The following is a 144179-nucleotide window of genomic DNA, read 5'->3' as shown; positions in this document are numbered from 1 at the left end:
CACTTAGCATGTATTTGTTGGGCCCCATACACGACAGACTGATGTCAAAGACCCAGTGGAGAACTAGTGTCTCCTCATGTTGCCTGTGTCTCAGCTAACAGGCCAGCTGACTCCTACATTCTGTGCCTTGCATGTTACGTGCTGGGATTGATAACATTAACATGTGTTTGCTGACACCATATGTCAGATGTTACATTCTGATGTAAAGGGCAAAATCAATCAAGCACTTAATGGAATCATAAATGGCAAAGATCTTTAATAATTTACCTGACTTTTTAGTGAGCATCACAGCTGCGACAGTAATGATGATGATCAGCAGGACAAGTCCAACAGCTACAGATATCATTATTAGCTGGTTTTTCGTCAGACCGCCCAGATAAAGGCCTGCTTGTCTCTTTTGTCCTGAGTGCGAACCATGGATGTTAGACTGTGGCCCCGTCCTGGAGGAAGACAGCAAAACATTTAGATAGATAATTTAGTAGATAACACATTTATCTATGTACTGCAACATTATCAGGTGTGATTCGCCCAAGGACACAAATCACACCACAATTTAAAAACACAAATTAGTTTTTAGTGAGTCCCCTTACTATAGCAAGCTCAACTGTGTGTACAGTTTGAAAAATATGTAAAAATGTATTAATATGTCTGTCACTGACCTGTTTCGTTTTTCTTCTGTGCCTCTGCCATTCCTTTCTGCTCTCTCACTATCCTCTTTTCCATCCATCCTGTCCTGCCTGATCTTTCCACTGTCCTTATGACTCAAATATCTCTTTGTAAAGAGCTGCAGATCGGCACACAGCAACTGACAGACAGATAGGCAGGGGTCTGTCCTGCATGGCATTTATATGAGTCTTATCTAAAGAGCAGAGATCACAGCGATGAGATAAGGTGTACATTTTCTCTTCACTCTCCACTTGCTCTCAGCCCTGACAACTCAGGTAGCAGGACATAATGTGCCCTTTCACCTCAGTTAACAAAAACATGTTTTAAGTTTTTCAAATTTTAATTTGAACAAAATCAATCCTTATATAGGGCATTGACCGACCACCTTGAGATGCCTTCCAATTGTTCACAAGATCAATCTGAAGGTCATTAAAGAACAAAAAATATATGCTCTACAAAAATGTATGATTTTGTATGACTCACCTGAGATGAGCTCATACAATACAGAATTGTGAATAATACATTTTTGTGGGTCATATGTGTAGTAAAGACATCACAGGAAATGGTTGGAGTAGGGAAGTGAACATACAACAGAGGTCCCAGGCTTGGTATCAAATATGGGACATCGTCATCACTGTATTAACTGGATGTTTCGTAACAAGTGGGCCACCATCCCCCCAAAATGTACATTCAGAGTCAAACCTGCTGAAACTAGGTTGCAAGGTTGTCATGGAGAGTTGAGGATGAGTTCAGGAGTCTCACAGCCTGAGGAGTGAAGCTGCTGTGTAGTGTGGTACAGCAGGTATGGTCCTTTGAACATGCTGACATTCATGTCTGTTACTAAACCAAGTGTATGTACTTTTTATATAGCAGCCTTATGTCCACTAAATTTCCCTAAGGACAAATAATAAAACATTTTTAAAAAGTTACCATGAAATGTATTGTATACCATAAAATGAGTGTATAGTTTTCTGTCATGTAGCATATCACTTCCCTGTTATAAGAAAAGAAAACAGATTTCCTGCCAGTTGCCTTTTTTGTCTCAATGATTTTCATTAATATTACATATATACATATAAATCACTAAATATATATATATATATATATATATATATATATATATATATATATATATATATATATATATATATATATATATATATATAAAGATTCATCATAATCGGTTAAATGTAAACTTTAATCCTCTTTATTGAGAAGCCCACAGTTTTCACTTCTACTTGAATGTGTTCACTGGGTAGACCTGCCATATCCTTTATTGCGGCGACGTCGACGCACGGTCCAGTGGGTCTGCGTCTACGTTTGTACGTCTGGTGCAGACTACACCACTCTGTTAGGCAGAGGGGCGTGCCGCGTGGCTCTCCGCTGCTATGGCAACTGACATACAACAGTAAAATGTCTACCTGTGTGGCGAGAGAAGACAAGCAGAACAGACGTACTCTGGTGCTGAGGCCGTAAGTGAACCTGTCTGAAGTCATGTTGTCAATATTATAAGCAAACATTCTAACTGTTAAGCTATTTTGTAATTTTGTTGTATCCCAGCTCTTCTCGAACAATTAGTATTTCAGCATCAGGCATACATGGAGTCAACCAAAGCGCCGTCGGCTCCCCGAGCAGGAAACGTTTCAGTCTGGGCGGTGGCAGCAAAGTTCTGGAGAAGAGCATCGTTCACACTCCGAGACAAGCTGTTCGGGTAACTTACACCATCAGGCTACATGTAGCAGGAGGCTAACGTAGCATCCGTATTTCATTCAGTTGCATTTCCTTAGATAGAAAAAATGTTCACTTCATTCAATCTTTTGAGCCAGAGTGCCACTGCATCTTACTTACTAGCTCGCGCGACTTAATGTCACGCAAGTGCGACTTACTGTATCTCGCGCGATAGTAAGTGGCACTGGCGAGATACTAAGTCTCACGTGCCAGATATTAAGTTGCGCATGCGAGATAGTAAGTTGAACTCGCAAGATGAAAAAAAAAACGAAAAAAAGAAAATAAAAAAAAAACCCCAAAACATCCATGTTACCTGCAGGGCACAACAACAACAACGACGAAATATAACCAAGTGTACAAGCCAACAAGTAAAGGAAAGGTGATAACAATTATACCTATGATGATAGTGATGATGATAATAATAATAATAATAATAATAATAATAATAATAATAATAATAATAATAATAATAATAATAATAATAATCACACCTGGGCTCAGCTAGCTCTAGCATCCCATGTGAAAACCCTAAGATTCTGAAACTCAGTGTCATCAAGGAAATACCAAAGAAAACAGACAAACAAAAGGGAATCTGAAGATAGATAGATAGATAGATAGATAGATAGATAGATAGATAGATAGATAGATAGATAAATAGATAGAATATATATATATATATATATATATATATATATATATATATATATATATAGAGAGAGAGAGAGAGAGAGAGAGAGAGAGAGAGAGAGAGAGAGTCAACTTAGGTTTTACCTTAGCAAATTTCCATTGCCACCCTGGTAAAAAGTAAAGGAAAAAAAGCCCTAAAATGGTCAAAAGCACCACATTTTGAACACAATCAAGGTAAAATTCTGGTGCCAATTTCTGATCAGCTTTTACAGAGGAGCTATAGAAAGCATCCTGACATTACAAACTGACATGGTTCATCACGACCCAGGACGGAAAGGCTTTACATCGGGTGATTTAAACCACCAGAACATCACTGGTACCTGGTATCTACAGAGCATCAGTGACAGGAATGAAATGAGATCAGATATAGAAGAACCTGCTGCTGTACCACCAGACTACAGAGCAGCTTCAGTCCTCAGGCGGAGAAAATCCTGAACTCATCCTCAACAAAAAATAAGGATTTTATTTTGTGTAATGTGAGGACTATACAACTTACATTTTGTTGTAGTCATCTCCTGTATTTACACATTTTCCTGTGGACATCATAGTTACACACAATATTAGGCAATATAAATCTATAATATATTGCCACAGTTTATGGGTATGTTTACATTTCTGGAATAGAATAATAACAGTTTGACAATCACATGAGGCACAGCTTACATCAGTATCGTTTTACATTTAACAAAAGAAGGCCTGACTGTATCTCAGCAATGAATGATTTTAAATGAGACTTCTTTGACCTTATTGACTTTTTTCCAGCCTAAATTGTTCACACAACTCACTGTTTTAAAAGACTGCAGGTGAGACAGAGCATGGCCCATACAGTTGTTTTTACAACCACTTGGATAAAAGTACACTTTTCCAGTATGAGAGACAGATGCATCAAGAGAAGGAACATGACCAACAGAAGCTGACATACATTGTTCTCCTGTTTGCAGGTGTTTGATGAGGAGGACAATGACGTCACTCCTAAGCTGCTGTACCAAGCACATCCAGCAGCTGTGCAGGCAAAAGCCGGCAGGTTGTTTCTGGATGAAATCTCTGCTGCTGGTTCGGCATCAGACCAGACATCAGCCACTGGGAGCTTCACCATACCTTTCTCAAGGTACCAGGGCTCATTCTGTTACAGCTGATCTGAGATGATCTGAAATTTGATTCACAGCCATATGTCTCAGGATTTATAGGATTGCAGTGATATCCTACTTTCCTTACTGTATCTGTGTCATTAAAAATACATTTCAAGTTCATATCAAGTTTCATAACTGTCTGGACAGTTGCCTAAATTCTTAGAATCTCTCAGCACTAAATCATTTTCAGTTATTTCTGGACTAATACCTAGTCATGACAATGTCCTGAGTAACAATTGGCTCTTTGAAGGGCACAAACTTTGAGCTCTAAGATAACCTTCCAATAAAATGGTCGGATGGCCCAATAAAAAATGTCAAACGTACATATCCCAGGACACATGGAGCACATTACAAGGTTGAACTTTGATAGAGAGCTATAAACAGTTGATAAGAGAATGACAAATATCAGTAATAAATTATGTTTTATTACCTCAAGTTATGTATATTATCATGTCATTACCCCCACCAGGAAAATAAGTGTTCAAAACATACAAACAAACGGAATATGGTTTCTCTGGGGGACAGTGAGCATGACAAGCTTTTCTCTTTACTGATTATGAACTGTAAACTTTGCATTAAAAGCAGGTCTGCCTATCCTATCTTCACTTAACTCCTTTTCAAATGACTAAATTAAGGTAATTTCTATACTTGCCAGGTTTTCTGTGAGATTTCACAGCCAGCTGCTTTGAATTCCAGTATCATCAACCTGGATGTTGGAATCCAAAGCCAAATGTTTCCATACAATAGAAATATAATAGTTAGGTCAAGCCTTTGTTTATTGAGTCGATATTGAAAAAGGAATATTATTTTATAAATGATCTGTCTGTTTGAGAGAAATGTGTGGTACAGTCTATGACCATTTTACATATCACCAGCTCTGTGCAGCAATTCCACAAACCTGGAAAAATTAATTATCATGTGCAAAACAGGTGACATACTGTCCTTGTGTTAGGGATGACATATGGATAAGCAAGATAAAAACGAACAAGAACAACTATCAGTTTTAGCTGGAGACATTATTTTGATATCATAAAGTAGCACTATTCTGGATTGTAGTTCAAAAGTGGATCTGTTCAGTACGTGCAGTAAGTGTAAACGTAAGCCTAAGTGTATGAAAGTTTTTCACTGGATGTGAGTTCTGATCTAGTTAATGCCTTTAATACACTCAGTAATGCCACAGTAATGCTAGATCTACAACAATAAATGCTTTTTTTTGTTTTGATTTTTTTCCCCATGCTTTTTTATCTTTCCTAAAATGTTGTCTTGTGTTGTCTTCAGTTTCTGTAGATGTGCCTTGATGTACCCTGTGACCTCATGTAATAGTGATGATAATGAAAAAAGCTAAAATCAAATTCAAAAAATACAATAATTGTGTAATACCATGAAACTGAGATATTTCTGAGATGGTTATCATACCATTAAAATGTACTACTGTTGCAACCCTAGTAGTGTATCATATATCATATATATTAACATCATGTTTGAGAGCTTTTGTGTAGCCTATAAAGGGCAAGTGTTGCCACACATCTTCACCTTGTAAAAATGTATAATGTCATTGTTTTGCAGGTCAGTATTTGGAAGCAGCAGAATATCCAGCCAGTCTACCATTGAATCAGTAAATGAGGAGATTGAGGATACATTTTCCAGACGTGACATCAACTTCCCAGGTTCAATGCAATATTATTTTTTACATTATTATTGTATAATATATATCATTTTGTCTCACTCCATGTTAAATGTTGGTACATGACAGCAAGTTGACAGACAGTAACATCTACAGCATATTATTATGATTGAATGCCTCAGGTCTCAATAACAGACAGCTGTAACACATTGTATCTTTTGTGGTATTTGGTGACATTTTCACTTTTTGTTTTGTCCCCGGGCCAGATGTGCAGCAAAAGAGAGACACTGTAAAAGAACACATGACAGAAGACATGTTGAAAGAGCTTGTAGACGTCTACATCTCTGACACAGACAGCATTTCACTGCTAGACATACCCAGCACCCTTGTGTCAGTAGATGCTGATAATGCAGAAGCAGTCATGTGAGTAAATCGATAAACTTTGACTCGTAATACTCCAAGAATTTCCCTGGGAAAAACATACCACTTGTCATCATTTTGACCTGGGTGAAATTCAGCTTGTCTGTGGGAAAATGTATTTTCTTTTTTGTAATTAAAAAGCTACGGTTATCTTCACCTTGTTTTCACAGTGAGAGGAACAATCAGTATGCTGAGGTTTGCAGGAACAGAATGGGTAATGAAAAGTATGTGGATCGATCAATGCAGACAGTGAATGGAGCAGCTAAACATAAACAGGTCCAGAGCGACAACATGGCCATGGTGGACACAGGTTAATAACTTTTTCATAGCGCTTACAGTCTTAATGCTGCATCTATTGATTTTTCTTATGGCCACAGGGGGGCATGTTATAGCTAACAGGAGGCTAACACCAGCTGCAAGGTTATCAGCCATACGGAATCATGTTTCTGGACACGTGAAGTACAGTGTACTCTAATGTTACTGGTAATTCCAGTTTGGGTTTCACCAGTGTCTAAATTAGGTTTATCAGGGCCCTATTTCACAAAGCAGGCTCAGTGAAAATATTCTTTCATCATTGAACCGATTATTGTTTGTACCCAGAAACTCACAGTTAATTGCGTTTGTTTTTTGGTTCCATTTTCCACAGGCACGAATGTTACCACCTGGGACATGTATAACACTGAGCAGGATCAAACAGTGTGTAGCCCTCAGCTGGAGAGGGCTCACTGTCTAGAGGCTGTGGTGGACAGCAGCAGAGGTGCAGAGAGGAGCCTGTCAGTGGGCAGCACAGCCAGTACAGGTAACAATGAGGGACACTGGACAAGATGCTCTGCTTCAGTCTGGGTGTAATCCTCTTGTCAGAAGTTTGCCTGTAGTAGTTGATTCTAGATGTATAAATAAATAAATGTGACATCTCAGGGCTTGTGCAGATGCCCTTAGCTTAGGATAGCTTGCAATAACTTGCATGTGTGATTTTCTTTTATTACTTCTTCAGCCAGTACTGCTAGCTCACTGAGAGATGTGGAAGCGCTTGGGAACGCTGAGTCAGACCTGCAGCTGATTATTCTGTCAGAGAAGTTCCAACACTTGTCACTGGTAATGGAGAGGAGCATACTGGAAAACACCTTCCAGCCCAAGCTGGCAGCTTACAGACAGCTGCCAGTTCTAGCCGGTAAACTCAGCTCATTTCCACAGGGGCTGCATTTTTTTCTCTTCAGATTCATGGACACACTCACAATAATGCAGCTGAATCAAGATGCTTTCTGTGCTGATGTCATTTACACCTTCTAATTGGTACAATACACATACAGTGGTGCTTGAAAGTTTGTGAACCCTTTAGAATTTTCTATATGTCTGCATAGATATGACCTAAAACTTAAAACAAAGTCTTAAAAGTTATCTTGAAAGTAGATAAAGAGTGAGACATATGAGACAAACATATTATACTTGCCCATTTATGTATTGAGGAAAATGATAGATATTACATATCTGTGAGTGGTGAAAGTATGTGACCCTCTTTGATTGGCAGTTAATTTGAAGGTCGAAGTCAGGGGTTTTCAATCAAAATAGAACATTTTGGTTTAAATGAGAAGCGCTATGTTTGGAGAAAGGAAAACACTGCATTCCAGCACAAGAACCTTATCCTATCTGTGAAACATGGTGGTGCTAGTATCATGGTTTGGGCCTGTTTTGCTGCATCTGGGCCAGGGCAGCTTGCTATCATTGATGGAACAATAAATTCTGAATTATACCAGCAAATTCTAAAGGACAATATTAGGACATCTGTCCGTACACTGGCGCTCAAGTGAGTGTGGGTCAGCAGCAACACAATGACCCTAAGCAAACAAGTCGTTGTACCAAAGAATGGTTAAAGACGAATGAATTGGATGTTTTGGAAAGTCCTGAACTTAATCCAATCAAAATGTTGTGGAAGGACCTGAAATGAGCAGTTCATGTAGGGAAACCCACCCACATCCCAGAGTTGAGGCTTTTCTGTACAGAGGAATGGGCTAAAATTCCTCTAAGCCCATTTGCAGGACTAATCAACAGTAACCGGAAACATTTAGTTTCAGTTACTGCTGCATAAGAGGGGTCACATCAGATACTGAGAGCAAAGGTTCACATACTTTTTCCACTCCCAGATATGTGATATTGGGTCATTTTCCTTAAAGGGATATTGCGGTGTAAGTTTAATCCATGTTCTAACACACCTTAGTAGTGTGTTACTGCACAACAACAATACACTGCAGTAAATGGGTCCAAGTATAAATCGTCATCAAAAAGCCATAAATAATGCTCAGAACAGCACCAAACTTCAGCAACATTAGAAACAGGATCCCAGCACATATTTTGAGGCATCAAACATTTGATATCGTTGCCGGCTTTGTCGGAAAAGATAAACAAATCTCACCACCCGAGAAGCCTCCTTGTTGTGGGGAAGCCCTGCAAGTCGATGACCGAGTGCATTAGAGTCCCGCAGTAATGGTATTCACTGAGCTGCGGAACTCTACTGCACTCTGTAATCGACTCACAGGGCTTCCCTACAACGAGCCTGCAGCTGGAGCGGTGAGTTTTGTTTATCTTTTCCGACAAAGCCGGCAACTATCCGTTCTGAGGATGCTAAAACTACGTAAGCTAGTGGTCCGCAAACTTTATCTCTCGAGGGCAGGGTCGCACTCGGTGTCAAGGTGTGTTAGAACATGGATTAAATTTACACTGGAATATCCCTTTAATAGATAAATGACCAAGTGTAATCTTTTTTTCTCATTTTGTTGAATTGGCTTCTGTAGTATCTGTGTGTTTCTTGCACATCCTGGGTTCTAAGACAATAGTGAATAGGGGGAAGACAGGATGAGACGAGACCAGATGCTCCCCTTAGACAACTGTGGGAATGTGACAGTGTGAGGGTCCCCATGACCAGGAGCCCTGATCAGCCCTGAGGTGGGCATCAGAGATAAGCTACAGGAAGGAGCCCACACCAGAGGTTTAGAGATGACTCAAGATATACATTGTCATCTAAGTATAGAGAGACCATCCTGTTCACTTTAGCTGACATCAGCAAAGTTAAATAACACACACACACACACTCAAGTTATTTTATAGAGGATGTGAGGCAGACCCATCCTTCTCTCCTTTCCCATTCGATAGATGTACCTTGAATCCACCAAAGTGACCAATTGGGAGAAGTAGGCGGTTATGGAAAACAGACTTTAAAAAAGGCCCCCACACCAGAGAATGGGAGGTGGCATTTGGTAGAATGCCTAAGATCGAAGGCGTAGGAGTTCTGATAGGGCAGAGGGCAAAGCGTTTGGCATTACTTCGCCCTAGGAGAACACCAGATGTGCGGCCACACTCTGCTTGGACGCTAGGCTACCTGAAGTCTGTTTCAATAAAGACTGCTCTATCATTCCACCCAGCCTTGCCTCCGCAGAATTCTTTTATCAACATACTACATGCCGACACCTTTGAGGAAGACAGCCCAGAAACTACACTTCTCTTTATCTACTTTCAGTACTTACATGGAAATCTCATATTGTTTTAGGTCGTATTTATGCAGAAATGTAGAATATTCTAATGGGCTCACAAACTTTCATGCACCAACTGTAGGGTCAGATGAAGTTTTATTGGATACTAATGGACAGGGCTCGGTGATAAGGCCCTTAAAGAATATCTTCATGTATCAGTATCTATATATCTGGATTTTTTTTAATCCGCTCAAAAGTACTTCATTAATGCTACAACTTGGCAACAAAATAATGTATCACAATGTTTTGAGTCAAACTCCGCAATATCAATTTTGGTATTTTAACAAAATCTAAACACAGTAAAATGTTTCCATGTGCACGGAGGAGAATCTGTAGATTGGGTGGTCCAGGTGATTGAATTTAACATTCTAACTGATAGCAGAGGGGTTGCAGGTGGATGAAGTAATGCATCATTTATAAAATATTAATAACATAACCTGCAGTGATCCGCTAACAGCAGACAGTGCATCACCCCATTAAGGCACTATGCACATTTGTGCTGAGGCACAGCAGGTTAACTTTATTGATTGTTTAAATCTACTGCAGACAGGGCCAGTTAGGGTCTAATTTTGGTTTATGGTTTCCTCTACACATAGTTTGGAGTAAAGCAGCTGTCCACCTGATAAATCCTGAGCTCCATCAGAGATGTCTGAAAATATTCATTTCTGAAGCTAAAAGTTGAATTTTGTTTCCTCTGGAGCATTCCATCTGTCACGGTCACATAACTAGTTTATTATTTATTATTATAGAACAAGGTAGTACAGTACGTTGATAAACAGTTCTGTGCTAATATGAGAAATATAGATGACATTTATGTCTATACATGCATTTTAGCTGAGGGTCAGCAAGCCTACTGAACCAACACGAACTGTGCATATACCAGTAAGTACAGAAAATGAAATACAAAATGAAAACAAATAACACTGGCCATATCACCGTGTAACCTTATCCAAAATCTAAGCTAATCTAAAAAAACAAATGTAACTCTCTGACTGATGAAAGTGAGAATGAATCTAACAACTGTGCCAGACCTCGACAGTCCTGTGGAGCAGAGAGAGGCACATGCAGACAGCCCTTCTTCCCCAGCTGTGGAGTGTCTCATGGCTTTCAGCTGTGAACTCAGCAGAGGATGCAGCGTCAGCAGCATGGCCTGGAACAAGAAGAACCTGGTAACACAAACACACCTGCTGCTGTCTGACAACAAACAACCAGTAGTCCTGTGCATACCTGTCAATATCATTTTGTTTTCTGTGTCCATGGTGTTTTTTTCGTCACCTCTGTCTGTGTTGTAGGATGGCCATTTAACGGGCTACATTAATCATTAGCAATTTGAATACACATTTTTTGTCATGTCCACAGTGTGACAAGCTTTTGTTAGTCTGGATTATTCTTTAAAGGTTTTTTTTTTTTACCATAATTGGAGCCCCAGAGTTGCTTCTGATGCTGATTCAGAGGTTGTTGCTGTGAGCAATTAACATAATTTAACACTGATTAAAGAAATATGCTGACAGAAAGTCAGGTGAAGTTTGAACAGCGCCATAGCATTCTCCTAAACAACTAATATAGCTAGGGACTTGTTTTTAAATGGAAAAAACAAGTAAGAAAATATAAAATGGCTCCATACAGCTTGTCTGCTGTAGTCCAAGTCTCCTAAAGCCCAGAGATCACAAACTGATCTGAAAAGATGTTATTAAAGGATAGTTTGTGTTTTTTGAAGTGGGGTCATATAAAGTACATATCTATAGTCGATCTGTTCCCTACCGTAATCACCGATCAGCGCAACCTCAGTTTGGAGAAGTAGAGAGCTGCTCCAGCCCAGATGCTCAGCTTTGTACTGCAGTGACCGGGGTCCATGGAAAAAGCTAAATAAACCAACTAAAACAAAGCTCACCTTAAAATTCACACCGCTTTACAGCGACGTCAGACCTGCCTTTCTTTTGGCATTACATTTTTGTCAACCGTAGAACCTCCGTATCCCTACGCACTTGTGCTAATGCGTAGAGATACGGAGGTTTGATGGTGTGTTATGTTTAATTTTTATCGAAAGTAAACCTCTCGTCCAGCAACTGGGCCTCGTACTGTATTTCGCCGCTTGCAGATCTTGTTGCCCAGTTGCGCTAATGCGTATGGATACGGAGGTTCTATGGTTGAGAAAATGTAGTGCCAAAAGAAAGGGTGGTCTGACGGCGATGTAAAGCAGTGTGAATTTTCCCTATACAACGTACACTTGAACTGTTATAGATTTTTAAAGGGGAGCCTTGTTTTAGTTGGTTTATTTCGCTTTTTCTCTGGACCCCATTCACTGCAGTACAAAGCTGAGTGTCTGGGCTGGAGCAGCTCTCTGCTTCTCCAAACTGAGGCTGCGCTGATCGGTGATTACGGTGGGGAAGAGATCGACTATAGATATGTACTTTATATGACCCCACTTCAAAAAACACAAACTATCCCTTTAACACCCTTGATGTGCAGTCAAGCTTGTGCACTGACTTCAGAGTGGAGTACACGCTAACACTTTCGGCTTAGCAGCTCCAGTGAAAATAACATCTTTAAGACGGGGGTGATTATCATCTTCTCACACTCATTCAGAACTGAAAATATCTGCATGCTTGATACTGCTAGAAGTAGGTGAGAAAGACAAAAATATTTTAACTTGCATTCATTGAAATTGTCGGGCATGCAATTACAAATTCATCATCAGTAATACCAGCCAGCAAATTTACAGATGCTTTTATCATTTCTATCAATATCACTAAGTACTATACTTTCTCTGCTTTCCCTGACAGGACCTCCTGGCTGTGGGCTATGGTGAGTTTGACTCCAGTACCCAGAAACCAGGCCTGGTGTGCTGCTGGTCTCTCAAAAACGCCACGGTATGAGTATTGTTTAACCTTCATTTACCTTCTCAAACTTCCACACATCATTCTCTGTTGCTCAGTACCTCCTCAGCAGCCTGCGAGATGCTGTGTGAGGGTGTAGTTCATGTGGGAGTGCAGCTGTCCATTCCAGATGTTGTCATGTGTCCTCTCTGCAGTGGCCTGAGCGTGTCATCCACTGCGACAGTGCTGTCACTTGCCTGGATTTCTCATTCAACAGCCCTAGTCAGTTGGCTGTTGGGATGCGAGATGGCAGTATTGCCATCTACAATGTGCAGAGTCAAAGCGCCAAGTTATGCGTCATTAGCAGCAGGTGAAGGTTAGCTTTTCTTAATTCCCACACTAAACATGATTGCTGCTGAAGCTTATTTGTTTCTCTTTCTCTGTGCAGTGAATGTCCCAACAAGCACTTGGGTCCAGTTTGGCAGCTCAAGTGGATCAGGCAAGAGCTGAACTTCACAGGAGAGGAGAAAGTGGAGGCTCTCTTCTCTGTGGCAGCAGATGGCAGGATCAGCAAGTGGTTTGTCTGCAACAATGGCCTCGATTGCATAGGTACTGTTCTCATGGTATTACCATTGTCAATTCAGCCTGTTGAAAGAGAAGAAACTTTCTGACAGTTCACTGAGTAGGACTGTGAGGTCATAAGATATCAGATGCAAGACCTTTTAGTGTCAGGACCGGTGACCAGAACTCAGATGCAGACCAGAGCAAAAGTTTGAATTTAGGTGTATTTATTGAAAAAAGACACAAATAAATCATGGTTTAGTGGCTGGGTCCAGGCTCCAGGGCTCTATGTTTGTGGTGCTGGTAGGCAGAACTGGGTCCAGGCTCAGGACGGCTCCGGGCTCCGGGCTCCGGGCTCCGGGCTCCGGGCTCCAGGGCTCTAGGTTAGCGGTGCTCGCAGGCAGAACTGGGTCTAGGCTCAGGATGAGATGGTCTGAGGCAAGACAGGGAAAAAATTAATTAGCAATAGGTACATTTATATGAGTACTAGTTCAGGTTTGGCTGGCATATTTTCACACAAACTAATTCAATGATCCGTCAGGGTCTGGAAAGTTGGCCTGGGTTACAAGGGTGGGTTGACTGAGGATGATGAGCTACATGTGTGTAGGCCGGAGCTCCAGCAACCACGCCCACCAGTGGCTTACAGAGCAGGAGAAAAAGAGCACAACACAGAGGCGGAGGCCAAACCAAAACACACCAAGCCCACCAAAAGGGGGCAAAAGAAAGCAAAAACTACATTCACACACATACCATGAAGGAGAGCAGGATCACGACCTGTGGGTAGTGACATTTAGATTCTTGAACTGTAGAACATGGAAAATGTTTAAAGGACAGGGAAACAACAATATAATCATTTTTTGTGCACACATCTAATGTGCTACTTTGCAGCACTGATATTGTGGGCCAAATCTCTGACCTAATGTGTTTGTCAATGACGAAGATGAGCCAATGATGAGACAGCATTAAACCCAAGGTCCCTCCATTTTTAACCCTAACCCCTAACCATAACCCTAACCCTAGAAAATTGGCTTGGGGCTTATTAAACACTATTTCAACATCTGATATTGTTGATGACAAAAGACAAAACAGATGAAATAAAAAGAAAAATAAAGAACTCTCTTTATTTTCCTTGACAAAAACAGATGGAATATTGTAGACTGTTGACTCATTGCAGGAATTTTCTCCATGCTGCAAAGTAATATCAGGACTCCCAGTATTATTAGAATCAGAATCAGAAGTAGATTATTTTATTGGTCCCGCAAACAGGGAAATTTGTGCATCACAGCAACCAATAAATAGAATCATATATATATATACATAATATTGTTCCTGATGCTAAAAGACACATTTGTTAAGCTCAATTGATACTATCAGACCACTAGACATTTTCTGCAAAGCTAAACTAAACTAAAACCTGTTTCTCATCATATTAAATAAATCTTCTGTGAATTTGAGTTTAACTAAATGACAGAAAGTTAGTAGTAGTTAGTAGGGATGTCCCGATCCGATCACTTCATTGGAAATCGGGGTCGATCATGTGGTTTCAGACTCTATCGGCATTGGATGTTACTTCCCGGTTAGGGACTGGATATATATGTATGTTTATTCTCATTGTTTATTTACTAGATCTATTATATTTCAAAACAAATAGAAAAAAATAACAGCTTAATATTTACTACCATTATGTGGTGGTACAGAGTCAGACCATCCGATATCACTGCAGTGACACTATTGGATGAATTTTGAACGATCTGGCCCGATTTTGTTTTCTTATATACGTCCGAGCACAATTTTTGGCAGAACGCAGACACACGCATAACGTTACTCTGGCAAACCTGTGGATAAAATGTCTGTGGTGTTTAAATAACTTAAATTAGAAAGCAAAAGTAGTCCAACGGCGACATGTATGTAACATCTGCAATACAACTGTTTTTCCAGGGGGGGCTGCATTTAATATTTAATACATTTGATGCGGCAAATAAAAAACAAACACTAAAAGAATACAATGAGTTCACTCAAGCAACACAGGCAAAGACACCAAAGCAACAAAGACACACAGATACTTTCAAAAGGACAGAGAAATATCCTCGAGACAGCAACATGGCCACAAATATTATATATATCACTCTGGATAACCATAGACATAATATATGTAGACACCTCATAGACTGACGCTGCCTATTGGAACTGACGTATCAGCGCAGCTGCCATCTTGGATGGGTCCCAGTGCACCCCCTCCACATTTATTTCTACTGAGGAAGGTGTATCCCCAAGTACAATAATCATAACTCCCTGAATTTTTACCGGATTTTCACACGATTTGGTTTGTTACAAACGGCAGAGATTTATGGTACAGGATGCTGTCACACATTAAAAATACATGCTTTCATGCTAAAAGACTTGGTATTATGCTCTTTAACAAAGACATATGGTAGGCTTTGGCATATTGATAAATGTATAAATTAATTAATTTTATATTTTAATAAAGAAACAAGTTTGATTGTTCATTTGAATGTATTTCTCTCTCTCCTCACTCACACACACACGACCCTTCTGTAACACATATACATACAAGCCCCCATATATACTGTACTGTACTGTACTGTACTGGAAAAGTAAGCGTTATAATTCCAGGACATTCCAGCATCTTACACTACCCTGTTATGCTTGCAACTGGGGCTGGGGAGCTTAAACCCTTTACAAAGAACGTAAGGAATATGAAAAAAGCAGTGGATGATATGGAGGTACCAAGCGTGTGCTGCGTCTCACACACTTCAGCTGCTGTACACGAGGGTCTGCTGTCACAGTGCAGCATCACAGACTCGCCTGTTAACACAAGGAAGGTGGTAGGCCAATGTTGTAATAGCATATTCAGAATAAGAAAGAGCCATATTAAAGTATATAATTTGTTTCAACAAAATAAAAAAAAATGGGATATTCCTAGTAGTTGGTCATAGTTTTGCACCCTTCTAGTTAACTTAATAGATAAACAGGATGAGGCTGAATATATAAATGAATATGATTAATTAATTAATTAATGTTGGGTATAGCAATAAAGGCTTCTGCACACCTAGTCTGTTTTTAACCTGTCCAATAAAAAACATCACTTCTAGAAACCTTGCACACTAAGTCCGATGTGGTTATTATTCTGTTCATTGCAAAAAATTTCCGATATGTACAAAATGAAGTCAGCAAGCAGTGAATATGATCTCTCACTTCTTGAACAAATTAAAAGAAAACACTCAGTATGTTTACATGCAGGGCGGCTGTAGCTCAGCGGGTAGAGCAGGTTGACTAGTGATCGAAAGGTCGCTAGTTCAAATCCCGGCTCAGGGCAAGGCTGAGCTGCATGTCGAAGTGTCTTTGAGCAAGATACTGAACCCCACATTGCTCATCAGTGAGGGCCCTGCGATGAGCTGGCGACTTGTCCAGTGAGTACCCTGCCCTTGCCCTGAGACAAGGCTGGGATTGGCTCCAGCAGCAACACCCCGTGACCCCATGGAAAGGGATAAGCGGTTACGGATAATGACATGACACATGTTTACATGCACATCTTAGTTGGTATACATGCCAGTGAGAAAATCGAATTATTGGCCAAAGCATGTCATACCCCAGTTTGATAGGTGGCGCTGTACCAATTTCAACTAGTGGTAATAGAGCCACCTCCGGCTGACCTCTTTACGTCACCAGCTACAATAAACCCTGCCTTGGCATTCGACAAAGATGGCGTACGAAGAGCGAGGAGAAGCTACATCTTTGTACATTTCATATATGGTGTACATGATAATTACACAAACTAGATGCACAATTGCGCTCTTGCTTGCAGTGATTTTGGAGGAAAGACTTTGCTGCCGCCGCCCTTCTACTTCCGGCTCATGGCCCCGGAAAAAAAATCTCGAGCCTGCGCAGAACGCAAAATCTGAATCTGATCTGATGGAACGTATACATGCAGGAGTAATGCGACTATCAATTGAATAATTTAGGTGTTTTAGTCCGAATATGAGAAATCCGATCTGGTCCGATTTTAGTCAGACTAAGGTGTATACATGCATCTTAAAAAATCGTATCATTGTCGGACTAACTCAGTAATTTGGTTTTTGAGTGTCATGTAAACGCACTGACTGGGGTCACCTGATCCTGAAAACAAGACAAGAGCAAGGAGAGTTGACCTGCTGATGAAGGAGCTGCTGAACGTTCACTTCCAGGTGTGTTTCAGGATGTCATACATTATGATCTATACTGGACCACATATTAAAAAGAACTGTACCAATTTCCACAAACAAGTTGATCTTTAACAGCGACTGGCAGGCTGAGGTAGCGACAGATACACACTAACATCACATAATTTATCCAAATTGTGGATCTGCAGATATTCAGCCATATTCATATGACGATCATGGTCAATAGTTGTCCTGTGATAAGTCTGTTTTATCACAATCCACTGGCTCAGTATAGTCAAACTACTCTCAACAGCCTTTTGACAGATGTGAAAAATCACAGAGAGTCAAACCTGATCTAAAAAAATCAATGATAGATTTTGACAGATGACAGAATTTCGAATTATTTCGAGACCTGCAGCAAATTCAGATGAAAAAAACAGACATGGTGTGCAAATTTCTTCATACCAAAAAAGATAGCTAACAAAATATACACCACTTTATTGTTTGTGACAAATAAATCAAACCAGTATAGCATCTTTTCACTCTGCATCTCTTGCCACAGAACTGATGAAGCTCAAGAAGGTTCTTAATCAGAGGAAGAAGGCAGGAGAGCACAAGACCGACAGTGTTCTGTCAGCACTGACTCCTGGTCTGTGCTTTGACTTCCATCCGACGGTAAGATAAACTCAGTTAACTAGTTAACTAAATACAGTAAATAAGAACAGGTATGTGAACATATAGATGGATTAGTGCAGGACTGTTGCCGTGAAACAACAGTTAACAGCTGGCATTGACAGTTTGAGTAAAAGTGAATATTTTGAAGGTTTTAAGGACTACATAAATGACCATCATGCATCACACTTCTTCTCTTAAAGGATTCCAGGATCTACTTGGTGGGCACTTGGGAAGGTCTCATCCACAAGTGCTCATGTTCCAACAGTCAGCAGTTTCTGGAGACATACAGGAAACACTTTGTAAGTCCATCAGGATAAACGTCAACACCTCATTTTGATAAGATTGACCGTGACCTCAAAAGCTTCTCTTTGCTTTTATAAAGATTCTCAACATTCTGACCTTGGCTGGAATCTCACCAGTCATAGCTTTGCTTGCATGTCAAATCACAAAGTGATCTGTTGATAAAAACTGCAATTTGAATCTAACAGCTTAATGCTGTGTAGCAGTTTCACACGGATGCACATTTCCACATTTGATGGTGTTGGGACACAAAAAAACCCACAGTACTGGTGAAAAGGTGAACAATGAACTAAATGTGGAAGGAGTGACAATACCATTTTTTAAAAATTACCTCTCCTCTCCTCTCCTCGTTTCCGTTTCCAGTGAGCATGAGTAAGCATGAGTGGTTGGTGATGGTGGATGTGTGAGTGGCACGGAGCTTTGAATTGTTTTCTGTCCCTGTTTTGATACTTTTACTGACTAATCAATGGTTGTCTGGTGGTTTTTGGGAGGAATGGTGTCCGCTGAGATGCCACCTCCGTCTTTCCGGCAGGGAGTGAGGATGGTCCCGCCGGATAGCAGCGTCAGTGTGGAAGAGTTGTGTTGGCTGCTGGTGAGCAGGTGGGACATGACAAGCTCTGCTTTGCTTTGCAGATGAACAAAACAGTGGTTGTGTCCAATAAAGACCAGTCACTTGGGGCGCCGTTTTGCTCAGTTGGTAGAGCAGGTGTCCCATGTACAGAGGCTTTGTCCTCGCTGCAGCAGACCTGGGTTTGACTCCCGGCCTGGGTCCCTTTGCTGTGTGTCACTCCCCCTCTCTCTCACCCTGTTTCCTGTCCAACTCTTCAGCTTTCCTATCAATAAAGCCAAAAGGCCAAAAAAAAAAAGAAAAGACGAGCCACTTGTACATCAGCTGGTGCAGAATGGAGAGTTTGTCAGAGATATGTTTGTGCAGGTGTCCCCGCTGTCCGCTCCCTCATCTTGGATCACTGTATCCAGTGTCCCGCCGTTCATTCCAATCTCGGCCCAGCTGTACAGCCTAGCCATCGAACCTTTACTGTGCAGGCTGAGAGATCACCTCGGCGGCCTCTCACTGACTGGTAGCTTCGAAACTGAACATGGTTTTCTTACCTCTGTCTGCCTACGCAGATGTATATATTTGTCTCCAATCAGGGTGATGTACAGGGATTGAAGGACACTTTGTCCCTATATGAAAAGGCATCATCTGCACGGGTGAATTGGGCAAGAGGTGAAGCTTTGTGGGTTGGACACTGTAATCAACAGCAGGGTTCTCCCCAGAAATTTTTAGTATAATGATGCTGTTTTCAAATTTCACCGTCAGCAACACGCAGCGTTGGGGTGCCCCCCCCCTCCGGAGGAGGAAGCTTGAGTATGTTGACTGTTTTAAGTACCAATGGAGGCCATTTCCTGCAACTTCAGCCTTAAGTCTTCTCTAAATATACCACTTACAGAGACATCTCACATCTCATCACATGAAAACAGGAAATAAACACCCTTAATTTGAAAATGAGAGGCTCTGGGAGCTGAGCTAACTGTTGCTGACACTGGGCAAACCTCTGTAAAGTTGCGGCTGGACCCGAATGAATATCCACCGAATATATAACCTAAATCTAACTTCACTCCGGTTCGCTGTGTCCCTGTTGCAGCCTTTGAATAGGATGACGAGGATTTCAGTAACTCAACTTAAACAGTGACTTTACCAATACCCGACCCGTGCCTTGCATAACGGATTTGCATGAGTCACAAGAGCCTCATTTTCAGGTCGGACAAGCCGGATTGCGGGATTTATCAGGAAGAATCAAACCCCTGCTCATCCATGCAGGCAGGCCAGGGTTGCCAGATACTGCGACAAATATCCCCCACAATCTTACTTGTCTCCTCCACTGTAAAATCAGGAGATTAACGGAAGAAATTACTGAACGGGAGCATAGAGGGAGATAGGGTTAAAAATCGGGAGTCTCCCACGTGAATCAGGAGAGTTGGCAACTCTGGTATGGTGGCGCTGAGCTAGCAGTATAGCAGCACAGCGCTGTTATTCCACAGTCTGGGGTGAACCCTGAAAAGGTAATGCCAGGTCTACCTGGAGGACTCAAATTGAGGAAAGAGGGATTGAAGGTGTTGGGAATCTTTTTGGGCACAAAGGGATTCCAGAAAAAGAATTGGGAGGGAGTGAAGGAGAAAGTGTGTGCTCGGTTATCTAAATGGAAATGGTTGCTACTCCAGTTGTCACATAGGGGAAGAGTTCTGGTTGCTAATAAATTGGTTGCCCCAACCCTCTGGCACAAACTAATAGCACTGACACCACTGAGAGGCCTGATAGAGGACATTCAACGAGCCATCCTGGACTTTTTCTGGCCTGGAAAACACTAGATCCGGGCATCTGCCCTCTATCTGCCTGTGGCTGAAGGGGGACAGGGACTGATCAGCATCCAGTCTAAGATCGCCTCATTCAGACTCACAACAGCACAAAAAATTCTCAATGACTGTGTCCCAAGCTGGACGGCTGAACTACGACAAACACCTGTTCCTCCTACAACCCGAGAACGTGGACCTAAGTGGTCCACAGGCTTGGCAGATGTTTTGGATCAAGCGTAACACTGCAGATACTCTGGGGCTGTTGCTGTTTGAGGAACCTCTGTTCTTCAACAGCTTTATAGCACTCAAATTCTGCAGTCTGCCAGCCTGTGGGCCAATCTGAGGGGCGCTGGCTGCACCAAACTGGGTCATCTAATGAAGACATCTGTGGATAACCAGAGGAACAACAGCAACATCACCTCTATCAGGCTGATCAAGAAAGTGGTGGAGGAAGTCTGTGCTGACCTGCCTCAACATCTGAGAGAGACTGCTGAAGATCGCCCGCTGTGTGATCAGTGGAGTGAAGAACACGAGTACAGCTTCCCCTCTCTATTCATCTGCCCAGCTGTGGGAGAGTGGCAGGAGGGTGAAGGTCATTCGAAACTCCTCATCTGGACAAGTGTCAGGGTGTCGACAGAAAGCACTGTACCAAGTAAGCATCAAGACCCTAAATATGCAGTCTCTGGTAGGGATGGAGGGGTCGAGGTCGACTGAGTTTTTTGACCCAGACATTTCCCCGAAAGGCAGCTGGCGGTCCCTGTACAAGCTACCCATTGAAAAATGGACAGCGGACCTCCAGTGGAGGATTAAGTTTGCTGTTGTTTTCATCGTTGTCATCCTGAGTCAAGAGAATGAGTGATTTTGTTTGCTTCTTGAAGTGGCTCAATAAAGGGACTTTTAAAACCTCTCCTCTCCTCTCCTCTCCTCTCATTCTGTCTCTCTTTTCTTTTATTCGAGCAAGATGAAATCTCATTCTGTCACCACAATGTTGTTAGTTGCAGCAGGTCAGTGTTGAGTCATCAGAGACAACTACAGTAACTGTAACTGTGTCACCCCTCAGGGTCCTGTCAGTTGTGTCTCATGGTGTCCACTCAGTCCTGATATTTTCCTGAGCTGCTCCTCTGACTGGGCTATCCACCTGTGGAAGCGGGACCACCTCAGCCCCTTGTTAGGCTTCACCTCAACCCGAGGAGCTGCGTGCGACATCAAGTGGTCCCCAAAGTGGGCCACAGTGTTCGGAGCCATTAATGAGGAACAGCTGGAGATCTGGGACCTGAATTCCTGCATGTGAGTCAGACTGAGCGGAGGATCTGTGATTGTTCTCTGTCTCACCCTGTGTGTCTCTTTGATCGTGTGTGACTACCATATACACCTCTGCTTCAGTTTGGACCCAGTCATTGTGCACCCTGCTGCCCCCGGCGTAAAGATGAGGTCCCTGCTGTTTGCCACACAGACAGACTGTGTCCTGGTGGGAGGCAGCGATGGACAAGTGACTGTCTACCAGCTGAAGAACCTCAGTGTGGGAGAGGGCAGCCAGGTAACACAGAGGGACAGTTTTGAGACAGTTTATTGTAGGGACCTGTGGGGAAATTCATTCATAGATGAATAAATGCCGCGCATTAATAAAAACTACTTGAGAGATGCTGGACACCCATCTGTTATCAGTCGATCATGTTTACTTACAGCCCACATATAACAAAGAGCACAAAGGCATCACTCAGACCACTTGACAGTCTTAACAACATAGAAAAAAAAGAATTATGTTAGAAGTAAATTGCATTCATGGCTTTCAGTTTCACAGCTGCAGAGCATGTCGTTTACTGCATAGATTACACAGCTGGGTAGCTTTCTTATGTATTTTTGTTGGCTGACCCTGAAGTAGCATCTCCCTGGTTTTCTCTGAAATATTTGCATTTGATTATTGAATATCGCAAAAAGTTAAAAGTACAAACAAATGTCTGATTCTTTCAGATTCTGTTCATCCATACAGTCTCCACAAATGAACACCAATTTGTGATGTTAAGCTAAATGAAATGTGTCGCAGTAAGAAGCTAATGTTAGGCTACAAACAGATGACATCACAGTCACATGACTTAAACATCACCACCACTATGCGTTTTACTTCACAATTACTATCCAGGTTTTCTGTGAACTGTTGTAAAGTTGAGTAGTTAGAAGTAGAAAAGTTTGTAACTAAAGTGGGGCTGTAAAGATGGACTAGTGAGTAGATAAGTCTCCTTCTTCGCTGTGAAGACGTTTACTGTCCCCGACAACCTCTGAAGATTTTTTTCAGTCAGTAACACAGATCAGTTATGGTCAGTTCACATGATTAACTGCTCAAAGTGTCTCTCTTGATCTTTAATTTCAGGCGGGCATCCTGGAAGACATAATCTGCTCTACAGCTTCCAGATAGCTCTATTAAAACTCCCAGATATAGAGTACTGCCAAGCTGTTTGGACTTGGTGCCTGTACGAATGTTTCAGTACGAAGAATTAAGATGTACAGATGTAGAAGAAGCACTGGTCACCACCGAACACTGGGTTTTACTGCTGAGATGTCGGCCTGCTCATAGCAGCAGCTGAGTTTGAATAAATGTTTATTGTGTGTATGGAAATGATTGCTATTAAACAGGATGGACAAAAGGTTTTTCATTACTCTTTCTGTTATCATTTCACTTACAGTTACATGTGCTGAGGTGAAGACTCCAGCTATCTTTGGACAGTAGCCCTCTGCCTTCTACTGTTCTGTGTGTGTGTGTGTTTGTGTGCTTGTGTGCGCATGCACATGTGTGCGTGCCTTGCCCACAGCCCATTTGAAATGTTGTGTCTGCACAGGAAACAAAATCCTATAAATGTCCAAACTAAACCCTCCATAAATGTTTCATCATCAGATGAAGGGGATGTTTCAGCGTACAACACACACAATTTGTGTACATGAGCAGTAGGAGTCTCAATGTGTCCTTGTGTAAATGAACAATGATCACTTTCTAAAATGTGTTTGTTAGGTTTTTCTTCTCTGTGTCCAAAGGAAAATAAACATGGATTCATTTAATATTAATATCAATTAAGTAAAGCACTGACCTTATGAAGGCGATATAACAAACACACCAACTAACACATCCATCAGATGGGGAGCAACGTGACGAACAGCTGAAGTTCATTCAAAGACTAATTTGATCCACTGGTAAGAAATCCTGATCAATGCGTTCTACATTGAGAAGTGTCAGTTTCTGTCAGTGGCTGTAAAGGTTCAGAGATGATTACTGTGAAGGGAATCTGGGTGGAAAATGTCCTGCTCCCTTTTGGAGCTGGGATGAGTAGCTGGGGAAGATGTTCTGATTATGTTGCCTCTGTCTGCAGGGCATTATGGCCAATAGATGTAGTCTGTACTTGGACTCTCACAGACAGAACTGTGGATCAACCAACAGGACTCCGGATAACTTAAGTAAAGATAAATGAAGGATGAAGGTTTCTTGACTACACTCAATACACGATAGAATCCTTACATATAAATAATGCATGATTGAAAATGTCAAAATGTTCAATAAGCCCCACAGTAGATAATGTATCTGTGGTAATGTGTCATGTGCTTTGTAAGGCCAAATATAACTTCTGAATGTCTGTAAATACAGTTAACAATTAAGGTTTTCTTAAATAACAATGCCTAACAAACATGAGTTTTGTGTTACCAAACACAAAAGACTTCAGAACTGCTCTGACACGATGGTATTCACAGCTGTGATGCCTGCACCTCGTCTCCTTAATCCAGCTTCAAGTCATGGTTCAGTGTGAGACATCCAAGTCTCCTGAAGCTCCTGATGCAACGTTTGACCAGTTCTCAAGATTCACACACAATTATGACATTTTAGCTTGTTTTCATGTCCCCTGAACAACATCATTCAGCATTAGTTTCTTTGTATATGTTCAGTCACCCGGACAACATGGCAGATGGAGACAAAACTGTGTCTGCATGAAGGGTTTCAACCTTCAACTCACCTCCATCCTGCTTTTTATTTATTTATTTATTAATATGGAAGAGGAGGAGGAGAAACACCATCTGTAAGTCTGCCAGATGTATTCCTGGAGTTCCTCTGGGATGTGAAATGAAAACACATTCACTGATGGATAACCTCAATCATTCATGATCATCATTAACACGATTTTATTGGTCATTTTAAAAATAACAATCTCTGCAGCAACACTAAAGGCAGCTATTTTATCACATCTCAATGATATGTTTTCTTCCTTTGGAACCAACCAGTGATCAGACAACACATTCCCCAATCACCACACCTGCTCCAGGACCAGATGAAGGTCTTTCATAGTAGTAACAGTACACTTTTACAAGTAGATAATATTTGCATAGCAAGATGATGTTGCATCAAATACAAACATAAAACACATTTTCAGCTGTTTAGAGAAGTCAAACATGCTTTAAGAGCTTCACACTCAAACAGAAGAAACTTCCCCTCAAAAATCACTTTTTTTTTTCTTCCACTATTGTTGGCAACTAAAAGTAAATGAAATCTCCCAAATATTGTATTATTTTTTAAAACATATTTAATATGTTTTGACCTACTGTATATGTATACAAAGTGGTCATACTCAGTGCTCCATTCAGAGCTAACATTTACTATCAACTAAGATCTAAGAGGGTAACTTCACCAATTTTGTCTGTGACTACATTACCCACAGTGTAGCTGAGCCCCTGTTTGACATCACTGGAGAATATTTATCAGATAACATGCAGCTTCCCCCGGAGCCACAAAAGGTTTTATACTTCTTATTCCACATATGCAGTGACACCAGAAAACACACTTTACGTGTAACCCTGGTGCACTCTTCCCTTAAGGTTCTAGTATTAAAGTGCAGTTAAAGTTGAGAGTCATGTGACTCTGGACCAGTTCTCCACTGTCCTATACACCCTATGAACATGGTGTTACATTTATCATGGCTCCTTCTAACTTTGTTGAATTCAGTGTTTTGGTACTCATGCCACTGGGATGTACACAGTATGTGAAATTACATTCTTTTTCAAAAGATTTTGTGTGTTTATCTTCTAACATATGATGGCTCATATTCCACTGAAGACACTGAGATTAGGGGTTGATACCAATGTTGTGACCAGTGTTTCACTCTCTGAGTGTTTCTTCACTCTGAGTTGACTCTACATTAACAGTGCAGTTACTCTGTCACAGAAATTGTTACAGTATCATCAAGTTAAATGATAGATGTTTAAGGCCCAGACAACATGGTGGTCATCCAGTTTTCTTTACCATCATCAGTCGACTCGACTTGTGAGCAGAATTCACCCAAGCTGTGAAGTCAGTGAATGATGGCCGGCCTGGTGCTGAACAGGTTGAGGCTAAAGGGACTGAAGAGAGAGATATGCATACAGTTAATTTATTCATTGACAACCACTAAAAATGAAATGGTGAAAATTCCTGAGTATGTTTTCATGGAAAACGAAGTCAAGATTCTCTGACTCGAGGTTCTTAAACATGAACATTTCCTGAATTCTTTCCTCTGTGACAGTAAATTCAATATCTTTGGGTTATAGACAAAACAACACATGTGAGAACATCACTCGTGGCCTTGGACAAACATGAAAAACCCATGGACCAGTATCTGATCGATTAATCAGCAAAATATACCGCAAGGCCCAAAAAAAGTCACACGGTCTGATATTTTGTTGGACTGCCTTCAGCTACAGCTCACATTGGCTGTGGTGTCATTTTGATAAGCTTATGTAATGTCACAGCAGTTATTTCTGTCCAGAGTTAATTGTCATTCATTTTTTTTTGCTACTGTCTTGTATTGATGATGGAAGAGTCGGGCTGCTGTGTAAAATCCTCTTCAGCAGATCCCAAAGATTCTCACTGAGGTTCAGGTCTGGACTGTCTCATGCTCCCTGAACCACTTTTTCACAGTTTGAGCATGTCAGTTTCTGAGTAATGTTTAGTGCCCCCTACTGGCGTGTCAGAGTTATCACACCTTCAAGAGCTGAATTAAAAAAAAATACACAGGCAGGCTGTGCTCCACCAGAGTTGTTGTTGTTGTTGTAATATCCGTGGAGTAGATCCGTCAGTGAGTATGGTTGCTAATCAGGACGCTAGCTGTTAGCACAGGCTGATTGAATTCATTGTTGGGCCTCATTTGTGTTGTGTGTGTAAACCAGTGCATAGGTTGTTGCCATTTGTTGTGTTTGCACAGCTCTCACAGGCCGTTACCAGGACCAACCTGGTTATCATCACTGTGGCAACCGAGATCAACTGGGCCAACACACAGAGAGACAGATTTATCAATAAGTCAGTCTAATACACACACAAACGCAGTCAAATATGCACGTGTAAGCATGCACACATGACCACACATGTAAAAACACACACACACACACACACACACACATAGACAGCCATGCTTAAGCTTGCACTCACATGCACACAAACACACACAGTATATTTCCCAACATTTTCACTATATTTAACAATTATCTTTTCACTCATTCAAACCAGGAACTCCATTTAAATATTTAAATGTTTCTAATTATCGATATATTGAGATTTATTGAATTTCTCAGTCAGATTCAGAGTATTTGACTAATTCTCTCTCTAACATCTCTTCATACTCCATCAGCTGCTTTTCAACACAAATTTAAGCCAGCACTCCAGTTTGTCTCAAAACTTAAATTCTGTTTTTAATGCTTCATTCTCACCAAACTATTACAAAGCTTCATTCTCTTCAGACGAGACTTCAAATAAATTAAAGCAACCCGTTCAGTTTGGCCTTAGTTTTTCAACAAACGGACATTATTTCATAGTTTTTAGATATTGTGAACATTATTCAAAGTTTTCACAGCCAGTAATTCGCATTTGGCTTCAGCTGGAAAACAGGGTGCATCACAACCGCAAGTTCTTCAGAACGTGCCTTCTGTAGTTTTATTGATTGTTGCCAGTGAGGATCTCATCTATGAATACTCTAACGTACATGAACCAGTACAGTTTATATCCAACTCACCTCCATAGCTGTGTGGTGGAGGAGGAGGAGCTGCGCACCAGCTTCTTAGAAGAGGAGAAGGAGAGGGAGCCTTTAGGGGACTTAGGTGGTGGCAGGATGGAGCAGTGAGAGGCCTTCGACAGATTTAACCTGAGTAAGAGACACACAGGGATCAGCTCATTATAACATATTCCATATCTTACAAACCATCCAAATACACTGCAAAAAATCTGTCTGTCTGTGTGTCTGTCTGTCCTCAAATGCACTTTGACCCGTATACAGTATGTGCTAGCAGGATAACCATCGGATGTTTATGACATTAAACTTTGTTGATTAATCCAATTTACAGTTCCATTACAATTTACAGTTTTTTCCTGCAATAGCCTTTCACTGCATTCAAATGTAATATTACATTTTGTAGTAGTTTCAGTTGGTGTTAGAGTCCACCACCAAGTGCTTAGTGTATTGAAATTAATGTGCTTTACTCTTGCTGTGAGAACATGCAGTTAGAGGGCTAAACATGTCCTCATAGAACTGGAGTTACATTCAGTAACTACTGTTTCCTCACTAATGTCTTCAGCCTTCAGTGATACCAACATGTGGAGGGCTGACAAAGCTAAACAATTTCTCTGTTGCTATCTACAAGAACCAACACCAACACCTCCATCTGCTCCCGCCATCACAGGAAGCGTAGACCAAGTGGATCAATGTCTTTTGATGGAAACATCCCCACAACAACTGGAAACTCTGACACGTGTGCAGCAACCATTTTACTTCAGACTGCTTCCTCAACGAGGGCCAGCAACACAGACAGCAGGCTGCTCTTTAAACCTCAAGCTCCAGCATGAATCGTCAAAGAGTTCAAAATGAAAATCTGTACATTCTGTCATTGTTTTATGTAACTGTTTATTTTGTAAACCTGTTAAGCTTAGCACGTTCTGCTGCCAATGTGTCAGAAACACAAGCTGAGCTGGCTCTGCTGTCACTGTGACCATTATCACTCCTTCTGCTCTGTGATCCTCAGTATGTGTGTCTGCTGCTGCTGGATGTAAATTTTCTTAATAGAAAAGCCCCTCAGAGAAGGAATCACATCACATTTACTAATCAACCCATATTATCAGGCAGTCTATTCTCCCAAAACACTCACCGGCCTGGACCTTATTTCTATTCCTATGTGAAGCCAATAAACATGTTCATCTTTAAAATGTGTTTTCTGTCTTAAGATATGTTCCCTCTATTGCCAACAGAGTGATAAGAGAGAATCACGTTTGACTGGATTATCCCTATTGTTTTTGTCCTACTGTAATATAACACCATCACTGTGAGAAACTGAACAGAAGTACCCAGACATACAGATTATTGGTTATAACTCATTCGTTAAGTCTATCCAAACAAACAAGCTAAAACATGTTTCTTGTCTTTGAGCTAAACCAAGCTAACGCTGTAGACATAGAAGTGATATTGATCCTCATCAGTTCGTGTTATAACCACGTTGTACCTTGAGGAGGAGGAAGCTGATCGCGGTGGTCGTTTTCCCTTTAGTGCTCTCAGTTTGTCTCCCTGGGTCAGACTGTCCTCCGTGTAGTTACTCTACAAGTGTTGTTACACAGAGACAATTAACAGTAAAACACAATGAAAATAAAACATTGTTCTGATTGAACTTTAACAAAATGTGAAGTCATTTGTATGTGTAAGGTTATATATTTACTACTGCAATGATCATCGTAAAGGGCCATGCCATGTCCCACCCCTCACCTCATCTAGGCTGTATGATTTGTAAAGGGTGGTGTTAATTGAGAGGTCATCCATGCTAGAGAGAAGGCGGGACATGGTTGGCTGTCTCCCTCCCTCAGAGTCGGGGCTGTGAAGCTGCTGCTGTTGACTCTGCTGCTGAAGCTGCTGCCGCCGGCTCAGTCTCTGCTGAACCAGCTTCTGCTTGGAGCGGTGGACGTCACCCTGGACCCACAAACTGTGCTGTTTCCTACACAGGCACACATGCACACACACACACACACACACACACACACACACACACACACACACACACACCAGAAACAATACTGTGCATTCAGCCTGTCAAATTCTTGACAAAAATGAGACGCCACCATGACAAACACTCAAAGGATAACTTTGGTCGATTTCAACATGCAGCTTTATCGCTCAAGCTACCTTTGACTTGCAAGTACTGAAGACGCGAACACTTCTGGTGCAACCCTTACAAGGCTCCTTGAACGGAGAGTTAGCATTGACAGCTAACAGCATGGGGTCAGAATTTTACACTGTTTTAAACATCTTAACATGCTCCAAATCTCACCAGTTCTGCAGCATCAGCAGACACTATACAACACAGCGCTGTAGCATGTATGACTCAAAATGAGTAAAAAAGTGGTTAAAACAGTGTGTTTGTGCAAGCTCGTAGATACTGGTTTGCTTACATCCCTGTCCTCCGGTAGTCCAAACTAGTCGATCCGTCGAGCGTGTGCTTACTCCCTCACTAGCAGAGATGGAAACTTGAATTTTGCAGACAGAAACATATTCCAGCATTTTCGTTTTTTTTTTTTCTGTTCATAACGTACATGTCCATGTTACAGCCTGTCATGAGCCATGAGCCTTAGGATAGCCTGTTATGAGTCTATTTGCTTTGCTCTGTGAGCTAGCTTGTCTGCGCATGATTATAGCTCGTATGGCTTTGCTTCGACACTGACCCTTGAAAAAAGGATCAGTCCCACCCATACCGGACCCAGCAACTGCATCCAAGCCACAGGTAAGTGTCACCACGGTTTGATAGTATTTGCAGTTACCTATGAGTATGGTGAAGTCAGCTGGAAATTCAAACTGGTTCGATTAAACGACAGCATCTTGGTGAGCCATAGGGATACATCCACCGTAAAACATAAGCGCATGCTACTGCTAGCATAAGTGGCATCCTCTCCCTGAGAGGGGCGTGTAGCAGGCAAGGCAGGCCTTGACAGATGGAGCTCATTAGCATTTAAAGGTGCAGGCACAGAGACAGCCTACTCTCAGTAGAGCTCACTTGAGTGACTTTTAGACAGCTGAAATTTAGGACCTTGGATGGGTTTGGGGCAATGGATTTCAAATACAGTGTTGTTGGACCTCTGACAGCTGTGTGAAATTGATGAAAAGGGGTGTAATATGGGACCATTAAGGCTTAAAATGATGCATAATTGGGGGCGTGGCCTCTGTGAGTGACAGGTAGCAGCAAGCTGTCTGCTGGACTTCACTGGGCCCAAGATAGTTCCAGTCATCGATCTTCACCGCTCAGACGTGTTTGTGGTGTTTGTGCCTTTTGGAGGCTTTCAATGCAAATATATATATATATATATATATATATATATATATATATATATATATATATATATATATATATATATATATATATATACGGGCTCATCTGTCTTTCTGTGCTGTCATTGTACTAACAGACTGGATTTGAGGGACACGTGATGTGTTGGATTAATGAGCGACCCTGTTAGTGTTAAGCAGCAGACAGCTGTTGGAGCTGGACAGTTCTGGTGGAGACAGCCGTGGTCAGAGCCCGAGGTTCAGGAGGAAGAAACACCAGGAGTGGAGGAGAGCACAGGCTTTGCTATTTTAAGCTTTTGGGATTATAAAGTGGATTTATCTTCACTGGCTTACAAGCTGTCTGGAACAACGAGCTGGAATCCACTGTACACTGAGTCTGATGAGAATATCTTTTGTTGTGCAGGTAATTGACCCGATGACAGTGCTAGATGATTTTAAATCAGGACATGTTGATGATACATAATGAATGTGTTGAGAATGGTTGGCATGTTAGCATGCACATTATCAACATTGTTAAGTAGAAGGATCAGGCTGGTGTACTTCTGTATTTTTGGATTGTTAACCAACACTGTGAAAAGACTAAATCTGAGGATGTGTCAGTCGGACTCAAATCTAGACATTAATCTCTAACAGTAGATATATTTCATTTCAGTCATTTCATAAAAACAAGTGGTCACTGTAGGTTTTTGACAAACGTTAACTGAAACAGGAGAAAATGTTGCAATTGTTGGGGACTATTTTCAGGGGCGGATTAATCCACATTTGGTGCACTATAAGACAGTGTATGTGGGATCAGTGTGTGTGCTGACGGTGATGAAGGAACACATCCCTCACTGATTAATTTTAAATAGTTTTGATACAACAAGAGGAAGAACAACTATAACCCTAACCTTAAAATAAAAAACACAGCAGCCCTAATCTTTTAATATTAAGATAGAGTGAAGCTGACTAGGATATTGGCATTCGTTTTTGATTATTACTGTCACAGTGGTAATCCATCCAACAGCTGTCAGTGCATGCCACTCTGGACCAGAATGACTGAGGGCTCATATCTGACTCGTCCATAATCCTCTGAAATGATTATCAACATATCAATACAGGGGCACCAGCAGCTCCTGCTTAATTGTATGGAGTCACATGTGAGCCTGAAACTTACTCCTCTAAGAAGTTCTGCTGGGGACCGATGATGGATCCGGGCCGGCATATTCTGATCCAAGCAATGGCCTCAGCTGCAGTGAACCGAAAGTGCTTCATCAGGTAGCAGCCAATCAGAGTGCCAGTACGGCCGAGACCAGCTGTGGATGAAAGGTTTCGTAAGAGGAGGTTAAGAGTGAGGGGTTTTAGATGAGGGTCAGGTTTGACAGCTACACTCTCTCCTGTGTTAAAGTCAACCCACTCGCACCTTTACAGTGCACAGCCACCGCTCCTTCAGTACTTTCACACACATGCAGGAATCGCCTGCAGATGAGGTCAGAGGGCGTGGTTCCATCCAGGAAGAAGAGGTCATGGTGCTCAAATCCTGCATCCTCAAAACGCCTGCCTTCATACAACTTCCTGTTTAGACGGACCACGGCTTTGACGTTATTTTGGTGAAAGTAGACAAAGTATGCCTCTGGTGCATGAAGAGGATAACCTGTAAACACAACAATTATGATTTGTTAGACGTGAGCGAGAGCAGTTCTAGTGATAACATGGAACGCAGTCAGTAATAATTTCATGGGGGTAAAAATGTCAGTCTCTGATCACATGCTGATTTCAAAAGAATGAATATAATTAAGTATGCCTCAGATCCTGGGGACCTTACAGAGGCTGTGGACACTCCTGTGAGTCATGTGTAAGGCAGTGGTGTAGAGGAAAGTTCTGACATGGAATCTGACTCACCGTTTTCTATCTTACTGCGAGGGTGAGGGCTGCTGAAGGCCAGAATCTTCCCTGGAACGATCCAGTTCATATCACCGTTTTCCACTCGCTGAAAACAGAGAGATGAGAAGCAGCTGTAGAGTGTGACTGAGGCGTTCAACTCTGTGACACTCTCAACATCACAATATATCACAGTGACTCTATGCTGCGTTTAAGTGCAAAATATTAATACGAGCAGTTCTCTTAGCTATCAGTTCTATACGAGCACTGTTTAAAAAGTACCAACAGTGTGAAGTATTTCAAATCACCAGACATACAGTATAGTATTGCTCTCACAGATCAGTATAATGATGTAATAGTATTGTGTTTATAAGACAGTGTTTATGATGCTGGTGAACCTGCTAAACCTGGATGGTTGACTCCTGTCCTGTTGACAGTTGTTCAGTTTGCCTTCAATCGTGTTCTGGTATTTTTTTTTCACATTCAACATCACAAAACAGCAGAAAGCAGCAGTGAGGCAGTGACAGTGTTATGGTGCTAACAATTGTCTACTTCAGTCTCTCTTTTAAATTCAGCTGTGACGGGAAGGAGACAGATGAAAAACTACCCATGTGTGAAAGGTCAGAATAGGAGTACTTGTGACAACAGAGTCCTCTAAGTGAAATGTTGATGGTACATGTTCACTGTAGCGCCTTAAACAAACAAATGAGTCGCTGAGAGACTGAGGTTGGGCCTGATAGTCTGACGCGCCTCCTGAAAGAATTTGCTGCTATTCGAAAATAAGTTTTAACTTTTTGTTAACGAAAAACGATGATCAACTCATAATAAAGCTCAAAATCAAAGTAATCACAGTGATCAAAAGATAAATAGTAGTCAACAAAAAATATGGCGACCCAGCTCACCCTCTCTCTCTGACAATGAGAAATGCTATCCCCTACTCAATATGACCACATAATAAAATATCAGAACCAAAACAAACACCAAAAGATAACTTTATCCTTTCACCTTGTGGCACCCACCAATTCATTCATGGCTCCTACATTCACATTAAAGACCAAATCCAAATGTCAGTGAGTGTTCTTTGGTTTTTGACCTGTAGGAAAGAGGTTAAAATGACGCTGTTTGCTGCATGGTGGGAAAAGTCTTCTACATTTTTTCCTATATTTGGTAGAGCAACAGTCACACAGTCCTCTTTAGTTCTGTACTTTTACAGAATAACAAAACCAAACAGAATATGGGCTGTTTCTCATTTGAGAAGAATTGAATAAACTTACTGTATTTAAACAAAAGACGGGCGTTTTGAGGAAGCCTGAAGCCTTGTAGAAAAGGTCATTACGTACCAGTTCTCTGTGGATGGGCCGTCTGACTGACGACATTTCTCTCCGATTGATTTTCTATCAGCTACACTTAATGTTCCAAAGAAGTGATTTGATTGAATATTTGTAGATGTTGAAAGTAAAAGTTATAGTGGGGCTTCCTGGGAGCTACATTTCCTCCAGCAGCTGGAGCTGTCTGAGTGCTGAGAGGAAAGAAAAGAAATCTCCAAAGACTCTCAGTACAGAACTTCATATCTTGTTATCCATCCAAACATTGTCTGGGATACAGCTGTTAGTTTCCCACTCCCCTTTTGCTTTATATAGGTGGTCCGTGTGTGTGTGTGTGTGTGTATGCATGTGTGTGTGGGCTTGTGCGTGCATCCTCACCTCATAATGTTCATATTCCTCAACACTGAAGCTGTCAAAGTCAAAGAAACCATGCTGCAATGCCTGGAGGAGGAGACAGATAGAGACAGACAGAGACAGATCAACACAGAGAGAGACTGAGACAGAGATCATTTTTTGAATTTTAAATAGACTTTGATATGAAAAGCTGAAAACCATTACTGCAGTTGGTTGAAAAGTCTAGTCAGTCTAGAGCGCTGAATAAATAGATAATGTCTGGTTTCATCCCCTGTGCCAGGATCAAGGTGCAACAAAAACCTGTACATAGCTACAATTCTATGTATAACTCTCCACTGGGGGTCGCCTGTCCGTTTGTCACACTGGTGACACACTGGTATACATGACACAGCAGGGGAATACTCATATTCCTCATCGTCATGTCCATGACAGATCTGTCCGGTACACAGTGTGACTGGTTTTTGTGGATTGTTGAGTCCAGAAAGTTTTTAAACCTGTTGATGAGCACTTTTGTTTGTAGTTATTTCAAGTTTGTAGTCTGTGCATAACAATGCCACTGGTCTCCAGTTGCTGAGTAAAGCCAAATCTAAAAAGCGAAAGAACTTCACGCCAACAGGATGCCGGTGCATTCCTGTCTGAGAGCACCTCACACAGGTCGGCTCTCGAACACTTCCAGAAGTGCATATGAAAATTGTGGGCAGTCCATCCAGTCCAGGAGCTTTACCAGGAGCCATCTGACCCACTGCCCCACTGAGCTCCTCCAGGGAGATTTTAGCTTCCAGGACAGCAAAAAAACTGACTTTTTCTCCTAAAATTAATTTAATTTAATTAATATCTCTCTGTTTTTTGATAGTAATCACAATGTCATCTGCATATGCAGATAAATTGACAGCTGACTTTCAACCTGGAAAACAGACACCTGAGACCTGAGACCACTCTCCTGAGTTTGTGTAGCAGAGGTTCAATGGTGAGGGAATACAACATCCCAGAAATAGAGCATCCCTGTCGTACCCCCCTCTGGACAACAAAAGGTGCTGCCAAGCCACTATTAACTTGAGTATACTCGCAATATCACAATACAATAACTGGACCTAAGCACTGAAACCTGGTCTGACCCCGAAAGCTTTCAGCATCTGTCATAGATACTGTTGTTCAACCCAGCCAAATGCCTTTTCCTGCTCTGTGGAAATAAGACCAGCATCTACACCCAATGAGCCAGAGACTTCCAAAATATGTCTAATAGAAGTGATATTATCACTTATTAACCTGCCAGGCACAGTTGGTCTAGTCAACATGGATGACCTCACTCATCACCTCTCTGAGTCTGAAAGCCAGAGCTTTAGAGAGGATCCTATAGTCTCCACACAGCAGAGAGACCAGCCTCCAGTTCTTCAGATCCTGTAGATCTCCTTTCCTCAGCAACAAATGACTGCCATCCTACAGCTCAATGGAAGGCAACTGTCCTGGAACACCTCCAGCAAATCTCCACCAACCACTGACCAAATGATTTGTAAAACTCAGTGGGTAGTCCATCGATGCCAGTGCTTAACCACAAACTGTTACACTGTGTTAGTGTCAGCATCCACCCGAGTCCAGCATAAAAAGATTCTGCCAGCTCCATGTCTTCCACATACTCTTTGTCAGACTTTGTCTCTTTGTTCCTGTTATTGCAGATCTGTCTTCAGAGCATAGAGAGTGGACAGTGTTTCTCTGAGTGTTTCTTACACAACCAAAAGAAAAACTGTGAGCTAGAGCAGCTTTTTTAGATTTAAAGGTCCCATATTATACTCTTTTTCATCAAGTTCACACAGGTGTCAGAGGTCCAAAAATGTTGTATTCAATATGCGTGGTCCTGAATTTCAGTTGTCTAAAGGCAGGCACACACCAGCCCAACCGTTGGAAGTCTGAAGCATTTGGAGAGTTTTGGATGAGGTTGGGAACAAATATGTTTGGTGTGTTCAGCTGTGTTGGAAGCTTTTGGAGCCATTTGGACGTTGTCTGCTAAGACTCAGCATGCAGAGTCTGAGGAGGAGGGCCATCGGACGTCTGAGCCATTGGATTCTCTGATTGGCGGTGTGCTAGTGAATCAGCGCGATGTGTGGAAAGGTTGGAATACTGTGCGCGGATTGGTTTTCTACGCACTCAGTTCCAACACTCCCTGTTGTCATGCTTTGCAGTACTGGCATGAGACTAGTTGTTATGTCCGTTCAGGACGAATTAATTGTGTTTGTTTGGTAATGCTTCACTGCATGTTTAGTATGCAGCTGTTTTTATCTGAAATAGTTAAATTTCATTTTGATCGAAAGTAAAGGGAGTTGCGTGCATAAACCTCTCGTTGACAACTCACAACACAAGTGCCATCTTATTGAAGCGCAGAACGTACACGCTACTGTGGAGCTGGCAGCACATCGAAGCGGTGTGTTTCAGTGCAACTTTTCTGTCCAACGGGTCAGACAAGAGGCAACAGAGCGGTCGGAGAGTGGTCGGATAAGGGAGTTGGACCTCTGGGCGGTGTGTGGGGGCCTTAAAAGTCGCTCTACAGAGCTCTCCTGACAGAAGTCTGTTTCTGTGCCTGCACCTTTAAATGCTAATGAGTTCCATCTGTCAGTGCATACTTGGAAAGCCCTGCCTGCTATGTCACTCTCAGGGGGAGGATTCCCCATGCAGTAGCGTGCACTAATGTTTACGGTGGATGTATCGCTATGGCTCGCAGAGATTTTTTCATACAACCATACTAGTTTGACCCAGAATCGGACCCAGAAGGAGAGGCTCCTGAAGAAGTACAGACTCTGTGGCTGCAGCAGGACGTTTCAGAACGGTTAGTGTGTCTGAATAATGTTATTAATGTTATTCCTCATTCTGGGAGTTGGCAGGCTCAGAGAGGGCCAGCTTATATATGTAGAGACCAGAGAAAACGTAATATGGGACCTTTAACGGCTTCAGAATGCCCTTGATTTCTGGTAGAATCGACTAGACTATGTAGTTCTACTAGTCCTATCTCTAGGGCTTGAAGAGACCTGGTGAAGTGCTTTGTAGCATTTCGAATATACTGTTGACAGATCTGTTAAATTAGACTTTTTTACTGTTCAAAGCTCTGCACACATCCTTTAAAGGGATAGTTCATGTTTTTTGAAGTGGGGCCATATAAAGTACATATACTATCCTTTTTACTCACACATCTCAGTGAGCTGTCTGAGTCTGACAGATGAGGCAGGATGAGCCTCCAGGTGATTTCTTTCTAACACTTGTCAACAACATCACACAAAACATTTTAAAAAAACAATTGGTCTGTGCTCAAAACTGAACCGTAAACATTCACAGAAATAATTTTCACATGTTCGTATTGCACGTTGAACATTAACATACGACCACACATTATTTCTTCCACCTCAAAAGAAAAAGGAGTAAAGCTCTTTGAAAAAAGCACAGCCACCCCACCACATGATGTCCACAGCCCCTGATTCCAAAGGAAGAGCTGTCGGTCCAGCCCAGTGCCACTAGCCCTTCGCAAAACCACTCAAACTGGGCCTCCCCAGCAGACATCTGCATGATACAAGAGCCTTTGGACCATTGGAGCCTGAATGCTGCCACTCTGACGACCAAAACATACTTTACCTTATGTATCCCCTGTAAGCAGTCAAGGACAGTGAGGTTGAAGGAGCACTCTCCCACTGCTGCATCCCTGTGGGACATAAACACACACACACACACACACACACACACACACACACACACACACACACACACACACACACACACACACACACACACACACACACACACTAGAAGTAAGGGAAACATTTCCATATTCCATATTAATACAAATTACTAGAGGTCCCCAGGTGATACTGGTCCTTTGTGAATAACGTCTAGATTAATCAAACAGAACTATAGTTTACAATATCCACACCACAGAATTTGAAGCAGCATTTTGATCCTCACCTACAGGTTTCTTCTCCAGAGCTAAGAGAATCTTTTAGTTTGGTTCAGAACCCAACAAATGTCACATGACCAAAATTTTAATAGATTTTTAGAGAAAATGAAAATCATGATACAAACACTAATTGTGAATTATTTCACAAAATCCGTTTTAATTTGATTGATTTATCTTATCATGCAGCCAATCAAAAGCAAAGGTGCAATGAGAGCTGTATTTTACTTTGTGTTATTCTTAAGAGAGTATGTTGAAAATGACAACACATCTCAGAGTGTTACAGCTGCAGGACCAGGATACTTTGTTCCGACTCATATATATGCGTGTGTATATTTGAATGTGTCAGATGTTTACATGTTGAACTGTGGTGTACACAGAAGACAGATACCACCATCATATCATTTACATTAAAAGCTAGTGCCAGCTGTCAGTTAGCCTAGCTTTTCTTGGGGGATGTTGGGACACTCTTGGCAGGGACTTGATTTGAACCTTTAGAGTTTAGAGTGAGGAGATACAAGCTCTCTTGCTCGGATGTTATGGGTCTTAGCAGAGTCAGTGAAAATGTAGACACCTTGTTGGTGGATTTTTTTTTTTACATAAAGTCTGTCAGTAAAACAATGTGTGTGTGTGTGTGTGTGTGTGTGTGTGTGTGCATGTATGTGCGTGTGTGTGTGTGTGTGTGTGTGTGTGTGTGTGTGTGTGTGTGTGTGTGTGTGTGTGTGTGTGTGTGTGTGTGTGTGTGTGTGCTAAGGATCAATACCTAAAGGGCAGGTAGGCTGTGTTGTTTCCTGAGATCAGAGTCCTGTAGGCGTCCTCCGGGCTTCTCTTCAAATAGATTACCTGCAGGGATAGTGACAGTGAGACTGTGGTAATTATAATGTGGAGATGGATGAACAGACTGTTGAACAGGTGGATAAATAAAGAGATATTTACAGCGTAGGCACCGATGAGAACAGCATCATTGGCTCTCTTCTTTGGGTCGAAGCTGGTGTAATGGACCAGTTTCTTTCTGGAGAGGGTGAAGGACTGACACGACAAAAAAGTGCCACATTTCAGCATGAGTGATTGAAATATCAAATGTCCACACAATGCAGACTATGAGTTTACACCACAGGGCTTTATATCCAGCTAAGAAGGTGAGTAAACTGTGCACCACCTTGATGCTGTACATCAGGTGTGTAATGAGCGCTTCCCTGACTCTTACCTTAAGCTTCTTGTTGAGTTTGCAGCAGTATCTGTACAGCATGGCCAGGCTGAATGGCCCGAAGTCTGCATAGAAACTGCAACACACAGAGAAACAGAGGAATGTGTCATTTGTCAACCATCACTAAAACATTCTGTTCAGCTTCATACATGAAAAACCTGCTTAGTGCAGTACAAAGTACAGACCTCGTCCTAAATCTCCCTTATATGTTACTACAGGTGTACTGAGGGTGGGAGGACACTGGAGATCATTACAATGAGTGGTCAGGAGGGACTGGATAAATATTAAGAGATTACTGGGTTGCAAACACTTATGCCTTTGTGTCAGTGGATGCTGGTCATGCAGGTGGTCAGTGTAAAGCTTGAACCACACTGGAGCTATGTGATTTAGCCCTGTGTTATGAGAGTGTTGAACACTGCTGAAGTTCCTCTTCATTTCCCAAAATAAAGCCTTTTTTGTATTTTGATGACCTGCATAATAAAATCCATGTTTTGATCTCATCTCATCTGGATCACTGTAATTCAATATATTTCCATCTCTATGTCACTTGGAACTTTTTCATAATGCAGAGGCAAACAGTGGGGACATGTTCACACTCATCCTGTTGCAGAGACATTTCTAATTGTTCTTTAGATTGTTCTTCCTTTTTACTTCACGTGTTACTAAAATGTTGTCTGCTGCCAAGACTCTTCATCTTATACACTTGTGTATTTACAGAAAGATACAGATGTGTCTAATATAATGAAGAAAAAGAAGGTTGTCATTTCTACTGCATAATTATTACATGGATCAAATCTACACAGGACAAACAGTGGAAACTGGGACAAGGTTTTTTATGGGTCATGGTTCTTAAACCACAGGTTCTGTCTCGACAGACAGAATCATCAGCATGATAAGGCAGGACATACTGCGCAGAGCCACAGTGAACATGTGAACTGATTCTGTGAGTGTCACTGGCGGACTCTCCCCAACTCTGTACTATAGCTGCACTGAGTCATCTGATTTGAAAAATATAGTATCCCACCGTGCTAATGTCTCAGAGCTGCTGCTGTCCTGCAGGACCTATGTTTTGTTGGTATTAAATTTCAACAAGCAAAAGCCATCGTGTTTTTATTCCTTGTGTCCTTTCATGAATATTAGACAAATCCCAGCAGCCGCCAGCATTTCTTAACAATTTCCAGGAAATTACTCTAGGCCACCATTAATAAAACCAACAACTATTTTAATTAATTAGTGTTTGTAATTGTTTGGCCTGGCATTGGCATACAGGAGATATATAGAGCAGGCATATGTCCTTAAACTGAAACATTGACTTTGACTTGAGAGGAACTTTAAAGTGAATGACGTCTGCATGGTGACGTTTGCCCTAATCCAGCTCCATCTCTAGGGCACAGCTGCTGATCTCATCTTGACCTATATGTTACTGTGGAATGACAGCCACCGGCTGAACACTCATGGGAATGAATGGGCTTCACTTAAAGGCTGGATAGGTGACCAAATGTTTACTCTGACTTGAAATGAGGAGCACAGTGCTATACTTGTGCACTTGGTCCAATCAGCAGTGGTCCTATCAGAAGAAGCTGTCTTGTAGTGTCTCAGAGGACAAGCAGCAGTTTCTAAACCACTTCTCAGGAGGAAACAAGGAAAAACACTTGAGGTGGGCGAAGAAATACCAGAATTTCACAGTGGATGATGAAAAAAGTCTGTTTACTGATGAGTTTCACCTTAATGATCGTTCTCCTACATTCACATGTGTGACAGTGTCTGACTTTACTGACTAAAGTCCTTCAATGTTTTGATCTTTTTTATTGAATGCACTAAAACCTGGCATTAACCAGGTCAAGGACCTTGTGTTAGGGACAGTTGTACAGGTACAGTGAAGCCCTGCCTGCTGAGGAGCTTATGAGAGATGTGAATGTGATCCAGCAGCTATCCCTGAGGCTTACCTCTCATATGTGAACTCCTCGTCTGTGCTGAAGTAGTGTGTGCTGGCTGTATTCTTTGGTTTGACACGTAGAGAGGCAAAATACAGCCGGTCTGTGGTATACAGCAAACACACACACACACATGCACACACACGCGCACACACACACACACACACACACACACACACACACACACACACACACACACACACACACACACACACCCACAGAGAGAGAGAGAGAGAGAGAGAGAAAGAGAGAGAGAGATAACGTCATCATGGATCCCACTGTTTTTCCTGCTAAGTCCCACCCTTAATGGCCTCTGATTGGTTTATCCTGATATAGACTTGGACTACAGCAGACAAGCTGTATGGAGCCATTTTATATTTCTTTGGGTGTTTTCCCATTTTAAGACAAGTCCCCAGCTACTCCAGTTGTTTAGGAGTGTTATTATAATGTGTTAGAATTTGTTAGATGTTTTAAAAGCACACATTTTCTATAGTCTTCATATACAAAGCTATTTTATGGCTACCCAAACTCACTCCCAGCTTCTCTATCTCAGGATGTCAGTGATATTTGTGCATAAAATTATAAATTAATACTATGATTAATACTCATGATAACATATCCTCATCAGGTGTAACTTACCTTTAATGAATTCTGACGCACCAGACTGTTCATATTCCTCTGCCATTTGACTCACCAGCAGATGATTCCAGGAATAATCTCTGTTTAGAATATAATCAGCCCCCTGCTCTGGTCTGTGTAAACCTGTCTTCTGCCTGCTTTATCTGTTAAGAGTTCTGCATAAAATATCTTAAGAGCAGGTCCATAGTTCTTCTTCGAGGAGCCTGTCATCACTCAGAGATCAACCGTCCAACTTTAAACAGCCGCAGTAACTCCGTCAGACCAACTGTTGAGCTGTACCATGTCCGCTCACAGAGGTTATCCGCATTAAAATTAAGTCCATCTGTCCATCTCCTGTCCCTCACACCTCTCTGAGAGTTTGACAGAAATCATTCAGTCCCTGCATGTCTAAACGCTCCCAAAATATTCCAGCAAACAGTCTGAGAGCTGATGACACGCAGCAAGCCGTCCAGAGAACTCTAATCTCTGTTACTCTGCTCTGCACATGCTCTGTGAGTGGACGCACACACATGCATGCACATGCACATGTGCGCGCCCGCACACACACACACACACACACACACACACACACACACACACATACACACACACACTGGTAGACACGTTACTGAAGCCTTGTAGCGGCTGATTGATTTTAGTACATTTTAGTACTTATGGATAATTAGATCTCATAGTGACATTATTATATAAGATGGTAGTCACTGAATGAAACTCTCCTCCAATATTCTCTATTTTCTGGGTATTGACTTGAAGAACACATGTCCAATAATGTCACCTCAAACTGATTACCAAACACTTACATCACAGAATCTCTCGTTTCGCCTGAGGAATGTACTTTGCTCCTGTCACCCAAGGGTGTGAAGTCCTGGTGCCAAATGTCTGAGCTCCCTGATCACCCAGCTGAACTGAGAGATTCACATAGTCCAACTTAATCTGCACTTACATAACACAGTCGTACTGTTGTGTGAGATGTGATTATACAGGAGGTGTTTGTTTGGTTTTTAAGCAAAAGTCACTCATCTGAGAACCACTAACCCTTCTAGAGATGTGAATTGGTGGTGGTGGTGTTGGTGGTGATGTTGGGGGGGGGGTATAGTCACTCGGCACACACCATATATAATAAACACTTCTCTAATAGTATCTCTCGTATCTCTACTTTACTACTGAATTGAGCAGAATTTAATCTGAATAACATGGACCACACATAGACACGTCTTTCTCTTGCTGTATGCCAATTTAATGTCAACAAACTTCCCCCGCCCTACCCATAATACCTTTCCACATTCTTACAGGGTGTGTTACTCATGGACATGGCATCCCCCCTTTTCTTAGAATTAAACTCTTCTTATTTACAGAAAACAAAACTCAGGATTATAGTTCACATTCCAGGAATTCTTTTAACTTCATTCTGAGCAGCCAGAGTTGTAACAACTTTACCACACAGGAACATGTATCTTGCTTATCCAGAATAACTTCATCACTTAGTATTAGTCATAAATCATTACTTATTACACGGCTCTTCTCAATTCTGTAGAATGCTCCATTCACTTGAATGGGCCTTCCCGACGTCATTATTTTCGTATAACCGACCGCCGCTAAGCATATTTGACAGTTGTCAAGGAAAGTGGCCTTTTAACCTCTGATTCACGTATTTTGTAGCACTCCGCCCTCTAAAATCTTTGCTCCGCGAGTAGTCCAGCCACTTATCACCCCAGCGTATTCGGTCACTAAGCGACGTCAGCTGATCTGTAACCTACATCATATTGGAAAACATACTCGTAGGCCACTAGTATGGATGAGCTTCACATTAACTTTAATATTTCTGGAAAAAAAAAATCTTGGCATAAGGCCAAGTTGTCGTCACTGGTCAAGAAAAGACAAAGAGAGGAAAGCAGCGAAGAGGAAGAAGCGAAACGGCACAAAGTTTTGGATGACATTATTTTGAGATACTAATTATGACTCAGTATCTCAAAATGATGAGATAACATGTCATTATTATGAGATAGTATCTCATCATTATGAGATACTAATAATGACATACCATCCCATTGTTATGAGATAATATCTCATTATTATGAGATAATAAGTCATTATTATGAGATACTATCTCATTATTTTGAGATACTATCTTATTATTATGAGATATTAAGTCATTATTATGAGATACCTTCTCATTATTATGAGATACTAAGTCATTATTATGAGATAGCATCTCATTATTTTGAGATATTAAGTCATTATTATGAGATAGCATCTCATTATTTTGAGATATTAAGTCATTATTATGAGATAGTATCTCATTATTATGAGATACTAAGTCATTATTATGAGATAGCATCTCATTATTTTGAGATATTAAGTCATTATTATGAGATAGTATCTCATTATTATGAGATACTAAGTCATTATTATGAGATAAGTCATTATGATGAGATACTATCTCGTTATTATGAGCTACTAAGTCATTATTATGAGATATCTTCTCATTATTATGAGATACTATCTCAAAATAATGATACCTTCTCATTATTTTGAGATACTATCTCATTATTATGAGATGCTATCTCATTATTATGAGATAGTATCTCAAAATAATGAGATACCTTCTCATTCTTATGAGATACTAAGTCATTATTATGAGATACCTTCTCATTATTTTGAGATACTATCTCATTATTGTCAGATAATAAGTCATTATTTTGAGATACCATCTCATTATTATGAGATAGTAAGTCATTATTTTGAGATACTATCTTATTATTATGAGATACCAAGTCATTATCATGAGACAATAAGTCATTATTATGAGATGCTATCTCATTATTATGAGCTACTAAGTCATTATTATGAGATATCTTCTCATTATTATGAGATACTATCTCAAAATAATGATACCTTCTCATTATTTTGAGATACTATCTCATTATTATGAGATGCTATCTCATTATTTTGAGATAGTATCTCAAAATAATGAGATACCTTCTCATTATTATGACATACCTTCTCATTATTATGAGATATTAAGTCAATATTATGAGATACCTTATTATTATGAGATACTAAGTCATTATTATGAGATACGATCTCAAAATAATGAGATACCTTCTCATTATTATGACATACCTTCTCATAATTATGAGATATTAAGTCAATATTATGAGATACCTTATTATTATGAGATACTAAGTCATTATGAGATACCAAGTCATTGTCATGAGATACCTTCTCATTATTTTGAGATACCTTATTATCATGAGATACTAAGTCATTATGAGATACCAAGTCATTGTCATGAGATACCTTCTCATTATTTTGAGATACTATCTCATTATTATGAGATACTATCTCATTATTATGAGATCATCAGGTAGCGGTGTGGATCTCAGTGGTTCAGGGGGGTCAGGTCAAGCAACTATCTGGCATCCATGACAGGCTTTCCAATGTCTCTCGCTGCTCTATCCATGCCAGGCCACCACACTTCAGTCCTGAGATGTTGTTTTGTTCCCACTATACCCAAATATCCTTTATGAGCTAGTATAAGTGCTCATGTTTGCAAGGCCTAGGGCAGCACTATACATGTGCTTCTTAGAACACAGAACACAGAAGTTAAGTCTCTCTGGCATGTGGTTATCATCAATGGCAAATGCAAAGTCCTCACTTTCATGTTTATCAACATTTTTTATGTTTTGTTTCGGTTTCCCACCTTTGGTGCGACATACTTTTGCAAAGTGATCTTTTCCCTTTTCACTTGTGGCACATTTGTCCTCATGCAGGGCATTTTGGATCACGACCAGTGATCTGTAGCACTTTCCGTCATTGGTATTGTCCCTGTTTGGATTACTTTTTGTATTAACGTTTCCACGCTTTCCCATTTTTCCTTTCAGTGTAACTCAGTTAACAGTGTCTGTGGAGGGTTCAGTCGACGGGCATGACATGTCAGACGCCACAGTTGCCAGTTGTTCCTTATCCTCTCACAGCAGGCAGCTACTTCCAGTGTAGATGCTAGCGTCAATCCATGACTGGTGAAGCAGTGAAGATGAAAAATAAGCTGTGGCAGGCTCAAGGGGATTTCTCTTTCTTTTTCCATTTTTCTTTTCATGCACTGATTTGCTCAATTAAACAGCCAGTCAGAATGATTTCTCTCACCACAGTTCTCCACTTCACTGCTGACAGTAAGTCAGGTGACAGCAGCTTCCTCCGGAGCCATAAAATGCTTAATACTACTTTTTCCTGTAAACACACTTTAATGTGTTAACTTGGTGAAGTTACCCTTTAAGTGCAGCCTCAACTATTTGACTTGTTTAATAAGAACACAGCATTTGGACAAACAATAGTTCTTAAGTAATTATACATATATATAATCATGATCATGTTGTAGTAATCTTACTCTGTTTAACCTCTAACCAACTCTACCCCCCACACACAGATCGTTGTGCATGGGATGAAGTCCTATTCCTGGCTTCATCTGCTCCAGTGAGCCAATTAGACATCAGATTAACAGAAGCAGGGAGAGAGTGGGGTCATTGCTGAGGACACCTGCAGCCTGAACATGAACTGAAAATAGAGTACTTCATTCATCAACACTTTTCAATAGAGATGCACACTGTCTTATAGACAATGAAACAATATACTGAGAATGTAATAATGAATGTTACTCTGTCACCTGGCTGATTTTCACCATTGATAGCTTTTCAAATGCAAATGTGCAGTCTTACACTACTGATTTCTGTCCATACTGTCATTTTTAGAAGAAATGCTATGTTCAAATGAACATTAGTGCAGCTCATGTTTTGTTATTTTCTGATAGAATACTGCCCCCTTATGGTCATACACACAATAGCATGTTGTAATTGGTTGATGCTGTTTGCAAATGAGATCTGAAGTCCAGCCTTTTTCATTTCACCATTTGTACAAGCTTAATATTTGAAGGTTTAATAATGCTATGATAAATTCTCTCTAAAGCTCTCAAATTACACTCTGAAGTTGTTTTAGAGGGACATGAAATCTTATTTACGTTTACATTACCTTTAGGGCATTTAGCAGAGGCTTTTGTCCAAAGTGACTTACAATAAAAGCTGCAAACAGCGATGAACGTGCCCTCGCAGTCCATGTGCGTCGGGGCATGCTGCTGTCAGGACAGTGCAGGAAGGGCTTAAATGTCATTTCCTGTGTCCAAAATGTGGCGCTGTGACTATGACTGTATGGCCTATGTGTTCAGGGATGGACTGTTATCAAACATGTGAAGTTTGGTTCAGATAGGAATGAGGAAGTTGTTCCTTTATGATTTGGTGGCCTGCTCCTTATTAAATAATGTAGTCAGAAGAACTCTGCAATTTACAATACCTCCATGCATTGACATTGTATACATGTGTGATGAATTTGGTGTATATGGGAAATTGTATGTTGAAGTTATAAGGACTAGATGCTTTATGGCGTAGCATGAAAATGGACCATACCATGACACTCACCATGGTTGACATAGGCAAAAGCTATTGATAAGTTTTCACGTTGAAGGTCTGAGGATTCTGAGTGAATTGCAAGTCTGTGGTGTCGAATCTGTTGGAGGAGTTTGTTAAAGTACGAGGCATGGAAATGGGTGAAAATGGGTGTGAAATGGGAACTTTGAATCAAAATGGCCAACTTCCTGTTGGAGTGACAGTTTGGTACCCCAATGTGTTTTGTGCATCTTGTCATAATACATATGCATACAGAATATTATTCATGCATATGCATGTAGGAGGCTGGGCTTGGATTTTTAATATTCCAGGGGGCGCTATAGAGTCCCCTGGTAACGCCTTTCATCAGCTATACTCAGGAGGGCATTGGCAATAATTGTACCAAGTTTCTTTTTAATCCGACTTACAGTTGTGGAGATATAAAATACTTTAATCTAAAGAGTGACACCTTGTGGTGATCAGCCAAAAGTTTGCACAGAGCCTTAGGGGCTCATGGGGAAGTAGTAGCCTAAATTTCTTGTCAGTGGGACATACCAATGTGGAGATATGCAACACTTCCTGTTTGTAACAAAATCTGCAGGAAGTTGTTATTTAATAACTTGAGTATTGTTTGAAATATGAAAATTCTTTTAAGAACTTTTTGTCAGAAGGGTCCACAGATGCTGTATGCAAAGTTTCATGCAAATTGGTGGAAACGCCTGGGAGGAGTTTGAAAGAGTAGGTTTGCGACATTTCGCAAATTTGTGGGGACAGAAACGGAGGTGGAAATGGGCGTGGCCTATATCACAAGATTCAGCACAATTCATTGAATATATGGCAATAAGGTTGAATGTGCGATAAAGTATATGGGAGTTATAAAGCAAAATACACTTTCATTAATTATAGTGGCACCAAGTGGTGGAAATTCACAACTACAATAGATTATGAAATTTTTCACCAGGTGTGACCTATATTCCAAGTTTGGTGAGTTTCGGGGTATATTCAGACAGTGAAAAATGTGACCATTTGGGACAAAAAAGTCGTCACTACAAAAACAATAGGGACCTTGCAGGTTCCTGCTCGGGCCCTAATAAGTACATTTGTCTCAAGAGAGAAACCACGACGTATCACTGTCGATGGAGTAAAAGAAATATAGAAACAATTGTCAAGCCCTCATCTGAGGATCATAACTGCTATTTGTCAGGGATTCTTTAAGTGAATAAGTGCTATAATAGATGTACTAATGATATGAACACACAAGTGCATACATTTTTTGGGGTGGGTCAGGAGGGGGTCATGTTATGTGGGGTCAAGCCTGAACAAATGAGTCTTGAGTCTTTTGTGGAAGGTGGAGAGTGATTCCTCTGTCCTGACATTGGTCGGGAGATCGTTCCACCACTGAGGTGCCAAAGCAGAGAATAGTCGCGACTTCGCTGAGCGGGCTTTATTTGCTCTCAGGGATGGGGGTACCAGTTGGCCAGCTGATGTAGATGAGCGAAGTGCTCTTGCTGGGGCGTGAGGTCTGACCAGTGTTTGGAGGCAGATGGGTGCAGTTCCGTTGACAAAAGGCCAGCACCATCATCTTGAATCGAATGTAGGCCACAACAGGAAGTCAATGGAGGTCATGAAGGGGGAGGACACATGGGAGAATTTGGGAATATTGTAAACAAGTTGTGCTGCAGCATTCTGGATACGCTGCAATGGTTTAGTTGCAGAGGCTCGGAGTCCAGCCAAGAGGGAGTTGCAGTACTCCAGACGGAAATGACCAGCGCGTGGACCAGGAGTTGTGCCGCATCTTTTGTGAGGAAAGACTGGATCCTGCAGATGTTGTAGAGGGCAGATAAGCAGCGATGTTGGGGGCGAAGGACAGTCGATCATTGAGAATTACACCCAGGTTCCTTGCCACCAATGAAGGTCATACCGTGACATCCTCAACAGTGACTGACAAGTCCATGTGAGGGCAGTCTTTCCCTGGGATGAAGAGAAGTTCAGCTTTACTAAGGTTGATTCTGAGGTGATGTGCAGCTGTCCAAGCGGAGATGTCTGCCAAACATTCCTAGATGCGTGTTTCAACTTGGTTGTTGGAGGAGGATGGGGAAAAGATAGGAAAAGTTGGGTGTCTTCTGCATAGCAGCGATAAGAGAATCCATGTGATGTAATTGCAGAGCCTAGTGATCTAATGTATAGTGAACAACATCCTCTGTCCTTAGACCCTTTTAACAGGGCAAAAAAACCCGATAAACAATAATTAGTAGTAGACAGAGCGAGGCATCAAGATTTAGAAACGGTAGGTGGTCCCAGGGGCCCATGGTCCATCAGAGGGGAGCCTGAATGAAAGAGGGGAGGAGGAGAAAGAGGAGAAGGAGGGGGAGGAGGAGGTAGCTATAGAGAATGTAGAGAGTGACACAGCTTGCAGCTTATGGGAACAGACAATAAAAACAAAGGTTAGAGAAATTGATATTGATCAGAGTAAACAGATTGTTTCTCGTCAGCAGCACAGTGTAACATCTAGTTCTACAGGAACTCATTGAGACTGATACCTACCCACTGAAGAAGCTTACAACTGATAACAAGGGCTAATTAAAGGCTAAGTTGAAGAAGTGCATTTTGAGTTTAGATTTAAAGGCGTTAACAGCGCCAGGACTGACTAACATCCATTTCATCGTCTCATCATTACGTAAGGGGTAAGGGACCAGACACAAAGAAGCAATGAGCTAAGCTAGTTTGAGGAAGCTAATAGGGCAGCAACAGACTACCCAGTAAAAGAAGCTCAATTCAACAAATACATACAGGTTATAAAGTTTAGCGTTAGTTGGAACATAACATGTCCTACATAGAAAAGTCTTATTTTTATCAAAAATGAAGAAATTCATCATGATTGACATACTTACAAAGTTAAATCTAAAGGAATTGTATATACCTATGAGATTCTTAGAATACACTTTTTTATCTTTTTGCGGAAAATTTGTTTCAATGTATGGTCTTTCGTTAGAAGGTCCATGTTATTGCACTTGTCCTCAGCAAGAGGTCACATTATAGACCATCTCAGAAAACTTTAAAAAAGCTCTACAATTGTGGAAACATATATATCAAATAAAAAAGAAGGGGTATAAAAAAAAAACAATGCATGAAGTGAAAGTCAAACAATACTGTCCATATAAATAAGTCAAAGTTGTGTCCTCACTTTCTGTCAACTGTGTCAGATTTTTTCATAAGCCTCATTAAATCAGAAAATAGCATAGTCAGCTATATCGCTGATGACCCCTTTTCATGTCCCTGTCTGTGTCTGCAACACTACACTCATGCTTTGGTACGTTTTACATTTTTGGGTATTTTAGACAGTGTCAATATTCCTATGGTCACAGCTGGACCATGTCAATACCATCTTTCTGTTAAGATACTTTTTATTAAACCATAGTGGATTGAATTTAAGCATTTTAGTGAGGTTATTGGGGCAGCTAGCAACTGAGGAAAAACTAGCTAGCTGCAGTGTACAGTACATGTTTTAGCGAGAAAATACATGCCCTTACATCAACTCCATCAGACGTCAACTCCGTCAGACGTCAACTCCATCAGGTTCTATGTCTGATGGCATTGACTCTCAGGAGTGCATGCACAGCTGACTTGGGCGAAACTGTCTGCTAACACTCAGTTTTAACAGTTTCACACCAATTTACCCAAAAAGTATCTAGACAAGATTAAATATTACAGCTAACCTTACTCACAGAATGCCTAACGCTAGATCTACAATTCCCTCTTACTCACCAGCAGTAATTGCACAGCTTCTTTTTCCTTGACAAAATGTATCTAGAGAAAAATATTATGATAAAACTGCATTTCTGACAAAAAATGAGAAATGACTATTGTTATAGTTCACGATTGTTATAGTTTTTTTTAATCTAAAACTTTATGTTGTGTTTTGTTGTGTTGTTACTGTCTTATACTGCAGTCATTGCCTATTTGGCTTATTGTTTCAACTCCCCTAATCAACTACCCTATCCTGAAGTTAATTTCATCAAGCACTGGCAATGCAACACAGAAAAAACATCTCAACTGACCTGCTGGTTTTTCTTAATGCTTATTAATTAATCAGACCTGGCAGACCTTCTTTTCTTCTTCTTGGTCTACATCTGACAAACTGTTACACACCTGGGATTTGTATTTAACAACTGTGGGGGATGCCAAATCACATAAAAAAATAAATAAAAACCTTTGTCAGTGAATGAGTTGCTGGCTCCCAGCCCTGCCTGATCCATGGAGTAATTTGTTGAATGTAAAATCAGTGATATATTTGTTTAAAGTGACATGTTTAATGTAGTGAGGAAGAGCAGGGAGGATGAAGGCAGAGGTGGAAGAGGAGTAGAGAGAAGAAAAGATTGGAGATTTAGAAGGAGAGATAGCTGCATGTGGTCAAATCACTGCTCCAGCCTCCGTCTGATGAGTGGTGATGTAACACGTCACAGAGTGATGGTACACTCAAGTGTCTTGGAACTCTCCAATCTGCTCCTCTCCTGCCGTGCTGCCAGAACACAACTTGTTATTGATTCATTTAGGAAGCATGATGTGAAACACGTTTCAGCTCCAGCTGTGAGTGAACACCTTCCGCCTGCTCCTGTCTGATGGACCCAAAGGAAGCACATCATGTTTAAATGATGGGTTCATAAACCCTTCATTTAAAACTTGATGTTCTTCAGTCACAGAAACTATTCCATCATTTCAGTGCTGGACTTGGTCCCAGACCTGCAGCAGTGCACTCATCTCCTGAAGTATCATGGCACTCAAAGGCTGTCTTCACCCCTGGAGGTCAGAATAGAGCGCTTCCCAAAGCAATTACAGCTGAACTGTCTTCCTACAGGAAATCAGTTGTATTCACAAGATGTGGCAAAGCTCCTACAGGAGTGGAGGGACAGAACAAGAAGGGTGAAAAAAGTGACAGTCAATCAAATGAGAGTGAAGAGAGTGAAACAACAGAAATGTTAACATCCGACAGGACTTTGGTGGAATTTAGTAGTGTGTTACCATTAATTTAAAGAAGCACTGTTTGGATGTGAGTTTTAGTGCTAAACATTCAAAAAATAAACATTATCAACAGACTGTGAATGTTGTGTAAGATGTTATGTGATACACTACCAGTCAAAAGTTTGGACACACCTTCTCATTTAATGTTTTTTCTTTATTTTCAAGACTGTTTACATTGTAGATTCTCACTGAAGGCATCAAAACTATGAATGAACACATATGGAGTTATAGAGTAAACAAAAAAAGTGTGACATAACTCTAAATATGTTTAATATTTTAGATTCCTCAAAGTAGCCACCCTTTGCTTTGTTGACAGCGCTGCAAACCCTTGGCCTTCTCTCAATGAGCTTCATGATGTAGTCACCTGAAATGGTTTTCAATTCACAGGTGTGTCTTGTCAGAGTTTGTTTGTGGAATTTTTGCCTTCTTAGTGGCGTTGGGAACATCAGTTGTGTTTTGCTAGAATTTAGAGTAAAAGTTGTTAGCTCTTGTCTGTAGACTACTTTTAACTCATATATATTGTGAGGGTTTGTTTTACATGTCATATAACTACAGATAAAGGGCAAAATTTGTTACATTTTCTGTTCCATATTTGTTTTCGAGTTTTGTCTGCTTCCTATCACGTATGATATTTGCATAACATAATCCAGATTGCATGTGTGTATGTCTTCCAACATTTCAGTGCACCGATAATGTTCATGCCAGTAACACTTATTTACTGCAGTTTCTGTCTCTGTGAGTTTCACACACATTCTCTATGAATTCAGTTATATTTGATTTAGATATGACCGATGAAACATTCAAGTATTTTTTAAAATGAATTCATATTTACGATTCATGCTGGTATGCTTAAAGTCAATGTCGTTCTGATGGTATAACGTTTTTTCTAATTAAGACATCCATTTTGGTGATTTATTACATAATGCACCAAATTATTACATTTTCTTGATAAAAAAAAAGTGCAACACCTGCATTTTGTAATTACAGATGCAATATGTAAGAGCTTATTACAAAATGCGGCAACATTTATTACATGTTGTGTTCAAGAATTTTATTACAAAATGTGACAGATTATTACAAAATGCAGCGTTATTACATAATGAATTGAAAATGTATTACATTATTATATAATGGGGCGTTATTACATAATGTGGTGTTAAACTCCCTCTATGTGTCACTAATATTACCAGAGCCCGTCTATTTGCATACTGTTTAGTACCATTGCAGCGTTTATAGTAGTTAGTTATTCTGATTATACGGAGGTTCTTTGAAAACAAAAAGTCGCAGCCAGAGCAAGAAGACGTGGAGAGTGAGACATCATCTCCCCCAAACCCTGAGGAGGAGCAGGGATAGCTTACTTGCACAGATTCAGCAGTCATGCGGTGAATTTAACCTCTATATGGTCACCTTGACACTGGGTAGGCGCGCATGTGTTAATTATTCTAATTCTAATTTGTAATTTTGCCCTCTGTGGTAAATCAATTGGAATTGTGGTCATGGGTGTAGTCTGGGTGTGTGGTCTCGGACTCTAGGGTTAAATGACCCTACAAAGCTTAATGTCGGCCGACATTGTCAGATGGACAATGAAGCGAAGGAATTATAATAGGGAATGTTCTGCCTGCTCTAATAGCCTATACACACAGCACAGGCCTTATTACAGGCTATAATATCTTTAACATAAACATTACTCAGTAGGCCTATAGTGTGGGAAATTTAGCCTTATTTGTAATTAAAATGTGATGATGAGGACCCCAGAAATTGTCCTCCCTTTCCTTCTCCAACTACATTGAAATTGCATCTTTAACAGCCCAATTTTCAAACTTTCCTGGGGGAGAAATCCCTGGACCCCCGTTAAAAAAGACTCTACATGCGGGCAGTGATTCCAGTAACGCGTTGCTCTAATCTGACCACTTTTTTCAGAAACGAGTAATCTAACATGTTAATATTTCCAAACCAGTAATCAGATTAAAGTTACTTATTCATGTCACTGCGCGTTACTATTATTTTTCTTATTTTCCTTAGTCAATATTTTTGCTTTCTTTTTGCGTCTCGGGGAGTGATGTCACCTGTGCAACAAGTCATGTAGTTCAGCAGCAGGACAACTCACGTGTAACACCACGCAGCTACACAGACACAAACAACAATGGAGGGAGGAGAGAGATGTGCGTTTTCTAGCTGTAAATACACTCAGTATTTTGAGTTGCGTCTGCTAAAGATGAGAATATTAAGGTTTAAAATCAGTAATCGCATTGCTTTTTCAAGGTAACTGAGGCTAAAGTTTGGGATGTTTGCAGTCCTAGCGAAGCCCCTGGGTTGTCGAGAGAAAAACTTTGGAGACGGGAGGCTCTGAGCTGCTTGGTGCAGGAGAGGTTGTTTTCACACTCACTCTGCTGTCCACATGTCTTCATTATCACATCAGTCAACCACAGGTGACCCCCCTCCTATGATCCAAGCTCTCTGTCCAGACAAACTCTAGGGCCTATTAGTGTTGGCTAACTGAGCTATGAACTAGTTAGCTAACAGTAGCTCACTACAGCTGAATATCACTATCAAAGAGCAGCAATAGTCAGTTACTCTAGTGACGTGTTTTTGGAGCTAAAGTCGAATTCTGGCCATATTTTACAAATGACCCCTTTAAGTGCGCTAAAGTGTCCAGTGCACCATTGTTCTGTGTCGTGTAGTTCATGAAATGGTTGCCTCTCCAAGCACATCACTGCTGTGCTCCTCAGACAAGCTGCTGAATATTGAGAAAACATTATTCAGCACAGTGACACAGGAGCGACTGGTAGCTGCACAGGAGGCCTATCCCGGTCTCAAGGGCGGGGGGGGCATCTGTCTGCATGGTGACGTCACCCCGCCCAAGCCTCTTGAAGCCTGCTCCTGTGCTTAATCCAGCACCCGCCCGCCCGTCCGCACTGTCCGGGAGGATGAATTCAAACACTTTGATTTCCTTTGAATCCCTTTGAATATTTTTTCACTATCCAGGGAGAGGGAAGAGGACACCGAGAAGAGACTGCGCCGCAACGAAGAGCCTCTTTTCTCTTTTCCAGCAGAACTGTCTTTTTGTCCTGCGTGAAAGGATGAGGGGAGGAGAGGAGGAGAGGAGGACAGAGGATGTGGAGGCTCCGGCATGGACCCTGGAGGAGATAATGCGACAGGGAGACCAGCAGCTCCGTGTTTCACCGCAGATACGGACGCTCTTCATGTTTAGCCGATTGATTCCTGTCGTGTGAGCGTGTGTCGTGGATCTCTGTGCGTCGAACAGAGTGATGCAAGCTGCAGCAAATGTCTGATTCCGGCTGAAATGTTGTGCACATATATATGTTGCAGCTTCTCTGTCTTGGAGCGCACAGTGTGTGTTAGTGGTGATGTGCTGAGGCTGCTGCATGGCCCGGCCTACAGGCTGTAATCATGACGGGAGCAGTGCATCTTATATAACATTCCTAAAGGGACATTGTGCGTGTGTCAGTATTGAGTATTGAGTATTTGGTGTGTATGAATGCAGCAGGGCCAGTATGTAGCTCAGTGTGTACAGGAGGCTCTGTGCTGCTGCATGATCTGTGTTTTATGGTCTCATATATGGAGTCCTATCAACATATCTGTGTCGTCGTTCACAGCTGATCACACCGTTAATAGCCTTCTTAAATGAGGAAACTGACTCTGTCACCATCTGGCAAAGTGTTTTTTTTCTCACTGCCATGAAGTGACAGAGACATTCCGGTTTCCATGTGTTTACATTGTGACAGACTCCATCAGATGTGGCCTGAGCCTCCTTTACAGGAAGTCCATGCAGTCTGGGCTCTGCTCTGTAATGGCTGCCTGCTTGATGTGTCCTTGACATGTCATACAAAAGAGAGATGGAGTGTGATCCGTGTGTGTGTGATTTAGATTTAGACTTTTGAATCTCTCTGAGGGCAGGCTGTAGTAAACAGGTGATGCCGATGTGAATTTTAGAGTGAGAGGAGGATGATCTGCAGGTTTCCCTTGGTGTGACCTTTAAATACTGTCATTGTGAGTGTTTCTGTAAAGAAGTCAGAATTGTGTGTGTTGTTCATTACTGTCAGTCTTGTTCACAGATGGATCGGAGGAAGCTGTGACAGCACTACACACACACTGCTGCTGCACGCTCCAAACACTCAAATGGACAGGTGATGCTGGATGGGGTTTATCAGCTGACAGTGAGTTATTCAGCGTATACAGGAGTACCAAAGATACACTGCCTGTTTAACCTCAAGGTGACCATCTCTGCCTCTGCCTGTCTCTGTCGTCCTCTGTCTCTGGACTTCCTCCCTCAGTGTTCACAGTGGACCTTGATTTAAAATCAGTCAATTAAGGCACGCGGTGAATGCCAAGAGAGGAGCCTTGCTGCTCCAGGATGGCTTGACTTTGGCAGTGAATGTATCTACCATGGCTGTGAATAGTACTGTATATTATATGTATATGTACTGTTGTGTTCAGGAGCCCAAGAGGAACAGAGGCACATCCACTCAGGCACAAGAAGCGTAGATCATGCTCATATATTTACAATGAGCTCTGCATGAACAAATGCACAAAGGTAGATGTATTGAAATTATTAAAAGTAGCTACACGTTTGTACATTCTATACAACTTCAAGTGGATCAAAATTATTGATAGAATTAAAGGATCAGTTCACATTAACCTCGGTCATCCTTTCCTCCCTCCTGATGATATACAGTCAGATGAAGTGTCATAGACTGCAGAACATGTGTTGAACAACAAAAACAGAGATGATGTCATGCATGATGACATGATGATGATGATGTCTCCATGCAGCTCGTCTGCTGTGATCACAGTCTGATCTGAGAGAGCTTTTGTTGTGAAGGTCCAGAAATGTTTTGTAGACTATGATACCTCACCTGACTTTCACCAGCATGGAGGGAGGAGAGGATGACTGGAATTTAATATTTGTGTGAACTGATCCTTTAATGTTGAACTATAGTTGATGGAGCTGCTCAGTTTACTACTGGCTAGTTTGATATAAAATAATGCATCATATTTGAAATACTGATCTCGTATTTTGTAAGTAAAACCTCGACCTTTAAGTAACCAGTTACTTAAACTATTGAGTAACTGTACTAGAGTACAATATTTGTCTTTGAGTAGTGGAGAAGCATAAAATGGAAATAGTGAGAAGTCAGACCCCTCAAGACATCTCTCATCAATGAATAGCTGCCATGCTGGAGTTTGGATGGACTGTCAGCACCAACCACCACAGAGAGCCAATCGAAGCCCTTCATACTGAACTGTTTATTGTGATGAAATAATGTCAGATGTAACAGTGATTGTAAGTAAAAGGATCATTAAAAATAATGCTGGGAACTGGAGGAGGAGGACAGTACATCGTGACATTGTGAACAGACCAAGGCCTGTTTGGTCAGAAACATGAGAGGTGTTTTTAGAAGAAGGGAATGTATGAGATTTATCAAAAAGAAGTTAGAGAAGAAGAGAAGCTAATGTTGGTTCTGTTCTGGAGCTGTGGTCTGCACAACTCAGAAAAGAGTTACAACAACCCCCTGATGACTGGAGACAGGTCAGCAACATCTCCTGTCCATCAGGACGTCTGTCAGTGTTTCAATAATTGTTGTTTTATGCTGATGACATTAATTCAGCCATGGACCAATCAGTAGAAACACCTGTCAACGCAGCCTCCTTACTGATCAGATGGCTGAATCTGAAACACCTTCAAGAAAAACTGGAAATGAAAAGCTGCATAAAGGGAAAATCCCCCCCCCCCCCCCCCCATTTTGCTGGAGTGGATGCTGTTAAATGATTTTAGTCACTGTTTATTGTACATAAATGTGTCTATACTTTTGATGAATAAAGTGAATCCAGTTCTTGTGATTCACCAATGTGGCTGTTTTTTCATGACTACATTTAGAGAATTAACATCACAGATCAAAAACTCAAAAAGGAAGGTCTGCCAGATCCAGAACATAGGCTCAAAACACTAGATAAGGTCAGACTCTAAACTGACAGCTGAATGTTAGGATGAAGAACAACATCAACCAGAATGACCAAATGGATAAAGATACCAAAAGCATGATCATTTACTTATTTTCCGCTACATTCAGTGACAGTACACAGTTTCCTTTAGAAACTTACAAAGATTATGCTGCTAACTTTATCCCCACCAGATCGCAAGTCATGAACAAAGGAGAGAAAACGATTTTGATCACTCTTGGATCAGAAGATGGATCACAGGGAGAAAAAAGTGCACATTTTTATATGATAAATAGCTTCTTTTCATTTTCCTTTCATTAAACCAGCTGGCTACATTACCCGCAATGCAACTTTTTACACATAGGCAGCAGAACCTTTCCGGCTTTGATAGGCCGACATAGCTGCTATGTGAAAAGGGTCGGCTGTCACTTGGACTGTTGCTGTGGTATGAGGGCAGCGTGTGGACTGATCAGGATCATGTGACCTCCACTTTGGTTGTTTTGATGAGAGAGACTGATGTCTGTCAGCTCACTGAGAAGTGATCGGCTCTGTCACATGCAGCACAGATTCTACTGCAGCAGCTTCCCAACATGGCAGCAGTCTGAGAGTAATGACTGTGTAGATTCAAACTACAGACATGGACGTGTTACGTGTAAACAACCTTATTACAGAAGGCGAGCCAGCCTAATCTGAGCCAGGCTGCCTGTTAATCCTTAGTAATGACTGCTCCATATTCAGTCTGCTGGATGTTCCCAGAGGCAGTAAATCATGTCAGTCTCACTGGCTCAAATTCTGTTACAGAATCCAGTTTAGTGTGTGTGCAGATACGCACGCACACACACACACACACACACACACACACACACACACACACACACACACACACACACACACACATTATGTAACATGACATTGTTTCTCTGTATTGATCCAGTTACATGCTCACATGTATTTGAAGTTGCATATCTGTCGTATTAATCCTTCAGCATCAGGCAGAAAACATTCTGAATTACATACTATATAAAAGACTGCTGAGGCAACAGCACTACAGGATATTTTTAAAGTGTGAAATGTGATTGCAGTTACCTCCCCATAGTGGGAAACTGATAAAAGCAACAGAAAGTCTACAGTCAGTTTCAGTACAGACACATCAATACAACACATGTAGTAGCTCACATGTAGTGATAGTGATAATCAATAATCATTAAACATATTCAACAAGGGGGCAGCTGTAGCTCAGCAGGTATAGCAGTTCGGCTAGTGATCAGAAGGTCAGTGGTTCAAATCCCAGTGGGCTGGGCTGAGCTGAGCTGAGCTGCATGTTGAAATGTCCTTGAGCAAGATACTGAACCCCATATTGCTCCTGATGTGTAGTTGGCACCTTGCATGGCGGCCTCTGCCATCAGTCAGGGCCCTGGGATGAGCTGGCAACTGGTCCAGGTAGTACCCTGCCCTGGCCCAGAGACAGCTGGGATTGGCTCCAGCAAAAAAACAAACAAACCTGTGACCCATAAAAGGGATAAAGCTTTGCTGATACAATACAGACTATCAGTTGCTGTTATATGCAAATTGCATTACATTGTGCAAATGAGCTTGAGCAATCAGTCAAAAAGGTGTTTTTGTTGCCAGGTAACAGCAGTGGTCGTCCGGCACGCAGCACGGCCCTGCAGGTAGCAGACTCTGCAGAGGAGCAACACAAGAGAGCTGCAGAGCTGCAACACGCTCCCCTTCACCGACAGCTTAATGCTAACTTTACACTCAACACTGTTACACCTGCTCTGATGGAATCGAATACTACTTTAGTACATTTATTTGATAAAGCAACTAGTAACTTTCAAATACATGATGTGTTTACTTTGTAGGTCAATAACGAAGACTATACAGACTAATGAATGAATAATAATCAAGTCATAAAAACAAACTATTCATGGTGGAGTGTTGAGGATGAGCTACTCTGTAGTGTGGTGGTACAGCAGCAGTTACTTCTGTATCTGTTGTCAGGTGGCAGCAGGGTGAACAGACTGTGGCCGGGTAGGGGCTGGCTCTTACTATCCTCTCTAGCAGAGTCAAAGTCACACTTGTTTTAATGTATTAATTTTATTAGCAATAAGATCCCAAATAAACACTGATCCTGTTGGAGTTGCCATCTTTAGGGCAGGAACACCGAGTTAACTAAGCATAGTTAATTTCATGGAGGAATAATCACACATGCTCATCATCAGAGTGGCCGAAACAGAGAGCCTGCTTTATTCTGCTCATGCGCACTTGTACATCGCTCACAGATCGTCAAATTTAAGAGCACACCTTAACAACATCTTGTCTATATCTTACCAGATCCAATAATCTGAAAAATGCTGATCTCTCAACTCAATTTGAAAACATCACCGTGAAAATAATAGAAATGGTTCTTGAAGAGTCATTCAGCTGGTCCACAGGTTTCTACCAGTCAGATACTATGGTGCAAAAGGAGTGGTTTTAGGCTTCAGTCTTGATACTGAACTTTATGCACAAGTATTGAGGGAATGACTGTGATGCATTATGTATAGTATGGGGAAACATACAGTGTCTGTAGGTACTTGTTAGTTGGCCTGTAGGTGGCACAACAAGCTCATGATGTGACTAACCGGACAGGTATGATTAAAGGATTGGATCAATACAGTTTGACTGTGGACTGTGTCACAAGACGAGTGGTATCTTCTCTTCAAAAGTCTGCATGGTATTATTGTGAATATGTTCAAACAATGACATTTGTTGTCTTAATTCTATTGGTTTATTTGTATTTCAAAATTCTGGAAAGGACAAAGATGAAGAATTATATTAAAACATCTTCAGAGAAAAAAATCAGTGATTTTTCAATTCCAAATATGTATGAATATTTGGCATATAAATAAGTGTTTTTTAAAACGTGCATAGATGCAGAGAATTGTCATCTGGACATGTTGTTCAAATAATCTGGACACACTGTCCATCTTGAAATGTGATTTGTGTTTTGAAGCATGGGGCTACAGTATTAAATTGACAAACCTTAACTATATCATGATTACATATTTCAGCATAGTGAGTACAGAGCTGTAGCACTACTATACTAGTTGTACTTATACTGCTAATACTGTTACTGGCACATCTTTACGGTTACCTCAAATACTGTTGCCACCTACACCTGCATTTAGACTGCAGAGGCCGAGAATCGAATCCTCGATCTTCCAATGGCTGGACTACAATAGATGTTGTTGATTTGAACTCTTATTCATTATTACATTACAACTATTACACTATTACACACTATTGCTGAAGATGTGAGGAAATACAACAGCAAAGATTTCCTGACAGTCGACAAAAAGAATCTGAGACAAGGCAGCATTACCAAAACGCGACCTGCTGGGATGCAGTGTGTTATTTGGACACTAGAGGGCATGGTTAATCTGATTTACAACAACCACACAAAGATAATTCTGAATATGGAACTAATATTTCATGATTTCACCTCAACGGTCAAAACAATCTTCTGTGCATCACGTACAGCGTCACTATCCAGAAAGTGACTAAAATCTTCACCCCTGAAAGAGTTTAAGTGTTTTGTGAACAAGCTGAGGGAAAGTTTTCACAAAAATTGATCATATGTGCTTTTAATAGACTTGATCAATCTATGGAAGCGAATCTGTTCCATAATTCAAATTAAAAATGGATTAACAGAAATGCTTTTTCATTTTCAGAATATGGCTGCATTTTTTGACTCATAAATAAAATGAGTAATAAATCATCCAAATTGCATTTTCATTGTCTTCTTCAAGACTGCACATTTTGTAACTTAATTAAAATGATAAAGAAAATTGCATTTGAGATTTAATGATAATGCAATTTGGATGATTTATTACCTATTTTATTTGTGAATCACATAATGCAGTGATGAGCTTAAAATGAAAAAGCATATCTGCTATTGTATTTTAATTTGAATTATGGAACAGATTCGCTTCCATAGATTGATATGTGGCCAGATGACAAACCAACCCTCACTTGAATCAAGGTGCTTTAACAAAAGGAAGGTCCTCCCTCAGAGACAGAGGCCTTCATGTGATGAGGCTGTACACAGCATCAAATGTACAATGTCCACCTGCATGACGTTACAACCTGTCATGACAGAAAACAAATGACATGAGACTCACTTGGTCTTGGATGTTAACTTGACTTGAACCACTTGTCTGTGTTCAGTGGATGTTGACAGGTTAGTGTTTGTCTGGCGGTAAGTCTGGCGGTCAATATTTCACAAGTTTGAGGGTGAGAATTTCTTTTTTTTCCAGTTGAGAAGAAGTTAATAGATGCTTTTTTACAACGTTTTTCTTTTCTTTTTTTTCTTTGAACATTTATTTTACTTAACACCAATAATTACAATACAGATTATACAGCATGGTTCAGCATGGTTTTTCATAAACATTGTGTATACATTTATTTTCATAGAAATGTCCTTTATTTTCTTTTAGGTTATATTTCTATAATTCCCAAAGTGACTAAACTGCAGCTTGGTCTGTACCATCCTGATCCATGTTTCCATGTGTAGCTATGTTTGGATGAGTCAGGCGCACACACACACACACACACACACACACACACACACACACACACACACACACACACACACACACACACACACACGCACAAACAGAATATGTGATGGAAAGTTTCCACCTGAATTTCCCCTTTGCTGAAAAAGACGAACTGTATCTACGTCATGCTCTGTCAAAGGTGGCTGGCGACGTCACGTGTGTGGCATTCATGTGTCACTGGGATATATGGTAAACACAAGCTTCGTTTCGTTCACAACATCAGAGTCGAGAGGAAACCGGGACGAAAGGATGTATTCTTATTATTTTTATTGCTGTACAATTCAAATGCACATTCTCTTAAACTGAATTGTAATTAAAGACATGGAGGACAGAAATGGTGGTGGACAGCAGGGATCGTGGATACACTCTCTGAACGAGCACGGCAACTGTGACTGTAACAAGACTTAGAGTGCCAGTGTTCACCGAGCTGAGCAGAGGACTGGTCCCCCCTCTGAGCGACAGGCTGCCCATCGTCACGCCATTAAGTTGGCATCGAGCAGTGAGCCGCCCTGGACGGATGACGTTTCCTGAACATTGCCACACCTTGTACCACCCACCAACAACATGTACGCTGAATTGGCTTGTCTTGGTATTTCAGAGTGCTCCTGAAAGCAGCAGGAGGCAAGAGGTGGAGAGAGATAGCCGCTGAACAACAGGGAGTGAGAAGGAGGGGGGGCATAGCAGGACTCAGCTAGCGCCAGCACCGTCAGCCTGTTTACCACCAAACTAACCGCTGTTTTTCGACGTTGGCGCTGCAGCTAAAAGCAAGTTTAATCATTCCTTTCCTTTAGCTGAAATATGACCTCATCAGCATTTCGTCGAGTGTGTCTTAAACGACAGAAATGCGTGCCGGTAGCTAGCTAGGTTTACGAGAAGACAAAAAGGGCATCTCTGTGTCTTTGACGGAGCAGCCCGATCCTAATCTTCGGATGAGAGTTTCAGTGTGACCGTTTGTGAAGCAGCACGGTAAAAGAAACCTGCGGCTCGACCGCGCAGCCGCTCCGAGCTTCAGTGACACCGGAGGACGGGGAAACACCCAAGTGTCAAGATGAAATTCACAGAGCATCTCTCCGCTCACATCACCCCTGAGTGGAGAAAACAGTACATCCAGTATGAGGTGAGTTAGCTTCATGGTAAACCTGCACTCAGCTAATCAGCAGCTAGCCGACTGGCTAACTGGGCTGCCACTGTCAGAATGGCTAGGTGTCTCTCCAGTGGAATACGTGTTCACAAACATTTCGTCAGAGATGGCTTCCTTGTCTCTCTCTCTCTCTTTGTCAATCGTTATTGAACTAGAAGAGGGCTACTGCTTCAGGTTTAACGCCCTTAAACAAGGCTACAGCAGCTCACAACCCTGACGCTAGCTATCATTCTGAAGCTAGGTGCGTTGAGTGGCTGTGCAGGTCCCCACCTCGGTCACATCAGGCTGTGGTGGAGGTGCTGTGTGCCCGGCCCGTACAGCCCTGTGGCTCTGTGTCCATGTCGGTGTCTATGTCTGTCCTCCGAGCCGCTCTGAATGTGTTCAGGAGACAAAAGGCTTTCGGCTGAGTCATCATTTATTGAGGCAGTTAACCCCACTGTCTGTCCCAGATGCTGAGCCAGCTCAGTCAGCAGTCATGCTGGTTGTGTGGACGGGGTCACTGAGGTGCTGATAGCTCAATCTGCAACCTTTGAACCATTAATGCTATTAAGACATGCACTACATTTATTTTCTTGCTGTTGTAAACAAGTTATTGCAAAGTTAAAGAAAGCCTTTGTATTTTTGCCATTGTATCTGACATCAGCCCTATAAAGGCTTTCTGTGATAGTACAATGTATGATGTATACAGGAGGAACATGGTGCTCATCCTGAGAGAATGGCACTTTTGACATAAGTCCTATTAAAACAGTGACTGGTTTACAATTGCCATTCACAGCTGTAACACAGCCTGTCTGTGTTGTGGATGCATTTCATTACCATTTATCGATTTGTTATCAATATTTAATCAGGTCAGCAGTGATTGGGGTAGTGTAAAAGGTACACCCTGTCACAGTCAACTAATGCTGTTGAGTAACTTGGATGACAGCAGTACCAGTTCTGCAGGACAGGTGTTTTTTGTACATCACGATGGATGGATGAAGTTGAGCCAAGGATTGGTGCGTGATAGCATTTAATCTAAAATCAACATTTGGAAGTTCAAGGACCTTTGAAGGATTTAGTGGCATCAGCCGTCGGGTTTCAAATTGCAATCAACTAAACACCCCTCGTCACACCTTCCCCTACAGTTTCTGATAAAAACTTTTTTAAACAAATGTGAAGGGCCTCTTTAGAGGCAGTGCTCGATTTGTCCATTCTGGGCTGCTGTACAAACATGACGGTGCAACATAACAGATTCCATGCAAAAGGATCTGCACCCTCTGTAGATATAAAAGGCGTATTCTAAGATAATGAAAACACAAGGATTCTTAGTTTCATGTGATTATAATATATGAACATCATATCATATATATCAACGTAGAACCGGATCCAAACTGAACCATGAAGTCAATGCACTGCTTTGGATTATGAGGCATGTATCGCCATCGTGATATGAATTTTTTTATGTAACCCAAGTTACTTTTGCTTAGAGATCATTTCTCTATCCGATATTTGGGCATTTATATATCGGCTTTGTATCTGCATCGATAAATACTGATGATCTGCTCCCACAAATGGACTTCTTTGTCTCTGTTATGTTTCTGGCCTAAACACACGTAAAAATTACATGCTTTTGTCACATCTGGGGAACAATACATTTATTTGGACACAGTCTCACTTTCAATGTGTGTATATCAACCTCTAATGTTACAAAATCAGAAAGCAATGCCTGTCCCCTTGCTCCTCACCATGGAGCTTAACAGTTTTCTTTTCACTGATAATGTGCACATGTCCTGTAGTGTGCAGAACTTATAGTGGCATAAGCAAGCCTGTGTATAAAGTGTAAAGATATAGTAATTATTGATAGTAGTTTGAATTCAAGTGTCAAGAGTTTGAGTATAAGAAATACTAAAGAATGACATTTAGTGGCTTTGTAGAGGAAGATTGACAGGACTATGCAGCTTTGTGTTTTTGTGCTTCATCTATGACTAATAGAATGGAAAATGCATAACACTATGTCATACTATATATAAGCATAGTGTAATTTGCTGTTCATATGTATGTGTATAAATATGCTCTAAAGTTGCATTAAGAGGTGTCATATACGGCATGGTTTGTGGGCTGTGAGGTTGGTTGTGGCAGGAATGCAGCTATCATATTTCTTCTCCCAGGGCTTCTCCTTCTCTGTACCTGCGAACAGCAGTATCTGCATTGTTTGGTGACAGCAGGTGCAGTATCTTGTAAGTCACTGCCTGTGCTCTGCATAATAACAAAGCTACAGCTCAGTGTGACTGCAGCACATCCTGTCAGTCAGTGCCACTGGGTTCCCCAACATACCAACACCACCTATAATAATAATAATAATAATAATAATAACAACAACAACAACAACAACAACAACAACAACAACAACAATAATAACAATAATAATAATGATGATAATAATAATGATAACAATAATATTATTATTAATAATAATAATAATAATAATAATAATAACAATAATAATAATAATAATAATGATAATAATGATAACTTCTGGTAATCGCAGAAAGAAGGTATGTACGCTAGATAAAATGACTTGGAATTAGCAACTGATATATACTGTACTGTCTATATATAATTAGACAATCCATCCCTACATTTGTCTGATTTCTGTCTATAGAAGCAAAGCTAAGTTTTCTGGCTTAAAGTCAGAAGTGATCAGTCATCTCCCCTGCTCTCCTGACACTTTGTTTTAGTTCTCTGTTCCCTATGCAGCACAGGCACTTTTTAGGTTTGAGCCAAAGGTCTTTTCTTGCAGTTAGAAGTGCAGAGTGTTGAGCAGCTTCAGCACTGTTCGATCAGCCTACCACCTCTTTAGAATTCACTGCAGCTCAGCTCCTGTCATCCAAGCAACCAAATCAGCTTCAGTAATTGCCAAACCAAATGAGCTTCTGAGATATTCTCCTCACAAGTTTGTGTCTATTGAAATGACCGTGGTCCTTTTTAGAATAACATGCGGAGTAGTTTGAATGAATGAAGCACTGAAGAAAATGCAACAACAAAGTTGATTGTCATGTTAAATTGAAATGCTTTCAGAAACAGATTCCACTTTGTACAGTGAGCTGTTTTTAAACTACAGCAAAGGTGGCACAAATACATTTGAATTTGAGTTGTAAGTAGGTCCTCAACAAATATTCTCCTTAAATGTCTTAATGCAGAATCTCATGTTTTGCTATGGACAAAACCGAACCAATTTAACAGTCAGTAGCTGTATTGGATGACCAAAACAAAACACAGATTGCGGCTCCTAAAGAGACGTGACAGTTCACATCATGATGATGACGGCTGTGTGTTTTCAAGGTGTTTCCCCGGTGTCCTCCTGTTAATCTCATCTATATCTATAATCATATGGATGCTATTATAATGTGTTGTGATTGAGCTCCTGACCCACCAAACATCCTGGAAAGTGACAAAGTTAGGTTTTTCTAAATTATATAATCACATAATCACCATGAGTAAACTGGATGCTGTCTGGCTCTGTCACTTGTGGGGAGGGAGGCTGTTAGCGGGGGGAAAGTTCATTGAAGCCTCGGCCGGGAGGGCTGAACATCATTGTTTTTTTTCAACACATACTTGGTGAGTTAAAGTTTTTTGCCGGTGACAGACGCTGTTTTTCGGGCAGAATTGTGACAAAGAGGTGGTAGAACAGACGGGAGGACAGACACTTCTCCATATATAACTGCAGTATTGTTTTCCTCATAAGTTGCCAAAGATGGTTACAGTTACTACTAGGGATGTATATTGTTAGGATTTTATTGATACAATACCGATACGCCTTATCGGTACCGATACTTATTGATACTCTTGTCGATACTACAACATGTAATTTTGTGTTAAAAAATAAATAAATAAAGACTTAAAGATGTTAAAAGATTCAACCTTCTTTTTATTACCACAAGGTAATAATAAAGCTTCAACAGAACAGACGCTATGCAATTACAAATATTCCGGAACAGACAACCATTACTTCTGTAACTGGCAGATGCCAGAGCACGACGCAGCAATTCAGCTGAATCTAGCACCGAGCAGGCAGGAAGTCAAGCACCGAAATAACAACATAACATCTGGTTACTTTTCAAATTAAAACACTCCTTGTTGACACCAGCACACAAATCTAAAGTCTGCTAAGTCTTCGGTCGGGAACACTTCCTGTTGTTGTTTTAATAACACAGACCTATAACTGCGGTCGTGAGTGACTCCTCGGCCTCACGATGCCAGCTGTCTACCGTACTGTGCCATGGCTGACTCAAAATGCAACCGGTGATGGTTACTGGACAGCGGAGCAAAACCGTAATGGAGCCGTAACGCAGCGGACAGGATCCAGTGGAAATTCGGGGTAAGCAACATCACCAAACGCTTGGATCGAAAAACGTAAAAAGAAAAAAAAAGTACAGATAATTGTACTGTTTGTCCTGAATCTTAACAGTACCCGGGTACCGACCTAATTAGGAGCCAGTACCAAAAAGTACCGGTCCTCAGTATACATCCCTAGTTACTACATTACTGTTGTTGTCTTGTAATGTGGTTTTGTGGGACATTTCTCTGTATTTAGTTGAGTGAGGGACCCGTGTAGTTAACTGACCGTCCGATCGACATGCTCTCAATACGAAAAGCCGGCTTATCCGTTCACAGTGGTTTGGTTCTCCAATAATACAGCCCTGATACTACCTCCAGAGGCGTATTAGCGCTGGAGCGAAATTTCACCCCTTGCTGTCTCTGAGACTTTCACACAGAGGAGGAGGTGGAGAATTGGTGCAGAATCCCAACACTCAAAGGACAGTGTGAATGGGGCTGTTGTTAGCTGCAGTTTGTAATAGAACTGTTGTCAATTTGATTTTCTGTTGTTGGTCAACTAATTGATTAGATGACAAATTATTTAAGCAGAAGCTGAACTCGTATTAACACTCCTACTTTATGGAATCTGTGCATGTGGTCCTGGCCTTGACAAACACGCTTTGGCTCAGTGTTATGCAGGTCAGATCCAGCAGCAGTGAGAGGGACCTCTGTGTTGCTTATTTCTACAGCAGTTTCACATGGACTCTGGTTTCCACTTGCTCTTGCAGTGTTTGGACTCAGACCAGATGAAACTTGTTGTTCCACCCAGCTGTAAATCTGGCCCTGGGCCCAGTTAGTTTTAAGCCGGTGAAGATGTGGGACCCAGGCTCGTGAGGTTTGCAGATCCATGCTGACCAGGGCTTTTACGTGCATGTTTTCTCATGGCAGCTGTGTTTGGGTCACACACTTAGCAGGACAGTTGGATAAACAGAGGTGTACCCTGAGCTCTTATAATGTGAGCTGTGCTGAACTGAACACTGTCAACTCCTTTGTTTTCATGCTGGCCTGGGCTATGTACGGCATGGTGTGTTTTATTACCCTCCTGCCTTTAGCTCAGAGTATTGACATTAAAACAGCATGCAACTTTTTGCAGTAACTGGAAAACCTGTTACTGAATGCAGTCTTACTTGTTCAGTCTTTAAAAATGTGTGGGTTATGATTCAGCCTGGACAATAGAACAGACTTTGTTTACAGACTGACAGACTGGCCACATTTCCCAATAAAAATCTACAATGGAAGCAGCTTTATTTTACCTGACAAATTCTTAGTGTGATCAATAGATTGGAACGACACTGCTCAAAAGAATTAAGGGAACTCTTAATAGTCACAGTATAACACCAACTCAGCTCTACAACGTTATGGATATTGATCTGTCCATTTAGGAAGAACCAGTAATTGTGAACCAGTTTCGCCTGCTCTGGTGCAAATGACACCTGGTGCAGTGGAGAGGCAAAAGCAAGACAATCCCCCTAAAAGGGAATGGTTTTGTATGTGGTGGCCACAGACAATTGCTCTGTCCACATCCTTCCTCACTGATTCTTCTCTAGTCTTGTGATCTGCTTGTGTCCTTGTCACTACTGGTAGCATGAGGCGATACCTTCAGCACAATCAGGTTGCACAGGTAGTCCAGCTCCTCCAGTATGGACATACATATGTGCACAATAAGGTTTGCTGTATCTAGGGCTGCCCCCAAATAGTCGACCAAGCACTAGTCGACCAAAAACTCATTAGCCGACCAAAATTTCATTGGTCTGTTGGTCGCAGGAAAAAAAACAAAAAACATTTGGAGCCGTTTCTTGTCAAAATTAAGTCAAAATCTATGTGACTGTCGGCTGGCCTGTGTATATAAGGCTGGAGGGCTTTTAATTTGAAGGGCCAAATACAGGCAGTTGTGACACTCACTCACTGTAAGTGTTTTTTTTTTAACACGGCAGGTCCCTTTTTACATTGCGGTTAGACAGTTAACAATTAATAGCCAACCATGTCAGGAAAGACGTGTAAAATATGGGATCATTTTGAAAAGAAGAAGGATGACCCCAAGAAGGTGACATGCAAACTTTGCATGAAATACTTCACCTATCACTCCTCCACGACGAACATGATGTACCAACTTAAACATGTAAGTAGCCTAGCTACCTACCCATGGCGGCCTGAACATTAGAAAGCAGAGATACATACACCTGCCAGACCTCCATGTCATAGCTAACAGTACTGTGACTGGTATGAAATTCTCATTGTCTGACATTACGTTGCTGCAGTGGGCCCTGGGCTCCTTCTGGTGGAGGACATTGCCGGCCTTATATGGCCAGAGTGTGTAGACACTTCCTGAGTGACAAATGTATTGATACCATTGACTAACCCACTTATTCCCCTGACCTAATTCCAAATGAACACCTATTTGGCATATATTATATCATTATATTTCCCATAGCCTAAAGTCACATTGTCTAAACAATCCAAAACCCAGGATGTGTCATTTACTCTCAGAAATGACAAAGACAAGAAGCAAATGTTTGATGTTTTTTGCTTGGCTAAAGCGATGAACAATTGTCAGAATTAGTTCAGATTAATCTTAATTCAGACAACTAACTGATTAAGTGACTAGTTTTGGCAGCTCTTGAGGAGCAGGTTACACCAGATGGTCCATACTAAGACATGTCCTAACTTTATGGTTGGTCTTAGGTAAGACCAGTCTGTAGAGTGGAACTTGACTATGGTCTAAATTAGGCCTGGTCTTAGCGATGTGCATTCATATGAATATGCTTCCTTCATATGCTGCTTGACTATGGCTGATGCCTAGAAAAGCGTTTGTTGCTAGAATAAATGTTTTATAAGAATGGTGTAGCTTCTTTAAGGAATGGATCAGCATGTTGTGAGACTGCATATCTTGTGGGGGAGTGAGAGTGAGTGAATAGCAAATAGTGATGTGGATATAAGCGAAGCAGAGAAGAAAATTTCACAGTAAGTTGTTATTTTAACACTGAATGTAAGTGTAAGATTATAGGCCATGGAGAGAACTACCAGACATCCACCGATCAGCCATAGCTTTATGACCACCTGTCTTATATTGTGTAGGTCCCCCCTTTTTTGCCATTACAGCTCTGACCCATCAAGACATGGACTCCACTTCTAAAGGTGTACTGTGGTATCTGGCACCAAGATGTCAGCAGTAGATCCTTTGAGTCCTGCAAGTTGCGAGGTGGGGCCTCCATGGATCAGACACATCCCACAGATGCACGAGTGGATTGAGATCTTGGGAACTTGGAGGCCAAGTCAACACCTTAACCCTTAAAACCCTTGGGGTTTTAAATCCTAACTTCTAACCCTAACCCTAGAAAATTGTCTTGGGGCTTAAAAGATTAAACTTATTGTTGTGTTCCTAAAACCATTCCTGAACCATTTTGCAGTGTGGCAGGGTGCAATATCCTACTGAAAGAGGCATCTGCCATTAGGGAACACCGTTCAATGAAGGGATGAACTTGGTCTGCAAAAATAGGCTCGTTCAAAATTAACTGCAGCGCGGATGGATAGCAGACGAGACCAGGCAACAGCAGCAGGGGCCAGAGCCAAAAAGCTGGTGGGACAGTTTTCTAGCAGTCTTTAGTCTGTACAGGTGGTTACAGAAACACTTGCCTCCTGTTAGATTTGAGTCCTATTGATTTCAGTTTGATCAGACACATTTATTAGTCTGTGAACAGTTATGACACCACTGTCTATTAAAACTCTACACAGGCAATCTATGATTTCTGTTCATTGATCAACCTCCAGTTGACATAAATTCTCACTTAAATCAGCTATATATGAATTTGCTGCTGTTTATAAGTCATCTGAGCAGACCAGTCCTTCTCAGACTACATGGAATACATTTAAAGGAAACAAAGGAACACAGAGGACAATAGTTTTCATTATTGATTGATTATTGATTATTGATCTGTCACATATTTATACTTTTGGGACTTAACATCTGAATCCACACATCCTGATTACCACAAGTTTTTGTGTGGTTAAACATTTTTTGGCTCAGTTGTTGTTATCTGTTCTTTATCGGGTAAGAGCAGGCACTGCGCCTGCATGGGGGCGGGGGAATGATTGACACTTCTCAGACACCCCTTGAGTCTGATTGGTTGTGTTGATTCTGGAGCAGTGGATTACAGCCACTGGGTGGACCCACAGACAGCTGACTTGTATCTTTTTCTACTGTCAGATCATAATGACAATTTTAGCAAATATAACCAAAAAAAAGTTACAGACAACAACTTTAATTAAGCAAAACAAAATGTCAGAAATAGGCGAAAAATCCAACAAACTCAAACTTTTGTCGACTGTCTCTTTTGTGTTTTTCAATGTCATACATTGTCATTTCCATTCAGTCAGTGTCACTTGCCATAGATTCAGAATATATCTTGTAGCAGGTGTTGGAGCAGAATGACAATCACTGCTATAGAGTGGGCAGCAGCACCTCGTTTGTGACGTAATGTCCATATGCTGTTGGCCTAAAGTGTTTTTTGTTTTTTTTGTTTTTCATCTTAGTCAACATAATTTTGTTGTCAGGATCTGTGCACAGCAGCAGAAGTGGAAAGTCCAAACCACAGCAGCCTTGGTTCATGGGAAGTGAGTTTGCTGATGGTAGCTGGTTTCAGTTGGACTGATTAATGGAGCAGCTGACAGAAAATAATGATGAATCAACAATTCTCTGTTTTTACCTGCAGTCACATTTGTAGATGGGTCTCTGAAACAATGATGCACTTAAACAGTCCTGCTTATTTAGTATATTTTCATATGAGGCATTTACAGTTGTATATTATGTTCATTTTTTTGTATTTTTTTTATACTGTCTGTGGCAGTGCCAGCCAAAATGTGAGTGACACAGCACAGGACATCTGTCAGAAGAGGGAATTTTGCATCCTAGTAGACCTACTATTTTGTGTCTTAACAGTGCAAAACAGTAGATGTTTGCTTTGGGCCTGTGGCCCCTCCATTGTGATTTGGTACTAACCCTAACGCTGTGTTTAGATTGAACATGAAAATACATGCAGTGTGTAACTTGTGTGAGTTTGATTGTGTGGTTATACTTTTTGACAGTTTTTTTTGGTTTCACAACTTGACAAGTATCTCATGTCTTGATTAACATCATGAGTGTGAATGGCAATGCCGATAAGTTTTCGTGAAAATGTCAGTATCTTCAACTCGTGCGAATGCTTGCTTGGTAAAATTTTTTGTGTATGACCTTGAACAGAGACAGTCGAGAAAGCTAATAGCAGCAGAGGAAAGGAACTTACACATGAGGAATTGCAGCTTTTCATTTTCATTTTTGACAGTAAATGAAGAGTCTTTCGGTTTTGACTGTTGGTTAGACAAAAGTAGCAATTTCAAGACATAATTTTGAGTTTGGGAAATTGTGATGAGCACTGACAACCTTTTGACATTTTATAGACTAAACGCTTAATTATGAAATAAGCAAATTATCTGTTACCGAGTACAGTCATGAATTGTAGCCAGGGTTTACCAGGGGTGTGATTTTTCCAGAAATCCGACTTTTCCGACCTGAAAATCTCTCGTAAATCATGCAAATCTGTTTGTTTGTTTTGGTTTGTTTTGGGACGGGTTGGGTGTTGTTAAACATAATGATAGCTCACCACTATCAACGTCTTTTGTGCCTCTGATTCATGTCCTCATGTCATGCCGCAAGTAGTCCATTCATTTGTCACGATGGAACTTCATTCAAAGCAGAGCTCCACTGAAGAGCCTGCAGTCATTGCGGAAGGTTATCTGATGTGTCAGTGTTTCCCCTATATGCATTCTGCTGCTGGATTTTCAGCGCCGCTGCCACCGCAAAAAAAAACAAGCAAAAAAAACAAAATCATGATTTCTGTAGGTTTAATATCATGGGCGAATTTAAGTTGCACACATAAATTATATAGAACACAATGTACAGCATGGTATTTCATCAATTACAGAAGTAGTGTTACTGTGTAAAGTAAAACAATCTATAAGACCTAATGTTAATTAGTTAGTATACAGTCGTACCTGTCTTTATATAACGGGTCCAGCAGGGTGGCAAGTGCATATAGGAGTTAATTTTCCACAGTGTCAGAGCGTTTGTTGACAGCTTGAAGCAGGATTTTTTTCATTGTTTTGATGCCAGTATGTGCATCGCCTTCTTCAGCCAGGATGCGTTTGAGGACGGTGACAGCTGGAATGACGTCGGCAGCGGAGGAATGAATTATTTGTTTATCGATATCAAAGCATTTATATCAGCATTGAATTGAATTGATATTGAATCGAATTGCGACCTAAAGAATCAAAATTGAATTGTGAGATTCTTAACAATGCCCAGCTTTACTCTGCCTCCACCATTAATACGACATCTTCGTAGGATTACTTTAAACAACTTGATGAAAAGGTCAGCGATGATCCAGGTGGGAAAAATCTTACCTTTTTGTGTAAACTTTGCCCTCCTCCTTTTAAGAAGCAACTCCGTGCATCAACAACGTCAGCAGCAAACCTGAAATGGCACTCTGAACTAAAGCACCCGGCGAGCCTTTCAAGGTACACTATATTACCAAAAGTATTCGCTCACCCATTCAAATGATCAGAATCAGGTGTTCTAATCACTTGGCCTGGCCCCAGGTGTATAAATTCAAGCACTCAGGCATGCAGACTGTGAAACAAGACATTTGTGAAAGAATGGGCCGCTCTCAGGAGCTCAGTGAATTCCAGCGTGGAACTGTCATAGGATGCCACTTGTGCAACAAATCCAGTCGTGAAATTTCCTCGCTCCTAAATATTCCACAGTCAACTGTCAGCTCTATTATAACAAAATGGAAGCGTTTGGGAACAACAGCAACTCAGCCACGAAGTGGTAGGCCACGTAAAGTGACGGAGAGGGGTCAGCGGATGCTGAAGCGCATAGTGCAAAGAGGTCGCCGACTTTCTGCACAGTCAATTGCTAGAGAGCTACAAACTTCATGTGACCTTCAGATTAGCCCAAGTACAGTACGCAGAGAGCTTCATGGAATGGGTTTCCATGGCCGAGCAGCTGCAGCCAAGCCACACATCACCAAGTGCAATGCAAGGCGTTGGATGCAATGGTGTAAAGCACGCCGTCACTGGCCTCTAGAGCAGTGGAGACGCGTTCTCTGGAGTGATGAATCACGCTTTTCCATCTGGCAATCTGATGGACGAGTCTGGGTTTGGAGGTTGCCAGGAGAACGGTACATTTCAGATTGCATTGTGCCAACTGTGAAATTTGGTGGAGGAGGAATTATGGTATGGGGTTGTTTTTCAGGAGCTGGGCTTGGCCCCTTAGTTCCAGTGAAAGGAACATTGAATGCTTCAGGATACCAAAACATTTTGGACAATTCCATGCTCCCAACCTTGTGGGAACAGTTTGGAGCGGGCCCCTTCCTCTTCCAACATGACTGTGCACCAGTGCACAAAGCAAGGTCCATAAAGACGTGGATGACAGAGTCTGGTGTGGATGAACTTGACTGGCCTGCACAGAGTCCTGACCTGAACCCGATAGAACACCTTTGGGATGAATTAGAGCGGAGACTGAGAGCCAGGCCTTCTCGACCAACATCAGTGTGTGACCTCACCAATGCGCTTTTGGAAGAATGGTCAAAAATTCCTATAAACACTCTCCTCAACCTTGTGGACAGTCTTCCCAGAAGAGTTGAAGCTGTAATAGCTGCAAAAGGTGGACCGACATCATATTGAATTCTATGAGTTAGGAATGGGATGGCACTTCAGTTCATAGAATGAGTAAAGGCAGGTGAGCGAATACTTTTGGTAATATAGTGTATGTGCGAGTGAATAAAAAAGTTGGACAACCTGGTTTTGCAGGATATTGTCGGAGACCTGCAGTTCGAGTGTTAAAACTGATAACATAATAGCTGTCTTTGGTTCTATAAGGGCTGTGGCAATAATTTTGAAAAATAATATCTCACAGCAATATATTGAGATAAACAAAGAACTATGAACCAGTTCATTTTTGGAACTGTGAACTTAGTTCACAATTAAAATTTCAAAATTATGAACTATGAAGTGAACTAGTTCATTTTAAAATTTGTGAACTGAACTTTGAACTAGTTCATGTAGAACGTGAACTTTCCCAACACTGCCAGCAAATCAGGGCAGGAATGCTTATGGCTCCTGTTAACCCTGCAGAGACTGGGGCTCTTGGTACATCAGGACATACCACTGGTCAGGAATCGTTCTTCACGGTGTGTCTTCACACTGTTTTTGTGTGTGTGTGTCCCAAAACACAATAGACTCTCTTAGTTTTACATACTATTGTGGTACAAACGTTTACCCACCAGTGTGGCAGATAACCACTGCGATTTACTCGCCAAACAGAAAATTTACCCACCAATGGCGAGTGTTAATTTCTGACCCCTGGCTCTATGTATTCCAGTCAGCGACGGAAGCCCTCATCTTCAATAACTGACATTGGTTGAGCATCTAAAACAATGAATTCCAAAACGTATTATTATTGCCAATGCTTTCAAGCTTTCCATCAGAAACTTTTTTTTGTCATTGAAGTGCAACTGTCAAAGTTAGTATAGTTAGCTGTACTGTCTCTTTCACCTTTGGTTTTGTTGAGCTGCAGGAATTCGGCGTACTCCTTAGTATGGTGCTTTTGGATGTGCTTGATTAAATTGGTGCTTAAATTGTACTTGACAGTACTACCACCACCCCTTGAAACATTTACTTTACAGACATTGCAAACAGCCGTCGAAGTAGTTGCAGTGGCAAGCGTGAAATATCTCCACACAGCCGACTCTTTGGCTCGCTGCATGTTGCTCAACTCTTCCAGCATGCGACACACGTGCTGCTGACAGATGACGCAGGATGTGCTGCGACGGAGGGAAAACCTGGATCGGCCCGTGGATCTGTTAATTTTCCCAATCCCTGATCCAGCTATTTTGTCAATATCGGGGTCCTGTTTGGGACAATGCGTCACCGGCAAATTATTCATGTCGACAAATTTATGTCGTTGATTACGTCGATGCGTCGTCCCAGCCCTAGATAGGAGGCCAGGTGTGGCTAACGTGAGCTCTGCTAATAAAAAAGGACAAGAATATCAAAGGTTCTGTGTAGGTACCTGTCTATGCAGTTCTACTCTATGCAACTGGCATGTGAAACCCGCTTAGAAAAAAATCCAAATTCTTAGACATTATACTTCAATTAAAAAAGTAAGCCAATAGTTACTTTCCCTGGTAACTAGTTCCTTTCATAGTGAAGTAATTCAGTTATTAACTCAGTTACTTTTTGGGAGAAGTAACTAGTAACTAAAACTAATTACTTTTTTAAAGTAATATACCAAACACTGCTTATGAACATCCCCAAAAACATCTGGTAGAGATATCATGGTCATGTGATATTTGCCAACCTAATGACTCGATGAATGCAAAATGATGCAGTTGGCTGGCGTGCAGTGGATTGTTGGATTGCCGGGGCCACAGAGCATTGGTTGTATCCTCCAAACTCAAGCTAAGAAGCAGACAGGCCGTCTCACCCTGTTCAGTCTGAAATGCACACTTAGGAGAAACAGCCCTGTTGTTATCAGTGTTTGTAAACCAGTTGTTGGTCCTTGGTAGTGCTGTCTTCAGCAGAATTGAGTCATGGAAGACAGCTGCTGATTCTGGTGGTAACATTATCTGAGGGAAAGCAACAGTTAAAAGATAGTAAAGAAGGAGAAGAGGACAAGACAGGGAGCCAGAGAGAGGAGGAGGAGGGAATTATGGATGGGCAGATGCGGACAGACTGAAGAAAATGTCCATAGAAGGAAGCTGAGAATGACTGCGAAGACTAGGGATGTCCCGGTCAGGGTTTATTTTTACCTCATCCCAATCCCAGTCATTTAATATTTAGTATCTACCGAAACCGGGTCCGATCCGATACTTGGCCCTAACTAATATTTTCCGAGATAATGCAGCTGCATTAAGAACAAAATACCTGCATCCAAGCTGTTCCTTAATGTTTTTTTTTTGTTTGTTGAAACATTTCATTTGTTTTTTTAAGAACAACCAAGTAAAACATAGTAAGAAACTTGCAATGTCTTTGGCTTTTATCAATTTCACTTGGTGCAGCTTTGTAGTAAAACTAACGCTCAAATGAAGAACATCACAATTCCACTTCAAAGTGGATGCTCGTCACCTCACCCGGGAAGACTGCCACAGCCAATAAACACCCGCTATAAAGCAGCTAACATTGAAAATGACTAGAGTGGCACTGAGCTAGCAATATAGTGGTGCAGCGCCGTTGTTCCATCTTCTGGGGAGAACCTTGATACTTGTCTTTAGTTAACATTTTGGTATGATAACCCTTCCTGAGTCACAACTAAATTAATGTTATCAGCTGTTGAAGTTACCCTCCTCCACTGGAAAAAATGCTTTTGGACAGAGGTGCCGATCTTGGTATTGGCTCATTTTCAGGCCATTTTCCAATGTTTTATATTGTTGTGTTTGCTACCATTTTAAGGGGACACTCAGAGCTTTCATTCAAGCCCTTTTGTGAATATATATGACGAGTACAGTGAACACTGGAGCTCTTCAAACATTTGTTTAGGAGTGGTGGGCCGCCACTCCTAAATAAATGTAGAGAAAACTCTGGTATGTATGTGTATACTTAACAATGTGCAGCTAGTGATGAGTTAAATGCAGAGGACAAGTTTCATGTGTGTTTGCATGTTGAATGTAAAAATCGCTGACAAATAAAGTTTCTTCTCTTTATGTGTGCATCACAAAGTGTGACATCAAAGTACTCCAACAAAATATCTTGAAAACACCCATTTTTTTGCTCTCTGTTATATCAGTTCTGTAGGCTTGACATTTAAAAATTAATTCCTTCATATCTTCCCTGCAACACCTTCAGCAGGCACTGTGGAACCCAAAAATAAGGAAAAACCTTGAGATCTGAGATTTTTACAGGACACAAGCACAAACATAATCCAGTTATGATGCATATAATCCTGCTGACAGTTTGGTGTCAAGATATAAAGTGCTTGTTAAGCATAACCCCCTTCCCACCAGGAGACAGCGAGGGGCTGAGAGAAAGGCAACTAGAGATTTGGCAGGTGAAAGATGAGTGAGTGGGCACACAGAGGGATGTTGTGGGGAATATTATAATGGAAATAAAGAGAGTAAATGACAACAAAGTGAAGGATTGTATATACAACACGCACACAGTCTACTGTTCTGTTACAACAGTTGACTGAGACACAAATCATGTGTTTGAGAGACGGACAGAGAGAGAGAGGGACAGACAGTCAGACGGAGAGAGACAGACAGACAGATGAACAGAGAGAGACAGACAGTGGGGGGACAATAGGGTAAGCTGTTGGAAGAAGGAGGGCTTTCCTCCATCCTATTGAGCTGCATGTGTTTTGTTTTGGAAACTTGTACCTTGGCGCATGTTGAGGCAGCCTACTGGAGACACACACACACATTCACTCACTCACTCACAATGCAGCCCAGGAGAAGAGTGAGAAAGCATGAAGTTAGGCACTTATCTCCCAAAAGTGTCCGTTTGTGTGCCTGTGTGTGTGTTTTCAGCCAGCGATGGTGTACCGTCATATTGGTGAACAAAGCACTCTGTCATTGTGAATTATCATCCTCTTAAAAAACACCATGTTCTGTTAGGCTGTGTGTTTAGACATTAGGGCTAGGGACATTTGATTCAGCCATGGCTTTGAGGCTTAAAGGGACATTCCGGTGTAAGTTTAATCCATGGTCTAACGCACTGTGACACTGAGTAAGACCCGCCCTCGAGAGATCAAGTTTGCAGACGGCTAGCTTACGCCGTTTTAGCAACCTCAGAAAAAGACTGAACGATAATGATACATTGCAGTCATATGCCTCCAGCAAGAAACCACCATCAAAAAGCCACAAATAATGCTCAGAACAGCACCAAACTTTAGCAACAGTACAAATAGTGTCTCAGCACATAGAGCCTCTCAAACAGACGCACGTAGCAGAGTGGGGCACTTGTTGTTCACTACGAGAAGACTGCGGCAGCCCACTAACACCCGCTATAAAGCAGGTAACATTAGCAGAATCATTTAATCATTGTGTCCCGTATGAGAAGAAAGAGTCCCGGTTGTCAGTTGTTATGGATGCGGTCACATTGCATATCGTCAAAGATATAGGAAATAAATACCCTTAATTTGAAAATGAGTATAGTGGCGCTGAGCCAGCAGTATAGCGACACAGCGCCGTTATTCCACAGTCTGGGGAGAACCCTGGAACGCCTCTCTTGGTCTTTCTTTGTTTGCAAGGTGTTCTTTTAGTCCAGTGACACTTGTCTAGTGAAATCAGCAGTGACATGTAACTTTCACCTTCCAGCTTCTTAACACACGACCAGTAATGTTATGAGATTATCTAAAATTACTTAATTGAACTAAAATAGTGAACTTCACTTGAAACGTAATAATTATAAATCACCCAGACATAATTTTCTCAACTGTGTTCTAAAACCAATAAGTTTTCATTCTGGCTGATATCAACAACACTGATACAACTGATATATACATGATAATGGAGGCCAGTCCGATATATCGGACTCTAAAGACACACATTTAAACTGTGCTAGACCGACGTGCTGCTTCAAACCAAATGAAGCCATGCCAGTACATGTATATGGATAAGCCTCAGTTTAGGCCACTGGTTCAGTTTGTGTGTGTGTCACTTCAGTCTGTGTCTATTTTAATGACAAGGATGAAATTCACATAATTCCATGGAAACGATCTTAATAGTCTTAATAGTTTGATTTATTCAGTGATTGCCAGTTATTGTGAGTTCAGGTGGTCTGACTGATAGCGTGTTTCTCTCAAAACATGTTGGAAAGTCAACATGGGTCCCTTGTGGAAAAGTGTATTAGAAAGAAACATGAGTCCTGCTTTTAGATTAAGTTTCTGCTCTTTGTGGGCATATTTGCATTTGTGTGAAAAGAGGTTATTTCTGTTGGTGATGAAGGAAAATATAGTGAGGGCAGAGGAACTGATGGGAATGCTCGGTGAGACAGACATTATGGGCCCTAACTGTTAGAACTCTTCCATCTCCACTACCTGCTTCATCTCTCAGGTTACAATGGCAAACTGTTCAGTGTTGACCCAGAGGACTTTCCTCTGGTCAGAGTTCTGTTTTTAGTCAGTCACTGAAAACGCAATGATTTGTTTTTACTGCACAATCATGTGGTACATTATAAATAGTGTTTCCCTCACATATATTTTACTTTGCAGTTCACACGGGTATACCAACGGCCACCCAAGTGTATTCAGTGACCCATTTGAGCATTTTATTGTTTCACTTTTTTTGTCCAAGAGAATGACGCCGATTGATTCTTATGCTGTTGTTTTGTTCAAGCTTGGGTGCACACATCACTTACCTGCTGCAATGACAACAGAATTGCACGTGAGAAAAGTCTGAGGTGTGTTTTTGAGCGACTTTATAAAATTAAGGTTGCTGGTAGAGAGAAGCCTGTGTGCATTCATTAAGGTGGACAGTTAAAGCAGGTCTGTGTGAAGTAGGAAACCTCTCAAAGCGATTCTGAAGAAAGATTTTGGTCTTTTGATTTTTGAGTGTCACTCTCATGTTCGGTTTTGATCAGGCAGCTAACTGGGCTCAGACCACACAGAAGCCACAAAAAACGGTCGCTTACTAAATATCTTTTCTCTTTTTCAAACCCAACACCAACTGAATGACGCTGCCTGACAGAGACGAATAATTTTCTTAAAATAAGTCAGCTGCTTTAATAGACTATTGATGAATCATTAATAATATACGAAACACGTTGGGTCATTTTCCATTAGCAAACTGTTTTAAACACAAACATGACCTGTGTTCGATGTAAAATGAGAGTTGGCCTCATTAGGAGATAAGAGACGAGATAAAGTGAACATGAAGGCACTTGAATTTGAAATGAAATGTAAAATAACAACTTAAATGGCCAATATGTGACATTATCAATATGTGTCAAATGTCTTTTTTGTATTTATTACAAATATCCTATATTTTAATTAAATGAATGTTTTCATGTTAGTATTTTGTGTTATATTTGTATATATTTGAAAAGCAAGCATCTGTTATCGTAAAATACATAAGTGTACCCATGCCTGACTCTGATTGTCGATGAAAACATTTTTAATTGGTTAAATTCTTAACACAAATAATCGATTAATCATTCACGTCCTGATGGCTTTCTCTGCTTTTTTTTGGTGTGTTGTCATTTAAACTGTTGTTGTGGCTGCTCTGGGGAATCAGTATAGGCTGGCTGTGTGGGCTACAGCATGACCTTGACTTGCTCTGCTGTTTATTGCAGAAGCCAGCTCTGGTTTGCAGGCAGGCTGGCACACAGTGAGGCCATTGTGGTCTGGTGCTCTGCTGGCATTGTGAAACAGTGACTGACTGACCGTTCTACTCTCGAGGCTTGAACAAGAGTGGATGAAAGAGGGCTACTGTCCTGATGTCCGACTAGTATATACTGAGACTGAATGACTGTTGCCTACCACTCGCTGCACAGCAGACCAGCTGCAGTGTACACTGCAGATTTACTAACACCCAGCATGAAGGAGACTGATGAGCTGCATCGTCAGCACTGCATTATTAAAGGATGGAGGGAGAACAGGAAAAGCAAAATGATGCAAATGTATCAGTGTATTATGAAATTGATGAGTACAGTTAGATGTGCAGTTCTGACCCATATGTTTGCCCTGACCATAGGGGGGAGTCAAAGGAAACACATCCCCCTCTTGTATTATCTGTTACTGTGGGGCAAAGACCCACAGCATTTAAATACAGCCCAAAATTACAAGAAAGTCCATAACTATGCTGTAGGTGTATCTGCAATCACATGCAACCACAGTTGGCGGTTAGAAAAGCAATCCAAATCGGAATTCTACAGACCTGTCTCAGTCTGGACGCTCTGGCTGCACTTTAAAATTTAAAAGTGTCCTTTGCATCACTCACAGTAAAACGCACAGTGATGACCTCAAGTCTGGGTTCATGGAAGTGAATTCATGCAGTGAGCAGAGTGGTATGGAAGACAACTCAGAGAATTAGTCTACCCTGTGATATGACAGTGTGGAGTTAGATGATGGCTCTCCATCTCTTATACATCTGACACATTTACAGTGTCTTCACAGTGGTAAAATAAACTTCTTTGATTCATCTGTGTCTGTGGTTGTATAGTATCTTAAAGATACAAATAAGTAATTATAAAGAGTGTCACCAAGTTTACTTTAGGGACTGTTAATACACATGGACATGGCCCAAGTAGGCCAGAATCTATGTGTTGGAATAATATGCCATGTGTGAGAGAGTGAGGGTGAGAGACAGACAGGGAGAGAGCGCAGCTCCAGCAGTAGAAAATCAATGTGGTGACATGAATGTATAGGAAACCCTAAATGCCAGTATGCCCCCTTTGTTACATGATGCTTTTTTCAGCAGTTGGCCTTATTGATAGGCTACATTGGAAAAACAACTAGTCATTCAGGTCCAACCCTACTTAACTGAATGTTAGTGTAATGTTCTATTTAAAGAGCAAGCTGTTGGACAGGTTAATCCACCCCTGCATCCACAGTCCTCCACCTTGTTTAACTGTCCATAAATAAGACACATTTGTGCTGGAGCTTACTCTTCTCAGTTGTGTTCATCTCAAGCGTTGTGATGTCTCAATACAAGACTTCACTCTGAGAAGAGACTCTTCAGCCCTGCGAAGGTCGGGATGATCACAACAACCTGAGGATCCACATTTTCCCAACAGCAATTGTGATTTGGAATGAATCTTTGATAGCACCAACCTGTATACACCCAAAAGTAATTCATCACTTAGAATTAATTTGCTTTACATATGCCACAGCAAACTTTTCTGGCATATCTTTAACTCATTCAGAGAATGATAAGTTCATGACATGGGGGCATTTGACATTACATCCATGACATAAAATTGTTATTTCATAATTCATCTCTTGTGTCTGCAGGCTTTCAAAGAGATGCTGTATGCTGCTCAGGACCAGGCCCCATCTATTGAAGGTATCACACCACACACACACACACACACACACACACACACACACACACACACACACAGCTTGTTATTTGCTAACTGATGGCCTCTGAGCAACTTGTACTAGGAATGTGGAGTGGAGCTGCTGCTGGGGTTGGAAACAAGATGTTGCAAAGGACAAACAATTAGTAGGAACCTGAGACAAATGTTCTTTTAATGTTCCTTCTTTACGGACCATACCAGTGATTTTGCATCAGCCCTGTAAATCCTATGTCCTTATGAGTTACATTAATGCCTACGATTTTTCAACTCGTGCAAGTGGCACTGTAATTTGTAAATATGGGTTCCCTACCTCCAGTAGCTTCAGTGCAAAATCACCTCACATGGCCTTGAGACCTATTCACTAGAAGGGATCACACGTCCACACTGCTTGTAGTTGAATGTGTTTTGATTGTAGTGTTTTAATACTGTTAAAATCAATGTGTGCTCTGTCAACAGCTCCTTTACTTGCCAATGTGTAGGTCTGATGACAGAGCTTTACCATTCATCTGCCACATTGCATTGCATTTAAGTTCATGGGCGTGATATGTGTCCAGATAACCAATCCAGCATGGAGAGGCACAGAAGCAGTGCATCTCTCCTTCATGGAAAATAGTCTTACAAGCAAAAATAGAATTGCTGTGTGTAAGATATGTGTTTTTGCAGGTGAGAGTTAAAGGGGCATTAAGCAAGTAAATGTAAAAAATGAACTAAAAATATCAACAGGAGCTAAATAAAGATATAGAGTTAAACACAGCAGGGACGTCAAATGGGTCAAATCAAACTGTTCATTTTATGTAGTATACTGCTATCCTAGCGTCTTTGCTAGACACACAACAGAGACATTGCAGATTGCTAGTTGTGGCTAAAGTTAAGCTGTCATATTCTTTAACAGGTAAATTAGGTTTCCAGCCAAATGTTAGTGAAAGTGTTGTTACTGTATTGTAGTCACACTGTGGCTGTTGTTGGTGTAGCCAACAGTTTATATTTGATCACTTTAGATGAATTAGATGTACACACTTTGAAATAACACAATGGAAAAAATGGACAGTTTAGTTGTATGTAAGCTAATCTGTGATGCCTGAAAGTCTATGGATGTAATGGAGCCAGAACAGTGACAGTGAACAATGGCATCAAAAAATAAAACTACTTAAACACTTATATTTGAAAAAGTAATTTTTGCACTGAAACAAATTACTTTAAAAGAGAAAACAGACATTAATCAGTCATGTATGTTTTCAATGGCTCATTTTATTTTCGATGCCTTTGTTCACCGTCACTGTTTCGGCCCCAGAGAAGTGATGTCAATTGTGATTGGATCTGTACGTTTGATAGAGCACTCTGTGATGTTCTTCCACAGAAAACAAAGGATGTACTTGACATTTAAAAAGTGCAACTCCTTTTTGCTGTCAAGATGTCATGTGCCGTCCTGTACATCCAGTTCCTCAATTACTTTTTATATGGGGCTACCTCATCCTGCATTATTGCTTAATTATGTGTCTTTGTAAAAATACACCAACAGCAGCCACAGTATGACCACAATTTAAGGCCTTAAACAGTCTTAAAATGTCTTAAAACCAGTTATCAGAGGCCTTAATTTTCATCATGTAATGACAGGCCTCTTTGTGCCCCTGCACTGCAGCCTCTTAGAGCAATACAAAACAGCGTGAGCAGCACAATAATCATCATTTCTTGGTGTCTTTCCTTTTATCTTATTTTGACAAAATTGAGTTTAACCACTTAAAGGACTTGTTTTCAGTCAGATGTATGTAACAGAACATTAACCTCAGAAGAAGTCACAAAACAATGTCTTGTTTGTCTCGGGAGCAACGAGAATGACACAAGCCTCTCAAATCTGCTACGCCCAACCTTGCACTGTAACTGACTTCACTTGTAAGTCAGCCAGCTGCCTATTGATCTAAGGCCATGTGCTGTGTGTGCCATTAGTTTTCATGAGTGGATCATCGGACTCTCTGACCCACTTGACACCCACATAAAAGTATAGAGCTGTTGGCATGCAGCAGATTAGGTCAGCACCTACTGTTACATAAATCACAGTATGTTTTGAAGCCTGAGGTGGAAAGCCTAGTTAAGTATGGCCAGCTGTCCATAGCAGCAGTCCGAATCAGACTATAAGGAACTAATTGAAACATCATGGTTGTTGGTGTCATGTGTAAAGCAGTACCTGTCAAGCATAACAAAGCACCAGAACAGCTCAGAATACTCTTTAAAAGACTTGTTTGAAGACTTCTAATCCCTGTTAAGAGTCTGATTGATCAAAAATTAATAACAAATGGATTGATGGAGGGCTGGATAAAGAATGGATGGTCTATATCCTGTTTCTAATGTTGCTGGAATTTGATGCTGTTCAGAGCATTATTTGTGGCTTTTTGATGGTGATTTATTCTTGGATCCATTTACTGCAGTGTATTGTTGTTGTGCGGTCGTTTCTGAGGATGCTAAAACTACGTAAGCTAGCGGTCTGCAAACTTTATCTCTCGAGGGGGGGTCATACTTGGTGTCAAGGTGTGTCAAGCTATGGATTAAACTTACACCGAATATCCCTCTAAGTAACGCAGTGTGCGTGCGGGAAAGTAACAGTAATCTAATTACTGTTTTTGCAATTGTAATCCCATACTTTACTTGTTACTTGAAAAAGTAATCAGATTACAGTAATATGTTACTTCTAAGGCGTTACTGCTCATCAGTGTTCACCAGAGTTTCTGTGTTGTTGAATGTGTGTTAAGCATCCGTGTTTCAGAATCTGTAGCTCCTTCATGTTCTGTCGGAATCAGCTTTGACTGACGTGACCACATTCAAGAAATGTGACTGTTTTTTGTCTCTCTCAATGAATTTAAGCACTAACAGACATACCACTGTAAGATAATGTTGAACGTCAGGTGATGACTTTCATATCACCAAGAACTATCTTTAATACTTTAAATTCCTTTAATAAAAGATTGTTATTACATGTTTGAGTCTAGATTTATCTGCAGCTCGTGTGAAGATTCATACATGGGCAAAGACAGGATCTTAGTTTTACTTACAACTGGTGCTGGTAGCAAAAATAGCTGATAGGAGACAGTGATGGGCAGATGTACCTGGTTGGAAAAAGACTTCTTGGTCCGGTTTAATGGAACCTTACATCTTATGTCATTAATTTTAGTATTGAACGGTGCATTGTTCAGTACTAAAATTACTAGACCTGAGCCCATTAGTAATTACCAGAGGTGGGGGACTCCAGTCACATGACTTGACTCGAGTCAGACTCAAGTCGCAAATTTGAGGACTTGAGACTTAATTGACTAACACTGACTCGAAAGTCTTGGCTTTTCTTTCTTTCTTTTTGTGCATATTGAGACGTTAATTTTGTTTTTGATACTTTGCCCTCTGCCACTGTATGCCGCGGTGCGTGCAAGCCTGGCAGGTGGGGGGCGTGCCAGGGTGGCACTGTGGCAGACAGGATCAGAGGAGGGGCAGCATGGCGGGAGCTCCGAAGATCATCAAATTTGGATTCAAAGATTATTTCATGCCTGGGTGATTTTGGCTGCCGTCTTGGTTAAAGCGTCTGTGTGTTTTAGACATAGCATCTTCAGTGCGCACAAAGTCATTATTTTAAACATAGGTGCGCATTATGCGCACTCACAGCCCAACACGACACCATATCGGCACACATTTGTTGCGACACCCTTGTTTTTTCGTGCATGTCTGCGACGGACCTGCTTCTCCCTCAGGTGTTGTGTCCGTGTCTCTCCTGCTGTTTCTCATGGAGCTCTGCCCCATTTGAAAGGAGAAGGGGCCCGTATGTGTACAGATGACGCCTCTGAGATGTAGAGTGTGTTTTTATAGAAGAGAAACACACATTTCAGGACAGAACAGACATGTCCTGTGATTTTCAGCATCCTTTTATAGAGGGGGAGGGGAACAATACCTGAGAGTAATATTCTCAGCTGTCAGAATGTGCAGGATGGTGCAGTTCCATGGTTGATCAACTATGCAATTACATCATATTGTTGACTAAGAATCCTCTTCTGTTTACTGTGTCCACAGATAGGAAGAATACATTCATACGAACTTCTTGTGATGTGTTTGACCTTAGCCATTACTCGACTTGACTCGCTTGATTTTCATCACAGTAACTTGGGACTTGCTTGAGACTTGAAGGTTAAGACTTAAGACTTGCTTATGACTTGCACGTATGTGACTTATTCCCACCTCTGGTAATTACAGCAGATAGAGGTGAGGTATATAAGATCTGGATCCATTTTACAAAATCATCCCCCAGACCAAATTCATGAAGTGTGGAGTAGAGGTAAGGCCATTCCAGCCTGTCTAATGCCTTGTCTGCGTCAAGAGAAATAACCAAAGCCTCAGAGCTATACATTGAGGAGTGCTGAATAATCTTCTTACATTATGAGAAAAATACCTCTCCCCAATGAACCCTGTCTGATCATTAGTGACGATATTGGCGAGGATTTTCTCCAAACGCTGGGCTAGGACTTTTGCTAACAGCTTCATATCTAAGTTCAAAACTGATATGAGTCTATATGAAGAACATTCTTTTGGTGCTTTACCCTTTTTTGGTACTAAGGAGATATTTGCCTCCATTGGAGAAAGTGACTGTTTGTTGAATTGCAAGGCATAAAGTTGCTTGAAGAATATTTTAAAAGTATCATTAATATCTTGATTATTATAGCTAATAGTGGCCTTCGAGTTACTGATATCCAAAATGTTATGGGTATGAGCCCTGTTATGAAGAAGATTGGCCCGATAGCGATTAGGTTTATTCATCCTTTGCCTGACAAAGATCACTGATTTTTCTGCTTTTTTGGTTAACAAGGCCTCTAGCACAGTTTTGACTGTTTTTAATATCATTTCAGATGGGCAGCAGTTATATTCAGTCTGAAGTTCATGAAGATCCAGCTCCAATTTTCTCTGTTCTTTTTGACTTCTTCTTTTGTCTAGCTCTATATCAAATATCAAGTCCACGGATGTAAGCCTTTGTAGTATCCCATAACAGACTGGGGGACACATCAAGGATCTTATTTTAAGAAATTGAGGTGTTCTCTTAAAAAGATTTTAAAATTAGGGTCTGCTCTTAAAACACATTTAAATTGCTTAAACCTGTAAAAGAAGGAGCATGGTGGCAGACGAAAAATAACAGTTAAAGTCCCCAGCTATTACAGAGTTGTAACCAATCCAGTCAGAAAATTTAGAAAAGACCTGTGAGATGAAGTCAGTGGACTGTACCGGGGGGAAGCATATATTCATCAATGACACAGCCTGGCTGTGGAGGCAGCCCCTTAGCATTACATATCTACCAGACTTATCAGAAATTGTCTCAATGTCAGACAGGGGCAGGTGTTTGCCGAAAAATTGCAACCCCTCTGCTTTTACTCATAAATAAGGAGCTAACCACCTGTCCTACCCAGTCACACTTTAACTTGGAATGTTCATTGATAGACAGGTCAGTTTCTTGCAACATTGCTATGTGAACATGCTCCTTTTTTAGGACACTCAAACTTTTTTTCCTCTTAATAGGGTTGTGTATCCCTCTCACATTCCAACTGCAGATCTTTAAGGTGGCTTTGTCACTCACCATAAATGCCATATAATGAAAAAAGTATCTTCGCAAACAATGATCAGGAATATAGATGGCATCCTGGGCTCCCAGAAACAAAGGGCATACAATGTAGACATAAGATAAAAAACAATGCTTTGCTCATTTCAAAACAATAACTATATACAACAGATATCAAACAGAAATAACAGGTACGCATAGGGGTCAGACTTAGGCCTAATTCACCCATAATGGGTGTAAGCTACTCTCCCTAGCCAAGGGGAAGTTGCTAGACCAGTTAATAGCTTCTATCTTATTTTTTTTAAAGTAGAACACAACTCATAGTTTTACGCACACTACAGTTACAGATCTTAAACTCAAAGTTTGAAAAAGAAAACAACAACATATCCTTTGGGTCAGCGGGAAACCTTGACACACTTGGCGACACTGAGCAGAGCTTAGAGCCCCGAACATCTCCTCAATTACTGTACTATTGCACTATTGTAAAGAAATACTATTTTTATTACTTGTTTCATGAGAGGAGTTATCTAAGTCAGAGTCCTGCACGAGTGAAAAATAATGTACTGTGTTGGACACAGATGCAGATCAGGTCGGACTCCTGGAGAGACGAGCTGGGTTTTACGATTGCCGTTTTCAGGACGTCACTTATCATCAGTCTTTATTAGCGACACAATTGATAAGCATTTATATTTCATATGAGCTCATGCATGCGTGCTTGCGCCCTCCCAGAACTCCCATTCCCCACGCTGGCTTACTTTCATTTTCAAAAATTGCGTCCATCCAATTTTCCTTTGGGCGTTGGTATGAATTTATAGCGGGTCAGCTTGGATACGGAATGTAAATTGTGCTACAGTCAGAAACGGGTCGGATGCGGTTTTAAGCATGGCTGGTTCGGGCAGGTGCAGGTTTGCAAAATAAGACCTGTGCAGGACTCTGATCTAAGTTACCATTTTAATCCTCTTGCTAATTATCACACTGCTTTGTCTACAACTGCGGTATTTTTTCCTCATATAAGTTACCAACGACAGTTACATTTACCACGTTACTTTTGTTTGGTCATGTAACATTAAAATACTTAATTAGTCGACTAAGCAAAAAAATAATCGCTAGATTAATCGTATGAAAAATAATCGTTTGGGACAGCTCTAGTTTTTGGCCTTGCCGCTTACATGCAGAGATTTCTCCAGATTCTCTGGATCTTTTGATGACATTCTGGAGTGTAGATGATGAAATCCCCCAATTTCTTGCAATTGTACATTTAGAAACGTTGTTCTTAAACTGTACAAGTATTTGCTCATGCAGTTGTTCACAAAGTGGTGAACCTCGCCCCATCCTTGCTGGTGAACAACTGAGCCTTTCGGGGATGCGCCTTTTATATCCAGTCATAGCACTCACCCGTTTTCAATTAACCGGTTCACCTGTGGAATGTTCCAAAGAGATGTTTTTTAAGCATTGCTTAACTTTCCCAGTCTTTTGTTGCCCCCGTCCCAGCTATTTTGGAACGTGCAGATATCCAATTCAAAATGAGAGTATATCTACACGAAAACAATAAAGTTTAGCAGTTTGAACATTCAACGGAATTTAAATAGGAAAGGAATTGCAAATCATTGTATTCTGTTTTTATTTACGTTTTTACAAAATGTCCCAGCTTCATTAGAATTGGGGTTTGTACAGTATGTTTTCTTGATGTAGTTCATTGACAGACTAATTTGCAGCCACCACCAACACCAACTCTACATGGTTGTGTTTTACTGTACAGAAGTCTAAAGTCACATGTTGTCATCTGGTTGTCATCTGATTCACAGGTTGTTCCGTCCTCATTGTCTGACTTATGAATAAATATATCCAACTGTTGTGCTCATACTGACTGTCCTGTTTAATATTTCCTCTTTCCATGAGTTTATATTAAGAACTCTGGAATGGAATGATTGACTTGTTGTGGTGTATCTGGTCTGTGAATTATCAGCCGTATGGCCCGATCCAGACAATAGGAAACTAGCTCAAAGACTTGAGTTTTTTTGCTTTAACCGTCAGTGAATATAGCGTCATCAAAACTTTCTTAGCCACCAGCTCGAGCACACTGTCATCAGTACAAATTATGTGTGAACAATAAACAACAAAGGGATGTCTGATAATATCGGCCCTCCGATATTATCAGCCGATATTGACTTAAAAATTTAATATCGGGAATTATAGGTATCAGGTTTTTATAATTGATGTTTGTTCTGTAGGCTTCAGCATTTCTGAGCCTGTATGAACACAGCATGGGACGTTTACAGCTGTGTTACAACTTAATGACTAACAACAACAACAAAGTGCTAAACTCATGGGTAGTTAACTGTGGCTAACAAGCTTGCTTGCCCGGTGCATGAGATGTGTTACCTACGAATAGTAAATTTGCAATTTGCAATGACTGCAAAGCGTTGGTTATGCGAGGAGGAAACAAGGCATCTTCCTTTCCTTTTCAAATGTGATCACCCAACGCAAGAAGAATCATGCAGAGTTACATGCTACATTTGTGCAGTAAAATGATGAAAAGAAGCTACAGCCGACACCGAAAAAAAACCACACAGCTGTCGCTTTAAAAGGTCAACTGAGAAAAAACAAAAACACCAGAGCGACCACAACAGAAAAAAGGCATCGATCTGAAAATCATGGAGTGTATCACACTGGATAACCAGCATTTTTCTATCATTCAAGATGTAGTATTTCTCAGACCAGTACCCGAATTGTACAGTATTGTTTACAGCCACGTCAAGAAGCTGATTTTTGGCGCTGTAACCATTAGATTCACTGCAGATATCTGTTCTTCAAGTGTTAACCAGGTTAGCATGTTGAGTTTGACTGCACAATGGGTAGATGAGGACTTTGTGTTGAAATAGGCTGTACTTCATTCTCAAGAGTGCCGTGGGTCTCACATGGCAGACCGAGTTGCATCTTCTTTTGAAAGGATGTTTGAGAAATGGAATATCCCCAAGGTGACAGTGCACGTAGTGGTGAGTAAAAGTTTGTATCAGTTTTGGTGTAAAAAGCCTGCATATATGGGTATTGGGTGATATGGGTACCAGAAATTAAGATTTGGACAATATCGGATATTGGCAGAAAAGCCATTATCAAGCATCCCAAGTAAACGATGTACAAATCTCATATTTACATGGACTGTCACGTATAGCAGCAGCTGATCAGAGCTGCATCCTGTTAAAGCTGCACAACTCTGAGATCCTGGGCCATGAACCCCCTGAAAACATAAATATAAGAAAATACAGGCAGATTGCAGATTCTCTGCTGATACAGACAGCGCCACACTTCTAGTGGGTCATACGTGATGATGAAGACGATTGTTTGTGAAGGTGCTGTGGTCACCGTTCATCAGGGACGGTGTTCTGTACACATCACTCCTAAATAACACAACCTGTTACATAATCACTTTTTTCAGATTCCTCCACAGCACAGCCTCTCTGCACACTCTGTCTCCTTTGCTTGCTCTCCCTGTTCAGCCGGCTTGACCTGCATGACATGTCAACTAAATGACATTGTCAGCAGAAAGTTGATGTGGCCAATCTAGTAGGAAGGAAGCCTGGGCTTGGAAGTTGTCGCTAACTCTATGGCTAAAGAAACCCCCCAGTCCATCTCTGTGACTATCATACAGACAGCGAGGTGGAATATCAGTGTGAGATACCCACCTTGAAAAGGCAGTGTGAATGGAAATTTGGGGAAAATATCATATCCAACAGCTAGGGCTGTAGCGATACACTAATCTCACGATACGATAAACAATATTCAGCTCACGATATGATATATTTCACGATATTCAGCCTACGATATGATTCGATACACTTACATCATTTTCTGAAAGATTTTAAATGGACATTGATTTTGGTGACATCTTGTGAGTGTTCCATTGACTTGGATTGAATTAAACATGCTGTGGTGCAGCCTCTGCTTAACAAACCTGGCCTTGATCGTGTATGCTAGCCAATTATGGACCTATGTCCAGTGCCTCCAGTCAACTGACCAGCTGCTCCTGGAGGTACCGAGGTCTAAGCGGAAGCTCAGACGGGAAAGAGCTTTTTCTATTGCCAGTCCCAAACTATGGAACGTCCTCCCACTGCATATCAGACAAACCCCCTCACTGTCCATTTTTAAAACTAATCTTAAGACCCATCTTTTTTCTTCGGCTTTCAGCCCAGCATGAGACTCTGCTCTTGTTTTAGTTTTTTATTGCTTTTATTGTTTTAACATTGTTATTGTTTTTTTATATTGTCTTTTATGTTTTATGTATTATGTTCTATCCCTATTTATGTACAACACTTTGTCCCAGCTATGGCTGCTTAAAGTGCTTTATAAATAAAGTTGAGTAATCAAACTGAAAATTGAAAGGTAGCCAGTCTAGCCACCAGGTAAGTAAACATAGTACCATGGCTTCTCCAAAACAGCCAATAATTCAAGTCATTAAGAACAACATTTAAACGTTTAACTTAAAATGTACCTGTCTTAGCCGAGTAGCTCAAGGCCTGTAGGCCCTGACCTACAAGTGACCTACGCTAAACAGAAAGTCTCCTCTCCACGTAACTGCAGACCATCCAGGTTGGGTCCGGTGTGGCTCTCAGGCATTTTCCGTAAGACATAAGTAACAAGCTCCCATTCCTTGTTGATAAAGTGGGCCATGATGGTGACATATGCTTCAGTTTTTCGCGAGGTCCACCCGTCGCACATCAGGGCCACTCTCTCCGTGCTGGCCAGGGAAGCTTTGATGTGTGCATTTGTTTGAGCATACAGCCTAGGAACGCAAACCTTGGTGAGGTGTTTGCGGGTTGGAATACGATAGTGGGGCTCCATCATGTTCACCATGTGCCTAAAGCCTGCATTTTCCATCATCGAATAAGGTCTCAGATCCTGACAAATGAAGTAGGCTCTGTAATCTTCTGCAACCTTGGTGAAGTAGATGGGCTCTTAGCATTACCTTGTCCAGGCGGTGACGTTTTAGGTGGGCTCGTAGGATGGTGGTATTTCCAGAGTATTTCACGTTTGTGTGACACAGCTTGCAAACTGCCAGACTTTTATCTAAATTGTTGCTTTCCTACTTTTTAAACCCGAAGTACTCCCACACATCTGATTTAGGCATGAAGGTGCTGAATTTATATCCGCCGCCATTCTTTTGAATCTCCTCACTCTGACCACGTAAGCAGGAAGAGGAAGATGTCAGCGTCTGTGTAAAGAGAGTATCTAGACAGGTGGATATGCTCTATAGCGACAGTAGTGGATGGCTGACCTAATTGCTCTTCCTTCAAAGTGAACAGGGGAATGGGCAGCGAGCAGAGTGCCAGGTGGAACACGGAGGATTTTAATGGGGCTTAATATATCGATACTTGTGGCTGAAAAATCAATACTTTCTGGGGAAACAAAATATCAATATATATTGCAGGATCAATAAAATTGCTCAGCCTTACCGACAGCCCATCACTCACATTTTAGTCCCATCCTTCCTCGTCATTGAAAACAAAACATACATTTCATCAATTTTTATTATGAAAGATCTACTTTTTGGTTAAGTCTTAGTCATGATAAAAAGGTCGTTGACAAACATATTTCGTTATAGCTTTACAAAAATGTGTTTTCTATCTTAAGATAGAAAACACATTTTTGAGTGTTTTGGGAGAATAGCCTCCCTAAAAATGTGGGTTTATTAGTAAATGTGATGTGATTCCTTCTCTGAGGGGCTTTTCTATCAAGAACATTTACATCCAGCAGCAGCAGACACACATACTGAGGATCACAGAGCAGAAGGAGTGTTAATGGTCACGGTGACAGCAGAGCCTGCTCAGCTTGTGTTGCAGTCACGTCAGCAGCAGAACGTGCTAACGCTGAGTTCAACAGGTGAACAAAACCATTACATAAAACAATGACAGAATGTACAGATTTTAATGTTGAACTCTTTGACGATTCATGCTGGAGCTTGAGGTTTAAAGAGCAGCCTGCTGTCTGTGTTGCTGGCCCTCGTTGAGGAAGCAGTCTGAAGTAAAATGGTTGCTGCACATATGTCAAAGTTTCCAGTTGTTGTGGGGATGTTTCCATCAAAAGACATTGATCCACTTGGTCTACGCTTCCTGTGATGGTAGATCGGGATGTTGGTGTTGGTTCTTGTAGACAACAGAGAAATTGTGCAGCTTGGTTAGCCCTCCACATGTTGGTGTCACTGAAGGCCGAAGAAGTTAGTGAGGAAACAGTAGTTACTGGATGTAGCTACAGTTATATGAGGACATGTTTAGCCCTCTAACTGCGTGTTCTCACAGCAACAGTAAGGCACATTAATTTTAATACACTAAACACTTCCTGACGGTAAGTTCATGACACCAGTGAACCATTGTACTGCCCACCCCAAACTGTAGGGATGACTATTGATCCTTTCACAATATATGATCACATGAAATTTTAGAAGCGCCGACACTGAAGATTTTGTTATCAGCTCTATTGCTCTTGTTATTGACTGTTCCAGTTCCATCAGCAGCATGAAACATCTCTGTTGTTAAAGGCTGTGTCAGCTTCGAACTGTGGTCTGGGAGCACCAGTGGACACTCCTTCACTGCCTCAGGGCTAAGTTGTTGCAATTCTCAGGGCTATCCTCCATATGGCCTTATCCAGCTCCTGCGGAATCAACAGAGGCTCTTCAGGAGCTCTAGGATTCATGTTCTGACTAGGGATGTAATGGTATGAAAATTATCACGGTTATCGGTATACCGCGGTATGTTTAAAATGTCTTCAAAATGTTGAAAAAACACTGGTACACTGACAAACTGAAATAATTTGTATTTTAATAGATTTATTATATATTAGTCCAAATCCAAAACCTTAACAAAACACTGCAAAATCAACATTAAACAAGTATAAAAGAATGTATCAAAACTGTGCAAAATGTTTTTTTTTTTTTTTTTGCTTTTTGTGATGAGGCAGCATGTTTTTGAAACGTGCCCTTCAGTGTTTGCGTTACAGAAGTCCAATGATTTTTAGTGACAGTATATGTATGTATGTATGTATATATATATATGTGTGTGTATATATATATATATATATATATATATATATATATATATATATATATATATATATATATATATATATATATATATATATATATATATATATATATATATATATATATATTTCAATATGAAAAAATACAGTATTTTTACAGTATTTTTCATCAGATGACCTGAATAGCACTTGTTGCTATGTTATGATGCACTGCTGCTATCTTGTGGACAGAAACCTGCACTGATCTTACCTCTATTTGTCGTACTGAGCTGTGTGGTACCGACATAAATGGTGAAACTAATTAGCTGTGTTGCCTCTCCTTGTGGCAACAGATGCCAGGCACTGTCGACACTGAACATGTGTTAATATCATCCTTCATGTAGCAGAAATAATTCTAGTTAACTGACGTTGCTTTTCATTTTGGCACCAAGTCATCGTTTTCATGATTTTCTCTTGTTCGTTGCTCAATTTTCATTGTTGTTATCAGCGTGGTCTGCTTCGGCACACCAGTTAAGGGGCCGTCCACACGAAAACGCTCTTTTGCGAAAACGCACACGTATTGTATCGTTTTGGCTGACCGTCCACACAGATCCTGAAAGCGCAGCGCCTGAAAATGCACTTTTTTGAAACCGGGTCTCACGGTGGAGAAATCCCAAAACGCAGCTTTCCTGTTTTCATGTGGATGACGAATCCGCATACTTTCCGAAACAATGACGCCATCGCCCCACCCCTCGACCTCTTGCCTCTGACCTCTGAACCCCATGACGTCTCATAACAACAACAACAACAATGACGGACTTCGTGTTCGTGCCTCGGAAGATATTGAGCCTTTCTTGCAACTTATTCGCCTTGTCGTTGAGTGTGAGTCGCAGCAGCAGGTCGACCTCATTACGGTCCACACAAAAGATTCTGGTTTCCTTGCACTAGCCATTTTCATCTTCATCTTGTTATGTTTGGTTTCTCCATCTACTGTCTGTTTACAGCGCGCAAGCTTAATGCACGTGTTCTGTGTCTTCTTCTTTGTTTTTGGTGAATGTCAAGCGCCACCTATAGGCCTGGAAGATGAACTACAGCGTTTTCGGTTGTTTTCAGTGGATTCGTGTGGACGCAAATATTCTTAAAACGATGACGAGGAAGACGGAGAAAAAAAGATTGTTTTAGCCTGTGTGGACGGGGCCTAAGAGCTAATGTGATTGGCGATCGCTGCGCATGCAGAGTCTGCATGCACAGCGTGTGTCAGGTACCCTTGAAATTAGATGAGTTCATTTGCCTCCTACATTGCAGGCCCTGCAATGTGACTGTTGCGCACATGTACATTGCGATGACGATGCTCAAATGATATGTAGTGGAGATCTACTGCTGAGCCACAGGTGGACGCTGCTCTAGTGAACGGAGCTGAGATGAAAGTCATTCATCTCAGTCAGTTTGCGTTCACTATTTCGTGAGTTTTCCACACCATGGTTATTGCCCGTGGCGGTTACCATGGCAATTAAAACTTATACGGTGACCTTGACCGTCAGAAATTTTATCTTGGTTTACTGTGACACCGGTCATCGTTACATCCTTAGTTCTGACAAACTGTTGCTCATACTAAACATTTCAGTTACCTCCATCAGAGGAGCCAGTTGGTAAATCAAACTCACACTGAGAAGAGCAAAAACTTGTTTCCTGGCGAAAAGTATTCAATGCTGTTCTTTGCTCTTCTTTTAATGAAATAAACAGTGATTCTGATTAAAGCTACACTAACCCCCTGCGGAGCCGCCATTGTTATTTTTAAGACTTAATTATTCTTAACTGCTGTTTCATCAAGTGCCTTTGAGCAAGAAGCAGAGCTCTGATGGCTGTTAGCACACCTCTGTTTGATTGTGTGTAACTGTGTAAGAGTAAAGAATGGTGTTGCTAAAAACTACACAAAAAACATCAATTGTCCAATGAAAAGTATAGCCTATCACAGAGACAGACATGTCATAATCATAATAATGATAATAATCATGATGACATGAGCTGAGACACAGAGAGAAAAGAGCAAAATAAGGCCAAAAAGGGATAAGGAGATTACTGTAGTCTGACTGTGGTGACTGTCTGTGTGTTTGTGCACGGATGAGAGAGGGGGAGAGTTGGAGGGAGTGGTTGGGACACTCCAATTGACTTAATTTGGTGTCTAGTCTAAATGTAGCCAGTCTGAAACACAGTGAATCACTGAGTCTGCAGAGTCTGACTCAAAACCACCTGCTTGTCTGTTGTTTGGTTGTTGTTGACGTGACAGCAGCTACAAGTTAGTGGTTGGACACACAGGTTCTCTATGTCCACTATTCAATCAAAGTTTACCAGAATCTGTCCTGGCGTGAGATCTCAACTGGCGAGATCAGAAATTATGTAAATTACAGGACTGTGTTCTGGTTGAAGTGTATAAAATGTATTTGTCTCATTGAGAGGAACATGAGTTAAACTGTTTTGCACACTATTTGGGAGACAAGTAAATATAACACATCAACGTTGTTGTCAGAACAGCAGAAGCTGTACAAACCACATGCTGGCACGTCACTTGTTATGGACATATCTGAAAAACAATAATGAACTCATACATGATCCTGTGCAATTTTCTCAAGACTGGTTTGTGATTTTGACTAGTCTTATTTGGCTCATTTGAAGTTTTCACTGGTTCTGGCTTTGGCTTACATGAAAGCATGTGACTGTGCTGCTGTGTGTCCTTCAAGGTCCAGATCAGAACCGTGACTGTGCACTTCCCTCCTTTTTTAGATAGTGTGATGATAAAACTTGATCTATATCTATAGTCCCTGGGTCATGTAGCTGCATGGCTGAAGCAGTGCTGTCTACAACTCAACGTGACCAAAATAGTATGTATGTTTTTTTTAGTAAATGGAAGACACATACAATACTGCCAGATGTGTATATATTATGGGAGAAGTTGCAGGTGGGAAGAGAATATAAAAACCTTGGCATAATAACAGATTCCAGGCTCTCATTCAAGTCCCAGGTGAAAAGGGTCTGTGATAGAGTGAAGCATTAGATGCCAACTATCGCTTGAAGCAGCTAAAATGTATATGCACTCCATGATATTGTCATAAAAGATGTATTGTTTCACAACATGGTCACGTGCAGGTAATTCTCAGCTAAAACCACTTCAGTCTCTGTAAAAACAGGTCATTAAAACACTGGACCAAAAAAACAAACCGCGCCCACGACTGCCCAATCTTAAAAAAGTACAACTCGCTCAGCTTGGATAACATGATAAAATATGCAAATATGTGTTTAATGTACAAAGTCATCAACAATCTGACATCTCCTCCACTCAAAGAATTTGTACAAGTTCGAACATCTGCATACCACTCAACAAGAGGTGCAGCAAGAGGGGACTGCATCATCCCATTCAGGAAAAGTCAGTTTGGCCAATCCACATTCTCGCACAAAGCAGCACAAGAATGGAACACCATTCCAGCTCACATTTGGGAATTGCACTCATATCTGTCTTTTAAATTTTATCTGAAAAAATTAGTGTGTGGCTTCCCTTGCTGCCACCTGCTTCCAATTTGCCACCTTGCTGTGTGTGTGTGTGTGTGTGTGTGTGTGTGTGTGTGTGTTTTAAGCCTCTGTCTTAACTAAGCATTTGTGTAATGTATAACTATTGTATATTAATCCTTTGTCATTGTGATAATTCTGTTTTCTAGTCTAACACTTTAACATTGCACATTGTATTGTAGTCTCCTTTAGGTTGACTTAGTACATCTGTCCAGGGACAACAGATGGAAAATAGCCTTCTGGCTAACTCTGGTGCATTCACAGGAATGTTTACTTAATGTACACTGCTCCTATTAAAATAAACCTATAAATAGAAATTGAAATAAAAATAAAAGTAAAGAAGTAGTTATTGATTCATCAGAAATAACGTCACAGACAGTAATACACATGATGAGAGCATCAAGAGCTTCTGCTCAAGGAGGAAAAATAGTGATGACATTGAGAAAGGCTGTATTCTACTTCAGTGTCCTAGTAAAGGCTTCCTTAGATTTGGCAGTTTTGTCTGAGAGGGTCGTCAGAGAAATGGTCAAATCTTTCCTCACCACCAGTTTGGAGTTTTTTTCTTTTTCAGCATCTTTAAAACATGATAGTGTCACAGATGGATGATGCGAGCTTATGGTGAGTTGCTGTCACTCAGTCTAAGGTCTTAGCTACGTGTAAAAATATATGTTTGAAAATCAATATTAGAAAATAATAATCTGTGCATGTAAACTTTGTTTTACAAGAAATCTCTGCACATGATGACACAAAACTGATTCAGTCATCTCAGGCCAGTAGGTGGTGATAAATTCTACATTTATGATACGCCAAACACCAGAGAAGAACATTCTGAGCATGTGTAATGAGATTACTTTCCTCAAACATTAAAAACAGAAACAATAGTGGCTATGAATTTATTTTAAAGTTGTATGATGGCTTTTTCTTTACCTTTATTTTATGCACCAACAGTCTGGCACTTGGTCTGTCAGTGCTACCCAAACTGTTGTGTCTGCCAGTGATGGTGTTGTTTCAGGTGCATGCTCATTACACAAAGCAACCATAGGTGTGCACAAATTGAGATTGTGTTGTCATTGTTGTTACACTCCATTTTACAGCAACATCTAAGTCACATACAGATACAAAATATATCTTCCACCCAGAAGCTGTTTATGAGAATCTCTGTTATTGTGACACAACATTCTGTTGAGAGGCTGAACTGTACTGTGGTTTTCAAAAAGAAGTGTCTGTTGTAGACGAGCCCTAAAAGGTACCTACAGCTATAATAGTGTGACAGTGAGCCAGCGGGAACAACTATAGGACCCTGAACAGATTTCTACTATTATTTACACCTGTGACCTGTCCAAATGTCTGCCATGAATGAAAATGAAGTTCTGATTCATTTGATTTCTTGAGGATTGACACAGTGTCTGAGCCCCTCTGGTGTCCTGACAGAACAACTGGCATGACAGAATTGTTTGCTCTCTCTCTGCTAGTTTGACTTTACAACACAAGTTGTTCTGCAAGGTTGACCAACAGGAACTCAGTGCATGTCTCAACTGTGTAAGAGGGATGATGTTGTATATCGGTTTGCTGCTTGATCAAAGCAAGATAAAAATGTATGACTCTATGATTGTCTGTCCCAACTCTGTGTTAAATCTGGAAAGACACAAATCTGAATGGTTTGATCCCAGCATTACAAGTATCTGAGTACTGTGTTTTACAGCCGGCTGCAGTGATCTGTACAGAAAACAGATCATTGTCAAGCATGTCCAGGAAAAAGTGTTCTGATCTCTCAGAACAGTTCCCTCAAGAGCTGATCAAACGTTATTGGAGTGAAACGGCTCACTGATAAGGCTAAGCACATCATAGCAAGAACATTCTGCTGTCTGTATACACATTTCTTAGCACTGTATGTAAGGTCTTAAAGTGTGTATGTGTGAGTGTGTGTGCTTAAAATGAACAAAGATATTTAAAGTGTAACTATGCAGCTTATAGTTTTATGACTGCTCTAGCAGTTAAGGAGAAAGCTGTGTTGCTCTGCTAGATGAGATAACTTATTAAACTTGTAATCTGTACACATGAGAAAAGTCAGAGTTATGAAAGCTAACTAGAGGCGAACTATAAACTCTAATTAAAAAGACAGGCTTTGAAGAAGTGTTGATAGGAAGCAGTGAGAGAATCCAGAGGCTCTGATGCCCTGTTGCTGTCACACTGCGCCATCTGCTGGTCAGAGCAGGAAAGTACAGGGCTTGGTGCACAAAACCTGATATTTTCCATTCCTACCCTTGTGCTTTTACTGTCCTCTATTCCCCTTCCCTTTCTGCCATCCTGTCCATGTTCTCTCTATATGCATGTCTCTTAATCAGTGCTGTGAGACGCTGTGTTAATGTATGTATTGATAATGATAATAAGCTATCTCCCCATATCATATTTTCTTGCAGTGACAGACGAGGACACAGTTAAGAGGTACTATGCCAAGTTTGAGGAGAAATTCTTCCAGACATGTGAAAAAGAATTGGCCAAGATCAACACCTTCTACTCTGGTAATGACCGCCACTACTGATTACACGCGCGCGCACACACACACACACACACACACACACACACACACACACACACACACACACACACACAGTCACAAATGTTAAGACTTGGTGTGTTGTTCTCACTCTCCTGTAGTGGCTATCTATCTTTCAATCATCTTCATCTTGTGTTCTCTCCAGAAAAGCTGGCTGAGGCTCAGCGGCGATTCGCTACACTGCAGAACGAGCTGCAGTCCTCTTTGGATGCACAGAGGGAGAGCTGGGCTAATGGGCGGGGCCTTAGGAGGAGAAAGACGGTGTTTGCTCTGTCGCAGCAGGAACGTTGCAAACACAGAAACATAAAGGACCTGCAGCTGGCCTTCTCGGAGTTCTACCTCAGCCTCATTCTGCTGCAGAACTATCAGGTGCACGTTCACATGCACAAACTTCACCTCAACAGGAGACATGCATACAAAGTTTGATTCAGTTCTCGTCCTTAAGACCTTCATTTTTTTTCATCGTCCATGGCAAGATGTTAAAAAGCAGCCTACACCTGTTATAATTCTGGGATTTTAGGACAAACAACAAGTGACAATTATCTGTTTGACTGCTCTAGATGTGATTGGTACAAACTGTTGTTGAAACTGCACTGATATGTGTGTTTGTAAAATGATGGACATTGATAGGTAAAGGTGGGTGAGAGGAGATGAGATAAATGCAGAGATAAAGGAATTACAGTAGTTTTGTTGGTCATGGGTGGTGCATATTGTCACATGTGTGGCTTAGGTTTTGGGTTGGATTGTGGTTGGGATTTAGATAAATCATGAATATGTTCCGTGTTTCATTAACCCCTATGTTTCTAAATTCATGAGGTTTTCATTTTTTTGAGTTTGTAATTTTCCTAATCTCTTCATTTAACTGAGGGGAGTGTACTGTGCTGTTGGTTATATAAATTGTAGATTCGATTATGGACTTGATTTGTTTGTGGTGGAGGAACTGATCTCTCCCAATCCCGTACTTCTGGATTAGTGTGTTGATGGTTTGTGTCATCTTTCATGACATGCTATCCTCTGTCTCTCTCTCCCTCCCTCTCTCTTTCTTTGTAGAACCTGAACTTCACAGGTTTCAGGAAGATCTTGAAGAAACATGATAAGATCTTGGAGACGTCAAGGGGTGCTGACTGGAGGGTGGCTCATGTTGAAGTGGCTCCATTTTACACATGCAAGAAAATCACACAGCTCATCTCTGAGACTGAGGTACTGTGTTGCTGCAGCAGGATGCACAAGTTCACATGGTCAACATTGTAATTCAGTAGCTGTAAGAAACACTCACTGATGTTATCAGTTAGAGGTCGACCGATTAAGGACCTTTTACAAACTGTTGTTATACACTACTCCAGTGTAAATATGTGTGTATATATGTGTGAATTTATTACACTGCTCTTCTTAATGCTGTAGAATTCATTCACTTAAATGGGCCTTCCCAACGTCAGGCGGTCAATTATTTTCGTATAACTGACCACTGCTAAGCATATTTGACCGTTGTCAAGGAAAGTGGCCTTTTTGCCTCTGATTCACGTATTCACTCCGCGCTCTAAGATCTTTACTCCGCAAGTGGTCCAGTCACTTATCACCCCAGCGTCTTCGGTTGCTAAGCGACATCAGCTGATCTGTAGCCTACTTCATATCGAAAAAAACTTACTCCTAGGCCACTAGTATGGATGAGCTTCACGTTAACTTTAATATTTAGTATTTTTAATACGGTGATTTTGAGTCTTGGCAAAAGGCTGAGTTGTCGTCAGCAGTCAAGAAAAGAAAAAGAGGGGAAAGCAGCGAAGAGGGAGAAGCGAAATGGTGTTGGTTTGGCAAACTATATTTCTCTGCTGAAAAACACTATGAACGGTAACAAATAAATTGTAAAAAGACACACTGTGAGGTTTTTTTTTCATGTTGGCAAGTAGCTGTGTAATAAGCGGGATAATGTATAGAACGGCGGCCATTATCGGGAAAATAAGTCCCTTCAGGACAGATCCGGTTCGTCCTGTTGGGACTTATTTTCCCGATAATGACCGCCATTCTATACGTTATCCCTTACATATGTATATGTGTTTATGTGTGTGCGTGTGTGTGTATGTATGTATGTATGTATGTATGTTATATACACACATACACACACACACACACACGAGGTCGGTCGACATCCATTATCAGTTATTGTCAGTGTGGAAGAGAGCAGCCCTGATGATGCACTCTGTGTCTTCTAGGCATTGGTCACAACTGAGTTGGAAGGTGGTGACAGGCAGAGAGCCATGAAGAGGCTGAGGGTACCTCCCCTGGGAGCTGCACAGGTCACACACACACACACTCACACACACAGGTCGCACACACACACACACACACACACACACACAGGTCACACACACACACACATTGTCTGAAATGAACTAGACCCTAGTTATATATGTTGCTGAGATGTGACAGCCTTCATATTATCCCAGATGTCAAGTTCACTTTCCAGCGTTCAAGTCCAAAATAGTTTTTGTTTGATATTTTAGTTACTGTCTCAGAACATTAGTATTGTTAAAATTATAGAGTGAGCAGGTTTGGTTTATATTCAGATGTTAAATACAGTAATGTGATGTTTTGATTGTGTGTTTTGTCATGAGGCATTGACTGTGTTTGTCTGTCTGCCTGCAGCCTGCTCCTGCTTGGACAACCTTCAGAGTCGGCCTTTACTGTGGAGTGTTCCTTGTCTTAATAGTCACTGTGGTCATTACAGGTAACATGCACACAATCCTCAAAGTATAGATGCAACTTGAATTATGTTTAGAAGAATATTAAAAGGTCTGAAATGTGAATTGTCTAGTGACTCAATTTTTACTTCCTAGAATATGACAGGTCAGTGCGTCCAGGCCATAAATATACTTGGAATATTTTTTTTGGCACTTCTCACCGCAGATCACACTCAACTTTCAGTGTTTCAGGACACAAAACTGAATCACTGCTTCAAAATTAGTAATGAGAACAAAAAAACTTTAGTTTAAGGCCCACTTTACTGAGCATAATAATTTGATTTCTGATACTTAAATTTACTTTCTGAATCCTCAAAGGATCTTTCACAAGCAAAATGTTCTTATTCCTGGCCTGGTGTAAAATGTGCTCACAGACTAAGGAAGGAAATTGCAGGTTGTGACTGGTTGTCTGAAAATATGGCAGTGCACTACAAACTGTAACCTAATATCAACATTTTAGATACCCAAACTGCTTTGCTCACTTTGTCAATCAAAATGTGAATATGAATAATAAAATAGTAGTTCCTACTGAAAGACCTGGTGTTGGTGTTTTTTTCCTCTGTCCATTCATCATACACTCTGTCTCTGTCCCTGTCCCTAGGAGCTGTGATGATCCGTAGTGAGGATGTCTGGCCTATGGTCAGGATCTACAGAGGAGGCTTCCTTTTAATAGAATTCCTCTTCCTGTTAGGTATACACGCACGCACGCACGCACGCACGCACGCACGCACGCACGCACGCACGCACGCACGCACGCACGCACGCACACACACAATATGATACTGAGCATAGAGACAAGTTTGCATTCATTAGGTTTAGGAGAAGGAAGGTAAGCACACAAACATAGCTGTATCCAATGAAAACTGTACATGAAAACATAAAAACATCTGCAGCTGCAGTGGTAATGTCACAGTACAGGTTCTGTTGAAATTGAGACACACACTGTCACACCCTCACTGTCTGTGTTCAAAATCATCATACCTGATATGGCCTGAATAATACATACATATAAATATGAATAAAAAAACGTTTGGCTACGTCGTGACACACAATACACTCTACTCAAAATTAGTTAGGGATTTTGGGATGTGGTTGCAAATATGGGTGCGCGTGGATATCAAAGAAAAACTAAATGTCAAAAAGACCAGCATTACTTTTGGGGACCTATATGCCTATATTAATGGGATCCTGGCAGCAAAATCACATTATGTTACTGTAATGAGCCTTTGTATGGTCTTAGATACTGGATGTTATTATAGGTTGATTTGTCATAAGTGTTGTTTTTAACTCATATCATGTTAGTGATATCATCCATGCAGTGCCCAGCTCTAATCACATGATGTCAGCAGCTGTTTGTTTGTTGGTTTATTGGTTTTATCCTCCAGGCATCAACACTTACGGCTGGAGACAGGCAGGAGTGAACCATGTCCTCATATTTGAACTCAACCCCAGAAACAACCTGTCCCACCAACATCTGTTTGAGGTATTAGCACGCGCATACATGCATACGCACACGCACACTTTCCGTAAAGATACAATATGTAAGACTTCTACATTAAAATGTCTGAAATAAACTAGACCTTAGTCATATATGTTGCTGAGTTGTGACCTCACATTATCCCAGATGTCAAGTTTACTTTTTAGCATCCAAGTCCAAATTCATTTTTGTTTGATATTTTAGTTACTGACTCAGAACATAAATATTGTTTATAATTATTATCCAGACCGCATGAAACATGAAATAAGTACACTTTGTTTCCAGGAGCATTGCTATGACTGAGGTTGTGTTCATTGTCCTCGTGGACATCAGGGCTGATGAATATTGTGTGTCTCTGTGTCTCTGTGTGTATGCAGATTGCAGGTCTGTTGGGGGTGTTGTGGTGCGTCAGCCTGCTGTCCTGTCTCTTCAGTGATAGCATCTTGGTGCCAATGCAAGCTAACCCGCTGGCTCTTTACGGCCTCTTCTTCCTCTTCCTCATCAACCCTCTAAAGACCTGCTACTACAAGTCACGCTTCTGGCTGCTCAAACTCTTGGTACCATCATTCAGTTTTTACAGTCTGCATTATGTTATGTTCCTTGTACTTCACAAATATTACTTGAAATCATTTCACAGATCCACCATTTAACGTGTCGGGAAAAAGGTTGTTCTCTGTTGTGTCTAGGTTACAAGCAGCTGCATGATAATTCATATTCATATTCCGTGTTTGTCCATGGAAATCACTGACCATTGATGTGGTTCACATGCGTCTTTTATGTTCTTCTGTGGGACAATAAAGGAATTCTGTTTCTGTACGTATAGGACTAGTGCTGCAGCTATTGAATATTTTTAGAATCAAGTACTCTACCGATCATCCCATCGATTATTCCAGTAATCTAATGGAAAATAATTTTGCATTATTGAACAACAGTACCAAATAATGCATAACAAAAATGACAGTCCTGTTAAATATACTAAGCAATTGGCTTTTATTCCTGAAAAAACAGGTATTTATTCCAGCTATTCCTAATACCAGGAGTAAGGGTGTGTGTTTGTTTGTGTGTGCACGCGTGCATGAATGAGAGTGAAAGAGACGAGGTGTGTGTGTGTGTGTGTGTGTGTGTGTGTGTGTGTGTGTGTGTGTGTGTGTGTGTGTGTGTGTGTGTGTGTGTGTGTGTGTGTGTGTGTGTGTGTGTGTGTGTGTGTGTGTGTAACAGCCTCTACAAATAAGTTCTAACTAGTGATGGTAGGCTACGTTAAATAAGCTAACATCAATATTGACAGTGGAGTTAACTGGATGCTTTCGGTTCAGACGTTGAATCATTGTTGACGAGCTGTTGTGGTACACAAGTTCTGCTTTGCAGTAGACACGTTGTACTTTGTTATCTTCTTTTTTAAGTGTGAACTGATCCCAAATTTGGACATTTTGTTTGTTCATTACAGATGGCTCTTGGCTCTCCGCCAGCTCTGAACGTAGTGGTGTGTGCCCACAAAAACAGTCAGTGTGGAAAAATGATCCATGAGCTAAGCAGCCACATAACATGGGTGATAGGAATTAAACGAAGCCTCGAGGCAGAGATTTAGCTTCAACCATTTTTTGTAATTGAATTATTCGAGTTACTCGAGTAATCATTTCAGCTCTGTAAAGGACCTTAAATGTTGGGCTGCAGCTGACTGGCAGAAAATTTATTTTCAGTATAGCTTAATTAGTCACTTGTTTTCCAGTCTTTCGATGTATAAAACTTCAGAAAAGCTTTGAAAATGTCCATCACAATTTATCACAGCCTGATATTTTCACATTCTTGTTTTGTCCAACCAACAGTCCAGAACTTTTACAGTCATAAAACAAAGTAAAGCAGCACATTCTCACATCAGAGTTTGAGCCACTCAGTAGACAATTAATCAGTGATCAAAATGAGTCTTTATGCATCCGCACTGGTCATAGCCTTGACCGTAGGCATCATGTTTTCCATCTGTCTGTCCACCCTTCTATCCATATGTTTGTAGGTCCGTATGTCCATTCCATTCTTGTGAACATGTTAGCCCAAGAACACTTGAGAGAATTTTGTGTCAAGTTTGGTTCAAATGTCCACTTGGATTCAAGGATTAACTGATTAGAATTTGGTAACTAAAGGTCAGAGGTCAAGGTCACTGTGACCTCTCAAAACACACTTTGGCCATTACTCAAGAATTCACGTCCAAAAATAGTAACATACAAATGTCTTATAGGATGAAAATATGAGGTTATGATATTATATATCCAGAAGGCCAAATGCACTGTGACATCATAACTGTGGTCTCAGTTCAACACCAAAGCTCAGGAACAGCATCTTGACTGGTGTGCGGAGGCATACAACTGCAATGTGGTAATGCTTGTCTGTTGATGAACTAATCAAATAATCAATCACTGATTTCATCTCTACATACTGTAGATATGAATGGTGATGAAATTAGACATTGGTAAAGCTTTCTATGAATCATCAGAATAATATCATGTAAACACATGTAGGACTTTTCACGCCCCTTGTAACATTGCCCTCGAGAGTTGACCCTGTCTTACGATTCACACTGCACCTGGACTAGTCCTGGCCAGAAGAGGGTAGTGTGTTTATGTTGCGGCTGTGCAGACCACACAGGGTGCCGGTAAAAACACTGCAGCCAGCTGCAGTGAAAAAGAAGGGAGGGTCACAGCCTTACATACATGTTTATTTCAACATACAAGTTTTCAACACATCACATTGTTCTGATGTCATGAGTTTGTTTGTAGTTAGCACCTACATTACATCTGACAGCTGTTACAGACCGGGGATTTGGGATTTTTACATAATGGTTCTTTAATGGCATTTGGCAAACTGCTTTGAGGTGCATTACTGCCATCCGCTGAACTGGCAGGTTTAAAGTTCACAACATTACCTTTCTCGAGCAAACCATAGAAAAAGTCTCCCGCAGCGCCACACAGTCCTGAAGCTATTCCCCACAAGGGCTGATGATTGGTGAATGTGGCCTGGTGTTTGAACTGTCCATTGTTTCACTTGAGGGCTTTTCACACTCCATACTCTCATCCCAGGGCTGTCCTCATTACATCACCTGTATGTTGTCGTGGTACATTTATTGAGAGCTTTCAGGCACCTCCAATGTGTGGAACTGAAAGTGTGTTTTGAAATCATTGTTGGTTGGATTGTTAGATCAGAGAGCCAGATTAGTTCATCACAGCTGCAAAGAACCGTAACAGAATGACAAAACTAAAAAAATTTGTCACGTGATCGGAAATCGGGCCAATCTCATGGTTTCAGACTCTATCGGAATCGGACATTACATCCCAATCAGGGATCGGATATATACATATTTATTTATTCTCATTGTTTTTCATCAGATCTATAATATTTCAAAACAAATAGGAAAAATAACAGCTTAGTATTTACCACCGTTATGTGGTGCTACAGATTCAGACTGTCCAATATCACTTTGCTGCAGTGACACTATTAGTTGAATTTTGAACGTGGACCCAAGCCCTAGTCCAACGGCAACATGTAACATCTGCAATACGACCGTTTCTCGGGGGGGTGTAACAAATTTGATACGGCAAATAAAAAACAAACACTCAAAGAATACAACGAGTTCACTCAAGAAACAGAGGCAACACCGAAGCAACAAACACTCACTGATACTTTCAAAAGGACAGAGAAGTATCCTCGAGACAGCGACATGGCCACAAATATTATATAGATCGCTCTGGATAACCAGCTCATCTCCGTGGTAGGGGATCAGGGTTTTCTTCGTCACCTGGAGTTTTTGAATCCCCGGTGTACCCTACCATCTCTGCATTACATTACATTTCTTCCTCTTTCGAGTTACAGCGTGCCGGTATGCGCACTATTTTCCTGGGTCTCATACAGTAGAGCATGTAAAACAGGAAACCGAGGAGATGCTGAACGCGTGTGAAATAGACAAGCAACGCGTCGACGTCATTTCACATGACAACGTATGGAATATGAAAAAAGCAATGGATGATATGGAGGTACCAAGCGTGGGCTGCGTCTCACACACTTCAGCTGCTGTACACGAGGGTCTGCTGTCACAGTGCAGCATCACAGACTCACCTAGGAAGGTGGAGGCCAATGTTGTAATAGCATATACAGAATAAGAAAGAGCCATATGAAAGTATTTATTTCAACAAAATAAGATAAAAACCTGATTGGGAAATCTTTAAAAATTGTCTCAGTGTCACTTTTAACTGAATGACTGAACAGAAACTAGTGATGTCACTCACCTGGACTGAGCATATAATTGATAGAAACTGTTTCCAACACTGACACTGTCCTCTCTGTCCCCTTCTGTCCCAGTTTCGAGTGGTGACAGCTCCGTTTCATCGTGTTGGCTTTGCAGACTTCTGGCTGGCTGACCAGTTGAACTCTCTGGGGGTGGTTCTGATGGATCTGGAGTACATGATCTGTTTCTACAGTTTTGAACTGGACTGGAAAAAACATGATGGACTCATCAGCAGCTCAAGTGAGATTAAAAACAGTTGAATTCAACTTCAGGCGTCCTCCACACAGATTCAGTGATGATAGACTCACACACCATCATGACCACCCTCTGTGTATGTCATTCTCCGCAGGTAAAGATGTGTGTAACACCTACTCCTATGGTGTCCGGGCGGTGATCCAGTGTCTTCCTGCTTGGTTTCGATTTGTCCAGTGTCTGCGACGTTACCGTGACACCAAACGGGCCTTCCCTCACCTGGTTAATGCTGGGAAATACTCCACTTCCTTTTTTGTTGTCACCTTTGCCGCCCTATACAACACCCATAAAGGTACATACCACTTTATTGAAAGGCCTATTAGATAGTTGAAGCCTTTGTTTGAACCAAAACTTTTTTAAGAGAGTGTTTCTTCATAATTAAGTAAGATGTTTTCATTTCCTGCCTTCTTCCCTGGCTCATGTCATACTCCCTGGAAAAAAAAACAGTCAAATGATGAGAACACAGGTTTCACAGTCACAGCTTGAAAAAGCATTTTCTTCAGAAAATTAATTAATTCCAGTCATTTCACCTTTTTTGGTGTTAAGATAGCAGTTTAAGTCATCACTTCCTGCAAAGATGCTCACGCAGCTTGAAGTCCATCAAGCTTGAGCACAGATCATCTTACAATAAGACTGTTGTGCTGGCAAATTTTCAAATATTTCAAGTGAGTGATGATAACCTACAGCTTTACTCACACTTGATCTCAGGTTCTCTGCCTGTTATTTAATTTCTCCTCCTTCTTATTCCTAAACATGTTCACTGTCATTCCACACAGTCTACAATCAACAAATTCATAAGAATCTGCTAAAAAATAGTTTTTAAACTTCAGATGAGAAAAAAATGACTTGTATTATTTCCCCAAAGAGACAAAGGAGCTTTCACAGTGATGCTCTTGTGCTTCTGTTGGTTATTGTTTTATAGCAGATAGATTTCCTGTTATGTGTCAGAAGCCAGAGTAACAGAAGGTTAATGGACAGAAATATATGTGCTTTTGACATAGGTCCCATATTATAGAAACCAGGATTCTTTGTCCAATCCATGGTGAAATGGACAAAACCCTTTTTAAGAAACCGCATTTAAACGAGCTGTCGGTACTTCAGTAAGGTTGTGATGTCACAACTATATAGAGTCACCACACGTAAAAACAGCCAAGCTGATCATTCAACCTGGTGGACAGTGCCTGCTCAGGCTGTGAGAGCTGACCAATCAAAGCAGATCAGATTTTTAGGGAGGTGCCCCTTAAAATGACTCAGGACCTCATACAGAGCAATCAGACAGGGGGTAAAAAGAGGTGCTGCTGCAAAGGGCAGTATAAGGAAAAAAAATAGTTTTATGTAGAATATGTCATAAATACATTTAGTAGACACTAAAACTAAAACTATTAAGGAATGCAGGTACTTTTTTCTTGATGCCACTGTATTATCCAGGAAAATATTAGTTAAGGCTGAGTATCAGATCAGGACTCGGTATCGGCAGATACTAAATATTAAACGACTCAGATCAGATCAGGGTTAAAAAAAAAAAAACCTGATCGGGACATCCCCAGTTGCTTTGAAACATATAAGTCTGAGGCTATGCTAGCTGTCTAAGCTCACACTTGTGTCTCTCTCCTCCTCAGCTGAAAACCATGCTGACACCCAGATCTTCCTCTACTTGTATATCAGCTGCTTAGTGGTCAGCTCATGTTACACACTGGTCTGGGATCTGAAGATGGACTGGGGCCTGTTCGACCGCAATGCAGGGGAGAATACCTTTCTGAGAGAGGAGATAGTCTACCCACATAAGGTATTTGTGCACACAGAGGTGAAGCTCCATGTGCTGGAGGAGAGTGGCCGATAGTTTGACGAGTTTAGACTCTGAGAATATAAACTATAATATGATGTTTCTTCCTGTTCTGTCTCTTTATCCAGGCTTATTATTACAGTGCCATAGTGGAGGATGTGCTGTTGCGTTTTTCATGGACGTTAACTGTCACCCTCAACACAGTCTCAGGGCTTAAGGGCATCGCTGACATACTGGCCACTATACTGGCCCCAATGGAGGTCTTTAGGTATGTACACCTTCTTTCCTCCCCTGATTCACTTTTTTATTTATCTCCAGGATTTCTACTCTACTCCTCCTCTTTTGTAAAGGTTGTGCAGTATTAATAATCAGCTACAAACATGGAAATTCTCTTTTCTGCTAAGCACAGCTGTAGGCCTGAATCTAGCATGGACAATGGTGACTAAAAGAGAGAAAACAGCTGAAAGTAGGGCTGTATGATTCGTATAATGTACTTCTTCTAACCCAGGGTTTAATCTGGACATACAGCTAGTGTAATAGTCTAGAATGACCCATCACAACTCATTCCCATAGCTCCCTGTTACAGTGGCAACTTTTAGCCCTGTGTCAATATTCAGGGGATAACATTGTACAGGCAGGGCTAACCCTGCTCTGGGTAAGGGCTTGGGGACTATGCAAGTACGAGTGCTCTCTTGTGGTCCTAATCGTAATGTTCAGTGCTGCTGCTTCAGAATGTACCCCTACTCACACTGCTTCAGCAGCTTTTTGTCTACATGCTCGAACTATTAAAAACATAAATGTGGATTTTTTCATTTAACTTTATAACTAAGCATCTCTGACATGTGTGATGATGGTTGGCTGTCATGACGATGTGGACTATTGCTATTCACTACTATTATAAGTCTGAAAATATGTTAAGTAGTTTGTCAGTAACAGTTGGCCAGCTGACAGCTAGTGTTTCTTCTTGCCAGACGTTTTGTGTGGAACTTCTTCCGACTGGAGAACGAGCACCTGAATAACTGTGGTGAGTTCAGGGCCGTCAGAGACATTAGCGTTGCTCCACTGAACGCTGATGACCAGACCCTGCTAGAGCAAATGATGGACCAGGAGGATGGAGTCAGGAACCGACAGGGCAAGAAGAGCTGGAAGAGGAGCTACAGCATGAGTCTACGCAGGCCCCGACTGGCCTCACAGTGAGTCTGAATGCCAACAGTCAGAAACTTGATTTGTAGAAAGGTAGTGAGTTACAGCAGGCTACAGATGAATAACAGATGTTTAAAGCCCATATGGGCTGTAGATCTTGAAAGAACTGTGCTTTTACTCAGCAGCAAGACTCTGACAATAAGATGCCTTATGAAAAGTGTAGAACTGCGTTGGGCTTTGCATTACATGAGGCAAAATTAAGTAGTTTTAGGTAAAATTTGGCTATCAATAATAATTAATTATTATCAGGGATAATTTTCCAAATTACATTAGATCACCTCAGGGCACCACGCTTGAAGAAGGGAAAACTTAGCAAGTTTACTAAATCGGTCTCATTAGAAGGTACTAAAGTGTTTATAACTCTGATTAATAATTAACTTAATAACTACAACCAAATTTATCATAACAGCTAGTAATGAATAAATATTTTGGAGTTCTTGACAGTGTAGAGGTTGGCAACATTCACTCTGGTACAAAATTATATAGACAGCAATTCTTTTATTCAACACAAAGATAAAAACACACAACTAATCTGTCCTATATACAGGTGTGTGTGTATGTGCTTGCGTGTGTGTGAGTGATGTGGTAGAAGATGGTTAGTTGTATGCAGAGACCCTGAGTCTGTAGCTGTTTTTAGACAGGGCAGCAAGCCGCCAATTTGCCCGTCCTTTTGGCGGCTCAGTCCACGGTTTTAGACAGAGGGCGGCAAATTGGGGGTCTGTTTTGGTCCGCCGATTTTCTGCCTCGGAGGGTACTCTTATTTACAACTGGACAGCCGCTGAGATCCAATGAGGTCGGGGTAGCGACCGTTCCTAGCTTGCCCACACAACAACAAGCCGGCACAACCCTAACAGCTACAGAGACCGAGGAGACACTACCATCTCCTGGATCTCAGCGGCTGTCTAGTTGTTCATCTTAATGTTGGATGAAGTGATGGACTGACTGCTGTGATTGGCTGTTTCTCGGTTTTAAAGCTCCCCGCCTGTGGGTCGCACAACAGTGCAGGCACATTGCTGCCCTTACCTTGGAGCAAATGTGTCGCCTTTTCTATCTAAAAAGGGCTTGTGTGAAACATCATTCAACTAAAGTCGAATTAACCGTCTAGGAAAGCAAACAACCAATAACCTGTCCTGAGATCACAATAACACCAAGACAGTGAACAATCACATACATTGAACACATATGCATTACATCAACCAGAGTTTATTCACCGTCTATGCTAGCTAAGCCCTGTTCAACATTACCAGTCTTTAAAGAAAAGGTGCTGGTGGTTGCAGGAGAAAGTTGGAACTCCAATGTTGAATGCTGTTCTTGCTGTGCACGGTCTGATGAAAGTCGGCAGAGGAGGAAACAGTTTGCTCCTTTCCTTTGCAAGGATAGCAGCTCAGTGCTAACTTGCTTGGTGTTCCTCAGATTGTTAAGTTAGCTGGCAAGCTTTGCATCACAGCTACTGGTGCTAACTGATCTGGAATACTGGCAGGACCGCTTGTCACTGCAGTGAGGAGAAGTTCTTTGGGCCTGCAGCTTGCAGCTCTCTGCAGCTGTTAGGCCCAGAGGAAGAGATATTGAAGGCAGGCAGCCTTGGGAAAGATGTGGGAAAGATGGAGAGGTGCCCTTGAGGATAAGAAGTTGAGGAGTAGAGGGCGCAGAGTAAGAGAGGTAGAACAAGGAAGGTGCTGGAGTTTTGACTATCTGATCAGAGAGGGGTCTGTCACCCTGACCAATTGTCGCTCAGAGCTGAATTTTGCACATAGGTGTGAAGAATGGGGAATTCTGGGACACAGAGTTCAGTTCAGAGTCCATTTTGAAATCCACAATGATTGTCTTCATCTGTGGCTCCCAACAACTGTCTCTGTGTGGAACAAGTCTTTAATCACTTAACAGAAAATAATAAGTGTCTGTATTAATACACATCAATACCTTTTCCATACCAGTCATTAGACTGAGAGGAACAAGATAGGAAGCTCAGTGCAATTTAATATCTGCAGCAGATCAGCTCTCATTACACATGACCACAACACACTGCTGCGGCTATTTATAGCACCTTCATGTGTGCTAATGGCACAATCTGATATTGCTGTGTTGGTGTCATTCCTGGAACATCATAATAAGGTTCCAGGAGCATAACTGCAACTGGCCATCACAGTGTTGTTGTTGTTACTATAAAAAATACGGATGGGAGAAGGAATCCTTTCAAATGCATTGGAAAACTAAACTAAACAATACAGCACTCTGCAGTTTGGACTTCTGTACAAGCAGACCCCAGCTAGTTCAGATTGGTAGTCACCCTTCCTCTATGTTAGCCCAGCCCCCTCAGGGCTCAAACTGTCTGAAGTGGCATCAGTCATGTATTCATGACTGATTTGGTGCTTTGTGTTTTATGGTGTTTTAATTGTCAGTGAAGTGAGATGTCTGCACAGAGCCCAACTGAATTCGAGAAGACGGCACCCACCCAGCCACACTCCACTTCATGAAATAGTTAATTTTTTTCTTGTGTACCATAAAGGGAATTCACTTCACATGTTGTTTTACAACCCTGGAGTTGTAAAATGACTTAACATCCACCATTTTTTTGATACCAAACCATGTTTTCCTAAACCTTCAAGGACCAACACCAACACAGATATCAGATAGACTGCACCTGTAAACCACATTGGGGGTATTATCGCAATCATTATAGTTTAACATCGGGAGGATGTCAGTGATTATTCTCATATTCAACTCATATTAAACAGATGTTACACAATACTTTACCTTCTTGATTAAATGAAAAGATCATTAACAGGAGTTAACTTTAGTGAATTAATCACAAGCTACATAAGGTGGTGGAGTCTAGGGTCTGCCCATTGTGAATATTATTTAGTAATACCTGATGTCTGTGTCTGGTCATATTTCAATCTTCAGGTCATGTGATCCTCTCAGTGCTGAAGGGTTTGTAAGCCTTCAGGCCAAGTGGACACATCATGGGGTTAATAACCAAGAACATAGGCAACTGTACACGTGGCATGAACATGCTGACCTGTGCCTAACCTTGTATAGTTCGAGTTAGCACTGTTAACACTTTGTTCCTCTTCCCCTCTTTAGGTCCAAGACCCGTGACACCAAAGTTCTCATAGAGGACACTGATGATGACTCCTGACATCAGGCCACGCCCCTCGCCTGGGTCCAGAATTTATTCAAAGGAGGGAACTCCACCTCCTAACCGAGGAATTACCCAGCGAGTCGGGCGTTGAACTCTCAACCAAGGACGAGTTTGAAACTGTCATGTCTACAGTACATAATCCTGTCCAATGCATGTGCCTCTGCTCGGGTTCAGAACTATTTGAGGGGGGGAACTGTGACCTCTTGAACAAACAACCCAGCAACATGGCCATGGAACTCCTGCTCCTACCTTCAACGATAACCAGGGGGAGGGGCTAATCACATAAACTCTACCTTACCCAAGCAGTGGGTGAATAACTTCCCTGACATCCACAGCCACCAACAGGTGAACTCTTGAACTGCACCCACACCTCAGCCATTGCTTGGGCTCTCCTCAAAGCCTCAGCCTAGCATGAACAACGCAGCTAAATGGACCGCAAGCTGATCACCCTCATAGGAATTTCCCCTGCTCCCTCTCTGTGCTGCACAGCTCCTGCACATGGAGAGGCCGACAGCTTCAACCTGTTGCTGTAGCAGACCAAAAGTTTTCTCCCCACCCTTGGCTATTAGTCTCCACCGATAGTCCCTCCATCCAGGTAAGGCTTAGTAAAAAGGCCATTTTAAAGTTCAACAGATCTCAAGTCAGTTTATCATTTTGACCTCAAGTCATTTGAACCTTGAGTCAATAAGATGAATTTCCAAATAAGAGAATGAAGAGGGTTGAAAAGTGTCCTCCTTTAGGCACCTTTGGCCTTGTGACCTTCTCTCCGACGCTCGGCTTTCCCACCAGCCAACAGACTATGCTGACGAACAATTAATAATACCAAGCGGTCACAGGCTTGACTCCCTTACTCTTCAGCTTGCCCCTTCAAATCATCACAGAGCTGCCTACCTGCACCTTACACGCTTTGGAATGACACACACACAGACACACACACAAAGAAACGCGCACTTTGTAGGAATAGTGAATTGCAGTAGGATGCCTGTTGTGTGTTCTCATACACACAAACAGTGATTTTGAAAATGTTATTGTTCCTGGATGTGCAACACTTGACCGTCGATCTTTTGAGACCCTGGCAAGAAAACACACACACACATAGACTAGCAATTATTTGTAACCGTGGTTGTAAATAAGAGACGGACCAAAGTTGGAGGTTGTATGAAAGTATTCCGAAAATCAATTACTTAGGAAGAAAAAAAAAAAAGAAAAAGTGCAGCGTTCAGACTGTGTGGAGCAGCAGCTGGAACGACTGTTCAGTTGTGGAGCTGAGAAGGAAATTTGACTTTTATTTCCAGAAAAAGGTGAAGATCATCTGAATCATTCTGCGATAACTCCTGGTCACTCTGTGTGGGAAACATCTCCATCTGGACATGGTTCTGCTGAATGTATGCTATCTTATTTATGTATGTATGACTGGGAGAGAGTGTTTAAGATGAGTCCTAAGACATTTTTATTTTGTACCCTGAAGTCTCGAGTGGCAAAACGAAGACTCATGATTTAATGTCAGATTCATCTGTTTTCCTAGTTTTGAAACGTGATATTAATGAAAGTGGAGGGGGGGAATCACCTGTCTGTCACATGCTGGTCACAGTCAAAATGATGGTGTAGTTGAACTTGATTCTGAATGAAGTGCTGGTTTGGTTTTGAAGGATCCATGCAGGAGTCAAAATCATTTTTATTTACATATTCACATTCCATTGCCTCAGTGGGCTTTAATTAATGTGATGCTGTGTACAGTCATGAGATTCATGCTGATGTAACTCAGCCCTGTTTCTCCGAACACAAAATTAATTTTATTATATTTATATTTTCAGTATATAGTTGTACTTCTCAACAACATTTCTGAGTCTACCATACATTCTCAGATAGTGGTTTAGGCTGTTAACTCCTCACTGTAAGAGAAAATGTGTTCTTCTAATTTCTCCAAAGGTCATGCAACCTCAAAACGTCCTCTATGTTTCCCCTTCGTGTGGATAAATTCAGTGTAATGTACATTTCCACAGTTTTAATTCTGATGGTCTTGTCACACTCACCACCACCATCATGTTTCCTGTTCTCTTTAATGTCTCTAACAAAAATTCTGCTTTCATTCATTTGTTAATTTCAGTTGTCTCATTTTAAGTTTCCCACTCTTCCGTCAACAAAGCTCAACATGTGCAGTAGAATTCTTCAACGCGTGTGTGTGTGTGTGTGTGTGTGTGTGTGATTTTGATACTTTTGAACTATTTTCAGAGACATGATGTCATTGTGGCCACTGTGCGCTGGTGTCAGTCTGTGGTACCAAGTGAAACCATCTGCTATTGTTTGGTGAACAGGCAGTTGTGATCACACTGGAGAAAATGGTTTTCTAAATATTTCTAATAGAGAGGGGAAAGTCATTTGTAACCTTTTTACACATCCCCAAATCAGCTGATACACCTCAGTGTGTATTGCTAGTTGGTCCAACACCAGCTCATGTTGTGATCATAAATGAGCTGTGAGAGTGCTGTTTAGGTTTTATTTGCCTTTTTTACTGATCGGTTTTACTAACCAGCCATTAAAAACAAACTCTTACACTTTCATGGTAATGAGGTTTTGATAGCTGGTGTATGCTGTTTGGAGTGAAGGACAGTGACTGACTCATGGAGTCCTGACTGAAGTCAGTCACCAGGGAGCAACACATCTCTCAATGATTCTGTGCACTTTAATGCCTAACTTGATTGAGTTTAAGTTTTCATCATGTCCTATTGGTGGTTTGCTAAAATACAGCAGATCAACTATTTGAGGGCTGAGATGTGTTTCGGAGCCCGTTTCATTTGGACTTCCAACATGAGAACATTCAGCTGTCAGTGAGCAACGTATGTAGCAGGGGTAGCAGAGATATTGTCAGTTTGCGTTCAGCTTCCGATTGACAGGATGTCTTCCACCACCTGCATCTCCACTGGTTTGACGGGAAAAATCACATTCTATGATTGTTACTTACTGTTCCTCAGGTGTGCCAGTGGATTATACAGCGTTACACAAAACTGAAAGCAAGATCATCTGTGCTGGTTGCAGATGTCGACAAAGATTCAGACGCAGCAGTGAATGAGTTTGATGTTTTTGTTCTACCATGTTTTTTGTTACTCAAATGCTTTTTGCACCTTGGTATCTTGATAATCTGCTCTGCCGCTTTGGAAAGCCTCCTCTGTACCAAATAGTTGTAAGCAGCTATGCCCTCACCCTGAACAGCATGTGTGACCTTGTTCAAACCAGCAGCTCTCAGGCCTGCTTACACCAGTATTTAAAGCCATGTATCTGTTATCACTGCGTTGGTGATGTTCCTGGATCAGAATTACTGTTGCTCCAGCACTGTCATTTCTACATATTAAAACACAGACAATATCCACATCTGGTCCAATCCATGTTGGCTGAATTAGTTGAGTGCAGTACTTGTATCCCATTTGGAATTTATTGTTTTACAGATCAGTCATTATTTTTACACCAATTTTTCTTCTTATCTTTCACTTTCCTGTTGCTGTTTGTCCAGGACAGACTGAAATAAGCCTGATTCGAAAATGCGATCTTAAAAAAAACATTGTCCATTTAACAGGACACATAGTTTTCTGCCAAAGTCTTAGGTTTTGAAAAATTAGTATTAAAAAAATAAAAGTTAAAACTTGGGTCAGTAATAGGTCTCATCCCAGATCCAGCAGAGCTCACTATTCCACTCACACTCTGTAGAAACAGGATTCTCTTCTTGTTCATGTGTACATCTAATCAGAGACCAGCTTTCTACCAGGCGTCTAAACTAAGATGTTTCCCTTCTTCTTTCTGTCTTCTGTCACTTCCTCGCAGCAGACACAATCATTCCATCCAAAGAGAACAGTTCAGTTGTCTGATTTTAAATGCAGTGCATTTGGTAGGACTTTCATTTTGTAATTCCTCAGGTTTCCATGCTGAGATGCATGTTACTTAATGTTACATAAGACTTTAATTTAGATTCTCATGAAGCCATTCCTGTTGTGAAACCAGCACATTCCACAGTGACAAGAGAGGGGGAGGTAAGATGTGATATCACTTGATCTCAGGATATCTTGAGCACATTTGCACCTTAGTCTGCTGATTCACAAGCAATGCAGAAGCTTCCTGACTTCCTGTCTCCTGCCCATTGTCACATGGGACAATTGTTGCAAAGGAACCTCTACAAAGTCAAACCATTCCAGTTATTTTTCATTTTGATCTTATCGATCTGTAAAATGCCAAATAGGATGATGTCCCCAAAACGTTGTGCTCCTCCAGCATCACAGCTAAGCCTCATTGTGTTGCATGCTTAATTTGTTCTCATTGTGAACTCAGTGTTTTAACATTTCAGCTGCAGGCAGGCTGACTGGGCTGGGAAGTAGTAAATAGTGTCTTTCTTTTCCTGCATTCCAGATAGACTGAGACTCCCTCCGCACATGAAACTCACCATACTGCTTTCATGTGACAATGTTTGACACTGTGACAGACAGGTGAATCCCCCAGAAGTCAATCAAATGAAATGTTTCTTTAGTGAGCAGGCCTGGGTATTGATCTTCAGCACCGTTTGGTACCACCACAAATGTATTCTTAGTAATGTCTATCGAGGCTTGGGATCAGATATCTGCTCAGATTTGTGATCTTGTTCCTCACGTGTCCGATTTAACTTCTTTGTCAAATGAAAACAGAGCCATGTTTCTATTTCCCCACTTAGGGTACAAAAACTCTGGTGTTGTATGTGGACCATCAGAAAACATTTTGAATGATACCCGGCCCAGTCAACAGTGGAGGCCAATATTTATTTGTGTTCTTTATTTTTTCTCCAAAACCTGAATCTATTTTTTTTTGTCTGAGGAAAAAGTCAGACGTCAGAGACATGTTTCAGAGCGGCGCTGATCATCTTGTGTAGGTGGGATATGATAAACCAAACAAGTTCTATTAGAATCTGTGGGGTTGTTTCAGCTGTTCACACTGCAGCAGCTGCTTTTCATCAAATATCATCATCATCATCATCAGTTGCTTCACAACAGAGCTACTCAGTGGGCCTCATGTTGATCGTCTTTGTTGTCTCATCCTAAACCTCTCTGTTTTTTTCTGTTTTACAAATCTGAGAGGAGGAGCAGCTGATGTTTGAGTAACCTGCATATAATCCCTGATGCTGCTGTGCTGAAATATGACAATAAACTCAAAAACATATTCTTAAAAATATGTTTTAAATATATATTTAATTTTAGATGATGTCTTATTCAAACCCACATTCATCCAGGTTGAGGCATTATGACTTGTAAAGCCACAACATGTCACCTCCTGGAGACAGGTAGTTAATATTTGAGTCTTTCCTTGGATCGTTGGGTCTGAGCTCAACACGAAGCCTCAGTATTTGAGACTCAACTACTAACTGTCTCTCTAAAGGAAGTGACCTTAGTCTGATGAGTGTTACGCTCATCTGTGGAGAGGGCCAGACTGTCTGTGTTGAACTGTCCAAACTTTGGTTGGTACCTTCAAGAAAATTTTCTTCAGTCTCACTCAGAACTGTCTGTTCATACAAGCATTCCTGCATGAGGCCCGATGCGTCTTCAGATGTCCAAATGAGGCCATTAGACAGATATGAAAGATGCGTAGTTCTGTAGTGAAGCATTTGTCAACATTTTAATCAAAATCCAGTGGCGTGATTGGATGGAAAGTCCAAAAGAGACAGTTTGAAGAATCTGAGCACCCTGATGTGTACCCACCAATAGGAAAACATGGTTGTTGCTGAAGCTTGAGCTCTGTTTCCCATGGCAACACTGTCGATTCTATAGGTGCATGACATCCCAGTTGATGGTGTGGTTGCCATCTTCTCCAGTTCTCATTCTCAAGTGAAGGCTCATGAAGTTTAAAAACCTGAAGCTTGAAATGATTTGGTGTTGGTGACCCAGCCCTGTCTGACACCTGCTGGCCTTCAGTTCTGTTGTGTACACACCAGTCTTCATTTTCCAGTGCTCACCGAACGTCTGGGCCTGCAGGGTGAAGCCTGCAGTGTGGAGCCTTTCAAGGGACGACAATCTTTAAGACATACAGTACATTCACGCTGTTAACCTGCTTTTATCATCTTTTTTGTGTTGCTTTTTAAACAAGGAATTGGCTCTAATCAACTCAGCTGAGACACATTATGCTCACTGGCTCAAACCGTTCAGTGTGGAACAGAGCAGGTTGTAAGAAACAACAACTCCGCTTGGATCAAACTCTCTGACATCCAGATGTTAAAGCTGAGTGTGAAGTGGAATAAAAAGAACCACAACATGTGACAGACACTTTGTGGTCAATCTCCATGACCCCACCACGCTGTAACCCAGAGCTGTTGATTATACAATACATTATATATTGATGAACATATTGATTAGAAGCATTGTATAATCAGTGACTGTACTGTGGGTGTTGTCTTGTATGTACAGTAGCAGTGTGATGCTACAGAGGTGCCTGGTCCACCAACCCTGTTAATGTTTTTTCAGTAAAACCAGCTCATGCTCCACAGGTGTCTGACTGGACTCTTCTTTCTCCTCTCACACTAACACTGAGGGTCATTATGTGTCTGTTCACGACAAACAGGTTAACATTTCTCTTTTTAAAGAAACACAGCAGATTCAGTGGTTTCAGGATTTAGAAAAAACATGCTCATTCTGTATTGTTGGATTTGAGCAAAATTGGAACTTCGTCATCGTTCAGACCTCGAGCTAAAGGTCATCACGGTTCAACTTGTTTGGGCAGAATTAGCTTCTCAAACCCGTTTAGCTGATGAGTACATAATAATCATGCACAGTATTTAAGTCGGATCTAAATGTTTTTAAAGATAGAGCTGCAATTTATTGTGTTTTAGTTTAAATATTCAAAAAATGAGATATGAACAGATCGAAGAAACAACCAGCTAGCTTCGGCCCATCCTGTCTTTTAATACCACTGTAGCTCAAGAGGTGATAGTCTGACTGTAGTTTCAGCTTGATGTGGCTTTCAGTTTAATTCATGAACAAAATAAACTCAAAATGTCAAGAAAGGAAATTCTCTCACTTCTGTTTTATTTATTATACAGAAAACTACAACTGTACACACCTAAATTCAAATTTCTCTCTTTGGCTGACTTAAGATGAGCTTAATCACTTGGTTAACTCATGATCAAACGCACTATATTCAAACTGGACAGAAACCAAATCAAAGTCCCCAGAACAGTGTTGGTATGTCTCCACAGTCACCTTATGGTTCGGTCCAAATAAATCCTCAGTTCACAGAGTAACATGGAAGTATTCCAGCTCTACACATCCTTTCAGCCGCTGCTTATCTCCAAATCTGTCTCTATCCTCACCTGCTGTGTTTTCTCATCCCCGGAGCGTAGTCCTGGTCAGAGCCGCTGTAAATCACCTCTGTACTGTGTCCCCTGTCTTCAGACCAGATGCTTGTTTCTTGTCCAGTCCCGGTCGCTGTCCACACGTCTTCTACATTTACCAGAGAGAACACTTGTTATCTTTTAGTTTTTGTACTGCTGACAATAAAAGATCACATTTCTATGACATCACACAGTGCGGCGTGCCCTGATGTCATCAGACAACTGAGCTGACAGAGAGCAGCTTCTGTAACTCAAAACTGCTTCTTCTGTTTTCTGTCCTAATATAAATATCCACTTTGCAAATGCTCATGATCGCTGGTGAGTTCTGATGAAGACCAGATACTGCACACAGACAGAAAACAAAAGACAAACTAGTTTTATTTCACGTGGACAAGTCTGATCTAATGTTCCAACCACAGAGAAAATGTTGTCGTGAACACTGTGTTATGTAAGAGCCTATGAACAATGACACATGACAGCATTCTCTCCTAATGAGCCTCAATCAATCTGTATGTGTACTATGTATCTCAATAATCTAAGAGACAACAAGTGAAGACTGATAAATAAAATCATTATTGACAACAGAATATAATATGAATGTAAGCGATCACACTTATCAGAGGTGGCATCGTCATTCACCTGACACCATGATGACGACCACCTGTTCAGTCACATCCTCAGTGTGCTGGGTCAAAATCCGCAAATGAAGCTCTGTGTTGTTTAACTATGACATGAGACCGGCTGGTTCTGATGACAGACTAAGGAGGCGTCAGTCTGAGGCCGAGGCCCTGAGTCTGCAGGTACCTGCAGGCACCAGCAGTGACCAGCAGGGGGAGCAGCTGCAGAAGACACCCCAGAGCAACTTGTACGTTCTCCACACAGGGGGACGAGGCTCCGAGGAGGGAAACATAACACACTAGTCTATTACAGTATTGACACAGACACAACTACTGCTCTGGTCGGAGCTCCGTCTCTCTGTCTCTGTCTCTGTCCCTTCCGTCCAGTTGGACCTCGACCTCAGCAGCGCTGGCAGTGACATGTAACCGGACCTGGGCTCGACATGAGCGGGCCTGAGCTCAGTGAAGACCCGGACGGGTGTGAGAAGCTCGGGCCGTGTGTGAGCAGCCTGAGGCGGGAAGCCCTGCAGGCCGGCGAGCTATCCGCGGTCCGGACCTTCTCCGACGGCTTCCTCATCAAGTTCCTGCGGGCCAGAGACTCGGACGTGGAGCTCTCTCTGAAGGTACGACTCAGAGTCCGGCGGGACACTTTAGTCCTAGAGGAGCTCAGTCAGGACAGACGGCGGTGAGTTTCAGAAGTACATTTACTCGAGTACTGGAGGCTACTCAAGTACAACTTTGAAGCACATTCATTGAGGCCAGTATTGGATTTAGAGGCTGTAGTTACTGGTCCTGATCCAGATGAACGTCTGACACGCATGTTATACAGTAACTGTCTTCATATAGATTCATATAGAATGACGCAGCAGCGTAGTTCTGTGGACTACGAGGGAGTTTAGATGAGCAGGGCGAACGTCTGTGGTGACACCTCTGACACCAAGCAACAATGTCACAGCACAGATGAAGGTGATCACAATGTAGACAGTGCTTTGCAAAAGTATTCACCCCCCCTTTGAACCTTTCCACATTTTGTCACGTTTTAACAACAAATGTAAATGTATTTTATTGGGATTTTATGTGATAGACCAACACAAAGTGGTGCATAATTGTCAAGTGGAAGGAAAATGATACATGGTTTTGATTTTTTTTTAACTTTTGCACACCACAAGTTGACTGGGTCATTCTAACACGTGAATATGCTTTGATCTAAACCATTCCATTGTAGCTCTGGCTGTATGTGTGGGCTCGTTGTCCTGCTGGAAGGTGAACCTCCATCCTAGTCTCAAGTCTTTTGCAGACTCTAACAGGTTTTCTTCCAAGATTGTCCTGTATTTGGCTCCATCCATCTTCCCATCAACTCAGACCAGCTTCCCTGTCCCTGCTGAAGAAAAGCATCCTCACAGCATGATGCTGCCACCACCATGTTTTACGGTGGGGATGGTGTGTTCATGGTCATGTGCAGTGTTAGTCTTCTGCCACACATACAGACCCTTTCCAAAAAATTAGAATATCATGGAAAAGTTCATTTATTTCCGTAATTCCATTCAAAAAGTTATACTTTCATAGATTATAGATCCAGGCCCACAATTTAAACGATTTCAAGTATGTATCTGTTTATTTGTACGTAATTTGGGCTTCCAGCTCATAAAACCCACGAAAACAGGAATTCACAAAATTAGAAAAGCACCTGCACAGGTTTCCCCAGTTGTCATTCAATTGTCTCAGTTCGGTTCAATATGGGGAAGACTGCAGACTTGACAACTGGCCAGAAGACCATCATTGAAGCCACAAAAGTTCATAGCTAAGGAGGCTGGCTGTTCACAGAGTGCTGTGTCCAAGCATATCAATGGAAAGTCTAGTGGAAGGGCAAAATGTGGCAGGAGAAGATGCACCAGCAGAAGAGATGACCGTGGGCTTCAGCGGATTATCAAACAGAGAAGATTCAAGAATCTGGCAGTGATCCAGAGAGAGTGGAATGAGGCGGGAGTCACAGCTTCAAAAACCACCACATTCAGACGCATCCGGGAGATGGGCAACAACTGTCGGGTTCTTCGGTTAAAGCCACTTCTGAGCCTGAGCCAACATAGGAGGCGTCTCAACTGGGCCAAGGAGAAGAAGGAATGGACTGTTGGCCAGTGGTCCAAGGTCCTCTTTTCCGATGACAGTAAAGTGTGCCTTTCATTTGGGAATCAAGGTCCAAGGGTTTGGAGGAAGACGGGTGAGGAACAGAACCCAAGCTGCTTGAGGTCCAGTGTGAAATATCCACAGTCAGTCATGATTTGGGGTGCAATGTCCAGTGCAGGTGTTGGTAAACTCTGCTTTCTTAAATCCAGGGTCACCGCAACAGTCTACCAGAATGTTTTAGAGGGCCTCATGATTCCTTCTACTGAGGATCTGTATGGAGACACAGATTTCGTCTTCCAGCAGGACCTGGCCGCTGCCCATACCGCCAGAAGCACCAAAACCTGGTTTGATGCCCATGCCATCACAGTGCTTGACTGGCCTGCCAACTCACCGGACCTAAACCCCATTGAGAATCTATGGGGTATTATCAAAAGGAAAATGAGGGGCACCAGACCCAAGAACAAAGAAGAGCTGACAGCAAGCATCAAGGAAATCTGGGCTTCCATAACTCCCAGGCAATGCCACAGGCTGATTGCCTCAATGCCACGGCACATCGAGGCAGTGATTAAGGCAAAGGGATTCGCAACCAAGTATTGAAGATTGACATATCGTTTTGAAAGTACCATATATTGATTTGATGTGATCCTAATTTCTTTCTTTTTTTCCTGCAAAAACTGAGAAGTAAATGGTGATTTCTTCACAGTATTCTAATTTTATAAATTCCTGTTTTCGTGGGTTTTGAGCTGGAAGCCCAAATTATGTACAAATACTTGAAATCATTTAAATTGTGGGCCCTAAATCTATAATCCATGAAAGTTTAGCTTTTTGAATGGAATTATGGAAATAAATAAACTTTTCCATGATACAGTGGAACCCCGACTTACGAAGTGAATTTGTTCCGGAGGGTCTTTCGTAAGTCAAAATGTTCGTCAGTCGAAGCACCTTTTTTCCCTATAAATAGCTTAATTAATTTCAGGCCCCCTACCAGTTGTGTATTTCTTCTACAAATATGACTTAATATTTGAAAAAAAAACACTAAGAATATTCCAAAATACAATCTGAAATGACGAAAATAATTTATAAATGTATTAATAAATATCAATAAAATAAATTATGTAGATACCTTTTGAGTGAGGCGATGCTGGCTGAAGACGAAGTTCTTGGTGGAGGAGGAGGTGGTGGAGGCTGAAGAAAGCGTACGTATGCATGTATATGTATGTGTACATGTACATAACATTATGGAATTTAATTCTAAACATTAAAACTAAAACTTACATTTACGTTAATTAATGTACGCACGTACACTGTGCAATGATTTTTTTTTAAACATTTTTTTTTATTTTATTTTTTTTTTATTTCGGTCGCCGCAAATTTGAAATTAACGTGAATGTTCCTGTATTTGTGTGATTTTGTTACGCGGGCATTTTTCCGTACCACGGGCAGAAATATTGCCGTTAAGTGCCTTCGTAACTTGAATTTTTTGTTAAATGGGGTCTTCGTAAGCCGGGGTTCCACTGTATTCTATTTTTTTTGGAAAGGGTCTGTAACGTTTTGCGTTTAGGCCAAAAATGTCAATTTTGGTCTCATCTGACCAGAGCACCTTCCTCCACATGTTTGTTGTACCTCCCACATGGCTTGTGGCAAACTGCATGGCTTTGTTTCAACAATGGCTCTCTTCTTGCCACTCTTCCATAAAGGCCTGATTTGTGGAGTGCATGACTATAGTTGTCCTATGCACAGATTCTCCCACCTGAGCTGTGGATCTCTGCAGCTCCTCCAGAGTTGTCATGGGCCTCTTGGCTGCTTCTCTGATCAATGCTCTCCTTGCCCAGCCTGTCAGTTTAGGTGGACAGCCATGTCTTGGTAGGTTTGCAGTTGTGCCATACTATTTCCATTTTCAGGTGATGGATTGAACAGTGCTCTGTGAGATGTTCAAAGCTTGGGATATTTATTCATATCCTAACCAGGCTTTTAACTTCTCCACAACTTTATCCCTGACCTGCCTGGTGTGTTATTTAGGCTTCATGATACTGTTTGTTCACTAATATTCTCTAACAAACCTCTGAGGCCTTCACAGAGCAGCTGTATTTACACTGAGATTAGATTACACACAGGTGGACTTCATTTGCTAATTAGGTGACTTCTGAAGGCAACTGGTTGCACTGGATTTTATTTAAGGGTATCAGATTAAAGGGGGATGAATACTTTTGCACACCACACTTTTCTGTTTTTATTTGTAAAAAAAGAAAAAAGAAAAAAAAAAAAACATGTATCAATTTCCTTCCACTTCACAGTTTTGCACCACTTTGTGTTGGTCTATCACATAAAATCCCAGAAAAATACATTTACATTTGTGGTTAAAACGTGACAAAATGTGGAAAATTTCAAGGGGGTGAATACTTTTGCAAGGCACTGTTTGTACATATATAGATATAAATGTACATATATGTGTACATATGTATCCCTTTTTAAATGGTCTCCAGCTGTCCTCAGACTCGTGCCCCCTGATGTCACCTACATGTTATATACATGTCAGTACAGCTGTCTGCGTGTCGTCAGGCTCGTGCGCAGGTTGGTCTGTGTTGTCCAGCACATTACAGACATCGTTACATCACGTAACACTTGTGACACCATTTGTGAATAAAGTTTACGCTCTCTGCCCAGTATCACCCAGAGAGCATTTTTACTTCTTTGTTGATTAACCAACTACCTCCTCACTGAGGTAAAAGCTCTAAGAGGGTTTCTAAGTCACTCCTGACTGCACTTTGACTCCTTGTTAGACGTGTGCAGAATGTGTGCGACTCGGCTCTGAACAGCTCTAATAAGAAGTCCTGTGTTGGTGTCCTTTGGGCTGATGTGAGACACTGCTAGTCAGAAGTCTGTTTGCTAAATTGGATGAATCTTCTCAACAATGAATTCTTACAAACACATTTCACACTGAACTCTTATTGGTACATGAACATAAAGTAACATTGACTGGTTTCACTTTCTACACCAGCACCAGAATTATTATTGACCAGAGACACAGGGTCCATGAACACAGAGGACATGTGGGACACACACAGTATGACAGGCGTGAATAAAACAATGAACCAGTTTCAGTTCCCTGCTGCTGTCCGTGCAGGTTCACTGTCAGCCACAGTTCAAGTTAGGACACCTGACCGCTATGAAAAACAATGCACCATTTTAATATTAGTAGTCAGTAGTCAGACGGGTGACATCATAACCTTATTGTTATCATAATCTTGGTGGCATTGTACATGGTTTTCTTTGGAAGCCAGTCAATGAGATGAAGTGCGGAAGTTGTAAACTGTGGCTGAGTCATGGTGGATGGATGAACTGTGTACAGTCTGTCAGTGAAGGTACGCATGGCTCTTGTCAGACCACTTCCTCAGCTCAGTTAAAATTTAGAGGCCAACACAAAGGCGTCAGCTGCTTGTTGTCATTTGAAAGCAGCTGGCAATCAGCCAAGTGGGTCTGAGCTCAGCAGTCTGTAGCAGGACTTGAGTCACTGGTTCCAAACTGGCTCACACTGTTTTGCTGTAACATCCAGCAGCCTTGTGTTTTATTAACTGTCTGATCTCCAGGAGCAGATCAGGTCAGAGTAGTGGTCAAAGGTCATCGAACCGTCTGTGTGATGCTCCTCTGACACACTGGTGTTTCAGCTACACTCACCCTGAACTTTGATGTGTCTTGTGTAGCTCTTACTGAACTACCTTCGGTGGCGGAGGGAGAGTCCTGAGATCAGCTCCTGTCTATCTCCATCCTCAGTGCTCGGCCTCCTCAACACGTCATACCACACTGTCCTCCCACAGCGGGACCACGCTGGCAGCAGGGTGCTCATCTACCGGATCGGTCAGTACATCTGTGTGTGTGCGTGCGTGTGGGTGAGTGTGTGTCTGTGTGAGTGTGCACGTGTGTGATTGTGTGTGTCTGTGTGTGTGACTGTGCGTTTGTATGTGTGTAGTTGGTGAGAGTTTTCACCATCACTTCAGCTTCCACTCCTTAACATCCTGTCATGGTGGATTTTCCCAGTTTAAAGGAAAAGGCTGACATTTGATCCAGTGTGTCCTCAGGCAGCAGCCAGGCGCTCATGTGAACACCGACTGAGTTCTTCAGTTTGAGAGCCGACATATGGAGGCAGTGTCATCAGTGTGTTTACATGACGCTCAAGTAAACCAATTACTGGGTTAGTCCGACTACGATCAGATTTTTAAGATGTATTTATATAGTATTATTAGTATTTATATATAGTCTGACTGAAATCGGACCAGATCGGATTGCTCATAGTCGGATTAATACAGATTATTTGATTGATAGTTGCATTATTCCTGCATATATACGTTCCATCGGATCGGATCGGATATTGCATTCTGCGCAGGCTCGAGACTTTTTTCCTGGGCCATGAGCCGGAAGTAGAGGGATGGCGGCAGCGGCGGCTTTCCTCCAAAATCACCAAGAGCGCCATTGTGTATCTAGTTTGTGTAATTATCATGTACGCCATATACGAAATGTACAAAGATGTAGCTTCTCCTGGCTCTTCGTATAGCATCTTTTGCGAATGCCGAGGCAAATGGTGACGTCAAGAGGTCAGACGAAGGTGGCTCTATTACCACTAGTTGAAATGGGTACAGCACCACCTAGCGTACCGACATGCTTACACCGTACATGACATGCTTCGGCCAGTAATTAGATGTTTCCATCCATACACAGCAGATACCCACAGCAGAGACTCTGATTCATGGTTTTATATATACACACACAGATTTCAGGCAGTCTTTTGCGATGTGTTTATCGCACATGTTCATATTGCGATGACGATGAAAATTCGATCTATTGTGCAGCCCTAGTCAGTTATATGAAAATAATTGACCGCTTAACTTTGGGAAGGCCATTCAAGTGAATGGAGCATCCTGCAGCATTAAGAGGAGCCATGTAATAAATTATAGTAACTATATTATATCAAATTGTGTCTAACAGTGTGTGTGTGTGTGTGTGTGTGTGTGTGTGTGTGTGTGTGTGTGTGTGTGTGCAGGGCAGTGGAACCCTAAAGAATGGTCAGCCTTCCAGGTCTTCAGGGTCAGCCTGATGACATCAGAGATCATCTCCATGGAGGCAGAGACGCAGAGGCGGGGTCTGAAGGTCATATTTGACCTACAGGGTTGGAGTTTAGGTCACGCCCTGCAAATTAACCCCTCCCTCGCCAGAAAGATATCCTCTGTACTTTTAGTAGGTCACCCAGCATACTTCTGATCATTCCTTTCCATTATTGTACATTATTACATTACATCACAGTCAGTATAACTGCTTCTCTAAAGCTACAATGCTGAGTTTTATGTAAGTCGTTTTTCTTGTATGCAGATGACACCTAATGCTTAATAACAGAAGCAAAAAAAAGAAGAAATTGAGCTCCAGGTATCGCCTAACTTCATTATCACATCAAAATGTCACTCACTCGCAAATACAACAAGGTCATCATTACTGTGATAGGCACAGTCACACAGTTGAATTTGTTGTTTGTTTAGTACATGTGGCAGAGTACCTTGGACTTGTGTATCTGGTGTTTATGTGTCGATGTCTCTAGAACATCATAACTATTGTTGCTCCATGTGGGACCATCCTCTCTATTGAAGAAAAAGTTAGAAAACACACACCAGGAGCGAGCTGTTGTGTCTGAACCTGGTTAATACAGGACATAAGCTCAGGAGACCAGGACCTGTATCCTGCTGGCAGAATTTATTACACTAATAACTAATTACAGATTTCTGTTGCTGTTTCCGTGGGCTTAGGGAAAGGCAATTTGTGACACAGATTTTTTTCCTGAGTCACAAAGCTATGACGCATTGATCAGTTGGAGTGATGGTCCTGTAGCAGCATGAATTATGAAGTTCCAGGAACAACACCAACATGACACCATCATTGTGCTGCCTTACACTTCCTCGCAGAACAGAGCAATTAAAACATGTAGGGCTTGACTTTTTCTGACGTTTCCGACAATCTTGCAGTCACCAACGCTCCTCCACAACTGGTGATGTGCAGGGGTTGATATTAGTTTATGGTCCTGATTATCGGCTGATTGACAGATTAGTCAGCCCCCCGCCCTTTGTTTTTGTCTTTGTGTGTGTGTGTTCAGGACTCTTTTCCACTGAAAGTTCGAGGAATCCATCTGGTCAACGAGCCAATGTTCTTTAGGCCTGTCTTCGCCATGATTCGTCCTTTTCTTCCAGATAAGATCAGACAGAGGGTGAGCATTCTGTTCATCACAGACCCAGTCATCTACTATGCAGACACATACCTATTCCTGGACTCTGTTTCACACACTCTCCTCATTGTAGATTCACATGCACGGTGCTGATTTCCACAACACTTTAAGGAACTTCTTCTTACCACCTGTCCTGCCTCCAGAGTATGGAGGGGAGGGAGCCGGCATAGAAAAGGCATGTCAGGACTGGACCAATCAGCTGATTCAATCAGAGAAGCTCCTGCAACAGATTGCCGCCCACCCAACAGGTGACATCTCAGAGGATGTGCAGACTGAACAGCTCTCGGAGGGATGATCCCACACACACGCAGACACACACACACACACACACACACACAGTCTTAACACATTTGTGGAGCATGAGTATGAGCGCCCCCATAAAAGAAACGCTGAAGGTAATGTTTGTCCAGTCCATGATGCAAGTTAGCACCGCCACCTGGCAGCCATGTCTGGGGTCCTTAACTGTGCAGGTTGTTGGCAGCATGAGGGAAACTGTCTGTGAAGCTTTCAACACTGGACTGATGTTTTCATGCTGTTAGCCTGTAAGTTGACTGTTTCCCTCCTTATGTTGCTCATTGGAATCTTTCGTCTGACTTTTGCACCTTCTAAGTGAAGGAGACATGAAAAGTAGCTATCAGTCTCCTGTCTGGGTGCTAAGTCCAGAGCTTGAGATCAGCAATAGGTGGAAACTGCAGTAAAAGATAAACACTATGCTTAATAATGAACACAACCTGTACACAAAGGATATGTAGACACAACAGGGGCCTTCATGTTAATTCAGCAAATGATCTTCATGAAGTTCTTTCTTTCTTTGTGTAAAAACATTCAGTGCATTTACATGACACTCAAGAAAACCAAATTACTGGGTTAAGGCAGGAACACACCGGCCCAACCATTAGCCGTCTGAAGCGTTTGGAGAGACTCGGACGAGGCCGGGAACATTTCTGTTTGGTGTGTTCAGCTGCGTCAGAAGCTTTCGGAGCCACTCGGACGTTGTCGGCTCCGATTCAGCATGCGAAGTCTGAGGAGGAGGGCTGTCGGACATCTGAGCCATGGGATTCTCTGATTGGTTGTGTGCCAGCTGAATGGCTGTTCTGACTGGCGGCGTGATAGCAAATCAGTGCGGTGTGTGGGAGGGCAGAATACTGTGTGTGCTTTGTTTTTCTATGCAAGCCGTTCCGTCATTCCCCGTTTTCATGCTTTGCAGTACCGGCATGAGAATAGTTGTTATGTCCGCTCAGGACATAGATGACTTGTTGAAATGGGTACAGCGCCACTTGCCGTACTATGTTATGATATGCTTTGGCCAGTACTTTGATTTTCTCACTGGCATGTATACTCGGACAATTGCAGTTGTCTGATTGAGTAGCATAGCTGAACTATGGCTGTAATCTGACTAAGCTGTGCATGTAAACGCACTGACTGTTTATTCACATGCAGAGCAGGAAGTGAGATCTGATCACTGTGGTCACTCAGACACAGCTTTGAACTGACAGACTGAGCTGATTGATGTGATCGATCTCTCAGGATGGATGGTGACACGAGGTCTGAATTGTCTTGAAAGGCAGGACCGTGTCTTCTACAATAATGTGCTGTATGTCACTGAATGAATGACATCAAGACGGCTGTTTTCAGGGATCTCTCCAGAGTAGTTGTTGATCATCAATAACCAGCAGCCAGCACTCCAGTGCACCTCAGATATGGATCACCAGGAGGAGATTTGTGTTGCAGCTGTAGGACACCAACCTTTGACTGTTTACCCTGCTTGAAACAAACGACCATCCTACTGTGATCCTGTGAAGAGTGGCTGTGAAAGAACAGTTACTCCAACACTGTGATTTCAACATAGACATCAGATGAACAGATGAGCAGGAAGCCTGTTTGTTCATGATCATTTGAACTACTGGCTTCTTTTTACATTTTAACAGTTTAAATGTTACAATTTTATACAAGAAACCTTTAACTGTGTTTGGACCAATATTGTACACATATCCTATACACATGATTATTTGAATTGATTGTTGTAAAACACTGAATATCATTATATAAACAGAAAATATATTTTATTTATGAATTGTACCCTTTATAAAAAGAGACAGAGTGTCTTTGGTTCTTGGGTCACACTGAACACATAGAAGTAATGAACTATATAACATTACATAGAAGAAGGCAAAGACAACAGATCAAGTGATGATATTCTCATGTGGTAACACATTTGTACAATTTTTACTCATTTGACCTGCACAACGTTTTGTTTTTTTTGGTTTTGTTTTTTAAACTGTGAACAACTTACAATATTTAACAGAGATCAACTGTCAGTCATTTGTCTGCTCATGAGGAGAAATGCAATAAAAGGCTCAAATGTTGTTATTAAAGGGTGTCTGCACACTTTCATGTGTGTTTCAGGTCAGTGCATGGAGCGTCAGTGCTCAGCCAGAAACAACAGCTGAGTCACACAGTAACAGCACCATCAAAGCAGCCAATCAATAACAAACTGATCTTTTTCCTACTGAACTACTGGTGATTAGATTAGATTAATTTTAGGATCATTATGCACTAGAAGATTTTACAATGAAAGTTTTGTGTGTAAGATATACACACAACAAACTATACAGATGAATGAATAAACAATAATGAGGTCATACAAACAAACAAACTATTCATGGTGGAGTGTTGAGGATGAGTTCAGGAGTCTCTCTGCCTGCAGCGTGAAGCTACTCTGTGGTCTGGTGGTACAGCAGTAGGTACTTCTGTATCTGTTGGCAGGTGGCAGCAGGGTGAACAGACTGTGGCCGGGTGCTGGACTGTGATGAACCATGCCACTTTGTGATGTTTCCACTCAGGATGTTTTCTATTGCTCCTCTGTAAAAGCACAACTGTCCTAAAACAGTTTTACTTATTTTTTAATTTCAAATCCCAGACTTTATTTGTTCTGTTTTTTAATTGTGGTATTGTTACGATTACTTCAGTTACTTCAGGTCTGGGTACATCTTAATACACTGATATTAAGCCAGTGACATAATAAAAACTCAGTACTTCAACTGCATTGTGTCAGAAGGTTTACTTTGTTTCAGTTGTCCTCTCTGTCCTCTCTCTCACTCTCTCTGCACAGACCTTTGACCAGTGTTAGCAGGTCAGTAAACATGTTTATCACACTTGCTCAGTCTGCTCAACGTCATTAACCCTTCAACTGTGCAGCTGCCTGGGATCAAGCCACAGTTAAGTGCGAGTACAACCAAAGTTAACTTTTGACAAAATATTTAGTATTAACAGACGAATACACAGAATTAGCCTTTTTTCCTTCACTGTTACTCTACACTGTACCAAAGATCTCAGAACAGAAAATAGATGTGGCCTAGTTTTGTACAGAATCTAGGCTGTGTACATATTGTGGGTTTGACACAACCTGCCCTGTTCTGGCAGGCATCAGGTCACTTTATTGGGATCTGTCCAAACCAGGGCTGCACAAAGTGGGGCCTATAGGCCAAGATTGTCCTCCATAACGTGAAATCTGGCCTGTCAGATATTTCTTTATAAAAAGTTTTTTTTTTAAGATTCTAATAGCTTTTTGTGTATCTTTGTGATGTAAAAGTGCTCCTTAACTATGTAACTACTGGGAGTTTCAACAGCCAGCATTCACAACAAGAAGAAGTTTGCCGTGGTGATTGCTGGCTGCTAAAAGCTGATGCTAAATGTGCATTGCTGGCTGTGTGAATGTGTGAAAAATTTTGAATATTTTAAGAACTGGTGAAGAAGTGCCAAACTGAATTTGTGGTTTTAATTTTTTTGAAGTTACATCTTAAGGAGTATGAAGCGTCCTCGTAGTTTGGTGACAGAGAAGAAATTAAATAAACTATAAGCTGTGAGCCAGATGGCATTGCTGGCTTGAATTTCTGTTGAGAACCAGCTGATGGAGTATGAAGAGATGACACAGTGAGAATTGCTCAGCACTCCTGTCATTTAAAAGCCCACAGAGCCAAAAGTACTGATCTGATTGCTTGGTGAAGCACATTGTTGTGACCAGATCTTTACATTTGTATGTGAAGTGAACATTGTGAGGCAGTTAAAGCTGGTGTCATAAGATAGAAAAACAATCAACCCCAGGCTAGATTAGTGAAAGTATTCAGCAGTAAACCCCGCCCCCTGCACTCAGGCCTTTCTCCTAAGCCACTCCCGCTAAACCGTGAACATGCACTGTCCCACGAATACCACTGGCAGACTGATCATTACTTTCACCACAACATCCAACAACAAGCAGCTACTTCATGTCTCATTCGCCTGGAAACACCTGATATATTTTTATTGAACATAAACAAACAAAATTGCTAGAACTGACACCTGTCAAGCTGACAGCCACATTGACTCTGCTGGTGAAGACACGCAAGAGTGAATCACATCATCCTGTCAGAGAGGACAACAGGAAAGAGACAACCAGTGTCCGAGGGAGTGGAGGTTCGAGTTGAAGACCCCCAAGCTCAAAGGATTGCACATGCGCAGGTCAGCATCGAAAGCAGAACATTACTGGGGCTTTTTTCAGATAAACACAACCTACAACTAAACAGCTGGTGTTTGTACAGTAAACAGGCATTTGACTTGGACATACAGGTCAATAAAAAAAATGTGACTCAATCAGAGTCACATTTTTCACCAAGCAGTCTTTCCCAATTTGAATTTGTGTTTTGGTGCGTAACAATATACACAGTCAAGTAGAGAAATGACAAAGGGCTGGTACTCAAAAGCATGAATAGATAAAATTTTAAAAAGTTTTATAAACTGGGACATCTTTACACTTTTGTCCAGCAATGTCTGAAATATTGACAAGTGACAGTGTGTATGTTGACAGTATGCTGAGGACAGTCAAGCTCTGATCCATAAAAATATCTAATCATGTCGCTCATCTGTTGCTTTACAGGCCAGATTTCTGGGACAACGTTTGGATCAAGTGCTGAACTGCCTGACACCTATTTATTTGTCCTTCTGTATTTACTCCTTGTTTATCATTACCTCTAACTTGTTTGAAGAAAATGATAAATGTCTATGATAACCCTAGCATAAACAACCAACCCATTACCGTTCTTACACTTTACACGATGCATTCATTGTAACAACCAAATTGGGTAAGACTCTTGATTATTACATTTTTGGAACACATGTAAATAAATAGCACTACCAACAAGTATCCCTTTTATCTTTTATACAATATACAGAACAATAAGCATAAACAACTATATACAGGAAGGACGTCCAGAGGTTTCATGACTGATTATAACACAATCAGTTTGGGCCAACAGGTGAAGCTGCTATTCTGCTGTTCTGGCTCTACTGTTCTGGCAGTGACTGTCCGGTAGGAAGAATAACATAATTATTTATCTGACAGTGAATACAGCTTTTCAAGGAGCTTGAGATACCACATTACTGTAACCGTAATTACTGTACACTTTATATTTTGTGTCATTTTGATATGTTATTATATTTTATATAGCATATGTTTATTATGTATATTATTTGTATTAAGTTACTGATAAATACATTATTATTATGTTACTGTTACATTATATATTTCATTGTCATTTGTAGCACTGTAATTTGTGTGTTTTCATGTACAGTGTTTGGATTGTTGCTCAGTATCCCCTTGACTGTGGGTTGGTTGGTTCCTTCATGCTTTTGTTTAAGTGGGGACAGGTATGGGTGCGACGCTGTGGTCCGCCATGTGGCTCGAAGTAGAAGACTGTTGTGTTGTGATGTACCTGTTCATCCATAGCTTCTGGTTGGGAAACTTCTTGACTTACATGGTGGGCACAATGTTGTCGACACAAGTGCTAGTGCTATATTATATAACATAATATATAATGTTAAACCCAATCACATATTCAACATAGTCCTGTATGCTGAGAGAAGAGTCCTCCAGAGTAGCTGCAGCTTGAAACACATCCCAGTATGTCCAAGCAAAGCAGTTCTGAATAGAGGTAAGATCGGGCCTAAAAAATCCAGCCCGACCCGACCCAGGCCCGCAGGCATTAAAGCCCGACCCAGCCCCAGCCCGACCAATTAACTTGATTTGCAGGCCCGAGCGTGCTCTTGCTCTGCGCCTGCTGTTTAGTAGTAGTTATATAGCAATTACCTTACAGCGCCGCCTTCTCTGTTTTATCCAAATTATTTATTTACAACAAGTATTCCTTAGTTTAGTATCCACACATCGTTTTAGTATACATTTTTATAAACATATATTTATTTTAAAAAAAGTCAGCGAGAGAGAAGCCCGAGCCCGACCCGACCCGAACGTAATGATTGACATTTTAGGCCCGACCCGACCCGAATTTCGGGCCGGGTCGGGCTCGGGCTCGGGCTCGGGCTAAAGATCTTACCTCTAGTTCTGAAGGGTGCTGTCAGTATCTGGGGTCCAAGGTTTGATTTGTTTTGTCACAGGGTTGGCTTGTTTCAGTTGCTGTCTGTAGGCCAGATACAGGAACAAACAGATGTGGTCCAAGTAGGGGTGGGCGATTTGGCAAAAATCACGATTTTTTAAAAATCAAATTTCGATTTCGATTTTATCTCGATCTTAAATTGAAAAAAGAAAAACAGACCATTTAGGCCAAAGATCCTTTCTGAACAGATTTTGATTTAAATAGTTGCAGTTTTGTCAACATGTGCAAACAGCATAAACATACTAAAAGGTCAACAGCAACACTCTGATAAAGTGCACTTTTGCAACATAAAAGGTAGCTTTCAACAAACATGAAAGTAAAATATCAATAAGGACACTATTGTTTGTTTTATTCAGCAGTCATTTTAACTCTTGAAATTGACACCTTGTCCACACATACCAAAACAATATTTTTTTCTCCGTCTTCCCCGGCATCGTTACAAGAATATCCGTGTCCACACGGATCCACTGAAAATGACTCAAAACGCTGTAGTTCACATTCCATGCCTCTAGGTGGCGCTTGAAACTCACCAAAGGTGGGGAAGAAGAGACGGAGCATGCGCATTAAGCTTGCACACTGTTTACAAACAGACAGTTGAAGGAGAACCCGAAAACAAGAAGAAGGAGACGAAAATGGCTTGTGCAAGGAAACCAGAATCGTTTGTGTGGAACGTTAATGAGGTCGAACTGCTGCTGCAACTCACACTCACCACAACGCGAGTAAGTTGCAAGAAACACGAACACAAGCAGTAGTCCGCCATTGTTGTTGTGGTTGTTACGAGACTCGTAGGGTTCAGAGGTTGGAGGCTAGAGGTCGAGGGGTAGGGCGATGGCGTCATCGTTTCAGAAAGTATGCGGATTTGCCGTCCACATGAGAATGGGAGGGCAGTGTTTTTGGATTTTTCCACCCTGAGACCCATTTTCAGAAAAGTTAGATTCCAGGCGCTGCGTTTTCAGGATCCGTGTGGACAGTCGGCCAAAACGATGCAATACATGTGCGTTTTCGTGTGGACGGCCTAGGCTACATTTACACATAGCCAGGTATTTACAGAAACGAATATTTCCCCCCCACGGTTTTCAATAATAACATCGTGCACACAACACCAATTTGTAAAGTTGTCATTTACATCAACCCACATAAATACGCCATCGAGCGCTATCATAACTATGCCAAACCTATGGGGGGCAGTGTAGGGAGAAGGATAAAGCCATGCAAGCCAATCAGAATCCTCAGAATCGACAACAATGAATAACACGAGCGGCTTCCTGTTCCTTTAAGAATAACAAATATGGCGTGAGGTTTGTTTGCGTGGACAGACAGATAGGGTGCACACATGATGTTAAGCATTTTCTGGCACTCGACGTGAAGTTTGACAATCTAAAACCCTGTTTCTCCCAGTTGACACGGCAACACATAACCATCGTTTTCAGAAATCTCCTCTTTGGCCGAGTTTTTAGAAATAATTTAGCAATAATAGTGGCGCTGAGCTAGCAGTATAGCAGCGCAGCACCATTATTCCACAGCCTGGGGAGAACCCTGCTCCATGACTGCCTGACTGCTATCAAGGATTGGATGTCTCTCTCTTCCTTCAGGTAAACATAGACTAAACCAAATTTCTCTTCTTTGCTCCCAATAAACTCATCCTTGAACTGAATCCCTCGATCGGCCCTCTAGCCGACAATGTCAAACCCTCCTCCAGAACCCTCACACATAAACAAACTTGTACAATCCTGCTTTTTCCAACTCGGGAGAAGTCGGGGGTTCTAGCCAGGATGCTCACGCTCGATGATGAAATCCACAGAGGTAGTGTGTAACTTGCACTTCTCTGCCTTGACGTACAACCTGCTCCTCTAGGCTCTGGGAGAACATGAGGATGTCATCCAAGTACATGAACACAAACCGGCCAGCATGTTGTGGAGGATGTCATTGACCAGATTCTGGAACTCTGCAGGCGTGTTGGTGAGACCGAAAGGCATGACTAGATATTCAAAATGGCCTAGAGGTGTTCGGAATGCAGTTTTCCACTCTTCCTTCTCATGGAAACACACCAGGTGATATGGCAGGTCCAGTTTAGAAAAGACGACGGCTGGATGGAGAGGGCCGAAGGCAGAGTCGATGAGGGGCAGGGGGCACTTATTCTTGATGGTGATGTCGTTTAAGCCCCGATAGTCAATGCAGGGGTGGAGGGAGCAATCCTTTTTAGTCACAAAGAACTATCCTGCCCCTACAGGCAAGGAGGACGGGCGGATGAGTCCAGTACTTCATGGTCTTGCCCCTCCCTACATTTCTGAACTCTTACACCCTTACTCCACCTCTAGACCACTCAGATCTTCTGACCTGGGCCTCCTATTTATACCCCGCTCCCTCCTCAAATCTAAGGGTGACTGTGCTTTGGCCGTCAGGGCCCCATCCCTCTAGAACAGTCTACCCTCTTCCGTCAGAGCAGCTGAATCACTAAATGTCTTCAGAAAACTTCTCACAACCCATCTTTAATGTCTTGCATTCCCTACAATGGAATTGTAATTATTCTTTGCACATATACATGTATGTCTATTTTATTTTATCTTATTTTATTTTGTTTACTTTTATGTTTGTTTTTAATTGTGTTTTTAATTCTGTTTTATGTTAACTGTACCCTGTACAGCACTTTGCAAACTTAGTTTGAAAAAAGTGCTATATAAATAAAAAACTTGCTTACTTACTTTCTTATTTACTCAATTATTAACATACAATTTTAGGTATTTTTACTTGGAAAAAATAGTCAAGGTACTGATTTTCTACTACTTTATACTTCTCCACATTTGGGGGATAATACTGTTCACTTTTTGTGGGCTGTGTCCTGGTCTCAGTGAGGACGTAGATTCATCATGTGTTCTGTGAAAAATATCCTCTCGGTTTTCACAACCTTTGTTGGTATCATATTATATATTTGGGTGTCTATAATCTGTATGTTGTAAACATGTAATCTTTTGTCATTTTCATATATTTTTCACCTAGTATCTCATTATCTGGGTCAGCTGGATGCCCCCTATTGGCTGTTGCTACAATATAGGTGAGGCCACATCCTG

At 41.3% G+C, this 144179-nt stretch overlaps 5 protein-coding genes across 6 annotated transcripts in view; 3 read left to right on the top strand and 2 right to left on the bottom strand.

The window, feature by feature from the left end:
• fam151a (family with sequence similarity 151 member A) overlaps positions 1 to 824 on the bottom strand; it is a 17489-nt gene extending 16665 nt beyond the window's left edge. The window contains exons 1-2 of the mRNA XM_037082639.1: positions 660 to 824; positions 268 to 440 (exon numbers count right to left, since the gene is read on the bottom strand). Coding sequence (XP_036938534.1) covers positions 268 to 440; positions 660 to 727 — 241 coding nt within the window. The 5' untranslated portion in view covers positions 728 to 824. The remainder of the gene's footprint in view (positions 1 to 267; positions 441 to 659) is intronic.
• dnai4 (dynein axonemal intermediate chain 4) overlaps positions 1 to 23292 on the top strand; it is a 24432-nt gene extending 1140 nt beyond the window's left edge. Inside the window, exons 2-18 of the mRNA XM_037082631.1 lie at positions 1926 to 2138; positions 2227 to 2377; positions 4023 to 4189; positions 5778 to 5878; positions 6102 to 6258; positions 6426 to 6565; positions 6902 to 7054; positions 7250 to 7426; positions 10809 to 10948; positions 12563 to 12649; positions 12811 to 12965; positions 13044 to 13204; positions 17879 to 17991; positions 18192 to 18290; positions 21707 to 21933; positions 22030 to 22183; positions 23015 to 23292. Coding sequence (XP_036938526.1) covers positions 1926 to 2138; positions 2227 to 2377; positions 4023 to 4189; positions 5778 to 5878; positions 6102 to 6258; positions 6426 to 6565; positions 6902 to 7054; positions 7250 to 7426; positions 10809 to 10948; positions 12563 to 12649; positions 12811 to 12965; positions 13044 to 13204; positions 17879 to 17991; positions 18192 to 18290; positions 21707 to 21933; positions 22030 to 22183; positions 23015 to 23059 — 2440 coding nt within the window. The 3' untranslated portion in view covers positions 23060 to 23292. The remainder of the gene's footprint in view (positions 1 to 1925; positions 2139 to 2226; positions 2378 to 4022; positions 4190 to 5777; positions 5879 to 6101; positions 6259 to 6425; positions 6566 to 6901; positions 7055 to 7249; positions 7427 to 10808; positions 10949 to 12562; positions 12650 to 12810; positions 12966 to 13043; positions 13205 to 17878; positions 17992 to 18191; positions 18291 to 21706; positions 21934 to 22029; positions 22184 to 23014) is intronic.
• A 1491-nt stretch (positions 23293 to 24783) lies between these two features.
• Positions 24784 to 42630, bottom strand: cdc14aa (cell division cycle 14Aa). Its single transcript, XM_037084190.1, has 14 exons — positions 42216 to 42630; positions 41589 to 41679; positions 39643 to 39718; positions 39372 to 39464; positions 39199 to 39278; positions 38120 to 38186; positions 34529 to 34591; positions 32847 to 32934; positions 32368 to 32598; positions 32122 to 32260; positions 29397 to 29622; positions 29140 to 29231; positions 27663 to 27791; positions 24784 to 26019 (listed from the first exon to the last, which is right to left on the bottom strand). The coding sequence occupies exons 1-14, from the start codon at positions 42259 to 42261 to the stop codon at positions 25971 to 25973; spliced, it is 1470 nt and encodes a 489-aa protein (XP_036940085.1). The 5' UTR covers positions 42262 to 42630; the 3' UTR covers positions 24784 to 25970.
• A 20951-nt stretch (positions 42631 to 63581) lies between these two features.
• On the top strand, positions 63582 to 124839 carry LOC119010920 (xenotropic and polytropic retrovirus receptor 1 homolog). Of its 2 annotated transcripts, XR_005072084.1 has the most exons (17): positions 63582 to 64348; positions 84711 to 84762; positions 103349 to 103450; positions 103631 to 103854; positions 104536 to 104685; positions 105693 to 105776; positions 106126 to 106207; positions 106822 to 106911; positions 107606 to 107703; positions 108075 to 108254; positions 112042 to 112207; positions 112317 to 112511; positions 113839 to 114005; positions 114131 to 114270; positions 114974 to 115195; positions 118290 to 118942; positions 119088 to 124839. XR_005072084.1 is itself a non-coding variant. In XM_037083514.1 (16 exons), exons 1-16 carry the CDS (start codon positions 64280 to 64282, stop codon positions 118342 to 118344), a joined length of 2076 nt encoding a protein of 691 aa, XP_036939409.1. In that variant the 5' UTR covers positions 63582 to 64279; the 3' UTR covers positions 118345 to 124839. The 2 variants fall into 2 exon arrangements, 1 of the variants encoding a protein (XP_036939409.1); XM_037083514.1 differs by having other exon boundaries at positions 118290 to 124839.
• Positions 124840 to 126599: 1760 nt separating this feature from the next.
• Positions 126600 to 137732, top strand: ttpa (tocopherol (alpha) transfer protein). Its single transcript, XM_037084970.1, has 5 exons — positions 126600 to 126923; positions 132126 to 132279; positions 133460 to 133653; positions 134558 to 134668; positions 134760 to 137732. The coding sequence occupies exons 1-5, from the start codon at positions 126744 to 126746 to the stop codon at positions 134979 to 134981; spliced, it is 861 nt and encodes a 286-aa protein (XP_036940865.1). The 5' UTR covers positions 126600 to 126743; the 3' UTR covers positions 134982 to 137732.
• The last annotated feature ends 6447 nt before the right edge of the window (positions 137733 to 144179 follow it).

Source organism: Acanthopagrus latus, chromosome 21, assembly GCF_904848185.1.
Source record: "Acanthopagrus latus isolate v.2019 chromosome 21, fAcaLat1.1, whole genome shotgun sequence".
NCBI classification, from domain to species: Eukaryota; Metazoa; Chordata; class Actinopteri; order Spariformes; family Sparidae; genus Acanthopagrus; species Acanthopagrus latus.
The sequence above is the reverse complement of the archived record's forward strand: the minus strand, read 5'-3'. Positions and strand labels throughout refer to the sequence as shown.

Bases quoted from the DNA above. Each gene is read 5' to 3' on its own strand.
- cdc14aa (XM_037084190.1), bottom strand. From the start codon at position 42,261: ATGGCAGAGGAATATGAACAGTCTGGTGCGTCAGAATTCATTAAAG. The intron at 32,599-32,846 runs GTGAGTCAGATT...TTGTGTTTACAG, and splicing joins TCGCAGTAAGATAGAAAACG to GTTATCCTCTTCATGCACCA. The intron at 29,623-32,121 runs GTAAGTTTCAGG...GTGCCTGTGTAG, and splicing joins CAGCAGAACTTCTTAGAGGA to GAAACAGCACAGTTTGTGGG.
- LOC119010920 (XM_037083514.1), top strand. From the start codon at position 64,280: ATGAAATTCACAGAGCATCTCTCCGCTCACATCACCCCTGAGTGGAGA. The intron at 108,255-112,041 runs GTACCATCATTC...CTTCTGTCCCAG, and splicing joins TCTGGCTGCTCAAACTCTTG to TTTCGAGTGGTGACAGCTCC. The intron at 112,208-112,316 runs GTGAGATTAAAA...CATTCTCCGCAG, and splicing joins TGGACTCATCAGCAGCTCAA to GTAAAGATGTGTGTAACACC.
- ttpa (XM_037084970.1), top strand. From the start codon at position 126,744: ATGAGCGGGCCTGAGCTCAGTGAAGACCCGGACGGGTGTGAGAAGCTC. The intron at 126,924-132,125 runs GTACGACTCAGA...TGTCTTGTGTAG, and splicing joins ACGTGGAGCTCTCTCTGAAG to CTCTTACTGAACTACCTTCG. The intron at 133,654-134,557 runs GTAGGTCACCCA...GTGTGTGTTCAG, and splicing joins AGATATCCTCTGTACTTTTA to GACTCTTTTCCACTGAAAGT.